The 120,061-nt window shown below is 34.0% G+C and overlaps 14 protein-coding genes and 3 pseudogenes across 16 annotated transcripts; 4 read left to right on the top strand and 13 right to left on the bottom strand.

Annotated features, from left to right (window-relative positions):
* Positions 1 to 1,589: 1,589 nt before the first annotated feature.
* On the top strand, positions 1,590 to 4,711 carry LOC129874543 (uncharacterized; annotated as a pseudogene).
* A 1,841-nt stretch (positions 4,712 to 6,552) lies between these two features.
* On the bottom strand, positions 6,553 to 8,943 carry LOC129873239 (H/ACA ribonucleoprotein complex subunit 4). The gene is made up of 2 exons (XM_055948289.1): positions 6,979 to 8,943; positions 6,553 to 6,742 (listed from the first exon to the last, which is right to left on the bottom strand). The coding sequence occupies exon 1, from the start codon at positions 8,805 to 8,807 to the stop codon at positions 7,023 to 7,025; it is 1,785 nt and encodes a 594-aa protein (XP_055804264.1). The 5' UTR covers positions 8,808 to 8,943; the 3' UTR covers positions 6,553 to 6,742; positions 6,979 to 7,022.
* Positions 8,944 to 11,366: 2,423 nt separating this feature from the next.
* Positions 11,367 to 12,689, bottom strand: LOC129872701 (acyltransferase Pun1-like). The gene has a single exon (XM_055947626.1). It carries the CDS (start codon positions 12,687 to 12,689, stop codon positions 11,367 to 11,369), a length of 1,323 nt encoding a protein of 440 aa, XP_055803601.1.
* Positions 12,690 to 15,860: 3,171 nt separating this feature from the next.
* LOC129872700 (acyltransferase Pun1-like) lies at positions 15,861 to 19,643 on the bottom strand (annotated as a pseudogene).
* Positions 19,644 to 22,602: 2,959 nt separating this feature from the next.
* Positions 22,603 to 24,083, bottom strand: LOC129874655 (acyltransferase Pun1-like). The gene is made up of 2 exons (XM_055949973.1): positions 23,340 to 24,083; positions 22,603 to 23,208 (listed from the first exon to the last, which is right to left on the bottom strand). The coding sequence occupies exons 1-2, from the start codon at positions 24,081 to 24,083 to the stop codon at positions 22,603 to 22,605; spliced, it is 1,350 nt and encodes a 449-aa protein (XP_055805948.1).
* A 4,392-nt stretch (positions 24,084 to 28,475) lies between these two features.
* On the bottom strand, positions 28,476 to 35,335 carry LOC129872894 (3beta-hydroxysteroid-dehydrogenase/decarboxylase-like). The gene is made up of 10 exons (XM_055947844.1): positions 34,952 to 35,335; positions 33,877 to 33,966; positions 33,615 to 33,748; positions 33,320 to 33,490; positions 32,876 to 33,001; positions 31,659 to 31,738; positions 30,370 to 30,568; positions 29,752 to 29,862; positions 28,982 to 29,048; positions 28,476 to 28,790 (listed from the first exon to the last, which is right to left on the bottom strand). The coding sequence occupies exons 1-10, from the start codon at positions 35,178 to 35,180 to the stop codon at positions 28,735 to 28,737; spliced, it is 1,263 nt and encodes a 420-aa protein (XP_055803819.1). The 5' UTR covers positions 35,181 to 35,335; the 3' UTR covers positions 28,476 to 28,734.
* A 1,612-nt stretch (positions 35,336 to 36,947) lies between these two features.
* On the top strand, positions 36,948 to 38,853 carry LOC129874654 (probable polyol transporter 6; annotated as a pseudogene).
* Positions 38,854 to 39,458: 605 nt separating this feature from the next.
* Positions 39,459 to 44,894, bottom strand: LOC129873359 (proteasome subunit alpha type-4). 2 transcript variants are annotated; one of them, XM_055948438.1, is made up of 2 exons: positions 44,794 to 44,894; positions 39,459 to 40,364 (listed from the first exon to the last, which is right to left on the bottom strand). In XM_055948438.1, the coding sequence occupies exon 2, from the start codon at positions 40,345 to 40,347 to the stop codon at positions 39,601 to 39,603; it is 747 nt and encodes a 248-aa protein (XP_055804413.1). In that variant the 5' UTR covers positions 40,348 to 40,364; positions 44,794 to 44,894; the 3' UTR covers positions 39,459 to 39,600. The 2 variants fall into 2 exon arrangements, with proteins under 2 accessions (XP_055804413.1, XP_055804414.1); XM_055948439.1 differs by lacking the exon at positions 44,794 to 44,894 and adding an exon at positions 44,529 to 44,613.
* A 2,987-nt stretch (positions 44,895 to 47,881) lies between these two features.
* Positions 47,882 to 49,541, bottom strand: LOC129873377 (UDP-glycosyltransferase 43-like). The gene has a single exon (XM_055948460.1). The coding sequence runs from the start codon at positions 49,478 to 49,480 to the stop codon at positions 48,032 to 48,034; it is 1,449 nt and encodes a 482-aa protein (XP_055804435.1). The 5' UTR covers positions 49,481 to 49,541; the 3' UTR covers positions 47,882 to 48,031.
* Positions 49,542 to 51,961: 2,420 nt separating this feature from the next.
* Positions 51,962 to 58,636, top strand: LOC129873783 (nucleolar complex-associated protein 2). The gene is made up of 12 exons (XM_055948958.1): positions 51,962 to 52,026; positions 52,141 to 52,265; positions 53,322 to 53,393; positions 53,476 to 54,036; positions 54,747 to 55,052; positions 55,431 to 55,487; positions 56,289 to 56,618; positions 56,715 to 56,921; positions 57,132 to 57,218; positions 57,646 to 57,740; positions 57,830 to 57,958; positions 58,116 to 58,636. Exons 1-12 carry the CDS (start codon positions 52,008 to 52,010, stop codon positions 58,378 to 58,380), a joined length of 2,253 nt encoding a protein of 750 aa, XP_055804933.1. The 5' UTR covers positions 51,962 to 52,007; the 3' UTR covers positions 58,381 to 58,636.
* A 948-nt stretch (positions 58,637 to 59,584) lies between these two features.
* On the bottom strand, positions 59,585 to 61,316 carry LOC129874550 (protein UNUSUAL FLORAL ORGANS). The gene has a single exon (XM_055949848.1). It carries the CDS (start codon positions 61,050 to 61,052, stop codon positions 59,679 to 59,681), a length of 1,374 nt encoding a protein of 457 aa, XP_055805823.1. The 5' UTR covers positions 61,053 to 61,316; the 3' UTR covers positions 59,585 to 59,678.
* A 6,161-nt stretch (positions 61,317 to 67,477) lies between these two features.
* Positions 67,478 to 75,944, bottom strand: LOC129872860 (GTP-binding protein ERG). The gene is made up of 8 exons (XM_055947801.1): positions 75,251 to 75,944; positions 74,315 to 74,404; positions 72,756 to 72,901; positions 69,458 to 69,616; positions 69,288 to 69,354; positions 68,646 to 68,753; positions 68,404 to 68,543; positions 67,478 to 67,889 (listed from the first exon to the last, which is right to left on the bottom strand). The coding sequence occupies exons 1-8, from the start codon at positions 75,773 to 75,775 to the stop codon at positions 67,802 to 67,804; spliced, it is 1,323 nt and encodes a 440-aa protein (XP_055803776.1). The 5' UTR covers positions 75,776 to 75,944; the 3' UTR covers positions 67,478 to 67,801.
* Positions 75,945 to 76,391: 447 nt separating this feature from the next.
* LOC129873150 (enhancer of polycomb-like protein 1) lies at positions 76,392 to 84,923 on the bottom strand. Its single transcript, XM_055948184.1, has 12 exons — positions 84,515 to 84,923; positions 84,097 to 84,226; positions 83,916 to 84,018; positions 82,172 to 82,295; positions 81,595 to 81,660; positions 80,595 to 80,633; positions 79,217 to 79,297; positions 79,049 to 79,096; positions 78,303 to 78,353; positions 78,069 to 78,137; positions 77,315 to 77,548; positions 76,392 to 77,153 (listed from the first exon to the last, which is right to left on the bottom strand). Exons 1-12 carry the CDS (start codon positions 84,662 to 84,664, stop codon positions 76,905 to 76,907), a joined length of 1,344 nt encoding a protein of 447 aa, XP_055804159.1. The 5' UTR covers positions 84,665 to 84,923; the 3' UTR covers positions 76,392 to 76,904.
* A 2,084-nt stretch (positions 84,924 to 87,007) lies between these two features.
* LOC129872404 (uncharacterized) lies at positions 87,008 to 96,365 on the bottom strand. Of its 2 annotated transcripts, none has more exons than XM_055947397.1 (15): positions 96,098 to 96,365; positions 95,796 to 95,857; positions 95,547 to 95,702; positions 94,835 to 94,992; positions 94,696 to 94,759; positions 94,355 to 94,515; positions 94,175 to 94,247; positions 93,758 to 94,095; positions 93,252 to 93,642; positions 93,067 to 93,167; positions 92,895 to 92,938; positions 91,915 to 92,101; positions 88,258 to 88,402; positions 87,789 to 87,919; positions 87,008 to 87,433 (listed from the first exon to the last, which is right to left on the bottom strand). In XM_055947397.1, exons 2-15 carry the CDS (start codon positions 95,839 to 95,841, stop codon positions 87,290 to 87,292), a joined length of 2,139 nt encoding a protein of 712 aa, XP_055803372.1. In that variant the 5' UTR covers positions 95,842 to 95,857; positions 96,098 to 96,365; the 3' UTR covers positions 87,008 to 87,289. The 2 variants fall into 2 exon arrangements, with proteins under 2 accessions (XP_055803372.1, XP_055803373.1); XM_055947398.1 differs by having other exon boundaries at positions 94,175 to 94,232.
* Positions 96,366 to 97,012: 647 nt separating this feature from the next.
* Positions 97,013 to 107,668, bottom strand: LOC129873169 (protein SUPPRESSOR OF FRI 4). Its single transcript, XM_055948203.1, has 7 exons — positions 107,265 to 107,668; positions 104,690 to 104,790; positions 103,773 to 103,884; positions 99,400 to 99,797; positions 98,187 to 98,341; positions 98,052 to 98,105; positions 97,013 to 97,381 (listed from the first exon to the last, which is right to left on the bottom strand). The coding sequence occupies exons 1-7, from the start codon at positions 107,456 to 107,458 to the stop codon at positions 97,310 to 97,312; spliced, it is 1,086 nt and encodes a 361-aa protein (XP_055804178.1). The 5' UTR covers positions 107,459 to 107,668; the 3' UTR covers positions 97,013 to 97,309.
* Positions 107,669 to 109,094: 1,426 nt separating this feature from the next.
* On the top strand, positions 109,095 to 113,472 carry LOC129875177 (phosphatidylinositol N-acetylglucosaminyltransferase subunit C). The gene is made up of 2 exons (XM_055950618.1): positions 109,095 to 109,421; positions 112,198 to 113,472. The coding sequence occupies exon 2, from the start codon at positions 112,221 to 112,223 to the stop codon at positions 113,136 to 113,138; it is 918 nt and encodes a 305-aa protein (XP_055806593.1). The 5' UTR covers positions 109,095 to 109,421; positions 112,198 to 112,220; the 3' UTR covers positions 113,139 to 113,472.
* A 946-nt stretch (positions 113,473 to 114,418) lies between these two features.
* On the bottom strand, positions 114,419 to 116,795 carry LOC129873137 (zinc transporter 3-like). The gene is made up of 3 exons (XM_055948165.1): positions 116,115 to 116,795; positions 114,924 to 115,073; positions 114,419 to 114,811 (listed from the first exon to the last, which is right to left on the bottom strand). Exons 1-3 carry the CDS (start codon positions 116,724 to 116,726, stop codon positions 114,500 to 114,502), a joined length of 1,074 nt encoding a protein of 357 aa, XP_055804140.1. The 5' UTR covers positions 116,727 to 116,795; the 3' UTR covers positions 114,419 to 114,499.
* Between the last annotated feature and the right edge of the window lie 3,266 nt (positions 116,796 to 120,061).

Below are 120,061 nucleotides of genomic sequence, written 5' to 3'. Positions count from 1 at the left end.
TACATAATTACCAATATATCTCTTACATTTATTTATTTTTGTGATGAACTTTTTATATGTAGTGATTTAATTTGTGGAATGAATTTTAAATTTATTTTTCTTGATATTTTTAATTAAATTTTAAATCATCATGTTATGATATATTAATATTTAATTTTTTTATCTATGGATAATATTTAATTAAATTTTTTATAATAAATAATTAAAATAATTTCTCTCTACAAATAATCTTATTATTAAAAGTATATACTTGTCCTTTTTTTGTAGTTTGAGTCTCAAAAGCATTTTTTGAAAAAGATAAGTCAAACACAATTGCTTATCAAAAGCACTTTTCAAATGAATTAGCCAAACACAATTTTTTTTTGTTTTCAAAACACACTTTTCTGAAAAGTTATTTTAAGAAAACGCTTTTAAAATTAAGCAGTTTTTAGCAGTAATGCCAAACAGACTCTTATTAGCTATGCTGGATTTTATACTACGATTAATTCTCCCATATATACCCATCGAACAATGTATCATTATGCTAATTTTGATACATTAATTGGCTTTAGTGAAAGACTAATCAAATGACACCATAGTAATTGACGGACTAATGCACGTTCTATTAGTTGATTATTTAATAATTATAAAATCATATGAAAAATGTTTATTATATTTCCCCGATTAACCATAAGTTATAATAAATTGAATAATGTTTCATTAATATATTTGTTCTTAATCAGATAAAAGATAGAGAGGAAGAAGAAAACAATGATTGAGAGATAGGCAGAAAGTGTATTGTAATTTTTCAAATACACAAAAAGTATATTTTATAGTCTGATTGTATACATGATGAGAGTATTTATACACTCACTTATCCATAGTAAGCTTGATTAAAGAATAAAAAAAATAACTAACTAATGCTTAACTAACTAATTTCATAACAAACAATCTGAAATTACTCTTCTTCCCTTTTCATCCTTCAACAGTATTATATATATATATATATATATATATATATATATATATATATATATATATATTCAATAGAAGCAAATACCGATAGCTCTTAGGTTCTCTGTCAGTAGAGTGATTGCCAAGTCATGATGATATTACTGAGGAACGTCTTTATCAGAATATTTTTGCTTCTCACTTCGGTCAATTAGCAATAATTTTTCTGTGGACTTCGTTCTTCGAATGACGCTAGTGGAGACTAATTCCTTCCGGCTAATGAAGATACTACTCCAGTCATTCCAGTGGATCCTTATCAGTTTTTTAAATTATGATCTTTCATTTACAATTTTTTTTTTTAAACTATTGATTATTATCATAGTTAAATCACGATTTTTGTGTTAATTTAGACAAATAATTCTTATTTCATATTCATTTAAAATCAATTATTGGGAGAATGTTCAATTTAATTATTCTAAAATAAATAAATAAATGAAAAACAGTAATTTAATACGTATAAAATATTTGTGATACAAGGTCCAAAAGGTAAAAAGAAAAAACCTAAAGGGCTTAAGTGCAAATATTCTTTTAAAAGTAAACTATAAAACGGACACGAGGAGAAAATGCATTGAGTTGAATATACAAAAACTGCTTCAAGAAACTGATTTTACTTGGAGAAGATAGCGATTTCATTGAAGAAATTCTCTTTTTCATCCATTTGAGCTCTGGGTATGCTTCAAATCCATCTTTTTTCTCATTTCTTGTGTAAAAATTTGATCTTTTTGTGTAAAAGATGACCATTGTTGAAGTCATTGTTGGATTCAGAAGCCTGCATTTCTTGTGATTTTGTGGCTGTATGTATCCTTGAACTTGAAAAATGAAATGTTAGGCTTCTTCATGAGTTAGTCTGGGTAATTGTTTGATTTCATTTGCTGCTGATTGTTTTCTTGTTCTGAAGTTTACTTTTTCTAATGCGGTAGCTGCTCTTTTGCTTTTTTTTTCTTCGTGTTCCCACATTTTGAGTTAACCCCACTTATAGAGAGGCAATATGAAGATGATCTCATTATTATTTTGTGCTTGTATGTATTCTTGAACTTGAAAATGAAATTTTAGGCTTCTTCATGAGTTAATTTGGTAAGGTAGATTGTTTGATTTTCATTTTCTGCTGATTGTTTTCTGTTCTGAAGTTTTCTTTTTCTAATGCAGTAGCTGCTCTTTTACTTTTTCTTGGTGTTATCACATTTTGGATGAACCTCACTTACCGAGAGGCAATATGAAGATGATCTCATTATTATTTTTTAGTCTAAATTAGCTTATTATGTTTCTGAATCTTGAATTGAATTGGTGTGGACTAGGATTTACTCTGTTGCGTGTGATTTATTAAATAGTCATTAGTCAAATGGTTGCGAGTTTGTTTTGACAAGAAAGATTTACTTGTTTCTTGTGCTGAACTGATGGTGTTATTCATCATATGATGTGACATTCAGCTGATACTTGGTAGTATGGGATTGGGGAATTGGTGAATAGGGTTAATGCAGCTCAGTAGTGTAAGGCATTAGGTTTTGCAAGAAATGGCAGAACATGGGTTAGTCAATTATAGTATTCTTCCTAAGCTGTTAAGTGATTTTGCAACTTCTTCTAAATTGACTGCTGGATTTTCCGGTCAGAATATTATCTATACATATGTATATGTTCTGGCATAATTTCCTGAGGAATGCCTAATCATGTACGAAAGCTAGGATTATACAGTAGTTTGCATGTTCATGGAATCTGTGCATAAGGTTTAACATTTTTTTGATCATGGATCGACCTACTGTTGATCTATTGGTTCCTTCTTCTCATACCATGTCTGTGTGAACTCATGCATTTAAGTCAAGGACAAACATCCTGGATTGTTTCGTTTTTTCTTCCCTTTTAGGAGATATCCTTGCATGTGTATATATGAGAATATTCAGTCCTATGTTACCTGGATTCAGGTTGGATATATTTGAGGAGTGATCTCAGTTTCACAGTGAATTTTCCCCTCAGAAGAGCTCTTCACACTCGCTACATTATGGAACTAGTAATATGCTTAGATAATATTAGATTTACATCCCTTCCGAATACAATTCTTGAGCAAGTCAAACATAAGAACATCTTTGGGATAATGAAACCCAAAGATGAAATTCATTCAAGAGATAACTGGTGTCTATTGATGTTATTAGGGATAATGAAACCCCCTTCTGTGGATTCCTTCATCAACTTGTGTCCTAGTAAGATTGCTTTCGAAAATGTATGTGTTATATTATGGAGTTAAGCATAGTGTTTGGGAATACCATAATTTTTAAGTGTCAATGGCTGCTCTTTATCTGATTGATGCTTGTCACTGAATTAATGATGGGTATGACATAATTGCTGAAAATTGCAATGCAGGACTGTGAAATAGTAACACACAGGGTAGAGTTTTCTGTACAATCATTTACAATGTCTATTTTAGCGAAGTTACGCTGCATCACACTTGATGTTACCGGTACACTGATTGCTTACAAAGGAGATCTGGGTGACTCTTATTGCTTGGCAGTCAAAGCTGCTGGGAAGCCATGTCCTAGCTATAAGCGGGTTGATGAGGGTTTTAAAGTAGCATATGCAGAATTGGCTAAGAAGCATCCGTGTTTTGAATTTGCTGATAAGATTCCTAAGAAAAGACTTGTGTCAGGGATTCCTTTGTTAAGGTATTTTGCATGACATTATCTTGGGATATTTGGTTGTCAGTATTTTCATAGATAATGTCAGAAGCCATTTGTTCAATTTAGAGAACAGTGACAGAACTTTTCCGTATGACTGTAGAAGATCTGAACCGTAATTATTTTATGTTTCTATTGATATTGAGTATCCTTTCTTTTGACAGGCAGGTTATGAATATGATGAGGAGACATTTGAGAAGATATTTACACGCATATACAGTACTTTTGGTTCTGCTGAACCTTATAGCATATTTCCTGATGCTATACCGTTCCTCAGATGGCTCCGCGAGAGGGGCATTACGGTTGGGTTGGTCAGCAATGCTGAGTATCGATATCGAGATATAATTCTTCCTGAATTAGGCTTGAAACAGGTAGATACGCGATGGTTCTCATTCTTCTTCTAACATTTTTTGGTTGATCTTAATCCTTTTCCACAAATACTGGAAAACCATGAAGTAGTTGTGAACTGTTTTGTGTGTGTGACCACAATCAGGGATCTGAGTGGGATTTCGGCGTATTTTCTGGTGTTGAAAAACCAAATCCAAGGATATTTGAGATTGCTTTGAAGAAAGCAGGAAATGTAGCACCGGAAGAAGCACTTCAAATTGGAGATAGCTTGAGGAAAGACTACTTACGTGCAAGAAGTTTTGGGATGCATGCTTTGTTGTTGGACAGGTTCAAGACTGCTGATGCTGCCGATTGGAGGAAATCTGGTGCCATTGCGCTGCCTGACTTGATCGCTACGAAAGACTGGCTTTCCTCTGAATAATTGAAATGAAGTGACATGTGAAAGTCTGATAATTGTTTTGCCTTTAATGGTAGGTACATTAGTATTACAAGAATGGTAAAATGAGATAGGAGTTCTATGAATATGATGAGGAAAGATTTGGTTCAATATGCCTCATGCTTTGTTATCATCTCTTTTCTTCTTTCTTTGTGGCAAGCATCCTTTTGCCCAGACAGAATATAGTGTAACTAACTGTTGATTGAGAAGTTGCTACATAAACCACATGCACAATTAGAAGCAATCTTATGTGCAGGTATGTCGTGTCGACCTGGTGCACAATTTTTTTGCAGTTTTATTTAACCAATCCTATATCGAAAAACGAGTTGTTGATGATGAACTTGCTATGGCTATTAAACGTATATGTGTTTTATGCTACTTCACAGGTTTGATTTGTCATATCGCAGTTAAATTTGTCAAGGGCTAATGCTGCAATGCTCACAGCAGTACGCATTTTGTGTTGCGATTTTGACTACGTAAATTAGTCAATTTGGGTGAAGTAGCTTCAAGTTTAGGTCCACTGATAAAAGCCATTTTTCTCTCTATACTTGAATTAGCACCCTAAACAATCCCAGGACCTTCATGTGTGGCCCCATCCCCTTGTCTTGCTCCTCATAATAGTTGAAGGAATAAGTTATTGACTTCTTATATGATTGCCTGGTCAGTTTTTTGGCAATTCTGGATCCAAGATTATTGGGTATCAAGCCAAACAAACACATTTTGAAATTCAACGTATATTGATTCAATGAAGACAATAGTTTAACACTTGAACTACCCTTCTACGATAAAAGTGCTAAACAGAGGCCAAAATCTTTCTACCACCTTGCAAACTTCCTGCCCTAGAAATATATATGTTACTTGCACACCAGACAGCTTCAAACAAAGGCAGTTACGCAGCTGAACAGTTGTAATTCAGCTATTGACATATACATGGCATAAAAATACAAAGTTAGCTTTTGCGATTGAGTTACATCTAATATTTATTTTTCTTTAAAAAGTCATTTTTTGTATAAGAATGTCTATTTAATTTCTCTTTAATTCAAGTACATTTAGTAAGATAATAGTTGATGAACAAAGCAAAGTACAAAAGGTGAAAGAGTGAGTATTCTAATTATACTCTGGTTTGAAAATATGATTTTACGAGAACACACTCCCCATATTTCAACAGCGACTGCCAAGAACTTTTTTTACCTTTTGAGAAGTGGAGAATTTTTATGAATCAAATAACATAAGTCATCCCTTAACTTCAGAGGTGGATAATTAATGTGCTTTGAGTATCGCATTGAACGAAAATAGTCCTTCAACTTCACGTTGCAACTTTCTTGTTAAATTTAAAGTGTTTCACATCATACAAAAAGTCTTTTAAGGAATATTTTGTATCTGGAAAAAATATATTTGAAGGACAAGAATAATTATGCTCATCAACAGCTCAATGATATACGACTCATTAGTCTTTTCAGCCATGACTATCAAAGAGCCAACTTCATGCTGAACAACGATGGGGCTGTACCCAAAAATCCGGGCCCTGGGGGATTAGGAGGAGTTTTCAGGGATCATGGGCTTCAATGAAGCCATTCCCCACACTGATCCTAAAGGTGCGGAACTCTACGCACTGCAAAGGGGACTTCTACTAGCTATTGAACACAATCTCCAACCCCTCGAAATATGCACCATCTCCAACCCCTCGAAATATGCAGAGACTCCACTGAAGTTATTAAAATGATTCAAAAAAATAATCTAATCTATGCTAACATTCTTGATGAGCAGGAGCTGGACGTAAGAGGACTATCTAATGTGTTTAGAGACCAAAACAGAGTAGCAGATGCCCTCGTCAAAGCAGGGCTGGAAAGGAGGATGACGATCCAACCATTTTGCTAGTTCCTCCAGTTTATGCGCAGGAAGAAGTAGAAGCAGACACTTTAGGAACTACTTAAACTCTATTTTTGCTATTCCTCAGGGCCGGGATGAGGCCCAACTAAACCCCACACGAGTAGGCGGCCTTTTTGTTACTAACAACTAGTAATATAAATTAATCCCTTTTGCACCAAAAAAATTATATTATCACCTATTCAAATCTAGGTCAAAAACTACTGAATATTAAGCGAAGCGAACACATTTGAAATTCAAAGTATATTGATTCAATGAAGGACAATAGTTTAACACTTGAACAACCCTTCTAAGATAGAAGTGTGCTAAACAGAGGCCAAAATCTTTCCACCACCTTGCAAACATCCTGCCCCAAGAACTATATATTTTACTTGCACATCAGACAGCAGCTAAATAGTTGCAATTCAGCTATTGACATCTACAGAGCAACAAAATACAAAAACAGATCATAAGAAGCTAGATAACATCTCAAAATTAAGATAGAAAACAGCCTTATGGATTGCAACACTCAAGTCTTAACAAATTAAAAAGGTAAAACTAATGAACTAATAAGCACGTCTATGATCAGGAACTCCAGCTGCAACAAACTCCTGCCAAAACAAGTGAATAAACGGCAAAATTTTGAACAACTACATGACATGCATTTTAACATACATAGGAGCACTCATTTGGTGAAGGGGGCCAAAGACCTTCAACCTCTACTCCTCTTGTGCATCTTTATTCTTCTTTTTCTTCTTCTCCTTCTTCTTGCTTTTACTTCCTTCGTCGCCGCTTCCAACAGCAACATCACCATTCTCGGATTCTTTATCTTTCTTCTTCTTCTTTTTCTTTTTCTCGGACTTCTCCTCATCTGTCGATGCAGCATCATTATTGTCTTTGTCCTTCTTTTTCTTTTCCTTTTTCAACGACTCTACATCAGGGGTTGCAGCTTCATCAGCTTCTTTCTTCTTTTTCTTCTTCTTCTCTTTTTTCAGTTCAGCCTTCTCTACGGATTCCAGTGCTTCCTCAACTATCTCTACCTTTGGTTTCTTTAAAGCACTGGGCGCAGGGGATACATCTAAGTCATCCAATTTTCTCTTGTTAGCCTCCTCCTCATCTTCCTTATGTTTCTTCTTTTTCTTCTCAATCTCACCTGCTGCACCATCAGCATCCACTGCATCAAGATCAGGTTTCATAGTAGCAGCAGCAAGACCAGCAACCATAGCATCCCCTCCGGTGGGTAAAACAACATTTCTCGTCCACTCAGCTGGAGTTTTATCATTTGGCTTGCCATGTTTATCCAACTTACCCTCAGCAACCAACTTCTTCTTCATTGAAGCCCTTGGTCCTAAGCCCCATTTCCTAGGATAAGTATCCCTATCCATCACCACTCTCTTAATCTTTGCAACCACACCATGATCACAAGTGGCCATAACAGCCGTGGTCATCTCTGCGATCCCCAATGCAATGGCCTCCCCTTTTGTAGTCATCAGCACAACCTCCTCTCCAACCTCGACATCATTCTCAAACCTTAGAAGCCCAGGAATCATCAACTTTGCACCATAGCAAATAGCATTAACTGCTGAATCCTTAACCACCAACCTCTTATAACTAGTCAAAACTACCTCCAATGGCATAATGACCCTCCTCAAGTAAGTCTCATCCCTATAGTTATCATACATCCATTGTGCATCCATCACATCATGCATTGTCACCATATTATTCTTCTCACCCAAAATCCCAGACCTCACTCTCCTTAGCTCCTGCATATGTCCACCCACACCCAAAAGCAACCCAAGATGAACACACAGTGTCCTAACATAAGTACCAGCCTCACACGATATCCAAAAAACAACCAAATGCCTTTCAGCATCATACTCAAGCAACTTACTTTCATATATAGTCCTAATCCTAAGTTGCCTTTTCACAGCAGAAATCAAAGGTGGTCTTTGAAAAACAGCCCCAGTAAGAGCTTCAAGTGCTCTAGCAACCTTAGCAACATCAGGAACATCAGAATGCAACCTAGCAACACACACATACTCTTTACCAGCACCCTGTTGGGATTTAACCAAACGGGTCGCTCTATCAATACAAACAATCAAATTCCCAGTAACTTTCGGGTCCAAAGTACCACTATGACCCGTTTTCTCAACGCGAAGGATCCTCTTAATCCAAGCTACGACTTCATGTGAAGATGGGTTAGCAGGTTTATCAAGATTAAGAATACCATACCTTATATACTCAGCAAGCGGACGCTTCAATGGAGAAAACCCAGATGGGAGAGGAGTGTAGTGACCAGTTCTTACATTGAGACGATCGTAGTTTTTCAATAGAATCGGCCATTCTGAAGTGTCAATCGTGGGTGTATAGCTTTGGGGTTTGATGAGGAAATCAACATCATTTTTCTCAATTGGGGTGGAAAATGTTTGGGTTTCGTCCTCATTTTTGACAGACTTTGTTTTCTTTTTCTTCTTCTCTGACCGAGAGAGCTCAACGTCAGTCATGGCGGCTTTCGGTTAGGGGGGAGGGGGGGTAAATTCAGGTAGGGTTTAAGATTGCTTGCTAGGGTTTTAATAGAAATGAGATTATTATATAGGGTGATGTGGAAGAATATCGTAGCAGGGTTTAGGGTTTTTGGATATTTGGGTAAGACTGATTGGTGGTGAAGTGAGAATGGTGTAGAGGAATTAATGGGCCTATTTGAATTTTACTAATGGGCCACGTACATATTTGCACTTATATTATGGGCCCAAAACACAATTGGTTCAATATTCAAAGAGAAGTTATAGGGTTATTCAAATCTACAAAAGCCTAAAGAAATTTGAAAAATTAAGGAAAAACTACCTAATTGAACAAACACGCCTACCATAAATACTAATCTACTCTATAGCTTGAAATAATTATATATTTTTTTACTAATTAATAATTTCGTATCAGATTTCAGGTTAGATACATATACATATATCTTTGATATCAGATACATTCTGAAATATAAATGAAAAGAGAGAAAGAGGCGAGCGAGAGAGTCAATGTATCTTAAATATATTAATGTATAATTATATTTTCTCAAAATATGATATTTATACCCAATTTATATATTAATTACACATCAATAAAAAGGGTAGACATTGAATTGTAAATGTTTTAATCATGTATAAAAAATATTTCAGCACGTCTACAAAAAGTTCATAAATTTGATATGGCTACACTTTTTATGGATTTTTTTTGTAAACTTGTTTCTAGGGCTATCAAAAGTTATAAACACTTTGGGCTTGGCTATATAATTTTTTTTGGGAAAATTATGTGGTAAATATATACTAGTTAATTAGTTAACATAGCTATAGTTTAGCTAATTTACAATTTCTCACTAACATTTACTGTTAATTACGGTTCAAGTTTGTATAATTTGAAATTTTTATAGCTTTTGTATAATGTTATTTTGTATAATATAATTTGTATAACTGTTTAAAGTTTAAATGTTTGTATTTGTATAAAATTGTTATTTCGAGTTTATACAAAAATAACTCAATTATCCGTGAATTATACAAACCCGCGAATTATACAAACACGCAAATTATACAAATGAGACAGATTAAACTATAGGTACAGCCCGTAATATGCAAACTGTAGCTTAGGAGCATAATTAAGATACTTATAGTAGCTATTTGTAAAATTTCCTTTTTTTTCCCAAGAAATTTTCCTTCTTTTATTTTTTTTTATTATATTCCCTTAGAAACTAAATTGTAGCTTACAAGAATATCTACAAAGTGTGGATCTTATCAAATAGTTCATATTTTATATGAATACTCTATTTCAAGTATTCTAGACAAGTTTTTAAAAATAAGGTAAGGTTATCTATTACTATATGTATAAATGATCTAAACAGTGTAAATATTATCAACATATATCATGTTTAGTGTATATTACTCTAAACTCTTTTAACTTATATCCACATGCGGTGTAAGTTTTTTTTTTTTACGCGATCAGGTAATTTAAAGCCTATCACAGGTAAATCTCCATTTATATTTCTACTTTTCAACATTCAACATTTAAGTAATAAATGAGATAAGTAGCAGTAGTTGTTATAGAAGGTAAGTTGGACTCTACAATCAACATTTATTATTCTACCCAAATTATGAGCTTGTTTACCAAAAATACAAAGGATTATCGTTTTTTTTTATTTTCCATTCCTGATTATGCATATCATCATTGAAGCAATGAACAACATATATATACACTATTGAAGTAATCCCAAGCTATATTACATGTGGAAAATCTTTATATTTACAAAAAAAAAAAAGGAAGAAGAAAAATCTCCAGATTTTAGAGAAGGAGAAGTTTTGTAGGATCCATTGTTCATTTTGAGAGCAAGAAATTCTTTTCAAACAACTAATATAACATAATAAAAAAATGAACAATGATTCTTTATTCTAACAATTTTCTTCCTATTAAAAAAGATTAAATTATAATCGTCCCTCAAAGTAAAACGTCATTTTTTTAATGGTTATTAAACTTGCAAATTTGTTAAGTTTGAAATTTTAAAGCGGACTCTTTATTAGATAGAGAAGATCACTAGTTGTCAAGCTTGTACATAGACATACAACAACAACGATCCAGTGAAATCCCACAACGTGGGGTCTGGGAGGGTAGAGTGTACGCAGACCTTACTCCTACCAGTGTAGGACGGCTGTTTCCGAAAGACCCTAAACTCTATAAAAGCATAGAATGAGGTCACATAAGGATAAAAAATTCAAAGCGATATATGAAAACAAATAACGAAAGTGTCACAGATAAATTAGAGTAATCAAAGTACAGAAAATAATAAATAATAACAGAACTTAGAGCACAAGCAATTATAATGCGCTAATGCGCCTACTAATAATGAAAATTAATGAGACTATATACTAGCCTTGTACCCTTGTACATGGACATCTAACGAATAATTCCCAAATAATTAAAGATCTGAACTTTGGAAGATTATCAAACTTTTTCCAATTGAACTGAAAATATTTAGTAGCACGCAATGCAGACTGATTGTTTTCTTCAATTTTTCAAGAACTAGTTTAGAAACTTGAAATTGGAGAAGCAAATTCCATGAGCTCCTCATCACATTCAAATGCCAACATGTGTTGTTCTTCTAAGGTCACCATAGCTTCAACACCATCCATACTCTGATCAGCACTTAATATAAAGAAATTCTTGAATGGACCCATTGGTGCACAGACTCTTTCTGGTTTCCCCCATCCAAAATCTATGCTATACCCCGAAAACTTGCACATGTTGCTGCAGAAATAAGTGTCAAATTCGTCAATCGCGTGTGGTGATTCCATGGTTTTGAGTAGTTTCAACACCAATAAATTATGCTGAACAGGGTCTTTCTTGAAAACTAGCTCGAATTCCTTTCTAAATTCGCGAACCAATCTTGGCAACTTCATCTCCTCATCGTGACTTGCTGATATAGAAGTCACGGTGATGAGATTTCCTATAAAATTTCGCGATAAAGGGGGAGTTGTCATTGGGCGTATATCGACATAATTCACCAATTTAGATGGCCTGAATGAAGTGTTATTGATTTTTGATGCAGCCTTTGTAGCAGATATGAATAGAAGTGCACTCACAACTTCTGCTCGTGTTGGATTTTTGACCCCTGCTTCGACTGCTATTTTTGCTCTAAGGCTCTGTAATTTGGAGGCAGAGAAATGGAACTTCTTATGTACACATTTTTCCAACTTGGAATCAATCAATGGTGCAATTAAAGGTCCATTTGGGGTTGGGAAAAATGTGTCACCAATAAATTGGGGACGAGGGATTTGATTTGGATTTCGAGTTACTTTAGCCCAATCATACATAAAACTTGCCACAGAGCCACCATCACCAACTTTGTGTGACAGACAAGTGCTGATTGCTATTCCTCCACAATCGAAATGGCTTAATTGAGCTATGAGTAGGCTTCCATCGAATGAATTCTTCCAAGGTAAATCTTTCATAAATATGTTGCCTTCTGCATAGTCATGAGGGTTGTTCAGCATTTCGGACATGGGACACTTAATTCGAACATTTAAAAACTCGATACCCCTGTCATTGCATTCGATCGTGGCACTATCTCTCATGCTTCCAGCATAGGGATAGTAAGCTGATAGAGTTGTTGCTAATGAATTTTGTAGTTTGTTAGCTACTTGATCAAGATCATGGATGTTTGAAATGTTGTTATTCACCTCTTGTTGTTGCTTAGAGTAGAAAAAAACTAGAGGAATGTACAAGTGACTCAACGATTGATCGATAAACGAAAGCTTGTGGTATTTAAGTGGAGAAGGGGTGGGAAAAGATGGCTTTACAATGAGTTTTTCAGTAATAGATGAAACAAGTTGTGATGGAGCTACGGCCATAATTATTTTATTAATATGAATAACGCCTTTGATGTACTACCAACTTCAATATACATGCATATATATACACACAAAAAGAAACTATTATAGTATCATACTTGCATTCACTCAATCCTTGGTTCATGTGCAGTTTTTAATATTCATAAAAGACTCAATTAAAGAACCTTGCTCCAACAAGGACAACTAAGTAAGTTTGTTTTTTGTGCTTTTAAGTATGCAAATTCATCAACTCGATTAATTCAGATTTGCACTAGGTAGATCTCCTAAAGAGGATAAATTCTACCTTATGAACATGCTCCATATTCTTAGGGTTTAAAACTGAAACCTCTAAATAAGGGTGAAAGAATACTAATCATCCTATCACACTTCTTGGTGGTAAGGACAACTCAATTGTTATTTTTTGCGCTTTAAGTATTCGGTATCATAAATTCACTAGCTCGATTAATTCAGATTTGCATCGAATAGGAAGATCAGACTAAGGAGGATAAAACGCTACCTTACCAAAAGGTTCTATATTCTCGGAGTTCAAACTCAAAACCTCTAATTAAAAATGTAGGGATCCTATCTATCCTACCATACCCCTCGGTAAAATAACAACTACGCTAGTAGGTGGGTGGCATTTTTTTTATTTTTATTTTTGTAATTCTTGTGAAGAGAACGGAGTTTCATAGGGTGAAAGAATGACAATCTCTCTGTGGCTCCGCTGGTATCTAATGCCTAATTGGATGTTTCAAGATAAAGCTCCATTAACTTATTGAGTTTTACACTGAATCTTGTGGTATTTGTTACAAGCTGAGATTATGTAATTACTAAGCTAATCAAATTGGTTCATTGATTGTAATACTCTCTTTCAGTCCTTCCCTTAAAAAAATAATCATTTGAAAGGATAAGAATAAGATTCTAATCTCAGATTTAATTCATAACCAAAAGGTACTTAAAAAGAAATTTATTGAGTTTGGTTGAACCGAACGTGTGCATGTACCTTGATTTATGGCTCAGACCCCAATAAAGACACTTAAAATGAAACAAATGTAGTACACTAAAAACCAAAATTTTCGCCATTAATCTGAAATTGATTTTTTTTATTCTATTAGTTAGGCTCCAAAACGAGTAACATATATTGAGTCAGGTGGTAATCCAAACGAAGGAAAAAAAAGATACACTTGATTTTAATGTTAATAATTCAGCACTAACATCACCAGAGTCAATTATTGCACTTTCACTCGTAAGCAACTAGAATTCTTGCACGACATAACTCCAACTGGTGAAGTCATTCCGTAGACTCGTAGTTAATTTTGTGATGCTGTTTTTTTTTTCTCCGCTCGATGTTTGATATCTGACAAATCAAATAACTAAAATGGTCATTAAGAAAAACTTGAGATAATGAGTTTTGGAGATTATTCCATATTCTTGTTCTTGTCTTTAAGTTGTCCTCTTCGATTCCACGATTAAATTAATCATCCTTTTCTTGAACAAATTAATGATAGAGACATGGAATTTCTTGTCATATACTTAATCTTCAAGAAGTATGTGACGTTATCTCATAAATCTTGAGGAAACATTTCTCTTGACTGGAGAGAAATTTAATCTTCAATCTTTCATATTTTGTGTTACAAAATTGTGTTGTAGACCGAGAAGTGGACAGATTTATTCTTCCCGTATAAATTATATTCTCTTGCAAAATTAGAGTACCATCATATTTGTTTGATATCGTAAATATAATTCTTCTTCATTCCATTATATTTCTTCAAATAATTTTCACATACTTAAAAAGAAAATTATCAATCAAAATACAAATGAAAACGGAAAGAAGTAGGAAGAAAAACTTTTCATTTCTTTTGTGGTTTTCCTTTTACTACTTTTATACATTCATCCAATCACAACATAGTTGTTTATACAATTAAATTAACATCTCAGGGGAAAATCTGACCATTTTTAGATTTTAATTAGATTTGCTGTAGAAAATATGAAAGAAGGAAGGTTTGTGTAATATTTGGAAGTACAAGGTAGGTATGTATATATACAAGTAGAAACCTCAGGACTTTTATGTGTTCTCCTTGATTTTAAAAGTTCATACATATAAACACTCTGATAATCCATAATTATTTGATACAATTTCTAAGATTAGTACTAAAGTAAAGTTATTTTGTACATAAATAAATTGTTGAATTCTTGATACAACAAAAGCATCTAGTGTTAAATTATGCATGTTCAAATCCCAACATTTAACTATTATTGATCAAAGAAATAACATAAAGAACTTTATCACGACTCAACTAGGGGCGATTTCGGCCATAACATAAACATAGAAATAGCAATGGTGTTTATTTTCAATGTTAGCTAATAATTAGCTTGTAATTGGAGTAGCAAAATCAAGAAATTCTTCATCACTCTCTAATGCTAACATGTGTTCTTCTTTTAATGTTACCAATGCTTCGAAGGTTGGACGGTATAGACGACATGATCAACACAATTTATCTTTGGTGAAATCCTCAACGAATTGAAGTTTTACTAAGTTTTATAACCACACAAATTAATATTACGAAACATTTAAAATAAGAAATTTCAAAATTCTTTGTGTAACTTCTTTCTTAACTTCTGTATTAATCATAAAAATCGAGAGAGCAATGGATATACAGAGGATTAACGGGATAATAAGATATACAACCTAATATATATATATATATATATATATATATATATATATATATATATATATATATATATATATATAAATAAATTGGTGATAGGATTTAAATTCTTATTTATCATTAGTTTAAACAATGTTCAATAATTTTGACTTTATCTATCAAAGTCATTAAAAATAAGATGATCATCCTTCATTATTTTGAGCTTGCACCAATTTTCATTTTATTTCACTGTATACCTCACACTGTCACACACATGCTTGTTTAACAATATATATGTGATTTTTCAAACTCTTTCTTTTTTACTAATTAACACAAAATACACGCACGAGATGTACATGCAACACACAAATATTACTAATATTATTCAATATAGACATTTACGTAAAGCGACTAATTTCATTGAACCACCTCAAAATAGGACTAGTAAATATTAATTAGAGGAACGGAAACAAAGCCAATTAACTTTAAAATCACAACATAAATGAAATATATGAGGATACTCCTAAAAACTTGGAACTAGTTAGGAAATAAACTCAAGAAGTTCCTCATCACGTTCAAATTCAGACATATGTTGTTTCAAGAAGAATAGATTCTTGAAGGGACCATTTGGTACACCCACTCTTTCAGGTTTTCCCCATCCAAAATCAACATTGTAGAATGGATATCTACAAACATTGCTGCAAGAATACACATTCTCATTATTATTTTCAAATGGTATTTTCCCTTTTCTCATCGATTCTACTACTTGTAAGATCAGTTCGTTTTGTTCGACTTGATCTTTCTTGTACGCTACCTCAACTTCCTCCTCAAATTACGAACCAACGTTGGCAACTCAATGTCTTTTTCCTTAGTTGCTGTTGTGGAGAAAATGGACAAGAGATTTCCAATTGCACTTTGAGGTAGACGAGATCTGATCATACTACGTAAATTTAAAAAATGAACAAACTTTGATGGTCGCATAAGCATTGAACTAGTTTTACTTGATGCTGCCTTAATTGCACATTTGCAAAGAAGCGCACTAACAACTTCAGTCCTTGTTGGGTTTTCTACTCCTGATTCTGCTGCCACCTTCAAACCATATCAAATGTGTAAAGTGAATATATATTTCTTTTCGGAAAAACAAGAAACATTTATATAATTTATTTTTCAATCTCAACCTTATTGATTCAATTAGTGGAGTGGTATTGGCTAAGTGAGACATTACTAGTTACGAGAAGTTTTGACAAGTATACTAATAATTAAATTAAGAAAAAAATACCTAAATACGCATCTTATTTCACGATAATCTCTAAAATTCTCTACCATTTAAAAAAAATTCAAAAATCAGCCCTCGGATACATCACTTCTCTCTCATTGATACATTTCTATCCCCTCTCGGATACATCCCTCCCCGATGTATTCGGATGTCTTATCACCTCTCTGATACAACTCTATCCCCTTTCTGCTACATCCCTTCCCTCTCGGATACATCCCTCTCAAATATATCGGATGTCTGTTGATGTATCCGGATGTCTAATGATGTATCAAAAATCCATAAAGTTTAAGGAATTTTTGTAATTTAAAAAAGAGTAGGGAAACAATGTAGAGATAGGTGTCAAAACACACCTAAATTATCACATTTTTTTGAGTTTCATATCTAAATTATTGGGAGTGTGAGTTTCATACCTAAACTATCACGTATTAATTTGAAAAACACACCTCAGTGGTGTGTAGTACACTCTCTCTTTTATTTGAAAAAACTTTGTCACATGGCATTCCACATGAATAAAATATTTCATCTTGCAAAATAAAATAAACTTTTAATATTAGTTAAAAGTTAAAGATCAAAGTATTACTATCCCAAATAAGTATATATTATTTTTTTAAAAAATAATATTTTTTCTAAAAAAAAAAAATTAAATATTTTTCTCACCCAACTCTACCACCTTTCCCCCCACCCCATCCACTCCATCCCCCATCCCTCGACAATCCCCCGCCCTTTTATTATTTTTTTAATTTCTTTTATAAAATATTTTTGAAAATTTTTGAGTTCACCTCCTCCTCCTCTCCTTCCTAAAAAATTGATATTATTTTTATTTTTAGAAAAAAATAAAATTCTACCCACCCCATCTAACCCTCCGCTGCTAATTTATTTTTATTTTTTATATTTTTCTCATTTTGTGTTATATATGTACATATATTTTTAGAAAAAATATTTTTTTCTACTTGCATACCAAATATAACAAAAATTAAAAAAAAAAAAAAAAAGTCTTACGACAAGTAAAATATATATATATATAACACGAAATGAGAAAAAAAAAAGTGAAGGATTATGTGGGTGTGATAGAATTATTTTTTTTAAAAAAAATTAAAACAATATCTAAATTATTATATTGGGGGGGGGAGATGAAGTAAGAATTTATTTTAAAAATTTTACAAAGAAATTTTAAAATAAACTAAAAATTTGGGGGTGGGGTACGGTGGGTGGGGGTGGGGGGTTAGGTGAGAAGAAGTGGTGGAGTGGGGTAAGAAAAAAAAATTATATTTTATTTTATAAGATATTTTTTTTTGAGATAGTAATACTTTAATATTTAACTTTAACTAATAATAATAATTTATTTAATTTTTGTCAAGGTGAAATGTTTTGCCTATATGGAGTGTGATGTGTCATTTTTTAAAAAATAAATGAGAAAGTGTAGTACACACCATACTGAGAGTGTAATAAAAGAGAGAAATGTGTTTCTTAAACTAACAACTGATAGTTTAGGTATGAAACTCACACTCCCAATAGTTTATTTATGAAACTCAAAAAAAGAGGATAGTTCAGGTGTGTTTTTGACACTTATCTCAATAATGTAATTAGCTCTTAACACTAAATTTATGTAAATGACATTTAAATTAAAGGATAGTATATATTACCTTAGCTCGAAAGCCATCTAACTTGGCGGTAGGGAAAATGAATCTTTTTTGTGTTAGGAATGAAAATAATTAGGTGTCATGCGGAAGCTAGCAAAGTAAACCTTGAATGACCATGAGTAAGAAGACAAACTAGAAATATACCAAAAGAGACACAAGCATTTAATGTGGTTTGGTCAACCGACCTACATCCACAAGAGGGAATGAGCAAACTACTATAAATATGAGAGTACAAATAATCGAGAGAAATAATCTCACACAATTCACTCGGAATAAAATTAAAGTGGTTTACACAAGTGTTAACGTAACACTTGTGTCTCACCGTTTCTCCCCCTACACAAAACTCTCAAAGCCGCTAAGATTACATTGTGAATGATACCAAGTTAGAAGGAATAAGCCTCTATTTATAGTCATAAACCTTTTTCTATAAGAAAAAGGACTAGCCAAATATGGAGACATTGTGTTTTTCTTTTAGGAAAAGGAAAACCTAATTATACTAAAATGCTGATACCACTTGTTATGACGGAAGGACGCAAATTCGAAAATAGAGAAAATAAATAAATAACACCAAATTTAACGTGTGAAAAACCCTTCAAATCGAAGATAACAACCATGGAATTTTCGAAATCCGAATTGCTCCACTATAACAATAAGAGGATAGTATATATTACCTTAGCTCGAAAGCCATCTAACTTGGCGGTAGGGAAAATGAATCTTTTCTGTACGCATTCACTGACATTGGATTCAATCTTTGGAGCAATAAGAGGACCATAATTTTGTGTAGTGAAGATAGAATCTCCAACAAATTTAGGAGAATGAACTGGAGTTGTCGTCGTGTGATCACGAGTAATACTAGACCAATCATTAAGGAAATTAAGAATAGAGCAGGCATCAGCAATCTTGTGCAATAAGCATATACACTGATGGCTATTCCTCCGCAATCAAACTTACTTACTTGCACCACAAGTAAATTACCACCTTCATAATTATTCGCCCAAGGCAAGTCCTTGGGAAAACTATACTCTCTTTATGAAACGCATCAGGATGATCAAGAATTTCAGACATGTGACATTTTATTCGAGCACTCAAAAACTCAGCCCCCATATCATTACAATCAATGGTAGCATTGTCTCTGAATTTTCCAGCGAAAGGATAGTAAGAGACTAGAGTTTGTGATAGAGATGTTTGTAGCAAGTGAGCTATATGGGAAAGTTCATGAGAATTGTTTGAGTGCTCTCTTTGTTGTACTTTTGGGTAAAAAAGTGCCATACATACTACTGAAAGATTGTTCGATGAAAGATAGCTTGTAAAGTCTAAGTGCAGGAGGGGTGGGAGAGGAAGGTTTAATAAAAGATTTGTCACAAATTGAAACAAGTGATGGTGACGATAATAATGACAACATAGCCATATGATAATTGAATACAACACTACTTTAGCTCTATGCAAATGCTACTGTCGATTTGTCTCTCCAATTTTTATGCATAGATGAGACATATATTTATATACACACAAAAGGAACTAAAAGCCCGTTTGGACGTGAGGTTTTTTTTTATTATTATTTTTTTGGATCTCTCAAACCTGTCGTTGCCCATTCATCTTCATTGAAAGTTACAAGAGGAGGAGGACACGGACCTAACCTTCAAAAAACTTCAACTTCAAAACTTTATTTTTCAATTTTCAAGTAAATCTATGTTCAAATGCCTACTAATTAAGGGAATCTTAATAACTCAGTAGATTGACTATTTAAACTTTTACCTTATTGGTGAAGGTTCGATTCTCCTCTTATAATCTTCTTGTCCATTTTCCCTTTCCCTATTTTGAGAATTAAAAAAAAAAAAGTACGTACACAACCTAAAAAAACAAAATTAGATTGTCATATATGGTATAATCTTTTAATTTGTCCAAAAGATTCAGAAATGATTTGAGTTTATACTTTTACATTTAATTTTTAGTGGAATAATTTATAATCGTAAAATATTATAACATATTTAATTTTAGTTATAAATTATAAAAATCTTTATTTTCTTCATTTTATTTTTCAATTGTATTTTTGTAATCTTATAATTTCACCAACATTTTTTTCTTTCTTTTTTTTAGATCATTTTTAGCTAGTTGACTTATAATATATTAATCCCAGATTTTGTGGCTCTTCTTCACGACACAATTTCTGATCTCAGATTCAGGGTGTGTTTAGAATGAAGGAAAATGTTTGCTAGGAAAATAAGTCGGTTTTTTATTTATCTTTTTGTGTTCGGTAAGTAAATAAAAATATTATATTAAAAAAATTTATTTATAATTTAGACAAATATTATGAAAGATGGAGAGAGAAGGTGGGGGCGTGGGATGATGGGGATGAGGACTATGGGGTATGGGGTGAAGATAAGGTAGGTTAGAGGGTGGGGAAAATCATACAAATCACAATCAATGTAAATGTCACTAGACCAACAACTTGTTTTTTCAGAAAATCATTTTCTTCATTTTTATGAAATTTATTTTTCTATAAAAAATAATTTTTTTAAAATATTAGATCAATCAAACATGAAAAAATAAAAAATATTTTCTTCATACCGAACGTACCCTTATAGGTTCATATACAAAAAGCACTTGGACAAAAAAATATCTTCTTAATGTGTCATTTCCTTTTTCTTTTTTTTTTTTTGTTTTGTCTGAAAATGGATTAAGAAAGTAAATTGTAACAACAAATTCCAGAAAAATAACGATCTGGAGAGTAGAGACGTCTAGCATACTGCTCAATGGCTTTATTGTATTTGTATGATTTATGTGAGGTGGTAAAATTAGCCCTATAAAGTTACAACAAGCTCAATCTATTTGTGTTTAGATTAATTATTGACTCATTCATCAATTAACTTAGTTTATTTCAGCTCAACTCATTATAATTTATAAAAATTTGACCTAAAATTTAGTCCAAATTAATTCGTTAAAAATCTTGTCAAAATAATAAGTTGATGATTAAATTTTAGGACAAACAACACAAATTCCACTAATTTAGGAGCTAATTATTTTTTTTTTCCGTGAGATTTTCGATATTACCAATCCTGTCATATTTCGCACATCAAAGGCTCAAAATGATGTATCTACTATATCCAGATTCATGTATTTCGGAAGCATATTAATTAGATACATCTGATTAAGTGTATCATAATAAGAAAGGTAATTGAAAGGCATTAATTAAAAGGTCCAAAAGGAATTCTTTTTTTTTTTTGAAATTCTTTCTCTTTTTCTAAATTTGACATGTTCGATCGGACGAGTTTAATAAATTTTGAGTAACTTTTTTTGGGGTCCAGAATTTGAAGTGCTAATGATTTGGAAAATTGTCTCTCTAAATTCTCAGAGATTAATTTTCTTCACTTTTTTTTCTGGACTTAATATTTTATAATATCAAGAAATTGGGGTTGATTCTGGTTTGAGAAACGGCTTAAAACAACACATACAACTTTAAAAACGAAATTTAGTTTTTTTTTAAAAAAATTCTTTTCTTTGAAAAATCAATTTTTATTCCACTTTATTTAATGCATTTTGACTGGATATAAAATTTAATAAATAAAGAAAATATAATAATGTTTCAAAATTTTCTCCATTTGTATCTAAATTTGCCGGCATGTTTGTTAGATATATGAACTTTTATGGGTGTATATTTTGTCAGATACATATAATTTTAACTATGAAATATGTACACTTTATCAAATTCATAAAAAAAATGAAATACAATGCGTATATTTTGTCAGATTTGTGTACACTTAATTAGATATATTGATAAAAACTAGATACATTTTATCTTAACTCAGAAATATGTACACTTTATTAGATTAATAAACTCTTATTCGGATACATGTGTATATTTTGTTAGATACATGTACATGTAATTAATCAAATACATTGATAAAAAAAATAGACACATATAATATTAATTCATAAATGTGTAGTTTACCACAAAAAAAAAATTCATAAATGGGTCAAATACATCAACAATGTGCTAATGTGCCAAATACATCAATAATATACTAAATACATGTTGGAATCATGTTTTGTCAGATGTCAATAGATGTACTATGGCAAACAATATATATTATTTTATGAGAAAATGTTCTGATATACCCTTCAACTTTGCCATTTAAAATTAATATAACCCCGTTATAAAAATGGTTCATATATACCCCTACGGTTACATAACAATATTATATTATTGGATGAGAGCAACATACTAAACAAAGCAAGAAAATAAAATAAAAAGGTAGGTATGACTAGTAATTGGTAAACAGTAAGGAGAACAACCCCCATCAAAATGACACAACAGAATAAATATCATACAGAAATTCGACCATTTACTCCTAAAAACTTGGAATTAATTAGGAAATAAAGTGAAGGAGTTCCTCATCGCATTCAAATGCAGACATGTGTTGTTTGTGCAACATTACCCGCGCTTCCAGGCCTAGTCCAGTTTGATAATCCATCAAGAAGAAGAAATTCTTCAAGGGACCATTTGCTAGAGACACTCTTTCAGGTTTTCCCCATCCAAAATCCACACTGTAGTATGGATATTTGCAAAGATTACTGCAAGCATACATTGTACAATTTTCATCCTTATTTTCAAATAACATTTTCCCTTTTTTCATTGAGTCTATTACTTGTAAGATGAATTCATTTTGTTGGACTTGCTCTTTCTTTGATGCAACTTCAACTCCTTTCCTTAGATTATGTACCAATCTTGGCAATATCATCTCTTCCTCGTTATTTGTGTTAATTGCTGACGTGGAAAATAAGGACAATACATTTCCAATAGCACTACGAGGTAGACGAGGTTTCATCATAGTCCGCACGTTGAGGAAGTTAATCAACTTTGATGGGCACATTGAAGTAGTTGTACTTGATGCTGCCTTTGTTGCACATTTGAAAAGAAGCGCGCTAACAACTTCAGCCCGTGTTGGATTTTCTACTCCCGATTCGGCTGCCACCTACAATCCCAGATATCAACTCAAATTTTGTCAAATAAATTGAAACGGATGAAATATTAAATATCTTTCTTAAAAGTTACTACAACATGAAGAAAAAGACAATAATAATGGACTTGTTATTGTATGATTACCTTAGCTCGAAGGGCATCTAGCTTGGCGGTAGGGAAAATTAATCTTTTCTGTATGCATTCACTAAGATTGGACACAAATTGGGGATAAATAAGAGGACCATAAGTTTTTGTAGAGAAGATAGAATCTCCTACAAATCTAGGAGAAGGATTAATAACTGTTGTCATCGTGTGATTACGAGTGAGACTAGCCCAATCATTAAGGAAACTACTCACAGAGCAACCATCACCAATCTTGTGTGATAAGCATACACTGATGGCTATTCCTCCACAATCAAACTTACTTACTTGCGCCACAAGTAAATTACCACCTTCATAGTTATTCGCCCAAGGTAAATCCTTGGGAAAAACTATACTCTCTGCATGAGATGCATCAGGATGATCAAGGATTTCAGACATGTGACACTTTATTCGAACACTCGAAAACTCTGCTCCCATATCGTTACAATCAACAGTAGAATTGTCTCTCAACACTCCAGCGTAAGGATAGTAGGAGACAAGAGTTTTTGATAGAGATGTTTGTAGCAAGTTAGCTATGTGGGAATGTTCATGAGAATTGTTTGAGTGCTCTCTTTGTTGTACTTTAGGGTAAAAAAGTGCCAAAGGAATATACATACTACTGAAAGATTGTTCGATGAAAGATAGCTTGTGAAATCTATGTGTAGGAGGGGTGAGAGAGGAAGGTTTGATATAAGATTTGTCACAAATAGAAACAAGTGATGGTGATGATAGTAATGAAAAGGCCATGATTAATTAATTGAACAAATCACTCTACTTTAATTCCCTAACTCTATGCAATGCTCCTGATTTTTTTTGCCCTCTTGCCATTTTCATGACACACATATATATACACACAAAATTAAGGAAACAATGTAGGTATTAGTGGTATCGGTCCCAAAGAAAGAAATATTTTTATATTATATTCAAAATAGCTTAACTTTACATTTTCTATTTTACACTCAATGAAATGATATATAAGTATATAACCATATAAATATTTATCTTATTTAATTTTAGACTGTTAAGTCTTAAAAAAAAATTCTTTCACCACGATTTTTTCATATATCTTTTAAATATTTTAAATTGTTAATTTAGATGATTTATAAATTTTATTCCAAATAATTTGAAAATTCTACGTTTAAATTCACACTGAAAATTACAGATAGCTTAACTCTCATATTTTTAATGATATCACATAAAGTAATCAATACAAATAAAATATTTTTTTAAAAAAAATCATTCCCATTCAAATGTTGCCAATAAAATAGGACAGAGGAGTACTACTATAGTCACCAATTGACGTATAGTTGTTCTTGTTTAAGGTAAAATATAGACGGAATGCTTAAGGATCACCCTAAATTTGATTTGTTTTTTTCAGATCCCGCTAAACTATCAATAGTTAGGGTTTTTAGGTATTCCATCAAATTTAGAAGGATCTTTAGGTATTATTAGGCCTAAAATCTAAATTAAAATGCGCAATACCTCCAATGATTGATCAATGCCAGAATGAATTGTATGGCTAGTGATTTTTCCATTGATGGATTACAAGTTAGTTGCTGTACAGACAAGGGTAAGGGTGTTCACTGTCGGTTTGAATTGATTATTGATTAAAATTAAAATTAAATTAATTTTGTTGATTTTTAAATTACTCAAATTAAAATAAATCAAATATGATACTATACATTTATCGATTTGATCATTATTATTTATGATTTAATTTCGTTTGATTGTTTAATTATAAATTATACACAAAAATAATCAAAATACAAGATGAGGGAATAGAAATACAAAATTAGTTAGCAAACAAAGATTAACTAAACAATCCACCAGCCGCTTATTATGGCCCTGCAAATCTTGAAGAGGTTTGATTTTTATCCAACAACAAGAAATCGGGATTGGATGTTATTGCTTTTATTTTATTTTTGTTAGTTCTAGGCTTGGACATGGATTGATCTTTTGTTGGGCTTTTGTTTTAAGTTGTTTTGCTTTCATAAATAAACTTTGAAGAAAATATATATTATAAAATAGTTGAAATTATTCATATAAAAATAATATATATTATGTATATATATAATTCTAAAAAAAAATGTATATACTTTGTTGTTTCGATTTGATTATATCTTCTTTTTAAATAAAATTAAAATTAAATTAAATACTATCGATTGTTAAAACTATAAAATCAGATCAAACTCAAACAAAAATTGATTAATTAATCAATTTAATATGATTTTTGTCCAATCATGAGCGCCCCCAAGTAAAGTCATAACTGGTTTGGCCAACACTGAAATATTTGGTGCGGGGGACCTTTTCAATTGTTGGGTGGAGAAAACACTGCAACTAAAGTTTGATATGACAATTAATATGAAAATAAATTGGATACGAGAATTTTACGTGAAAACCCTTCTAATCAGCTGGAAGGGAAAAACCACGGGGTAGAAGGATCTCACTATTATAATATGGAGTACACTGCTCTCAAATACAAGGAGAAAACAACAATTAACACTTCTCTCTTGTAAAAGGAACAACTACTAAAGAGGACAATCAAGACTACAATATTTATCTTGGTGTATATCTCTCTTTGTATTTTTACTCACTTTTTTGAATGATTTAAATGAGGGCAGAATGCCCTCTATTTATAGGAATCAAAAACGCATAAAAAAAAATTACGCGTTGCAATTTCCTCTTTTCTGCCAACCATCTTTTCTTCACACGTTTATATTTGTCAAGCATTTATCAAAAAGAGTCTACATTTGTCAAAAAAAAGAGGCAGCCTTTGTCAAAAAAAGAACGCAACCTTTATGACTTTCTTTCACCAATTTGATACAAATAGCATGTATCAATTTATACTTGGCTTGAATTCATTGTTAAAGAAATGGGTAGTCGATCCATCCTTAAATTAGAAAATGTGTGCTAAATAAAAGTCTTCCAGTTGAGAAGAATTCAATCTATTTTGTTATTAAAGAAATAACAAGGAAAAAAAAATCTAAGTCCAAGAAAAATAAAAACTAATTATCAATCTTCATACACCCAGATGTCTAACAACATATATATAATAAATAATATTATATAAAAATGTATATATAATTTTTATACATTTTTATTCTCTTGCTACTTGCTAGTGTATCATACACATTTTTTTTAAAAAGCTACAATTTGACCAATTTCGGTGGTATAGTACCATAGAATAGGGTGTTCAACGTGGATATTTATCTATTTAAATCATCTTATTAGCAATAAAATAAAAAGTATAAAGTTGAATTATTAAATATTAAATATAAAAAAGTTTTATTTTTAAAATATTTGACTAAAAAGACAGAAAGGTCATATAAATTGAGGGAAAGGAGTAATGTAGATATTATTAATTACGTATTTTTGTTTTTTTCAAGATATTTGTTATGTACTTAGCTTTCGTACTTATTATAAACAACAAATTTTTGAATCGAGAAAAATAAATAATCAAGACGGGAAAATTGGAGTAACAAAGTGTAATATTTGATTTCAAAATGTAGTGCGTGTTATAATTTCTATGATAATCCTCTGATTTTTCAAATAATATGAAATATGTTGAACTTGAATTTGATTTAGAGTCAAAGGCTTGAATAACTTGATCTTGAATCTTCGTATTCAAATTTGGATTTGAATTATTCTCACGAACACTTGTATGATTATAACGAATAATAAATGTAAACAACTAACTTGATCTTGAACTTCTTGATATTTTTCTTCGTTCTTGATATTTGCGGCATTTGATCCACGAGCTCTCTTCTTGCTTCTTCTTCTTTTCAAAACTCATATCTTGAGAATAATGAGGAGCCCTATTTATAATTATAGGGAGTGGTATGCCTGTGTGATTTGATTGGTCGATTTAAACTGACTAATCAGATTCCTTTGGTGAAGAGCTTTAATTTGGTTGGTCAGAACATATCGCATATACACGTGACATTATTTTAGTGGCTCATTTAATTTAACTTGAATTGCCACATAACTTTGACATGTGGCATTATTTTTGTGGCTTATTTAATTTAACTTGGATTGCCACCTAACTTTGGCACATGACATGATTCTAGTGGCTTATTTATTTGATTTGGATTGTCACACAACTTCGACACGTGGTATGATTTTAGTAGCTCATTTATTTGACTTGAATTGCCACATTATTTGGACTATTTTCTTGAATTTAACATCATCCAAATTAATTTACGAATTTAAATCGAATAAAATTTTAATGCTTACAATTACTTAATTGAGTTGATGGCTAACACTTCTCCTGAATTTTAAGTTTTGCAATTTTATATTCAAATTTTGTCTTATTTTCATTTCCCCCTGAATTATAATTTTCAAGATAAAAAATCTTGACTCAGTATTTGTTGGTGCGAGTATATATTTTCTATTGAAAAAGTCCCAAGTGGTACAACGTGTCATTTAAACTTAGTGTTGATATATAGAAGGCTGAATTTATTGGTCGCCTTTTAAAGTTGGCACCAACATTTACATTTTAACTAAACTTTATTCATTTTAGATATCTTATGTCATACCTCGATGTGTCATTTTGATGACCTTTTTTTTACTGTCAGTAAAATATTAAATATGTGTGTTTTCCACTCATGAATGACATATAAAGTGTCAAATTAAATGATGACATCTGTTATTTGTATCCAAAATAATTTTTAAATAATGATTTTTTTGATAAAAAGAAAAGTAAAAACTAAATACACCCTTCCTTCTACTTGATGTGATACTATTTTTTATTATTTAAATTCTGTACTGAGTCAGACTATATATCTAATATAAATTAAAATAGCATAATACCTAAAGAGTCCTCTAAACTTGACACATTTTATTCAAATCCCTGAATACCATTTGCTAGACATGAGAAAAGGTAACAAATCAGGATGGATCAGAGAGTAGTGTATATGCTTGCAAATATCCATACTACAGTGTAGATTTTGGATGAGGAACTCCTTGAGTTTGTTTCCTAATTAGTTCCAATTTTTTGGGAGTAATTGGATGTCATTTCCAAGTCTTTCTGATGTTGTTTGATTGGATAGGGATTTTAAAAAAGAAAAGAAAAACTTTTGAAACTTATGATCTAAAATAAGCCGCAGATATTGAGACAAAAGGAGGACTTACTAGCTTAAGTAGCTTATCAAAGATTTTAAGAACTTTTAGTTGGTACAAACAATATTTAGTAATACAACAAAGGCTAAAGTAACTGGCTTGGAACAAGCACCTTGCTATATAGTATTCCAGAATGAAAAACAAAACTTCTGTCAAGTGAGGCTCCAACGAGTGAATGACGTTGCACGCCCTTGCAGTGAGGCCCATCATTTTTTTTTTTTTATTAGAGTAGAAAGTTCTCCCACCAATGCTGGACCAAAATTTGCATGAACTAAATGATCTAATTCTTCTTGCTTTTGTCATATATCAAGAACACAACAAAGGCAGCTAGGATTCCTGCAGTAGTAAACAAGAGATAATCAGAGAACTAAACATGGGGTCCCGGATTGCATTGTTTGGAGTGCTATTTGCATCAGCTCTGAAGAAAAATAGAAATACTATTCCAGGCACAGTAGAGTCTTTGGCCAAGTTAAAAGCAAGCACAAATGATATGGACAGGGGGAGGAGATAGAGAAGAGGGTGCATACCTACGACGAAGAAACTCCATGGTGAAATGATCCCAAGGATGCTTAGAATTAACAGAGAGAAACCCACCTATTGCATCAGCCAGATAAAAGATTTCACAATTTAATAGATGAAAATGCCAGTTCACAGCATGATGAAAACTATAGCTAGTCCTACTATTAATTACTTCTGGCCGAGAGGAGCAAGAATGATTGGAAAGTCCTCCATCAGTATTGAATTATTCACGAGGAAATGTTTATTCTGTATCATTTCACTTAATCTTAATTAGTAGCTAGTAATCATCTAATAACGATACAAAACATTCCTTCTGATATACGGGCAAGTAATGGATTCCATCTCCATGGACATGGCCAAACCATCATAGTCGACTCAAGCAATTTGAGATTGAGAGGTAGTTGATTGATTAATTAATATTTTGACTGTGAAAGTACCACTGCTACTGATTGAATATACATTATCATATGAATTTGAATTCTTGAAACTAATGAAAGTTATTTTCAAGAATCTCAAATGCAAGTGTCAAATATTCTTGGACATCGTCATACAATGCTGTTCTGTAAAATAGATTGGACGGACCAAAAGAAAAGGTAAGAAATTTCATATGATAATAATAGTTAGAGTATGTATTTCATCAGAAAAGGCATGCCTATTCCAATTGATAACCATATGAGAAACAACCATGGCTTTGCATTACCTTCTGAAATGAAATGGTAAGGCGTCTTAATCACATTTTTGCTCTCACAAGAAATGGATTGTATGTATTAGTAATTACCATGAGGAAGAACCGTTTCAAAAGAGAAGAAGACGATTTAGGACCATCCTTTCCCGACCCATGTTCAGCTCTCAGATGTGGATAGGATTCAATGGTCCTCCTTATGCCCTCCTGAAGAAAATAGAGGCACGCCTTACAACTTAAACAAATTATGTAATGAGAATAGAAAAACAAAAAGAAACAGCAGAAAATAATCGATTGTTAATAGATGAGGCCCCACAGAAAAATAGTAGTTTTAATTCGTAGAAGATCTACGGTTCAAAAATAACACACACAAATATCATCTTATTGAAATCTAAGGTGAAAGTTGCGTGTACGACATATTTGACAGGAAGATAAGCGTATTCCTGCAGTAATGATGTGGACATCCAGTTGGATGACTTTTTTCTCGCATTCAATATCAAAGGCAAAGAATATAATTTCACAGAAAATAGTTTACCATATTTTTATCACATGAAAAGATTCACAAAGAAGTGCAAAGAGATACAGCAACAAAGAAAAGACCATAACAATAGCTAAAACGGTTGGGAGTATCTGAGATAGACATGGTATGGCTAAACAATTTTTATGAGGAATTATCAGAACCAATTGATTAACTGCAATGGAAAAAACAGGAACCTGAAGTGGGACAATAGGTGTGTATCCTAGTCGATCACTTGCTTTTGAACTACTAAATGTTCTGCTGCGAGATAGAAGTCTGATTCTCGAAGGAGTCAACTGTGGGACCTTCATTCCATAAGGAGCTAACAGCTTATAAGTCAGTTCCACCAAATGTGCAATTGGCATCATAACAGATGCAGGAATCTTAATGCTTGGCCTGCATAATACTAAACTCAGGAATCCATACAATTCAAAGCAAAGAGAATGGGATAAACGGTATACGGAAGACAGATGCTATCCACAAGAACATAAGGCAAACAATGATTTTCCATCAAGGACAGACACGGTTAAAAAAGTGCCAATGTTAGCTCAATTACAACAAATCATTGCTAATACAAACAATAATGTCTGCAGTTTAATCTAGTAATCCCTCATGCAAACACCCCCGCACAGGATTCTACCGTGGCCCTTTCTTTGCTTCCTTGGTGACTCAGAACCACCAGCTTTATGGTCAGAGGTGGAGGACCCCTTTTTCTTCTCAGAAGAGATGAGGTTTATAAAATATATGTTTAATTGGATGAGTACTGCTCTACATATCAGATCTATCTCCAACTACAAATGGTAAAGAATACACAGCCTCAATTGGCTAGGAATTATATAAGGGTTGGTCTACAGTTACAAGCTCTCATTTTCTCTATTATACAAGCATTCAGACCCATTAAAATAGCTCTTCTGACAAGCAAACTGAATTTTTTTCTCAAGTTTAATTGTCAGCAACAAACCTAAATTGATTAATCATGTTCTGTAGAAACATCCCCATCCACAAAGAAAGGAGAAAAGCAGAAAACATTAAGCATTATCTGAAAGAATGCTGCTCTTAATCTAAATTTAAGAAACAAAGTTTTCTTGCTCAGGACGAATCAAAACTAGGCCCCAAAGATTTATAACAGGTAACTTCTTTAATTGTAATTTCAAGAGGGTACTGGATGAATGCAAAACTTAAATGCTATTTTGTTTAATGAAGTTTCTCACAAGTCCTTCTATGTGACCAAGGTCATCGGTTTCTTCATCTCTTAACTTGAACCTTTCCAGTTATCGCATTTCTATTCCAGATTACAAATAAAGTGATTTAGTAAGTATAGTTCCACGCATCAGCTAAAGAGGAACAACCCTGTAACGAAATTTCAAATATTGTTCACTACAAGAAAATCAAGGTAAACATTTCAAGAAAACAGAAGAAAAGATTGTAAAAAGAATAACTGTGAGCGCGTAATCTTTTCGGAATTCAGAACTTAAAATGAGAATACCTGTCATAGCCAAGACCTTCAAGAACACATGATACGAACTCCCAAAACTTAATGGACTCCATGTTCGTGACGAAATAAGCCTGGAAAGATCATTTATTGATCAAAGCTTTATAACTCACGTTCAAGAATTAATAAATCTCACAACATGCAGAACCTTTTTTTCACAGAGACTCCAGGAGACGTAAGAAAACATGCATACTCATAAGCTTAGTGCATGTCAATCATTTTGACAGCTTTATCCAAATCCTCACCCCTTAAAATAGAAGTACCACAGAGAGATGAGAAAGTGGGGAGACAAAAATTATGCTTTCTTACTAGCAAAAGAAAAGGAAAACAAGAGAGGTCTCCCTTTTTTGAATGCTTGCTGAAAGAACTATGGCTTCGCACAATGGCTCTTATTTCAGTGTTTGCTGCACAATTATAGGCCCGAATGCAATGGATGCACCAGTGTTACCCCAACTAGTTATTGACATAATATGGTTTAAGCAACAATTATATTTTGAAACAGTAGAGTAAATTTTATTATCAAAAGGTCAGCACTATGATTGTGCGGACAACTCTACAACAAAGATACAAAGTCTGTCAACATTGAATCACTGTTGAAATCTATGAACTAAGATACAAAAAGTTTGTTGGTTGGTTGTACTAAAGGACAATCTTTTTGGTAATTCTATGTAACCTACTAAATAAAGATTGCACTAATTAGTGTTCAGGGTATGATTTCAAGAGAAAGGGATAGAAGTAGAAACCAGGGAAACCTTACTTATAGAGGAAAAGCTAATTTATGGCCACACAGCAGTTGGTAATCTTAAATGGTTAGAACCGATAGAGAATTCAGCTTTTCATGGAATCATCACTAGCTAAAGTTCGGCATCTTTAAGTAAAACTTAATCTGGATAGCTCAAGCTTTATTTATTTTCTTGATTATTAAGATAGCTCAAGCTTTATTGCTGCATGAGATCAGGTTGATCATTTTTCACAAACATATCACAATCACGTGGGATGGATACAAGAAACAGATGATACTAGAATGGGAACTAAAGAAACTCCATTAATTCCTTAATCATGGATTCTTCCATGCATTGAGGCCACTACTTAAACAATTTGAAGAACAGAAATGCCTTTGATATTAAAGCATATGGCCAGGTCAGATCCTGTATATTGCTGGTATTTAAGATTTCCAAAATTACAGAATATGGAAAGCAAAGAAACATTACGTTTCCAGCAGCTTTCTCTGCAGCTGCTCCTCCTGATGCTAGAGCTCGTTCCGCACACATGTGCGCATGTGCCACATTCTCCACGTAAGTGAAATCATACAGGTTATTTCCATCACCGATAATGAACTGCAAAATTAAGAATTAGAGAAATAAAGCTAAAAGTCAACCAAATACATAGCGCAAATCTTCTAGGTTAAATTCAATTTGGCCACGGAAAATGACAATAGTGATCCAATAGTAAGTGCCATGGAAGAGAATGAAGAATTCAATAGAGATGTTCCTCAAGATAGATCTTCTAATAAATGACTTACAGGCTTCCAAGTACTACAAAAGTAAATCTATGCTATTATTAATGACTAGTTTCACATCTAAAGGCTTGAATAATAAGAATGTGACATGGACTTGAAAGATGCATGTGCAAACAAAATGAGGCTCTAAACTCACCTTAGATTTTCCAGCCCTTGCAGCTGCGACTAGTGAAGGAACGAGCAACCTATCACCAGGGCCAAAAATACTGCTAGGTCTAATGCAGCATGTCAGCAGCCCTTTGATACCATTTGACTTGATAACAAGTGCCTCTCCTTCAGCTTTAGTTGCAGAGTAGGAATCATTATGCTGAATTTTTTATCAGGAGTTATAGTAGTTTCAGCTATTCGATTCAGTCACAATGGTTATCGTCTAACATAATATGAGGATTATTTCTCATTCAAATGAAGTACAAAGTAGGCAGACCCACTACCTTAGCAGGATATGGCAGTGATTCATCCCCATCTAGAATTCCGGTAACTCCATCAAACACCACACTGGGAGAGCTGGTGTAAATAAGTCTTTTCACTTTCAGCTCAATGCAAGCATCAATTATATTCTGGGTTCCTTCACGTATATGTATGCAATTGTAAAGAGAGAACTAAAACTTTCATGTACAGACAGACAATAAAGACTGCCTTAACTTTAGGGAGATCATTTTTTTTCTTAATAATTTCTTTAAGGCTTTCCCATACCTTGCACATTAACTGAATAGTGGAGCTTGTGGTTGTTGATCGATGAATCTGGAGCAGCCATGTGGAAGACAACCTCAGCTCCTTCACAAGCTGCAAATAATGTAATGTTAAGACACCATAAGTTAATAAAATAGATTATCTCCTATGTCACATTGACTCAGGCATAATTGCTGGCCGATAAGTATCTTGGTACAGATGTAGTTAGGGGTACGTCAAGTTATCTGTCTAGCGTATCTTGAAATATATACATGAAATACTTATACCCACATCACATTTATTTAGCACAGATACTTCAAGGCAAATGAATACTCCATGTCACATAGTAATCTCAAATACTACACTTGCAAACATGAGTCTAGAAGCATAAGCTGTGATGATTTGGCTGGTGGCATAAAATGTCTATCTCCTATGTCACATAGACTCAGGCATGGATGCCGGTAAGCAACCACTACAGATATTGGTACAGGTAAATCAACTTTTCCTGCATCTTGTAAGATTTATGTGAAATACTGATATCCATCTACCACACTCATTTAACACAAGTACATTGAGATAAATGAATACTCCATGTAACATCTCAACTACTAAAAGTCAAAAAAGATAAGTCTTGAAAAAATTAGCTAGAATGATTTAGCAAAAGTATCGGGCTTACTTCATATGGAACACTAAAAGCCACCTAATTGATTCCACACTATGAAGTGGGTGGAAAATCTTGAGGTCTTAGGTTAAAATCCCAGCACATACAAAAATACTAGGTGATTTCTTGCCCTCGTGGACACTTGGCAAGTAGTAACTAATATAAAACGAAAACACCCATATTCAAGAATCAAAAAAGTTTTGGGTTTTTGGGTGTCAAAAACAACTAAAGATTCAAGAAAAGACCATTGAGCATTTGGCAAGTAGTAACTAATATAAAACGAAAACACCCATATTCAAGAATCAGAAAGTTTTGGGGTTTTGGGTGTCAAAAACAACTAAAGATTCAAGAAAGACCGTTGAGCACTTGGCAAGTAGTAACTAAAATAAAACGAAAACACCCATATTCAAGAAACAGCTAAAAGATTCAAGAAAAGACCTTTGAGCACTTGGGACTTGTTAAGAAGATCCATGGATACATAGAGAGCACGGCCTGATTGGAGGGCTTTTCCAAGAGTACCCTTTTCCTCAGAAGAGTCAAGTTTAATGGTTGGCCCCAAATCAGCAATGCGTACATGATAAATTTCATAGCGTATGAGCATTTCCACCAAATGGCGAGCAGCAAAGCCTCTTCCGCCGGTCACCACACACCATTTCTCTTCACCCATTCCCACAGCAGTCAGATTGAGATTCTTCAAGGCGGATGATCCAAACAAGAATACTTTATACACTTGTATTATTTTCTACATATATAGAAGGCAGATTCTTTCTTCTTTTCTTCTTTTCTTTTATGTCTTTGATTTAAAAACATGTGTTAATTTTATGGTTCTACGCCCACCATCAACGCCCTCTCTCTTATATTACCTATTGAAATTTTACAATATTTATCCGGCTGATTAATACTATTTACACTTTAAAAAATTGTAAGGACAAAATGAGGGGAAAATTAATTAATCAATAAGTAGTCTCTCTGTCAATTTTTAATTGTTTAATATTAATTTGACATACTCAAGGATTAATAAATAGAATGATAATTTTATAATATCATTTTTTGAGTTTAAAATATATTGAGAAACGACTATAGTTAATAGTAATGATAAATTAGGAAGTAAGTGATTAATTATTTCTTGATTTTTTGAATTGGAAATTGAAATATATTTTTAGTACAGTGGAGTTGGAGAGAATAACTAGAAATAGGTATTTAGTACCCTTTGATAAATAACATGATATATTTTTTTAAAGTAATTGGACTTTATATATATATTTTTGTCATGTAGTCCAAAAACTTAGGAGTTGTTTGGTTGCTAGTTATGAATTGATTTATTCATGTATTAAAATTAGCGCAAGTAGTATTATATTAGATAGCAGTTTAGTTGTATGCATAAAATTCAGCTCATCAAATATGATATTTGATTAACAATTTATAATCTCACATAATTAATACATATATAAATTGCGGACGAAAATCTTATATAACTAAACTTTATGCAACTAATACATCTATTATTTGTACATGCAAGACTTCAATCAACTATCCTTAAAATTTGTTTTTGAGTTGATTACTCAGAAAGTTAACTTTAACTAATATAAATTAGACAGACGAGTTACTCTGCACAAGATCATTTACTATACTTAGGTGATGTTCTTGCCCACTTAATTGACGTGACAAATATTTTACGAATGTTATTTTTTTACTTGATGTATAGTCATATTTCCCTCTTAATATACATTACTAGATGTTTCTTTATATGTAGTTATTTTCTTTATTCTTGCATATCAACATCCTTCTTCGTGTATAAAATAGAGACAATTGTACATCAACTAAATACATACTTACAGGAAAACTCTATCAATTTCTTCGCATATGTTTAATAAGTCATGGTGAGAGCACAATTTTATCCAATACATATATAGTTAGACAAAGGTAACGTGAAAAAATTATTAAATTTTCAACAAATTATATTAAAGTTTGAACACATAATTTCTATGTATAATGGATCAACAACAAAAGCTAAAATATTGAACTAATCATCTTTAAATTATGTAGCCATCGCTAACATATATTCGATATAACAATCAAAAAAAATTATACAAATAAATTGATCCGAATACCACATATAAATGTCATTGCTATCCATATAAAGCCGGCGTTGGATACGGAGGGTCACAGATAAATCCTATAATCAGGACTCATGTGTGACTTGTAATTCTTATCATTAGTATCCACATAGTATTAATTCTTTACAAATTCAAACGTATATTACGTTGTACACTTTTTGGTAAACACATAAATAAAGATGGAAGTAGAATAGAAATAGAATTTGTTTTGACTATAGATATCTGAGTATTATAGAATTTTACTATCTTTATTTGGAGGATTTAATTATAAAAACAAAGACCAGTTTCTAATTTAGGCTATTGCATTTTGGGAAAATATGGAGAATGATACTGGAGAAAATCCCACAAAGGTTAACAAATATGCATGTGCTTGTGCAATTGTTGCTTCCATGATATCTATCATATTTGGCTATGGTAATTTTTATTCTTCCATACTTTAAATTATCCTTCTCTTTTTTTTTTTCCTTTAATTATTGATGTTCGAAACATACTAGCTTGATTAATTTAAATTCATATTAGATATGGTCATTAATGAGCTATAATATCCCTTACCCTGCAAAAAAAAAATCATTCACATGGTAAGGGATTATTGAGCTAACTAGTTATGATTAAAGGCATATGATTGTATAAATATTTTTTAATTCTAACTAGCCCTGTTACAATGTTACTATTAATTACTCCCTTTGTCTCAATTTACATGGCATACTTTCTTTTTTAGTCTGTTCCAAAAAAGAATGTCACATTTTTATAGTCAAATTGTGCCACATAAATTAGTAATGTAGGGAGAGTATATAGTTGATTAGAAGAAAAAAAAAGTGTAGTGTGAATATATACATACATTGTAACAATAATTTTATGTTTTTATTTTTGTTAGATACTGGGGTGATGAGTGGAGCAATGATATATGTGAAAAAAGAATTCCAAATTAATGATGCCAAAACAGAAATATTAGCAGGGATTCTGAATTTATGTGCTTTAGTTGGGTCACTTTGTGCTGGAAGAACTTCTGATAAAATTGGGAGACGTAACACTATAATTGTAGCTTCAATAATTTTCTTAATTGGTTCAGTTTTAATAGGATATGGTCCAACTTATGTAGCATTATTAGTTGGAAGATGTATTGCTGGCGTTGGTGTTGGATTTGCATTTATGATAGCACCTGTTTATTCAGCAGAAATTTCATCACCATCGTCACGTGGATTCTTAACATCTTTACCAGAAATTGGAATTAGTGTTGGTATTTTACTTGGTTATTTATCTAATTACATTTTTTCGAGATTGTACCTTGAACTTGGTTGGAGAATGATGTTAGGAGTTGCAGCAATTCCTTCACTTTTCTTGGCGATTCTTCTAGATGGCTTATTATGCAAGGTCGTCTAGGAGAAGCCAAGAAAATATTATACAAAGTTTATAATACCCCTCAAGAAGATGAGATTCGCCTCAGGGATATTAAAGAGGCTGTAGGAATCGATGAGAATTGTAACGATGACATTGTGAAGCTTCCTGATTCAGCGAAAACACATGGGGTTTGGAAAGAATTGTTGTTGAGACCAACCCCATCACTAAGATGGATTTTGATAGCTGGTGTTGGAATTCATCTCTTTGAACATGAAACTGGGATTGAAGCAGTTATATTGTATAGTCACAAGATTTTTGCCAAAGCAGGGGTACATGACACTAGGAAGCAAATACTAGCAACAGTTGGAGTTGGACTAACAAAATTTATATTTATAGTACTATCTACTTTCTTGATTGACAGAGTTGGGAGAAGAAAACTATTGTTAACAAGTTTAAGTGGGATGGTAGTGACATTAGCTGGACTTGGTTTTTTCTTGACATTGGCAGAGGATTCTGGTGGGACACTTATGTGGGCTTTGGTACTTAGTATAATCACAACTTATGCAGTTGTGATATTTTTCAATATTGGGCTTGGTCCAGTTACTTGGGGTTATAGTACTGAGATATATCCTCTAAAGTATAGGGCATTGGGTGCTGGTATTGGTGTTGCTGTTAATAGATTGATGAATGCTACTATTTCTATTGAGTTTTCTGTCAATTTCTGAAGCAATTACAACTGGAGATGCTTTTTTCATGTTTGCTGGTGTATCTTTCCTGGCTTTGATTTTCTTTTATTTCTTATGCCCTGAGACTAAAGGAAAGTCTTTGGAAGAAATGGAATCTGTTTTCACTAGACGCAAATCCTCAGAAAATTTTAACAAATAGACATGGAGGCCATGCATGAGTTTGCACTTTGTATATTTTTGTATTTGTAAATACTCTTTTTCATTATAATTAAAAAAATATGTATATATGATTAGGTCCAAAGGAGCAGTTTTAGATTTTTGTAAAGAGGTCATGATGAATGCGTAAACATAAAGTTTATATATAGACGTTCATGCGATCACATAAATTAAACATATATCCAAGATCTTAAACATGATAAGCCTACACAGAAGCGTTATAGGAAATGTGAGGCTTTAGTGAGATCTTGAAAAATGATAATCATACCTTCAACTAGCACTTATTCCTTCCATTCTGAATAATCAGCATACCTTCTGCTTTGGTATAATCACCACTACATAACCAAAATCCACAGGGCTTAAGTGGGACTTAGTGGGAGGAAGGAAATAATGCTAAAAACGGATAACTACAAGATGAAACGATCTCATCTTCTTCTCCCTATCCTCTCACTGTAATTGCATCAGTTAAGAAAGAGGAAGATGGAGGGTATATTGTCTGTTCTTCTCTTTGTCAGGTAAACAGAGGCACAAACATGTAAATGCAGCGAAGCACCATGATAACAACAAATGAACTAATCCAAAACAAAATTCAAACTGGAAAGCATTTGACTAAATATGCATGCAGTTGTAATAAGACACAAATCCACCACTTAGTTTTAGTACATGTCACACATGGTGTAGAGAGATTGTCAATGATGTCAAATGCAAGATCAAAAGACACATTCTTCGACTATTCTTCTGCTGTAGGTTGAGTCAGTCCAGCATTCACCAACATTTTGTTCAGAGTTTCGGGAGAGCATGCTTGATACTTCACTTTCCCATTAGAGAGAAATACCTCAGCAAGTTCAAGTTTCTCTGAAGTGAGGCTAGTACTGTCCATTGTCTTACCAAGCACTTTAAGAGCAAGTTGAACGGCCTCTTCCCTTGTGATATCATCCTTGTAATCCTGCTTAAGAATTGATTGAGCTGCCTGGTTGTTTGCTCCAATTGCTGCGGCTTTCCAACCACCATAATTTCCACTTGGGTCGCTCATGTAAAGTTGGAAGCCATAGTTTTTATCCCAACCTGCAAAGAGAAATGAAACACCAAAAGGGCGAAGTCCACCAAACTGTGTGTAACCTTGCTTGGTGTCACATAGTGACTGAACAAGTTGTTCAACTGGCATGGGTTCTTGATAAGCGAACGTATAGCGCTGAGCCTGGACCCTGGCCGTGTTGATCAGTATGTTGGCATCAGACATAATTCCAGCTACAGCGCACGCCACATGATCATCAATCTTGTACATCTTCTCACTCGATGTTGAGGTCTGAAGCAGCTTAGATGTTACTTTCTTCTCACCTACCAACACCACCCCATCCTTGGACAAGATGCCTATGGCACTACCTGCATTTCCAATAGCCTCCATTGCATACTCAACCTGATAGAGACGCCCTTCTGGAGAGAAGATTGTTGTACGGCTATCATACCTTCGTGACATTTTTTCTTATCTGGTACCTGAATAAATTTTCAAGCTCTAGCTTGTTAGATAGATATTTCAAAGCATGTGAAACTTGGTTCATTTTTTTTTTACCCTTCCCATGAATAAGTCTGACTAACAAGCATGTAAGCGAACACAAAAGAAAGAAAGATGCAAAACTGAGTAAAAACAAAATATAAGTTGCCATACGAGTTGAAGTTGAAAAATGTCACGACCTACAACCTCAGGGACTGTCCACCTGTATGGATAAACTTTTAGACATTTGAAGTGTGTGTACGTGACACTGTTGAGTTTAGATTATTGTTTTTGGGTGGCTAAGATGTCAATGAACAGCACCATAAGGTACTAGTATTTACAGCAAAAAGGACTTAGGTCACCTTAAATATGGAAGGAATCAAGAAAGTCCGCTTAGATATTTTTTTTTAATGAAGAAACGAAAGTCCCCTTAGATTTTACGAATTCTAGAATCTATGACACTATTGATATTTTGTTAAAGTTAACTCAACATCTTACTTTCTTAGAAGTATTGGAGGAGCAAAGATAACATATCATGAGCCAGTAGGAAAAAGAAAGAAGGCACAGCATAAACACATGACTACACAACAACAACATACCCAATGTAATCTCACAAGTGGGGTTTGGGGAGGGTAGGATGTACGCAAACCTTACCCCTATCTATGCGGGGTAGAGAGGTTGTTTTAGTAGACCCTCGGCTCAAAACAAATGTAATCAAAGTATGATACAAAGGAAAAAATCGGCAGTAAAATAGCAAGTCCTACACCCCTAATTAATACTGCTGCTCCAACTGCTCACACCAGTGTTAGAGTTGTATCACTCCTGTGCAGTCAAAACAGCCATAGATTATAAGTACTAATTTTAAACCCAAATTTCTCTCTTTCACTTCATCCATCAGCCTTTGGCCTCATCATATGCAACTATCCGTAATGACTACTATCATATGCAACTACGATCATGTTTTCTCTATCCCGCTTTTGTTTTCTCTACAGCAAATGCACTATACTCCTATTAGCAGTTATCTAAGTCATAGCTATGCCACTTTGATTTTCAGTATTGAATATTATCATATGGAAATGCAAACAAGAGAAGTTTTCTCACTAATAGAAGTAATGTTGAGAAAACTTTTCTTGATGTCAAAACAATATTATAACTTTGGTATTCTCAATTCAAAATCAAACAGAGGGCATAAGAAAAGCTAGGTGAGTGAATTAATAGCAGGGCAATTACCAAGTCTAAGCAGCACCATCCTAGATTACCCTGAACAGACAAAAGTAATTGTAAACCAATTTTCTTTCTTAAAGCAATTCTATACCTAGTAAAAAAATGTCATGCTGCTCCCATGACATTCACATGCTGTCATGCACACACACTTCAGATACAATGAATTTTTATTAAGATAGTAAAGACACTTCATTCTGAACAAAAGAAAGGAAAGTAGAGAAAAAACAAGGAAAGAAGTCGTGTAGCCATTTGCTCATGGTTATTGACGTTTTTTGTGTAGAAAGGGAGAAAAGGAGAAAAAACCAAAGTTTTAATATTTCCCTGGATTCAACAAATCACTTGCTACTCTACTCCTAAAAGCAATGTCTACTTAATTTATGTAGCCAGTTTTTTGGACTTTGTCCTGATATTACCCTAGTTTATTCTCATGTATTGGAGCTAACACTTTTTTTTGAAGGTAATAAGAGATTTATAGATGCACCTGCGCTAAGCCAATGTATGAATAAAGAAGGTGCAATTCCTCAACTGTATCTAGCATTGCATCTACATTATGTATAAGAATTAGGTTTCGCCAAAAAGCTAGCAAATAAATACACTTATGTTAGGCCAAGTATATTTCTTCTTTTGCCTTAAAAGTTTGCTATTTCTTTCAAGCCAAACTGTCCACCAAATGGTTTGAGAAATAGTACTCAAGTCTTTTGGGATTTCTTATTAAGACCCTCGCTGTTTCAACTATGCACCAGATCAACTGGAGTTTGGCATAGTCCAATATATGCCAAGTAGTGCAAAAACCTATACCCCAAAACTGTATTGGAGCTAACACTTCATGATGATGTCATTTAATGAAATTCCTTATCCCATAAAAAATTGTTTCATTGGGCTAACTGCTAACCCTTCCCTGTGCTTCTCGAAACAAACTAAAAGGGGCAGGTTAGCATTTGAAATTAAAGGTTCATTTGGCATGTGAATTACATCTAGAGAGAAGAAATTTTAACTGAAAGAAACTTGAATACGGAGTTAACTAAATAAGGAGCAGCAACAGGATTGCCAGAAGAGAAGTACAAGTATAAAAACAATTAGTTAAAGCCGAGTTTTCTTTTCTTCTATTTTTCTCCTAACTTGAGGTCAGTCAATCTATATCATCTGCTATAGATTTAGAAAATAACAAGTCAGTTCTTTCCTTTTCATTTTGATAGGTAACAAATGTCTGCACAATTTCTTAGTGGTACCAACCAAAGCAGCTGGTTTACCTCTTCCATTTCCATAACGATGGGAACTAAAAACATAATGGGGAGCTAAAATAGCTAATGACAGATTAAACAATGATGATTAGGAGTATTATTTTCATCAAATCCAGCACCTTTTGAGGTCCAACAAGGCAAGGAACCTTCTGAAAATACTGTCCAGATTGTCGAAAAGGGAATCATTAGCAAGGTCATGTGGGCAACAATCACAATATATGCTGCAGATGAGAGAGACTATCCAAGTCAGGGCCAAGAGCCAAAAGGTAATAGGACTGGGGACACGATAGAATTTATGGTGCAACTTCTTAGGATTTGACTCAAAAAGGAGAAGAAAAGCACGCAAGCATTATTACGTATGAAGTTCCACAGGAAGTGTGAAAAACTTGGAGGGGAAATTGTTTGTGGGGAAGAGCTCTTCTTCGAGTGATGGAAGGCTCATGAATTTTGTAGGTTCTGGTAGCATTTTAACTGGTAGCCAAAGCAAAGTAGACAAATCACTTTGTTGTGAGTCTTCTTGACAGCGCTAAGATGTGGCTTGCCTACTAGAGTAAGATGACTACAATTGCCCGACTGGAGGCTAGTATCACCAGTGTCAACTTCAGTTCTTGCAATTGAAACCAAAAGATTTTAAGAGTTGATCAATTGTATACTAATTGGATACAGAATAGAGTTCGCACTTGGTACAAAGACGGAGGGGACTTCTCAAAAAATCAAATCAGGAGCTTAATGTGATCCAAGGTTTAGTATATCACAGATTTCAATGCCAATAAAAATCTAATATTTCGGCAGGGTACTCCCTTATTGGCACAAGAACTAGAACATTGTTCAAAAAGAAGAGATAAAGAAAGGAACTCCAAAACTGAAAGCTAACAAAGCCAAGTGGGAATTGTATTAAAACTCAGCAAAAACTACAGCAATCTTACAACTTTGACTGAACATTCCTGTAACTGCTAAGGAACTATTGTTTACTACAAGGAGGAGGGGGGGGGGGGGGAATCACTGTACACAAACACTAACTAGATCTCTCTCCTTTTTAACACTTGAAGCTCCAACATGAGGTCGGCACAATTATTCAATACATTATACATGAATTCCACACTCAGAACCATCCTAGATAAGACTTCATGGACATTTCAAATAAAGAAATCTTTATAAATTGGTCCTGTCATTCAAACCCCTCCTATAACTTGTGTGGTGCTGTAATTTATCTTTTCGAATACACACCAAAAAGACCATGGCATAACTACCTAAGCAGGTCATACGATAAGGGTTGCTCAGATGGTAAGCAGCCTCCACCTCCCACCCTAAGGTTGGGGGTTCGAGTCACCAAAGGAGCAAAAAGGTGGGAGAGCTCCCAGGCAGGGGTAAAAAAATCAGGTCATACATCACTTTGAGTTTTATTAGACATCCCTAGTCATATTCTGTGACTTCTACTTCATAAACATCAGATATCCACCCAACTTCTCTAACTAGCGACTCCCAAATCCCAACAACCAAATTGTTCCCATGGTACATCTTAATGAATTTTGACCTTTTTTTCTAATTAAAACAATTCTTTACAACAAGAGCTGCTAGAAAGATGAACTTATCGCACCACTAGTAAAATATTTACCCTCAATTATCAATATTTACTTTTCCTATCAAAAAAATTGAAGATTAAGAAAAAAGAAGAAAATGCAAGGGATAAATTAAAATTACAATCAACTACACTCCTTCTCATGTAAGCCCTCTTTCTACTTTCCCGAAAAATCCAAAAATATCCATACATTTTCTTAAAAACATGAACCAAGAAGTTCAGCTAATTTACTTATCAATATAATAACACAAACCCATCACTCAGTTCAGCAAAAAATTAAAAAAAATCAAGAAAATACCAAGAAATTGGGGGTAAGGGGGAGGTTTATATCGATAAAAGCATCGGTAAAAGAAAAAAAAATCGCAATTTGAAGACACAGAAAGATACCTGAGATGTGAGATCTAAAGAGAAGCGCAATGAAAGAGTCTCAGAGGTTTTTTCCTCTTTATGTAGACGACGAGTGAAGCTAGTCTTTTTGCGCAAGTTTTTTATACGGGTCGGGTCGGGTCGGGTGTCCGCTGAAGCCTTAAACTAGGAATTGCGTCTAATAGCCAGTTTCACCCTAATATTAAAGTTGTATTGTTATAAAATAAATACTAAATACTAAAATCGAATTAGTATCACTAGAAAAAATCAAGAAAGAGGAAAAATAGTAAAGAGAAAACTTTGTATTTTCTTAATTTTTGTGTGCGTTTTTTCATCTAAATAACAATGTCTTTTATAAGCATGAAAAGGATATAACGGGCATTCATAAAATTGTTTACAACATGTATTCATTTTTTCCAAATTATTTAATTATGTAGCCACTGTTGCCAAATTTAGGGTCCGTCTGGACACGATTTAAAATTAGGTTAATTTAAAGTTGAAATTTTATTTGAATATATAATTTAAATTTTTTAAATTATACCAAAATTCGTGAAAATTATTAAAACTTTCTCAAGAATCGAAAAAGAAACTGCTTGAAATAGTCCGATTTACTATAGGGATATCACATAATTTCAAGAATTTGAGTTTGGGGAAGTTATCATGTTCCACATCCCAATTTCCTCCCTCAAGAATGGGTAGTCTTGAAACCCTTGATATTTTACTCAATGGAAGTTTAAACCTGTTAGAATAAATAATGATTATAGTATGAGACATTCAATGTAGAATTTATTTGCTTAGAGACATATTAGTACGTTTCTAGAAGATAGTTGGAGTTTTTTCACTATCATATGGAAGAAAAAATAATAATTCTATTTTCGGAATTCAATTAAGCCACAGCGAGAGAGAGAAAAGCATGTGATCTGGATCTAGTAAAGTGCATCAAGGACAAGGAAGGTAAAGTGTTAGTGGATGAGACCTCTATTAAGCAAAGATGGCAAGCTTACTTCCACAGATTTCTAAATGAAAAAGGAGACAAAGATATTGTACTAAGTGATTTGGCGTACTCTCATAGTCTTCGAGACTTTGGATACTGCAAGTGTTTTAAGATTGAGAAGGTTAGACGTGTTGTTAGCAAGATGAGAAAGGGGAGAGCGATTGGGTCCGATGAGATTCCAGTGATCTTTTAGAAGAGCACTGACAAGGCAGGTTTGGAGTAATTGACTAAGTTGTTTACTTTTATTTTGAAGATTGCTAAGATGCCTGATGAATGGAAGTGGAGTACTATGGTTTCATTGTACAAGAACAAGGGTGATATTCAAAACTGTAATAATTACAGAGATATCAAACTACTAAGCCACACTATGAAGATTTGGAAGAGAGTGGTGGAGATGAAGGTGAGGAGATGAGTGTCAATCTCAGAGAACCAGCTCGGATTCATGCCGGGGTGGTCGACTACTGAAGCAATCCATCTTATCCGAAGACTGGTGGAGAAATTTAGAGAAAGAAAAAGGGATCTCCATATGGTGTTCATTGAACTTGAAAAATTTTATGACAAAGTTCCGAGAGATGTTCTCTGGAGGAGTCTGTGGAGGCTAAAGGTGTCTCGATGGTGTATATTAGGGCGATAAAGGACATATATGCTGGACCCAAGACTCGGGTTAGGACGGTGGGAGGTTACTAAGAGCATTTTCCTGTTGAGGTGGGACTACATCAAGGATCTGTGCTGAACTCTTTTCTTTTTGCCTTAGTGATGGATGAGCTGACACGGTTTATTCAGGAGGAGGTTTCATGGTGTATGCTATTGCGGACGACATAGTTTTGATTAATAACATTCGGGACAGAGTTAATGATAGATTGGAGGTTTGGAGATAAACGCTGGAGTCCAAAAGGTTCAGATTGACCAGGACCAAAATAGAATAGTTGGAGTGCAAATTTAGTGTTATGATGGATGAAGAGGGCAGGGAAGTGAGGCTTGCCACCCAACCTATCCCCGAGACAGAAAGCTTTAAATATCTTGGATCCATCATCCAGGGTAGTGGGGACATCGATGATGATGTCACGCACCGCATTGGGGCAGCATGGTTGAAATAGAGTCTAGCCTCTAGAGTCCTGTGTGATAAGAAAGTACCACCTAAACTTAAAGGTAAGCTTTATAGAATGGTGGTTAGACAACATTGTTATATGGAGTGGAGTGCTGGCCAGTAAAGAATTCTCATGTTTAGAAGATGCATGTTGAGGAGATGTGGATGTTGTGATAGATGTGTGGACACACTAGGAGTGATAAGATCAAGAATAAGGTTGTTCGGGAGTAGATGGGAGTGGCATCTGTAGTCGACAAGATGAGAGAAATGAGACTGAGATGGTTTGGGCATGTGCAGAGGAGGGGTGTCGATGCCCTAGTTAGGAGGTGCGAGCGGTTGGATTTATGGGTTATGCGAAGGGGTAGGGTAGACCGAAAAAGTATTGGAGAGAGGTGATTAGACAAGATATGACACTACTCTATATCACCGAGGATATGACCTTAGATAGAAAAGAGTAGAGGTCACAGATTAGGGTAGAAGGCTAGTAGGGATATAATGATGTCTTACCGTATGTCGGTTTAGGGTGGTCATAGGTCTAGGCGTGTCTTTATAGTTGTGTTGCTATTGCCTTTGATTATCGCAGTACTTTGCTATCGTTATTGTTCTTTTCTTGTAAATTTTGCATTTTTTTTTCATTATGTTATATATATTATTTTTCTCTCATACTTGGAACTGTGACTTTTGAGCCGAGGGTCATTCGGAAACAACCTCTCTACCTCCATGAGGTAGTGGTAAGATCTGCGTACATCCTACCCTTCCCAGATCCCGCTTGTGGGATTTCACTGGGTATGTTGTTGTTGTTGCTGAGTTAAGCCACAAAACAAGAAGTAGTTAAGAACGCTGCTCTTTTATTCTTGAATTGATGTCGTAAAAATGTTTTTAAAATGCTTATCTTTTTTAAAAAAAAAGAAACACTATTTATAGGTAAATCTATCGAGAATGTTCTTACTAGCTCCAACCGAGATCGATCTTATAAATTTATTAAGAGAAAAGAATATCAACATATGCATATTTACTCACTCTTTTAGAAAAGTTGAAATTTTATTGACGTACTTCATAATTGTAACTTTAATTGTTTTTCCTTTGAACCAAACATTACATTATTAGAGAGGGATTACTATAAAGTACAATTAATTTACTACAAACATTATTTTCATCTACTCCTTAGATAAATAATACTAAATTAAATCTGAACTTCCCATTAATTCATCAATCAAGTGTCCAAGAAAATTAGCAGATGAGCCATTTTCCTTCCAAACTTCCTTGCATTTTTCACTCATTTTCTTAAACCTTTGTCTCACCTCACCATCACCATCCATTAATTTCTTAACCCCATTTGCCACTTGCTCTGATGAGACTAATGTGGTGCCATCTCTGTAATCCATTGTGATTTCCACAGCCAGATTCAACTGTTTCACCAACTCAAATGCATTCAAGTGTTGCTCTGCATATATAGGCCATGTACCAATTGACACCCCATAGTATAAACTTTCAAGAATTGAATTCCAACCACAATGTGACACAAATCCTCCAATGGCCTTATGGGCCAAGATTGTAACTTGTGGGACCAACCCACACACTAGCCCTTTCCCTTTGGTTGATTCTAAAAACCCACTAGGTAATATTTTCTCTAAGTTTGTATAATCATTTGGAAGTTCTCTTTTGTCCTTTGGTGCTTCTCTAATTGCCCATAAAAAAGGGTGTCCAGCTTTCTCCAAACCTTTTGCTATTTCTTTCACTTGTGAATCTTTAAGACTTCCCATACTCCCAAAACTCAAGAAAATTACTGATGATGGTTCTTGATTGTCAAGCCATTTCATGACATTTTCATGACCCCAAGAATCTTGATGCCATTGAGCTGGTCCATTATGGTCCACCACTGGTCCAATTGGATAAACTGGTGGTACAACATCACTAGTAGTATGTACCAATGAGTTTAAGCAATAAGGTTCAAGTTCTTGAAATGTGTTGACAACAATACCCTTGGCTTCTTTGTACCTTGTTGCATGATGTAGGAACCAAGAGTAACCATCTATATGTCTTTTTAGCATGAATGAAGGGAAACATTTAACAGGGACAGGATTGGAAAAACCAAGAATATTGAAATCATTGGCTGAATCTTTGAACTCAATATTATTACTAACTTGAGCATCTAAAATTGGGAGATGTAGCATGAAGCTCAAGAAAGTAGCAGGGGAAGCAAAGTAGAGATAACATGGGATGTTTAGTTCCTTAGCAACATCAATAAAGGATGTACAAAACATGTCAATAAAGAATCCAACAACTTGCCCCGATCCTGAGTCTGAAATAAGGTCAATAAGTGCATCTTTGACTTGTAACGTGTGATATTGTATCAATAGTGATAAGAAGCCTATAGTGGCCTCAAATTGATCAAGTGACGGAGGATCTGCCGTGGGGAGGGGGAGGAAATGGACGTTTTCGATGGTCTTGGTGTTGGTGAGAGAGTCAACATAGGATTGAACAAGTGGTCTTTGATGGATGTTAATTAAGAGTATGGTGGCTGAAAGATTTTTGTTTTTTTGAGTCAAGAGTTTAGCAAATTCAATAATTGGAACAAGGTTACCAAGTGCTGGTGTTGAAATGAACACTACCTTTGCTCTTTTCATGGTTGCTTTTGCTTTTTTAAAATTTTTGTTTGGGATTTGGCTTGAAGTAATTTGAGATAAGGTGGTCAGTATATAAAGTATAGTTTTCTAGCTAGCCGCCCCCTGTCCTTTTTTATTGTTGGAATTTTTTCTATTCAATGGACTATTTTTTTAATTGAAATTCTTAGTCCACTATAAAAAAAATATAATAATAAACTTGTGAGCTCATTGGGTAGTAGGTGGGGAATAGTATGTATATTCTTTTTTCATTCGGGTAGAAGATGGGAAATAGATATTGTTGGTGCAATATACCACAAATATAATTATTTACAGTTAAAAATAAAATGATAAAAATAAATTAAAATATATTCAGGCTGAGATACGGATATTTCGTTTTTTTTAGGGAGATTCAAGTTCACTACTGTATAATCTACACTGATCTAATAATAATATTCTTGACTTGTCTCCTCCAGGCAAGGGTGTACAAGCCAAACCGTCAAGTCAAACCAAACTGGCGAATTAAGTCAAATCGACTTGTGATTTGGTTTGGCGTTAAAAAAATAAATTGATCATTGTTGGTTTGGTTTGGTATTAATAGAAAAAAATCAAACCAAATTCAAATCAAACCGACATAATACATATATAATTTTACTTTTTTTATACACAAAAATAATATTAATTATAATACGCTTTGTAAGTATTTTTTAAATTAGTTTATAACTTTCAATGTTTTCATATATTATTTCATATTTGGGTTTATAATATGACTAAAAAAGTTAACATGTGGTGTATCTTTTCGTGAATTTTTGATAGGTTTTTCTAAGACAATGTCTTGAAGATGGCATTATACATCTTTTTTTTTTATTCAAGTGTCTTTGAAATGTCATTAAGCAATATAATCACACGATCAAGGGACACAACCTCTTCAATTTGATCTATTTTTCAATCATGGTGTAATTGTAAAAAAATCAAAAAATTGAGAAAAACGAAAGAACCAACTAAAATTGAATAAAAAAACCGACATTAAATTGGTTTGATTTGGTTTATAAATTTAATAAACCGATATAATTGGTTCGGTTATTTTTTTAACGAAAAAACAAACCAAATCGTCCTATGTACACCCCTACCCCAGGATACAACAGTCCAACAATGTCGTGTAACTCAAATAACTCCCAGATTAGTTGAAGAGTCCAAAGCTTCACAAATAAAACACCTTCCTTCAACATCTAATTACTCTCTCTTGTATAGTGAATTAGTTAAAAACTTAGAATTATTTATTTGTCTCAACTCTCTCTTTCACTACACTGACCTTACTACATACTACAATATATATCCATACTTCTCATCTTTCTTGCACTCCCTTCACAAATGTATAGTGAATTAGTTAAAGACTTAGAATAATTTATTTGTCTCAACCATCTTTTTCACTACACTAAACTTACTACACACTACAATATTTATCCATACTTCTCATCTTTCTTGCATTCCCTTCACGAAGGAAAAGACACCACTATTTATATGTAATGAATTCTTCCTTGTCTTGAATATGAATAAAGTGGATAATAATGTATGTAAATGAATGGAGGAATTATGTCTTGGAGATGACATAAGTTACAAGTTATAACAAGGTAGAACATGACTTAGTGGTTACAATAGTTACACAAAAAATAATTGACCACATTCTTGTCAATTTATATCCACGAAAACAATACACTTTAATATTAAAATGCCATGCTCCAACATTTATATATATGTTCGTGCATGTATATATATAACAAAGTGCCAAAGGCTATCATCTGATTTGAGAACTAAACAGGCCTAATACATGCACAATCTCTTAAATTTGCACATTCGAATTATAACTTGTTCTAATTAAGTACATGAACATGATAAATATTTTTTTTAGCTACTAAGTAGCTAAATAACCACAATAAATATGTTATCTTCTTTAATTATACACAGCCCCAATCAAAACTGATTGAAAATTTTATGACTTACTAAAACTAATAGATATAATTAATTAAAAAAGTGACATTTTGTAAATGGTCAACTCATTTGGTTAATATGGCACTATCAATATACAATTGACCATTTTTGTAGGTTATCGTAGTATGATTGTATACAAATGGTTTTCACCATTAAATATCTTTCTGCTGTTTGACCAACAAATAGGAGGAAAAATACAAAGTAATGGGATTAGTTGGCAGAGATCTTTCATTAGTCGTTCTAGGTAGGAATAACTGTTTAGTATGGACAAAATTGTAGAAATTAGTACTTTGCTAACCCCCAAGGTCCTATCTAGGCAACTTTTAATAATATGGACAAAATTTAAATAATGACCCAAAAGGGGCCACTTGCGTGAATCAGCAATTTGTTTGGGCTGAAATAACCTATTGGGCTCTTTATTTTTTGACCCAAATAATTAGGAGTCCAGTAGGCCCAATCCCAATATCTTCATCTATCCAGCTTTATCAATGGAGCTAAAATCTTCAGAATACTAAACCCTGGAGCAAATCATAGGGTTTTAGAAGCTCATAAATTTCAATCAATGGGGAGGAAGAACAAAGGTGCTTTTTTCCCCCACTCTTTTCTTTCAACGCACTTTCCTATTTTACATCCTTTTTTGTTTCTTATTTTACATCCTGTTTCATGATAATTATTTTTTTGGTTGGGCATGTCAGAATCAAAGAAATTGAGCAAAAAATCTTCTGGGGTTGAAGAAAATACAGATGAAATGATACCCAAGTCATCTTCAGAGCAAACTGTGGGAGGACATGCGGAGCAATTGAAAAGACTCCAAGAAAAGGTGAGATTTTTGTCGACGTGTCTATGAGTTCTCCGCTTTCCGACATGTCTACTCTACCAGTGACCTTTTCCTATATTTGGTAGAGCAACATGTCACAGTCCTTCTCTATTGTTATTTAATCTCCAGAACCATTTAGCAGTGAACTTTTACTCTGGAACTTAATATTCTTCACCCGGACCTCCGTCTTGCTTATTGATCACCACTTTTTGTCATGAGCAGGTGGAACTCTATGGACAGAATTTCCTTCCCAGAGAAAATTACATCTCTGTTTATTACTTCATTTGTCCCAATTTATGTGAAGGTGTTTGACTAGGCATAAGAAAGATTTTTAAAACTTGTAGTCTAAACTAAGTCATAGATTTCAGTGTCACTATAAATCATCTCATTAAGGGAAAAATGCATATTTTAAAGTTATATTGTTACTCATTATAGAATTGTGTCATTCTTTTTGTGATTGACTAAATATGAAAGAGTCACATAAGTTGGGACAGAGGGAGTAATGTTTTTCTCCACATAAGCAGGGGCAGGGAGAAGGAACATTGGGTAGGTAGGCATACCATCCAAGTCTTGCACTGAGAGATAAAGTACTGTTTCTTCCATGGAGTTAATCCTTTCTTGCACCTGACAAGGACTCCTTGCCAAATCCTTATGTCTTTCAGTCTAGCACCAGGGAAAGTCCCAAGTAAGTCGTTGAAGAGGACTCAACTTAATATCCAAGAATGCTGTCAAACAGAAACTCCAGAATGCTATTATCAGGATTTTTTGCAAATGATTGCTTTTGGCCAGATTCAATTTCAGACCAGAGACAGCTTCAAATACCAATAAAATGATTCTAAGATGTAGCTTGATAGATTTCCTTATAGATTTTAGGTCATTCATCTATAACCATTCCTATATTTAGCCTGCTTGCGTCACTGAGCAACGTAGCCAATCTGCTATACATTTTGATATTGTCAGTGCAAGAGTAGTATGGTGCAAATATTCATTCCATAATTTTTGTGTACTGACTACTGATAATCTATTTAACCAACATATGTCACATTTTTTTTTCTGTAGGATCCCGAGTTCTATCAATTCTTGCAAGAGCATGACAAGGAGCTCCTTGAGTTTGATGACGAGGATATTGATGTAAGTCTTTGCAATATCTTTCCTTTTCGTTGTTCTCATGGTATGTGAAATGTTTGTAGAATCTTATCCCAATTTTGTGAAGGGCGATGAAGAGACTGAAATGGGTGGCGACGAAATCGAAGATGATGAAGCTGATGAATTTGACTCTGAACAACTTGTTCATGCAGATGGAAAGGAGGTCAAGTCATCCACAAATGTCATCACTAGTGCAATGGTGGACTCTTGGTGTAGTTCAATTCATGAAAACAGGAGTTCAGGGGCTATTAGGTCTCTCATGAGAGCTTTCCGCACAGCTTGTCATTATGGCGATGATACTGGTGAAGATGCTAAGTCAAAGTGGAGTACTATGTCTAGCACTGTGTTCAACAAGATCATGTTATTTGTTCTAAAAGAAATGGATGGAATTCTTCGTGGCCTGTTGAAGTTACCAACTTCTGGTGGGAAGAAGGAGATGATAAAGGATATGTCTACTACCAAACGATGGAAGAGCAACAATCACTTGGTGAAATCATATCTTGGGAATGCCCTACATGTTCTTAATCAGATGACTGATACAGAAATGATATCATTTACATTAAGAAGACTCAGATTTTCTTCTGTATTTTTGGCTGCTTTTCCAGTTCTTTTAAGGAAATATATAAAGGTATGGGATTGAGTGATCTAATACTTACAAATTCACATAAACTCTTTTCATGTACAAAGGAATGATTAATCTAGAACAGTTTTCTTCTGCAAGAATATAAATTTATTGGCAAGAAATTTGCATGTTTCATCCTCTCTCTCTCTCTCCCCCTCTCTCTTTGGGCAGAGGTGTGTGGGTAAGTGTATTTTCTATTTTGAGGCTTTAGCTATTACCAAAAGCTAATTATCTTCATTTTCTCATAGGGGTCCTTTAAGTGTTTTCTTTATCAGGACTATGAAATTGACATATGACAGTTGAATGACATGGCATTTGGCCCTTGTTCACTTCAAACTATACACACTGCTTATTTCCTACTATCACAAAGAAAGTTAATTCATTGATGTGTATCTTGAAATTATTAAAAAAGTATCTTTTATAAGCATCCTATTCTAAACATAGCTCTAGATTATCCTTACCCCCTCCCCAACCCACCCACTACCCCCCCCCCACAAAAAAAAAAAAGTAAATAAGAAATCTTGAGAAATTTGTGTTTATTTGCTGGTAGTTAATTATGATCCATAAGAATTAAGTTAAAAAAAACAATTGCGAAGCACTCTCGATTTAGACTTTTCTGTGTTTCAGAATACATGAGGCACAAGGGTCTTTTATAATGCATAAGGCATTCTTCAAACTTCTAAAGAAACGAGCTTAAGCAAAATTTGCCTTTTCAGGTTCTTCTTCATTTCTGGGGTACAGGCGGAGGTGCACTACCAGTTGTCTCTTTTTTGTTTCTAAGGGACCTGTGTATACAGCTTGGTTCTGATTGCATTGACGAGTGCTTTAGAGGGATGTATAAAGCTTATTTATTGAACTGCCAATTCATGAATGCGTCAAAGCTGCAGCATATTCAATTTCTTGGTAATTGTTTCGTTGAACTCCTTAGGGTGGATCTTCCCAATGCGTACCAGCATGCCTTTGTTTTCATTCGGCAGTTGGCAATGATCTTACGAGACGCGCATAGTAGTACCAAGACCAAGGTTTGTTATTTTGTTTCTGATAACTTGTCTTCTCTCTATTTTTTTTGTTACCAACCACTGATATATGCTTATTCTATAAATCTTTTGGGATTAAAACTTAAAAGGGTATCTTGTGTAGCAGTTTCCTTTTCCTCTTTTTTAATAACTTTAGATGAAGAATACTCTGGTTTAAGAGTTTCAACATGCATGTTAGCTTAATTCACATTTTAACATTAGAAAAGGTGCTCAAAGAGTATCAAGTTGCTTCAGCATTTCGCATTACTGGTAGTATCCTATCCTATTGAAAGTTATCCTTGCCTTTTAGTGTCTGCTAATTATATTTTTTTTGAACATCAGTGGCTGCTAATTATTGTTCTCCCTTTATCTAATCTTTCCTAGAAACCGTCTCAAAAGGCTAACCAATCATCCAAGGAAGCACACAATACTAAGGGCAAGGTACTTTGCCTCTTAACTTGTCGCTTTTTTATTTATTTTGGATTATGGCTATCAAAATGTGAGCTTATTCTGTAATTTCTAGGTGGTTTAGAGGTAACATTGTACTGCCTTTTTTGGGTATAAAGTTGCATCGTATAATGTTCTGAGTCGCAAAGTTGCTTCATACCCTTGTTGTACATTTTTACATCAAATAATGTGCTCAAAGGTTATCAGATAGCTTCAGTATTTTCCATGAGTGGGTGTGCGCTTTTGAAGGCTATGTGCCTTTTAGTGGTTGCAAATCATGGTTCTTCCCTTGTGAACTCTTTCTCAGGAATCATTTTAGAAAGTTAACAAATCATCTATGGAAGCACATAAAACTGGTGTTGGTGTGTATTTTCATTAGTGGTCATATTTGGATTAGTGTTATGAATGAGTTTGATATGCTCATTCTTTTTTTTGTTTGATTTGGAGGTTGTACAGTTCTATTTCGTTAATTATTAGCTGAACCATGGCTCCCAATCTCTCTTCTGGCAGTGGAGGAATTTGATCTTTTTGTTTGAAAGCAGCAACTTTTTTCCTCTCCTTTTTAGTTGACTAAATTCTGGTAGAGCATTCTGCTTTGAAGAGTTGAGAAAATGCATTTTAGCCTCCATTTGTGATTTTCAAGAGACAAAGTAGCTTAGAGTGTCGAGTTGATTATAAAGTGACAGAGTGTCATTTTGCTTCAGTATTTTGCGTGACATGTTGTATGTTTTTTCATTGTTTTATTTGCTTTTTAGGGGATACAATCACAGTTTCTTCGTTTTCAACCCTTCTCAGGAATCATTTCTGAAGGTTTACCAGTGGAAGTATATACATTGTCTTGAGTTGTGGACTGCAGCTGTCTGTGCATACAGTTCAGAACCTGAATTTAGGCCCCTGTCTTATCCTCTGACACAAATAATTTCTGGAGCAGCTCGTTTGGTTCCAACTGCTCGTTATTTTCCCCTTAGATTGCGATGCATCAAAATGCTCAACAGAATTGCTGCATCCACCAATTCTTTTGTTCCTGTTTCCTCACTCCTCTTAGACATGTTGGAGATAAAAGAATTGCATAGGCCTCCAACAGGGGGAGTTGGAAAAGCCATAGATTTCCGTACTGTTTTAAGGGTACTTTTGAAATGCCTCTTTATTTGCTTTAGTTTAATAGTGTACTGCTCTATAAGAACTTGTCTTAACTGTCTGAATCTATATTTGATGTATCAGGTTAGCAAGCTTACGTTGAAAACGAGAGCATTTCAGGAAGCATGTGTGTTTTCTGTGGTTGAGGAACTTGCAGAGCATCTTACTCAATGGAGCTACTCAGTTGCTTTTTTTGAGCTCTCTTCTGTCCCTGTTGTTAGGTTACGCAACTTCTGCAAGTCCACCAATGTCGATAGATTCCGTCGCGAAATAAAGCAAATTATTCGCGAGGTATGTTTGTTGGGTACTTGCTTCTATTTGGTGATATGACTGGATTATTTTCTCAAGTCACATGTCTCATTAATAACTTTGCATAATTCTCTTAGTGCAAATGAGTTTCTTTAGTCTCGATTATGGGCTATTTGTTAGCTGGCACGAATTGTTTCTTCTTCAATGAAGCCTTTATTATAAGTTCCTGAAGTTGACTTGGTAAATCTACAGATTGAAGCCAATTCGGAGTACACAAATAAGAAGCGCATGACAGTTTCATTTCTGCCTAATGACCAAGCGGCAACATCTTTTCTTGAGGTTTGAACATCAAAGTTCTCTTATAGTTCTAGCAAAAGTAACCTTTGAAGCATCTACTCTTGCAAAATGTTGATTTAATTTATCCTGATGTTTTGTCTTGCCCATTTACCAGTAAAATTCCATTAAATTACCTTTCATTTTCAACCAAATTACACTTGGTTTCTTCTTTAAGGAACACATTGAAAGCTTTGTTAACTTGTCAAAGCATCCTTCTGAGGAATAGAAATAGTTGAGGTGATATAGAGATATGTGGTTCTAAGATCACTCCATAGCTTCATCTTGTTCAGATCACAGTTTGCTGAAGTATTGTCTTTTATGCTTGCAATGTCGTTGAGATTTATGATGTTCAGTTTTTGCTGATAGTGACAAACCATCATTCATGACTTGGTTCCCTTGAAACAATTCTTATCTTCATATTCATCCTTAGGATGATAAGAATGCAGGGGTGAGTCCTCTATCAAAATATGTTGCCAGTCTCCGACAGAGAGCACAACAGAGAAACGATTCGTTGAAGGAATCCAGGTTTCACAGTACTCTTATTTTTTTTTATAGATTTTCATCTTAAATTATCTTTCTGTTAATCATAAAGTAATGAACTTGTCTATCTGCAGTATACTCGTTGGCCAAGACTCATCTGCTTTCGGGAGTAAGATAACTGAAAGTGATGAAGATGATGATGGTGAAGATAGCAAAGGAGATGCTGTCTTCAGTTCTTCTTGGCTACCTGCAGGCACTCCCAAGTATGTTCACATTCTTCTTCACCACTTACCTATTCTCACCACCTATAACCCCTCCTCAAGAGGAAAAGAACCCTTGATACCTGACACTGGGATCAACTAGCTATCTTTATTTTGTTGGTGTAAGAATGTATTTTTCCCAATATATGACACCTTGCAGGGATAAGGAGTCTACAGAGGAGAAACAGAAGAAAAAGAAGAGAAGGAAGGATCTGCAAGATGAAACTGCCTTTGACGAAGACATCGTAGAGGATTTTATTCTCAGTTCTGATGATGATGAGGGTTCCTTGAGTGACGCCCCCTCTGACGAAGAAGTTAGCATAAAACAAAAGCCATCTAAAGCGCCTTCAAAGAAGAAAGGGAAAACTCATCGGAGGAAGAACAAGAAAAGGAAGCAATCTAATCAAGTAGCATCTGCTGTCTGATGAGTCTTGAACAAGGAACAAGAACAGTGTAGCACGAGCCGATTTGTCCAGAGTGAGTTTGCTGTAAGCAGAAAATATTTATGCTGTACAAGCTATAATTTTTGTTTCCTTTATCCTTTTTTTTTCGTGCCATGTTGGGCAGACTACGTATTACAATTCATACATATATGACTAATCCCAACTAGTTTGGGATTGAGATGTAATTGATTGATCAGTCTATTTCTTTTTTTGAGAGGTGGTTTCTTTCCCTGTTCCTTTGATATGCCCTTCTGGTTACAACTTGATTTATGTGAAATCTCTAACTTTTCACTTGTCAGTTGAGGTCAAATTTAAGTGTTTGTTTATGTATTATGCTTTGTAGTTAGCTTACAACTAAAGTTACGTTTCAAGCTGAATCAATCAACAGAAAAAGAAATCCTCAAAAACTTGTTTTTTCTTTTCTTTTCACAAAGACAACTGTTTTTTCCTTGTGAAATGCAAAAGTATTAGTATTTTCCTTTCTTTCACTACAGTATATAACAACAAAAATATACTGGTGAAAGTTTACAAGAGGGGTTTCGGAACAATAGAGTGTATGCAACTTTATTCTTAACATGCAATTGCATGTAGTTGATTTTTTTTCTCACTGTTAAAAAATATGAAATGAACACGTTTTACTTCTTTTTCAAAATTCAAACTCACTTATTTGAACAGAAGAACTAAAAATCGACCAAGAGCTTATTTTTCATTTATAAATTTGAAATTAACTTTCTTATAGCAAATGAGGTTAGTGTATTTCACGTGGCAAAAAATGATTTAGGATCAGTCAGTTCAAAACTAGGGATCCTAACAAATTTTAGCCAGCCAACTAAAGTGAAAATTTCACCCGTATACTCAGTATATAACAATTGTATAATAAACTAATTATATATCCATTATACATTGTACACTGGTTAAAATTTGCAAAAAATTGAATTAAATTTTGTAAGGTAGCTGTGTAGTGTAAAAATCACTACTGTTTCCTCCAGGGCTGGAAAAAAAGAGAAATCTTAGTGTTCATGTTGTTTCAAATATTAGGGTTTTCTAGTTTGTAGTTTTCAAAAGCAGTAATAAGGAATATAAGCACAAATTAATGTAAAAACTCATATTAATAAGCTAACAATAGTAGAGTACAAACTTCATACTAAACACTTAGTAATATAAAAACACTAGCTAATAAAAATTAAACACTAAAATATAATTAATTAACCACCAAACTAAACTTACTACTATTCATAGTACTAGTACTACTGATACCCCACTTGAAAACAGTTTAACTGTCAGTTGAAAGACTGAAAGGGTAATGTCAACTGATCAAGAAGTGCCCCAATAGGTGCAGCAAGTCTAGGGTCATAACCAAATCCATGCAACTCTCCCCCTCCAAATTCCCCACAATAATTATTACTACTACTACCACCACCATAGTCCAAATTATTACTATTGCCAACAAATGGACATGGAGGAATCCAAATCCACCTCTTCTTGGAAAAATCAAACAACAATGCCTTACCTGAATTATTCTTGATCATTATGACCACAAATTCACCATGTCCAACACAATTAAACCCTTGTCCATTTTCCAATTCTGAAAATTGGACATACAATTGTTGTGGCATTCTCTCAATTTCCAACCACATTGTCCCACAATCTTGCAATGCCCAAAGCCTCAAACTCCTTGGCACATTCAGTTTGCTCTTCTCAACTGCTGCAACTAAAACAAGCTTACCATTCCCTTCCACAAGGCTGGGTGAACGTAGAAATCGTCGCATTGGGGCTTGAATTTTGCACCAATTGTTTGTCCCTATGTCATAAGAAAGCACACTAAAAGGGCTAAAATTCATGCAATAAAATCTCCCCTGTACATGCACCATTTTGCCTGATTCAAAACTGCATAATCTTGGAAGTGAAGAAGTTGTACCCCATATTGAGTAAAATCCATTACCATCAATGTGAAATGACTCTGTTGTTAGATTCTTGACAGCATAAGGAGAAATCAAGTCATCTCCAGCCACAGCTAAATCAATAGATGAATTAGTTATAGTCAAACCAATACAAGGAAAAAGCCTAGGCCTTAAAGTTGGAGGCAGGGGAATTATGGATCCTACAAGTGGATTACACAAAAGAATGTTTTTTGATCCACCTTCATCAGAAACAAAGCAAATTAATCCACCAGAAGATGAAACAGGAGAAAACCCTTGTGGGATTAAACCAAAAGAAAGCCTATACCAAGAAAGATTATCAGGATCAAACAAGTACCCTTCAACACAACTTCCAACATTATTAGTACTACTATTCATCATGTTCTTGTAAATGTTGTTTCTTGGGATTTTTTGCTTAAAGAAAATGAACCAGTTCCTCTTAGGGGAAACTTGTAGGTACAATTCAAGAAAATTAGTAGAGTAAATAAGTCCATAAAATCTCTTACAAACAGCTCTAGCTCTAAAGAAAGCAGGTGGTGGAAGAAAAGCAATGATTCTATCAATAAGCCTATGTGGAAGTCTACTCCAAATTCTACTATCCATCCAAGTGTTAATAATTCCATTAATTGATGATGAATTTGGAGTTCCAAGAAAATTGGTTGTTGGTGTTGGTGTTGGGATAGGAAAAGCATAGGGAAAGTGAAAGCTAATAGGGGCATGATGAAAAGCTTCCATTTTTAGACTGCTAATGCTAAAAGGGATTTCAATTATGCCTTCAAGTTTGGAGCTAAAAGAGACTATATAGTGTAAAAAGGAAAGTTAAGGTTAGTTTTTTGGCAATCAACTAGTAGGGGTTCTCTTTTTTGTTTCTCAAATTCAGTGGACATGTGAGTAAAGGAGGTATAAGAGTTTCACTAAAGAGGAAGAAAATGAAGAAAGAGATATGAATCATTGGCAGAAAACTAAGCAAAACTAGAAGGTAAAGTCTCTCTTTTTTTTTTTTTTTTGGCTTCTCTCTTTGTCTTTTGGATTCTTGGTTTATTTTGGTAGAGGGGAACAAGTGTTTTATATAGGAATTTGGCAGCCTTTTTTTTACATTTTTTTTGGGTGGGGAGTGGAAGTGATGGATACATGTATCATTTCAGTGTTTTCTTGTCAAGGCCGAGGAAGGAAGGACAATCCGCAGACTGTAGTTCAACAGACAAGCAGACAACACACACACACAAAAATAAAGAGAATTTATTATCAACTTAACTATGGAGTACTTGATCAACAACAACAACAACCCAGTGAAATCCCACAACATGGGGTCTGGGGAGGGTAGAATGTACGCAGACCTTACTCCTACCAAGGTAGGACGGCTGTTTCCTGGAGACCCTCGGCTCAGTAAAAGCATAAATGCATAAAAAAAATGTTAGATAAGAATAGGAAATTAAAAGCTTTATGAGAAAAACAACAAACAAATAACGAATAGATAACAAATAAATACAAATAACAAATAACGATTAAATAAATAATGATAGCGTCACAGGTTCAATAGAGTAATCAAAGCATAGAAAGTAATAAATAATAACATAAATAACAGAAATCAGAATTCACAGCGCAAGAGATCGTAATGCACTACTACGCCTATGAATAGAGAAGAATAACGAGACTATGAACTAGCATTCTACCCTAATGTGGGTCCTCCACACCCTCCTATCTAAGGTCATGTCCTCCGTAAGCTGTAACTGTGCCATGTCCTGTCTAATCACCTCTCCCCAATACTTTTTCGGCCTACCCCTACCCCTAATCACCTCCGTATGGAGTACTTGATCATGAAAATAAAATAAAATATGGAGTTCTTTTGGTCTCCTAGTTTCACCATTCACTCTCATTTGTAGCGTATGTCAAAAATTATTTATTTATTTTTTTTAAAAAATCTATATAATTTTGAGATCCTTATATCATAGTATAATATTAAATAAGAAAAAAAATGACATACGCAAGTTTCTCATTTCTCATACTATATAAAAAATAAAATAAAACAAACACACTCACAAAAAGATTATTCATTGAAATATAAGCTAGAATTTACATTTACAAGAATATCGCATTGGATCGGAGTACAGAATTCAAAATCTAAAGAATCATCATTATTGTTTTGTCAATATATAATACATGAATTTGTTTCCGCCAATATATAATAAATGCTAGTTTCCTAATAATAATAATAATAATTTTATTTATTTATTTTGTTTATTTAATTACCCAACATCGTCAAAAAGCTATAGTGAAGATTGTAAGTTGGCAGCAACTATTCTTTTGTATTCTTATTTAACATTTTTACCCGATTTGTCTAAAATTTCAAGTGTCACCTGCTCTTTTATACTTGTTTAAACATCACAATTAAATAATAAAACATATTTTTAATACTAATAATTATTGTCATTGTCATACTGCTAACAAGTGGTGGCTAGTCGTAACAGTAATAAATTGTTCGACGCTTTTATTTCACATCCCAATGCCAACCTTTTCTTTTCGATCCAATACTATAACTTATTTACACTGAAAGTTATTTTATACTCTTTCTTTGTTTATTTTTAGTCAATATGCTGAAAATAATTATTCAATTTTATTTGTTTAATTTAAAAAAATTGAGAAATAACTTATTAATTTGTGTCTATTTTACTCTTACTATTAAATACTACTTCTTCTTAGTGACTCTATATTAAGTGAATTATTGAGATATGATAATTGACACATCTCTTAACAAAAATATTTAAGAAAATAAATCAAAGACTATTTTTCACAATTGGCCGCTTGATTATTCTCACAATAGTCTCCTAGAAAATGTAAAGTAGTTAGCAACTTCATTAAATAAAGGATAATTTTTAAACAAAAATTCAACAATTCTTTTAAATTTTGAATTATTCACTTATTTTTAACAATTCATTTGATATGAACTAGAGGAAGTATTCATTTATCATTATTTAGCTGACTTATAATCAATAGGAGTAATGTACTAAAATTATTATTTTATTTATTATTTATTAAAAAATGTGTCAAGTCGAACATAGACTAAGTAAAGATGAAGGGAGGGAGCTAGTATTGTCAGTGTATGAAAGCTATTTATTTTTTCTTGTTGGAGACCTTATAATTTTTGTCCAATTCAGTCTAATTGTACCAAAAGCAATGAAATGTATGACTAGTAAGATCTTTGATGGATTTTGAAAAAGAGAAGGACCATTAAGTTTCCCTTTTCAATGAGTAATAATATTCTCTTTTTTCAACCGTCTTGGCTTTTGTTTGGTTTTGTTAAGTGGGGTTTGCAAAATCTAAGTCAGAATTACTAGTCAGTCATAACCCCTCCCCCCCCCACCCCAGCTCTCATTGTGTTGTTTCTGTCAATCTATTTATTATGATTACCCTACAAAGACACTGTTTTATCAAGAACCCAAAAATGGAAAAAGTAGTGCTGATCAGATTTGGAAATTGTGTTTCCATTGAAGAAACCTTCTTTTTAAGAAAAAGTTTTCCTCACCAGATTTGGAAATTGTGCATTCCTTCAAGAAACCTATGTATCTGTAGTCTTTTCGTTTATTTTTATTTGTCCACTATTTTCAAAAAATACTTTTATTTGTACTTGTCACTTTTATGTTTTAACATATCAAAAAAAATTATATTTTACCTTTAACAGTAGTTATTTTTTCTCCAAATCATTTTCTAAAACCTAATCATAAACATCACTTAATATGAATATCACAGAAAAATACTCATATCGATCATTATATTTTAAAAGGCATATAAAATTCAAAGTAGGCAACAACTGAAAGTGAAGGGAGAGAGTACTACTTACTCATGACACCTACATGTGTATCTTTTCTTCTTTGTGTTTTTTTAGAGGTAATCATGATTAATGAAGACATTCTTTTAACTATAATAATTTCCTGACCCAGTAAGATCTTTCTTTTTTGCCCATCATTCTGTTTTGAATATTTCACAAACTGATTTCAGTGAGTACCTGAGATTAAAGAAATTAACGGGAAATGATTTGCTTTATTTTTTAAAATCAAATTTTGTTACTACTCCTATCATTTACCTACGTTAGACATGCATTTTTCGTCTTCTTGCGACGGTTCAAGTAGTTTTTAAGCATAGGCGGAGCTAAAGTTTTAGTTATGAATTTATAAAAACTCAATAGTTTAAACTAAAATGCTATATTTATGTTAGAAAATTATATTTAATAAATGCAAATAATTAATCAAGAACCCAATAAATAATATTTTCTGATAAAATCCAAAAATCTATAAACTCAAAATTCCGAATTTATTCCTGGATATTTCAAAATATATAAGCTTATTTCTCGAAAAGGAAAAGGATACTGATCATTTTGCACACTTCACCATTCATATTGATCTTTCAATTTTAAGGAATAAACATAATTGAACATGTACTTAGTTTTAAGATGAATTAACAATTCATTTTTATACTTTTGGTGAATTAATTCATGAACTGAAAAAAAAAAAACATTGGCTAGTTACATCACAAGTTTGACTTGTTCCTGATTTAGTGCTAGATTGATGGAAAAGGCTACTGTTTCAAAGTTTTGACTTCTAAAATTTGCCTTCAATGGTCTCTTGGTTAAAATAGTGGAATCCCTCATGCTTACTCTTAGATTCATGGGAGTCACTAGGGTTTTAAAAGGTTTTGTTTAAATTACTTGAGTTGCAACTGCCCAATCAATTTTACCACCTGCTTTCTTTTACATTCAGTCAATGCTAACTTATAATTTCAAAGATATATATTAGGGCTGAATACATCGATCGATAGTACGTTCTTGTCGGTAAATTCCATTTAGAAATTCAAACTATGATGTGTTTTGATTAACCATCTGAACACACAATAAAATGTTCATGTTAAATACTTTTGACTCAAGATTATGCGCATGTTTTAATTAACCCCTATTAAGTTAATAAGTTAACCACCTACCATTAGCCTAAATAAGCTGTAAAATATTGGGCTTATCTATGTAACTGACGTTTGATAACACTGACAAAAGATTTTACAGAATTTGAACCAGAAGTGTTTAATTTAATAAGAACAACTCATCATTTGTTCATGTTCTCAATTGGAACAGATCGTGTTCGAGTGTCTAAATTAAATTTGTGATTGACAATATATTCACCCAATATATTACTATCACTAGACTGTGTTATTAATTTCTTAAGAGTTTTAATTTGCGTACTTATTAAAATACCCCAAAATAACATTAATTATTAGCATTATTTGACTAAGTTACTTTTGATATCTCCTCAAAGCTCAAATTAACTGTTATCTCTTTTCATATTTTTTATAATTTACTGAAGCCAGCAACGACAAATTTACAATATTAATTATGATTCACACGAATTCAATAACTTTTACTTAAATGTAATGGACCTAGCTGAACCAAAAAGTCTACATTAGGTACTATATGAATAGGTCTTGGACTTATTTTTTTTTCCCTGTATAGCTTCTTTGATTTCTCGATAAAGGACAATATGACCAATAGTAGTTCGAGACAACATTACGATGTATTTTTCGTTTGTTTTTGTTCAAGGAGGAGTACCACTTTTGAATTTTGATCTTTATCCTGTCTATTGTAGTTCAATTTTGGTTTTAGTTCCTAATTCATTAATGTACTTAGTAGTTTGTACATGTGGTACTTGATTGCTGCCAAATGAGTTAAAGTAGTTGTCCTTGCAATTCAAATGAAACTAGAATTGGAGATTCAGCTTCTTCTGGGACTACATTTTTGATCGGTGGGATAAGAATAATAATCTCAAAATAAAAAAGGGCAGTCCGGTGCACTAAGCTTCTATTATGCGCAGAGTCCGAAGAAGGCCCGACCACAAGGGTCTACTGTACGTAGCCTTATCTTGCAATTCTGCTAGAGAAGGGGGGGGGGGGGGAGGGGGGAGGGGGTCTTGAAGAGGTATATTATTTTTTGCTTAGATAAATTATGAAATTTTTTTTGCGGAGATGGAATTTTTATTTTATCCAATAAGAAAATGACACATGATAAATATTTTTAAAAAATAAAAAATAAAAAGAATGTTGTTAGTTTCAAGGGTTATAGTGAGCCAAAAAGGTGAACAGAAGGGCATTTTTAAACCAAAAGATGAGTAAAAAGGTATTTTTAGACTAAAAGGTGAATGGAGGATATTTTTAAACCTTTTCCTATAGTTCAGTGGTATTTTTGGCCATTTTCCGTTCTAAAATTATTTTACACCACTATTATACTAAAATGATCGAAATGAGGTATCTCATATAAAAGATTTGTGGCGACTATGTCGTCACAAATACTTCATTATTTAGAGCTTTACCGGCGATACTTTGTGGCGACTAAACGCTACTAATTATTAGTTAATAATCCTTTAGCGACGACCATTTAGTGGCACCTATTTTGTCGCTAATACTTAGTAGATAGACTATAGCGACGACTTTTTGTAGCGGCGGTTTAATTCATTTTACCTTTGGCAACGACCTTTGGTGGCGACTAAAGCGTCGCTAATACTTTTTATATAGAGTTGGCGGCAACTCTTTTGTGGCGACTAAAGAGCTAACTAAAATCTCATTGTTTATCTCGTCCCACCAAACGACCCCTTTTGAGTTAGGTAGCCGACCAACTGGCTACCATGCTTCTCCGCTAGATTAGAAGTTTTATGTTTTAACTTTTTTTTACGACAAAACAATTCTAACAAAATATACAAGTCATATTGTTTATTGTATTATACGACCAAAGTCTCATAAACATACTCACTCTCTTTAATTTATGATTTGCTTTTTGCATTTTTATTACTAAATGAAGTTAAAGATAAACTTAATTAAAGTCTCCCATAATAAGTTTTTCAAACCATTTATCAATTTATATGATACTAATTATTAGGTGAATCTTTACGTATATGATTTTGGATATGACATGCAAAAGCACTTGTGAAAAGATTGACAAAACATGAAATGGAACAATTGAAGTGCACGTAACTTAGTGCACTCGACTACTAATTTGATTAGGTACAAATCTAAATAAGGAAACACTGAAGTAAACAGAAAGCACAAAGGCGAGGCAAGAAAATGTAACAATGGAAGGCTTTAAAATATATTGTAAGAACAGAAAGTATACAGCTTAGATGAGGAAATGGAACAATTGAAGGTTCAATTATATTAATGCAAATGAACCAACAAAACATACAATCTTACTCTAGGGAGGGAAAAGAGCATTGTACCCTTAATCCAACATGAATACAAACAATGTCTAGAATTTTGACCTTAAATCTATGGAAAAGAATATGAATGTATTCACATTTAAGGGAAATTAAGCTTCTCTTCCATAACAACATAATTTTGGATTAATGATATACTTCGGTAAATTATTGTGTCAACTGACAATTGCTTTGGTAAAAGGAACAAAACTGGAGCACCTCTATATATACACATGCAAAACAAGGACATTGTCTTTGATCTCATGATTTCACTCTAACCATAAGCAGTAGATGGACACTTCTCTTGAATATTGTTCTTAATTCTTCATTTGCCTCGATGCCTATTCTCCTGCACGAAAATAACAGATATACAACGTTATAATAAAGCAACTATGCCCAAACTGAGATAATTCATGTCAAATGGCACTTTGCTGAAGAAAATATTAAAGTCCTAAATTAAAGATGTTTTCTATCCATAAGCAAGAATGCATTTTGCAGGTCTTGCTTTTGAAGACTAGGAAATAGAAAACAGAATTATAGATCTAAACAGCCATGTTCAATGTTCATAAGTCAGTAAATTACATTCAGAAAGAAAAGATACAGAATTATAGATCTAAACAGCCGTGTTCAATGTTCATAAATCAGTAAATTACATTCAGAAAGAAAAGATTTTATCTAAGGCGATGGTTCAAGTGACTACAATCAGCTCGGTCCAGTCCTTCTGTATAGGGTCATGCATTATGCCTAATCTCACTTTCAGAGTTTCATGGTTCAGGTTTTAAGCAGAGAAGTCATTCACAGATACTTCAAGTTCTTTAGCATCAATGAGAAAGATGAGTAAGGCTCAATGGAAAGATTGTTACCCTATTTTGGAACCATTCTTTCCTACGAGAATCTTGCGTTGGCTTATCTTGTGTGTGATCAAATGCTGTTCAATTCTTAGGGAACCATCACGTAACTCCTTCCAGTCCATCAGGCGATGGTCAATGCCATATGGGATTTCCTAAATAGACAAATGAGTAGGTCATTGTCATGCTTAGTAACTTGGTCGCCAGCTAGTTTAAGAAAGCACATCCTCAAAGTACACAAACAAGATAGTGAATACCTGATGTATGTAATGTAGCAACTTTTCCCTGACAACTTCCATTGAAATATTCTTCATAACCTCTTCACTCATGACAAACGGATCTTCATCCCACGGTCTTTTCACTGACTAAGCATAACAAACAACATGGTATTCGAGTTAAGCACTTAATTTAGTAGATAGATTACAAGACTAACTGTCCAGTTTCCTCGCTAAAAGGGGATAGGTGCAGTAACAGTCTAACAGAGAGATCAAAGCAATAAATACTATATCTAAAGAACCTTTTAACTTCACACATGTATAATATGATATATGCGAGATAACAAAACAACCCATCCCTATGCACTCTCTTTAGAAAGTAGTGCCTGCAGTTAATAGGGGAGAAAAGGGCGTGCGGGAATTATGGTTTCTGGCTCAAACTACACTCTGACAATTATAGTTTTTTGCTCAAATACACTCTCCATGACTTTGAGGAATAAAGCAGAAGCACCTTTCAGGAGCTAAAAGTTCCAAAGGTAGATAGAATCACTTAGTTAGCAGTTGCCCAAAATCACTTATACGGTGTGACTTAAACATAACATGCAGAAGAGTAAAAATAGCAGAAGGGTAAAAATACCACACACACACATATACACAGAGAGAGAGCCTCAGACGTAAACATACCTGCTCCATCAAGTACTTTGTTAGATCTTTCACTCCAGCACCCTTTAGTCCGGATATCGTAAAGCACCTATAAAGGATAAATCAACAAAGCAAACACCATTATGAGCAATAATATCAATAAAATCAAATAAATGTAATACATACCACAACATGAAAAAGTAAAAGATTACCTTTCATATCCAGGAAGGTCTTTGAATTCCTCAACAACTTTCAACAATTTTTTCTTTTTCTTGATTAGGTCAACTTTATTGATACACAGTAAGCGTTTCTGGTTTGGATTAGCCTCAGAACCCATTCTCTCAATCAACCTCACCACTCGGGTATCAGGCCTATATATTCAGAAAATTAGACAGAAGAATTCATGCCAGCAAAATTCTGATGAATCAACTTAGTGTTATACGATGCAGTTATATGTGCTAGCCATATATGCATATCCGAAGATAGGAAAACCTGACACTTCCAATGTAGAGAGCTAAAGAGCATAATTTCATAACCCTAGATTGGAATTTGCAAATTAAAAATTAGTTTCAAATATAAAAGAAAAGGAACGATTACATAGACTAATGGACATAAATGGCATTCCACCTTGAGAAATTAGTGACAGAGATTTGGAAACAACACATCACGTTGACTACAAAGAATAAAGGAAACCTACTCTATCTGCTACATATTTTACAAGTAACGAATCATCTCGGGAAGTCCTCACATTCCTATCTCAACAATGATCTTGGAAGGTCGCCACATTTCTATCCCAAGTGGAAGCCTGCTTTATCAAAGCGAGAAATTTACTAAGGATTAACACACGATTTGAACCATGTTTTTGTGTAGGGAGTGACGTTTACCCTTGAACAAAAAACAAAATACCAGTTGATCAAAATGAGCCCAGAAGTCATATTTGACAGGAAATTTAACTGGACCATAAGACTACTTCACAATTCACATATCATCTTGATCCTAAAGATGAATCTTCAAAGAAATAAACCTCAACCAGCATATAAGAACTTTATCCAAGTCAAATTTCACTTCACAGTTGGTCAGTTGACTGTCAAGAAGACAAAATGCACTTCAAAATTGGTCCATTGACCCTCAAAAGCCTAAAATGACAAGATTTTAAAGAAGGAAGTAGTTTTCTTTCATTGCCGTGGAAAATACGGGTGTTATGTTACCTCATTGATATATTTCAAGCTGATCTACTCTTCTGTACCTATAACCTTACCTCTATAAAGCATTATACAGCCTTCTACCTCAACAAATTTGCAAAGCATATTATCCACCCAATCACTTACCTCAACAATCACAAGGAAAATTGTTCAAGTAGTTTATTCTATTTTATATTTTTATTAGTAGTGTGCAGGCCAACTTGCGCGCCCTTGACTAATTTACCAGGTACGTGCTACCTCCCCCCATACAAGTATCATGTCACTCTGCCCACTGAAAATCACCTAGAGTTATTTTCTTTGTTGGGATCTGAATCCTAGTTTACCAGGGCCTTTCCCGGTTTATTGACCACGGTGTCATACCCTTGGGTGCATGTAGAGTTGTTCAAACAGTTTTACTTATAAGAATATAGGATCTCCAGCCTCAGTCAATGATTAACAGTGTTGGTAAGCAAGCTAACTATATTTTGTTGAACACTGATGCTATTAGTAAACCTTGACCATCCCTTGAAATTTCCCTTCTCAACGAGAAATTTATTTAAAAGATGTACTTTGATTACTCTATTTTATCTGTGTCGCTTTCGTTATTTGCTTTCTCATATTGCTTTGAACTTCTTAGCCTTATCTGACCTCTTTTTATGCTTCTTTTGAGCCGAGGATCTCTCGAAAACAGCCGTCCTACCTTGGTAGGAGTAAGGTCTGTGTGCACTTTACCCTCCCCAGACCCACGTTATGGGCTTTCACTGGGTTGTTATTGTTGTTGTTGCATGTACAATAATATATACCCCCCTCCGTTATCATTTTACTTGGCCGATGTTGACTAAAATAATGTTATTAATTATACAACAATAACACAACATACCCAGCATAATCCCACAAAAATGGGGTACGAAGAGGGTAAAGTGTACACAGACCTTACCACTACTTTGGAGGTAGAGAGGCTATTTCTGATAGACCCTCCACTCAAGAAAAAGACAGACCAAAGCAGTACAGAGAAAGAAATACAGAAATAGAGAAAGTCCTGGCAACTACTATAGATAACCTATCAAATCATCTGAAACAATAGTCATAATAAGATAAAACAATAATAGAAGTGTAAAAAAGACAAGGATAATAACCAAACTCAAAACCTTATTAATTATGTTCTCAGAAAATTTAACTGTCACTGCTTTATGTAGTTATTTAAAGATAAAGGTAGTATTGGATGAAAATAATACCTTGATTTGTTATAATGGACAAATAAAAAAGGAAAATCTATTTTTAGTATAAGGGTGAAGTAGAAATGGAGGGAATACTCCCTCCGTCCCATTTTAAGTGATAAATTTTCCGATCTAGTGTCCTCAAAGGAATGACACATTACTATATTTAGAAATTGTTTTAACTTTAAATTTTCATTTTACCCTTAATGTCATGAATTTATAACCAACAAATGTCTATGGCATGTTCTGGACCACAAATTCCAAAAAACATCCTTTCTTAAATTCCATGTCTAGTTAAACACCCTCACATAAAATGAGAGGAGCAGAGTACATGTTTAATTTCATATTAGTAAATACTTCTGAATGATTTAAGATATGTCTTTAGATTGAATCCGCAATGACAAATGTTTGCATGCAAATTCAAAATGCCAATTTTCTTGATATGTACCTGAATGTTTTTTGTTTCATTAATAAATATCTTATTTGACCTCACTTGTGGGATTACACTGGGTTTGTTATTGTTGTAATAGATATCGTATTTACAGAGCAAAAAAATTGGAGAGGCCAAAAGCCCATCTATTTGAGCATGTCATAGAAGATGTGCATCATCATCAAAAAATTCTACTCCCTCCACCCTATATTATGTGAAATTTTTTAGCTACGCACCAAATTTAAAATGTTAATATGATTTGTACCTTGTATTGGTGCTGGTGAATGCAATACTATGCAGAGACTGTTTCCTTTATTCTTGATGAAAAAGTGATTGAAAAATGACATGGGCTAGTGTACCAAACAGAGAGGTATCTAGTCTAAAAATACAGGCAAATAAGTGCATGCACCATGCAGGCTTGGGGTAAGAGTACTAGTATGGAAAACACTATCTACCTTCTTCTGTAAACTCGCCTAACGATGAAAATCTGAAAATCAGACAAACATATCCAGATTAAACAAGTAAAGCACATCTTACCATATAGTTTTTTCCCTTGTATTAGTAAATTATATATCACAGGTAATTATAGATAACAATGTTGCATAAATAATATCATGAGATGGAGCATATAGTTATTGCATAAATATGACCTTTTGGAGTCCAAGCAACAAGAAAAACTAACTTGGTAAGATGCCTATGAGCATCAAATATGACAATGAGTACATCATATAGATCAATAGACTTCCATGCACATTCAACGCGTGCTTTCATGTCCTTGTAAGGAAATCCACTTTTCTTTAGCATAAGCCCAGGAGTGTCAAAGAAACACTGCATAAAGAACCCATTAGATATATAGCAGCTTTGTTCTCCATATATTTTAGACCCACAAAGTATACTTCAACCTGCAAGATTAGCTCATAAGATTTGACATTCTTTGTTAGTAGTCATACTTTGCAGTTTGCTTAGTTTCTCTTCTGTGAAAAGTTTCCCTTTTAATAAATAAAAGCTCTTCAAAAAGGAAAAAGAAATAAAAAGTTCAGTCGATAAGATGTTCCATGTAAGAGTACATATCCCCCTTTTCAAAACAAACAAACGCTGACATCAAGCTTGCGTCAGCTTAATCAAATTAAGGATGTTAAAGAATCCTAAGAAAGCAAGATTGTAATCTTACTCCAAGAAAACTATTTTTTGACCAGTTAGTGGGTAAGTTTTATGTATGGTTACCAAACTTTACCCTCTATACTAGTAAAGTCACAAAACAATATATTTTTGTCCCATCAAAGTAATGGCACTTTATACACTATAATAGTAAAATCACAGGCCGTTTTTGTCACATTAACGAACTGAATTATGTCTGAATTCTCAGAAAATAGAATTGGCTAGACGTTCAAATTTCCAGCGTCGAGTAATCATTTTTGCTTTTTTTGTTTAATTAAAATGTTTTTAAAATTGTCTTTGATTTTAAGAAATATGAGTAGTCAAAGTCTTTACACAATGAATTTTTTATTTTATATCATTTGTATTATTTTTTTGGCAGGCTTTAAGGTGGAGGTCTATTGGAAAAAACCTCTCTATCTCAACAACGTAGGGGTAAGGTCTACGTATAAGCTACACTCCCCAGACCTTACTTGTGAGATTACACTGGGTATGTTGTTGTTGATGTTGTTATTATCATTTGTATTATTTGAGCAGGAAATTTGACGTTTTTCTGAGCTATTCGAACATCGTTCAGTCACTTTAATGTGAGATATGATAGTTTAGGACTTCACTATTGTAGTGAGCAAAATCCAATTATTTTAATGTGACAACTCTTTGCTGACACAGTTGGTAAAGTTCAGTGACCGTACGTGTATGAAATTAACTCAGTCCATGAAAAATATAAAAAAAAGGGAAGTCCGGTGCACTAAAGCTCCCGCTATGCGCAGGATCCGGGGAAGGGCCCGACCACAAGGGTCTATTGTACGCAGCCTTACCTTGCATTTCTGCCAGAGGCTGTTTCCAAGGCTTGAACATGTGACCTCCTGATCAGATGGCAGCAACTTTACCAGTTACTCCATGAAAAAAAAATGAAAAAATAAATAAAAAATATATATATATATATATATTATCATGTTGGAGATTAGAATTCATTTTAGCAAATAGATGCAGCTCAAGCAACATAAAGCTGATGAAAATGAAATGGAGATCAACAATCAGGGAAAAAGAAAGGAACTGAAACCTAGTAATTCGAAGTACACTCACAATTTGTGTTTTCCCTTTAGTCATCACACCTAAGACTTCATGAGTAGTGGTATTCGTCTTCCGTGATACAGCAGAAACTTTGGTCCCAACCTACAGAAAGAGAAAATATCAGACAACAACTGCATAGTTAAATACTACTGCAGGGATTAGTTGCCCATAATAATATATATTATTTTATTTTGGGTAAAATAAGAGTTGTTACAGTTCATAGGGTCTCCATAGACAATACAACAGCAACTACATCTCAATCTCATACTCACTGAGGTTATCTATATGAATCCTCTAACACCGGGAGGGGAAGCACTAATTGTTTTTTCAAAAATTGTATTTAGCAAGATACAACTAAACCACTTAAGCATATCATTGCCCTAATGATTACTAACAACCAATGTATACAAAATTAGTCATCGCTATACTCATAGAACAACAACAACAATAAAACATGGAAATTTATCAAGAGTCATTGGACCATGTACTTGAAAACTTAATTGCTTCAAAATTTCATACTTAGCAACAACAAAAAAATGTACTTAAGCATATCATTGCGATAATCACCAATAAAGCCACCAATATCGCCATTCAACTGGAAAGCTTCATGCTTTTTCTAGCTTTGGTTGGGTGTCTTTCTTCTTTGTGTTAGCTTGGCTCTCCATTGCTCTAAGTCTGCATCTTCATTTTCTATTAGATGGTTAGTGGGTCCTATCAATTTGAAGAGAACTACTCCACCAGCATTTCTGGAGGAGCAGTAGATTTAGCAATTTATAATCATCATATATCTTTCATTTAATCCATATTAGCTAATACTGGCAATTAGTCATCAATCTACTCTTCTTCTTTTAAATTTTTTAATTTTTTTTGAGAATAGGAGTCATTGTACACTCATGTAACCAACAATAACAATAAAGCATGGAAATTTAAGGAGAAGAGATAACCAACCATGTAATTGGTCAATGAAGATTTTCCAGCATTAGGAGCTCCAATAATTCCAACACTCAATGACATTTGATCTTCTTCCTTCACCACCTCATCCTCTTTATCTTCGTCCCCCTCTTCATCAGGCTGCTCAAGTGCAGATTCTAGAAGAGCCCTAGCCAATAAAGCAGCTCTTCTTCTCTTTTCCTCTTCTTTAATCAAGATTCTTGAACTCTTAATCTGTGAAGGGTCTTCACCAAAGACTTTAGTTTTCACTCTTTCCCTATATTTCTCGTCCCAAATGGAGGTTACACTTTTTTCTGAATTAACATCATTGTTTAATCCCAAATCCACATCGTATTGCGAACTGTCGAAGACTGAGGAAGACGTGTCATCTTCTTCAGAGGAAGAAAGACCAGTGCTTGTGGGGTTGTCTTCCTGAGGTTGGGCTGAGTAAAAACAAAGAAAAACAGTTGAATTGATATGGGTTTTGCTTGGATTTGAAGATAGTGATGAATTCAATGTCCTCAAAACTCTTAAAGCTTTCATATGAAGATTTCACAATTTTCTTCAACTTTGACCTTATGCAAAATCGAAATGTAAGAAAAACATGCAGATTTTAAGAACCCAGAATCTGCTTTTGCACTTGCTTTATTCTGCTATAGAGAAGGAGAATGTGAAGGTATAACAACTGTTAAATGGACAAAGGGTTTCGAGGGTTTTAGAGATGTAAGACAAGGATAAATGAGGATTTGTTTGTCATTTTGAAATTGTTTGAATTTGGGCTCATGAGCATTGGGCTTGTAGATGGACCAATAGTACGTATGGGCTAAATTAGACGCCCGACACTGGACTGTGTTTAGATTTCTAATTTTTTTTAATTGGCGGAATAATTTTTAATAAATAATTACTAGTTTTAACGATATTTTTTATTTATTACCATCTACAGAAATACTATAATAAATTTGTTATTGATGTTGTTGAGGTTGAAGCTTTCTAAGAATGGAGAACATTTGTAGAACTTGTCTAACTACTTGAAAAAATGAAAAGTTCGACAATCGGATTATTTTTTGAAATATCACGTTTCCAACAGCTCTCATTTTTCAATATAAATATTATAACATCCCATAATAAAGTAAAATTGGAAAATTGCAAGATGAGAAAATAAACTGACCAAATTAACAATGAATTGCTAAACCTGGTTAATTTCATCCTTCATTTACAACAAACACATACATTATCTACGTGGGCATGTACTTAAAATAAGACCTGATCTATTAAATAACATTCTACAAAGACAGGGAAGGAAGAAACATTTTCCTCCCTGTCCTAACTTGGAATTATTGTACATTTGGGCCGAGAGATGATTTCATTTCTTAACTGTGTAAGAAACAATGAGAATGGCGCACCCTACACCTGCCCAAAAAAAAGATGAAAAAGAAAGGCAAGCCATTACGGCAAAACGATGCTCTAAGCATTCTATGGCATTTGCCTTCGGCACATTTATCAAATATGTCCGCGCATCTTCAAAGTCCATAACCAGGAATGGGTTCTTCAATTATCGCTGGTTCAAACTTTCCCCTTCCATCTTTAGCATCATCCATGCAAATATCATATACATATTACATATACAACTTTCAAGGGGATTGAGACATAAGCTCAAGAAGTGCTGATCATATCATTGATGTGCAGAATGTCGAGCCTTTGGTGGAACATATAAAGTATCACCACACTCAATGGGTGTATGGCTAAGTGGATTCCATCTGTCAAACACGATACGCCCACCTCGCCCCATCCTTCCACGAAAGTTAAATGTGTGAGCAGGTAGGCCATTTGGCGTTGGAGAGCCTGGAGGTATAATGCCTGCAGCTGACAATTTGGCTGGATCCAGAGGTTTCGTGAACAGCAGAGTTGGCTCATTTGGATCCTATATAACCCAATTTAGGCAACTCATCTTCAGTTTATTATTAACAAATGGATCAAGTTCAAGTAGCTTCCAACTCACATGTGAAGTAATATGAACACAACATTTGAAAACATAAGTGATAAAGTAAGACAGTTAAGCAACTTTAGGGAGTAGGTAAGCACCAATTTATAGAGCCATCCATGCGGCACGTGTCTTCGCTTGAACTCTCGCTTCATGATTCTAGGAGAAGCAGTCACCAGCTTCGTGTCGGGGAAGGTTATGTTTTGTGTTATATGCCGACGGCTAATAGAAGGATCATCAGAGTCGACAAATTCGTCCTCACTTGAACCAACCTTACTTGGGAAGGAAGGAAATTCAGGCAGAGTAAACGTATCCTCAAAAAGGTCAGTTTCATTCTGGAATCCAAGAAAATTAGATTTATTAATTCATATGATATTCAAAATGAATAACCCTAAAAGACAGCCCCAAGGAGAATAACCAGTAACATTTAATACTTGGAAAAGGCCTAATGATATCGTAATATGACTAAGCAAGACATAGATTAGGAAAATCTGCACCCACATTTAAGCTATCTATTGCAGTAAAGAGCTATTCCCTCTCCAACCTAAAAAAACTACTATCACTCTATTCCGTAAACCAACTTTTAGTAGGTAGCTGAATTTCTTTTCAGCACAGCAATTAGAAATTGCTCCGGAGCTGCATGTAAGATTCTAGTAAAACCTCAATTTGTCAATCTTTAGATGCAATCACAATAAAACAGAAAGCAGATACTCAATCTATTTCCAGTCAAGACAGAATAAGAGAGAAAATAGAATATTATCAAATGATACTTCCCATTACTGCTGGTAAGTATCATAGAGTAAAAATAGTGAAAAAACAAAGCAGATAGACTAAATAGTAACCCTCCTCACATACCTTGTGGTCCATTTGAAGTCTCTGGAGGCTAATCTCACAATCAATAACCTCTCGCTTCTTCTCCTCTCTCTGCACACAATAAGATCAGGGAAAATGACTGCCAACTGTGCAGATCACAAGGAATCAATCGGTATGGGTCTGAACCTTGTTCGTGAAGTCCAGTATCCCATTCATTCCCAAAATTTACACAATGCACCAAAATATATATATTAGTAATTGTAAAGAAATACAAACCTTGATGAGAGCCTCAAGAATGATCTTTGCTTGGTCAAGGTTGCGCCTAACCTGGATAATGTCAGATGATATTAAGTAAATTTCCTATGAGAAAAAGACCAAATCAGATATAGCATCAACTCATCTATAGCCAGAGAAGCTTTACTAATGCAGTCTATCACGCTCGCCAAGTATAGAGGCTATGTGCCACAGGAAAATCATGTAGGGAACAACTGTTAGTTTCTTAGATCATTATTGCTAGGTATTAAACTACCACCATATCACTGCCACATCACCGTATTTCTACATACAAGAAGCTCACTAGGCGAACAAGCGAGACTGATAAAACACAATCTTCAAATAAGAAATGATGTGAGAACTCGACTGTCGACAGTTGGCAAGAAGGCAGTACGCGATTGAATAGTCACACTCATCTTAAAAAGGATGTCTAGATCCATTAATGGGAAAAGAGAAATTGAAGTACAACACTTGCAATAATTTGGCATTGTTTCAGCAATTCATGCCGAACCTAATGCAATGCTGTTAGATCAGAATGAAAGGAAATGATGGGTAGTATCATCTGGTGGCAATGAAGCTTATGATTCTGGGTGCAGCTGAACTGAGATGATGATGAGAAAGATATGACATGAAAGGATCACCTTGGCCAATACACAGGGGACCGTAAAGATAGACAATCATAGGTAGAAGGGTATTTCATTGAAGAGGATATATCAAGAAATAAGAGCTATATTCGTCTTTGGGATCACCTGGCGAAGCTTTTCAAATGACTGTACATTGTTTTCCCTCCTTTGCATCTGTTAAAGAAAAAAAGGAAGCCACAAATTCTCCATTAACACAAACAAAATTCCATAAGAATTAAATCGTCAACCAGAAATTTTACACAAGAAGATTGGGACAGTCATAGAATGGAATACCCTTCTTGTATGAAGTCTGTGGGCCTTCTCCCTTGGCCTAAATACATTATACGGATTCGTGTCGTTAACTGGTGGAGGCGGCTTCAAAATGACAGCAATGACCAGTGTTCAGTAGATAATCAACAGCAGCAAATACAGTCATATAAAACTAAAAGAACCTCAAATCTTCATTATGCTATGGTACAGACACGATTTGCACAATTTTTCATTAGGTATGGAGAAAACATAGTAATCATTGATCATCCAAGGGCCAAGGCAGAATTTAAGAAGTATTGCTGAAAGTACCAGTCAAACAGGGCTGCAGATCCAAAAGTGTTTCGGTTAACAGAATAAAGAATCAGACAAGACTCAGCTCACTCGACCATCTTCCACATAACCAATTGATGAGAACATCAAATCTTCATTATACTATAATATAGACACGATTTGCACAATTTTTCATTAGATATGGAAAAAACATAGTAATCATTGATCACCCAAGAGCCAAGGCATAATTTAAGAATTATTGCTGAAAGTACCAGTCAAACAGGGATGCAGATCCAAAAAAGTGTTTCGGAAAACAGAATAAGGAAGCAGACAAGACTCAGTTCACTCAACCATCTTCCACATAACCAATTGATGAGGTTAACTAAGGAAATAAGATTGTATCAACTACTATATAGTACTCCCTCCGCTTCAATTTATTTGGCCTAATTTGACTTGGCACGGAGTTTAAGAAAATAAAAAAGACTTTTGAATCTTGTGGTATTAAATTAAGATATATCAAATGTATCAAAATTCCCTTAAATCTTGTGGTCTTAAACGTGTCAGGTAAAAAGTTGGGAATTACAAAGTTGCTAAAAATGGAAAGGGTCATTCTTTTTTAAATAAACTAAAATGAAAATAGGTCAAACAAGTTGAAACAGAGGGAGTAACTGATAAACAATGGACATTGGACCTAACTCAACCTAAAAAGCTAGCTCAAGAGATAAGGAGCCCAAAGACCATCTGAGGAGACAAATTGCCCCCTATCCATGGATGTAGGACAATTCAACACCCCTCGCACACCCAGGTCTGCCTACTGGAGAGTGGACAAGATAATATGGGAGCGCAATATTGTTGAAACAAGAATTGGGTGGTACAATGTTGAAGTGTCTGACTATCTCATCTAAACCTTTTAGATGAGATAGTCATGCAATTCAACATAGTAGCTGAGACCGGATTCGAGTTTCACCATCACCCAATATCAAAAAGAATTTCCACGTGCTTGGCCCATCAAAAAGAATAAGGATCGACCGCGAGAGGATGTTGAAGACATAATCAAATAATTAATAGTGTTAGTGCAATGCTAATTCAAAATCACTCAACTGAGTTTACAAATTAGGAAAGCTGAACTGACCTGCAAACGCCGAAGAGCAGGCTTCTGCAAACGCTCCCGCTAATAAAAAAGAAATAGAGTTTCTCAATAAAAAGAGAAGGGATACATGAGGACTCATCTTTAAGGGCCACATATAAATTGACTCTATTAATTCTGATAAGACGCAAACACCAAAGGCAACAGTAGTCAAGCATTTGGAGCTTTCATGTTGAATATTATACATAAAGATCAATCCATGTGAACCTAAATTTCCAATTAGAATCTATAACATACAAGTTGGAGGATAAGTTTTCAATGTTTACTCCGCATAAACATTGGCTGACATGCAATGAGATGCTTTTAACACATTCTCAAATTGATTTACAATTAATCTCATCATCTATGGGAAAAAACACATCTATACAAACCTATGGAACACACGTAATGGGTTGCTCATAACCCATTCTCAAACGTTTTCCAATTTAATAAAACTACAAATGTATTCACAATACAAGGCAAAAGAACGAGGTCTCAAGGTGTAAATGAAAAGGTCAGATTCTTTATGACTACAAATCCTGCAATGAATCTTCTATCAAAATCAGTAATTCCACGACCTTCAACAAGTTCCATATCAGAAGTCACATCTGTTAACAAACGTCAAATTATATAGTTGCAGACATACCACCTAATTAAGTACTTTGCCCCATAGAAGGTTACAAAAAAAAAAGAAAACACATTTAGGATTTAGCACTTATAGATGGAAGCTGCTAATATTAAGAGATGACCTCAAACCTTAAAATAAAGGTAATGAGTAGGAGAATAACAGGCAAACAGGCTTATTAAGTAGAATTTAAGAATATATCAGTAGTGTGAAAGCAAATTTACAGATTTTGGTGGACGCAAACAAACAAGTATGTTCCAACATAACTTGTTGAATGCCTCGACATGGAACCCGTTAACAGTGTGTTTGCCATATTTTTTTCTTTTGATGAACATGTGTGTTCACCAAATTATACAACCGTAAGTGGTGAGAAATACATACCTTATCCTTCCAATAATTATAAATAGACTGGAATACTCCATATTTAATGGATAAAGACTGCAAGGCCTGAATTTAAAACCATAAAAAGGAAAACAAATGGTGAATAAGTAGGGAAAGTAAACTTCACTACATTCAGAGAAGCAAAAAATCTCAGAATGTAAAAAAATCAAAACAGCTAAGAATGGGAATATCCAAAAAGAAGAAAGATGTACAAAGATAATGTACAAGATATGTCATAATAGCAGAAGTTGAGCTTTTTCAGTGAATAGAGACTAGATAATGCAAAAGCTAAAAGGATTCCAAAGAGCAGGAAATGGCTCTAGTTTTTCATATAATGATGGAAGATTTTTAGCTTTTAAGTAGCTTGCAACAGTCTTGCAAATTAGCAGAGGAGTTAGCTAAAATACTGAACATGAATTCTTCAGTAGGTCCACATATAAATTACAACTACAGCATATGGAGTTCTTAGAGCAAACAATATCAAAAATTGCAAAGTGGACTCCTTAAATAACAATGCAACACAAAAGACAGTCAAACCTGCAAAATCAATAGACTCACAAGAAGAGCTAGTTTTTACCTCAACAGCAGCATCAAAACTTAGAAGCACAGGAACTGGCGAGCCAAGCGTATTTGTTATAACTCCTGCTCTTTCTCGGGACTTGTGATCTAAAACTTCTAGTTTGTACAAAATCGTCTCCAACCTGTATCAGGAAACAAAAGTGTTTTTGTTGCCTATGATCAATAAACAAAATTCAAGTCTTGAATTAGGCATATTGTATTCCTTAAAGAAAAAAGGGGACATCATATTGAGAGGAAAAGAACTAGTTGAAATGCATAGAGCATAGACAAATTACACTCAGCATCAGAAACCAGAAACCAAATACAGATAAAAGATGAAATAATTAGAGGGATTTTAAGTAACTTGTGGAAAATGGAAAAGGGAGTGCAAGCGAGTCGGATAGCAACAAACATGGTAGCTCTAAGAAGCAAACTCAGGTCCAGTATTTAGCTTACGGTGTGGGAAGGATATACCAGAAGAAGGGGTTGTCTGGTTTATGGATAGGGATAACAATCTGGAGAAAATGAGGGATCATTTTAACTCGCATTTGGTTGAACTTTTGATTCTGGGATTAACAATTCCGGGATTATACCACAATTGTGGCATTATTTTTCTACTACATTCAATGTGGGATAACATCCCGGGATAAAACACCAAACTGATTTAGATGCCCTTCTCCAAAACTCTTTCCCCAAAGTCCTTTAGAAAAGTCAAGGTTAAATTGAAAATAAAAGTTTATCCCAATTTATCTAGTTTTAAACCAAACATATGTATTGTATTATACCCAAATATCCCATTTTTAGTTAAAAGAACCAAACATCTACCAATGAAAGCATATCCATTAAATAATACCATCATTATTCAATACACACATTATAATCCATGTATAACTTGTTTACCAATCAAACAACCCCTAGGTTTATATGCTTCCAGGATGAAAGGTAATGTCACACAACTTTTGCAACTTCAGCACAAAGGAAATACTGTCTTCCATGTGGCAACCTACACGTCACAACGGGACTAACAGACAAAAAACTGAAATCCGACTCAAATATCAATGGAAGGTCAAGTAAGGTCTAAGAAGAGCCGCAAGTTTATTATCTTTAACTATAAGTCATTAACATAAAACCCATCAATGTTACAATGTCATAAGTGGCCCTTGCTTGCTTTGTCTCTCCAGGTTAAGACACCACAAGATTTGCTTGGGTCACCTCAGAGGTAATGTCAGTTTGCACAATCAAAGCACGATAGCACAGTTGAATAATAATGGAAATGATTTTTTTAGAAAGAGACCCTCTTCAGGAAGCACCATAATTTGAGCTTATCCTTCAATTGGTGGTTTTCATTCACTATAAGCATGGATCGTCCTAGGTACTTTATGGTATTTCTAATTAGCTAAATGTATACCTAAAAGGGTTTTGCTATGACTACAGAATGGCTTCTGTCCACCTTATCCTCTCTTCCTTATACCTGGAGTATTTGGTTAGCTAAGCTCTCTGGTGCATTGGGCCATAGTATGATAAGTGCTTATGCAATACAGCTATGATGTATATTCTAACTAATTCTCACAAGTACCAGATTTAATTAGTCTCCATATGAATGCAAACATATCAAACTAGCAGTGGCATGAGTAAACAAAAATAAAGCATGAACCAAGCATAAGGAAGAAACAGAGAACAAATGTCTCAAAAAAAGTTGTGCATGTGGGTGTGTGTATAAATGTAACACAGTAGGTACACAGAAGCATGGTTTAAGATTTTACTTTTCAGCTACAAGAACTTTTTTTTCTCTGTTGAATTCTTGAAGCCAATCTTCATCCTCATTGTCAAGATCATACTCAACAAATTCTCCAATCTCAGCCCGAACTACAGTAAATTCAACAAAGTTTCAGAAGTTGCTACTCAGATGATAATACAAGCATACCCCCAATACACTTCTCATACCTCCTCTAGCATGTATATATGATGTTGGCTGAGCAAAGGTGCGCGAATAATCTCTTTCATATGTATCCACAATCACATACTCAGGAGTAGGTATTTCAGGAGCCAACTTCTTGTTAGAAGTTTGTGGTACCTAAAGAATAAATCATTGTCCAAAATAGTAAGCCTAGGTACATGCACAATTCACCAATACAGAAATTCTCATTCTTAATGTGTGTCATGATTAAGAGCAAGTACACTATGAGTCTTAACCTTCAAAGACAACTTAGGAGAGTTAGCTTGAAACGAGGAGATTAAAACATCAAATGTTAGTAAGAGTAAGTTAAACTGAATATATAAATAATTATGCATGCAAATTTATAAGACGGATAGTCCATGCAATGCAATATAGCATAAAACTACAAGGATTAAGCTCAAAAACCTCATTTTCTGTAGCTTCAGCAGCGAAACGAAGGATAAGGTTTCTTGTATTAGTCTGGGAATCATCATCCTCAAAATCCTTGATAGATTTTAAAATTGGCAACTTCTTGTGAATGTCAAGAGGACGCGGTCTAAATGAGAGTCTACTCATTATCAACTGAGCTCATTCCCCCACACAAAATTCACTTTTTTCTACTTCAGCTCAACTACCAACCTCCCCCGGCTCAACCCTAAACCCACTAAACCAGTCGCTTTAGGCCCCCAAAAATAAGGGCAACCAAAAAAAAAACAAATTCAGTTACCGAAGATGCACAAAAAAGAAATAAAATCGACCGATTAAACGAAGAACCAAAAACACTGAGCAGACGAAAGGTGAAGGAGATACATACATACACAACCAGATCTGATGAAACAAAATACCTAAGTAGAATATAAAAAATATTACTATGTATTTATTGTTGTTATTACTTGCTCTCTTCCTTTTTAATAATCATTATACTATAAATATTTATACTTATCAATTTAAATAATCAAAAGAGAATTAATTATCTTTTTCTAACTTTCTCTTAACATTAATTATTTAAGAATTAAAAGACACATATACAGATAAAAATTAAAAAATAATAAAAGATATGTTAGTCAAATAATACTCTTTAATAATTTTTCTTAAAGATTGTGACAAACTTTATCATGACAATTAAAAAGGAATCGAGGAGTATTCATTAAAATTTTCTTAATAGTTTGTTGCTAATCTCTTACTCCCTACGTCCATATGATTTGATCATTTTTCTTTTTACACGCATATTAAGAAATCATATATAAGAAGATAATTTTATTAATTCAAAGCTTGAAAAACTTTTTGAAATTTTTTACAAACAAATATGAATACTTTTAAAAATAATTAACTGGTAGGGTAATATAGAAAAATTTTAATTAATATCCTCGTGATTTAGTAAAGTGGACAACTAATATAGGACAACTATTTTTAGTAAGATGATCAACTAATATAGATGGAGGGATACTAATTATTATGCACATATTTTAAAAAATTATAATTAAAAAGCATATGCAATTAAATTTATAATTAGTTTTTATTTCTTAATTTGTCTAATTCACTTCAATTTGAATTAGCCAAGTTTTAATATTGTCTTTGTAAGGTTGTCTTCAATTCTTTGAGATGTTTTACTAAATATTTCAATCTCAAATTAATTAGATTATCAAATAATTAAATTTTAAAAAATATTGTCTTAACTTTGAATATCTTATAAAGGTAACAATCACTGTAATATTGATTTTTGTAATTAAAAGTATTACGAAATATTATAAGTAAAAAAAATGATACTCTAATATTTGACATATTCAACGAAGTGAAGTTCTAATTTTAGTTTTAAACACTATTAGAATAATTTTGATAGTATATATAACAATTGATTATATTGAAAAAAATTTCAAAACTATAATCAATAAAAGAGATTTAACCATTTGTATTTTCATGTAACGTACAATAATTTATATATGCTTATTTTTTCTTACAAAATATTACAAGAAATGTTATACTGAAGAAAAATGAATTATTAAATTATAATATTACAATATTTTTTTAGAATTTATGAGAATAAAATACATTTTTTAAAAAAAATAAACGTAACTCTCGGGCTGGCTCGTCAGGATTATCCGAGTCGACTCAGTGATCTATTTCGATGACAATAATAACGGTCCATTTTCTTTACCTGTTTTCCATAGAGTGAAAATTTTCGTTTGGAAAGAGAAGCTTCGGTGCCAATAGTTTTTCGACGGAGATGGCCGAGGGCTTTGTACCTATAATCGCTGGAGAAGAATGGAGAATTAGTTAATTCCAGGGGCTAGGGCAATTTAAATGGGGTTAATAAGAAGAGGGAATTTGGGAGTTGTTCGGGTCAACCCTAATAATATTGAAACCGGACCCATATATTTTCGGGCATCAATAATGCGTTCATTTGTTTGGTCTGAATGTACACAAATGCTATTTAATTCTAGTTTAGTTCGACTTTTCTTTTTTCTATTTTTGTTGGTGATAATAGCATTTTTGGTCCTTAAAGTATTTTTTTTATTTTTTATTTTTATAATATATGACTAAATATATTTAACTCTCAATTAATTAAAATATGTGTTTTTGATCCGACGGTCTACATGTGATTATTTATATGATTATATTATCATCATGAAGTAGTTAATAATTTCTTCCTAGTGGCATGAGAGAAACGGAAATTCAAGGACCTAATTAGTTTATGGAAAAACCATAATATGAAAAAGTGTATGGTTAGACATGAATAAAGGAAAAGATAAAATAAAATGGATGTTTATTGTATGGGTCGGGTGGGTATGAATAAAATGGGAGGGTTGTTTGAAATTGAGTTCAAGCAAAGACATTTATTTTTTAAAAGACAAGAATTACCTTTTTTTTCTTAAAGTTTTGCATAAATGAAATATATTATACTCCTATATTAGTCTAGACTAGAAAGAATGAAGTAGCTCACATTCGCTCGTAAATATGAGAGAATACTGTGCAATATTTCAACTCTAATTGTAAGGAGAACTTTTACGCTATCAAGTTAAGCTAACGTATGAGAACAAACTTTCTTTACATTGTCAGTACATATAACCAACACTTGCCATTTGCAACATTCCTTTGACATGATTCTCTCAAGTACCATATTGTTGGCCCGTGTTCAAAAAGGAATAAACAAGAGAGAATATAACATCCTTGTGGCAGGAGAAAATAGATAAACTGAAACTTTCACACTTCACTCGTATACTGAGTCCATTTCATGAAATCATCTTCATCGTCATACTCCTTAACTGGACTCTCCATTTCCGGAACATCTTGCTCCACTGCTTCAACTTCTTTTTCCTCAACATGTTCGGACTTTGCTTCTTCCTCCTGTGCAAAATCATTATGCAGCAAATGCATGAGTCAGGAAATTGGAAAGAAAAAAGAAGAAAATTTCTCGAGGACAACCCTGATAATAGTCTACTCAAACCACGTAGGCCACATTCTTCCTTTCTCCAGCCAGGTAATAACACAAGAAACATCATATAATAACATGTGCATTTGTATGCAGAGTAGAGAACTCTGTCAACATACATTCTGCTAATGCAAGATATGATGCATATAAAATTATGCAGATATAACATTATTGAAAAGAAGCACAATAGATAAGAAGCATGCACCCCCCACCCCCCACACGGAGGAAGATATACAAGAAAGATGATGAGAAGCAAGAGAAGATACATACATAAATCTCCTGAGTCCCCTCCATTTCCTCCTCCCCTGTCAGGTCAACTGACTCGTCTTTATCAGCGTACTGCAATTCCTCAGCTTCAATTTGCTTTAAACGCTCAATTACTCGTTCAAAGTGGGAATGATCTGCAACAAGTATATTATCATGTAAAACCTCTATAGAAAACTTCAAAAAAAACGTGACACATTGTACTAGAAAAGCCTTTCTCTTCTTCAGGCCAATGGTTCCTTTTCCGTCTGTGATGGTCTGATGACAGAGAAGGAAAATTTAAGTGGTGCATGCTTGTCATGCTGATGAAACATTACTCTTTATTGGAAGGTTTCTCTGAAAAAGTAATTATTCATTTGTATAATGTATCTCAAAACTCTATTTTACGTCCATTTAAAACAAATGTTATCATAATAATGAGTCTTGAGGAAATATATAGATGTGAGTGCGGCAGAGAAAGTTGAACAACATTTACCTTTCGAACGATTTGTTAGAGCATCATGAAGCCTAAATGGATTTTGCCGCTCTTCTTTCTTGAGTTTTAGCTTTAGCTGTCTACGTGTCCGGCCAGTAAACAGTTGTTGTATCAGGGATAAGTCTGTTCCAAACTGCTGCACAGCCTGAAGAACATGTTTTTAAATGTTTAAGAGAAAACCAAGGAAAAAGAACAAAAGAGTATGGAGTGCATCACAGTACTATTTGCACCTAATCACATCAAGCATCTTTATCCATTAGCTCTATCTGGTGCCATGACACCTTATAGTCAAAAGTTATACTACCTTTTTCAAATACCTGATTACTCATAGCATCTGGGGTGCTGCTTCCCTACTCTTCACATAAAAGTTGAAAATTATCTTATAAAAGGGAATTTATCTCATATGTTTCAGTATGGATAACTAAGGTGCCAGGGAAGTGTGTTTCTTCACATGGTTAGCTACAAGAGGGGTGATTTTGACGGCTGACAATTGAAAGGTTGTCTGCTTGAGCTGTTGTTTTCTTTGCATGGAGGCAGCTCAGGATGTGGATCATATTTTGTTACTTAGCAAATTAGCCACAAGGTTATGGAGGGATATTTTCAGATGGTTTGGTGTTTCCTGGATAATACCAAAAACTACGAAGGAGTTGATGTTCAGCTGGAAGAGTGGAGCTAGAAGAAGGACAAGGGGTGTAATGTTACTCCTCTTGTTCTAATGTGGATCATTTGGAAAGAGAGAAATATGAGAGCTTTTGAAGGGGTGGAGATGAGCTTTGCACAATTAAGTAGTCTCCAACCCCTTCTTTTCTTTTGATGCACCCATGTAGTTCTGTTTGTATAGAGGACAAAGTGTCTTTTGGAGAGAATCATGGTTTTTAGGTTTCTCCTTTTTAGGTGTTCCTCTTGTATAAAGCCAAGTTGGCCTTGTTATAATCAATGAAATCTTTTACTTGATCAAAAAAAAAGTTGAATTTATCAAAAGAATAATAATCTTATAAAAAGGCTCACACTTTTTTTTAACAAAGAAACAACTGTTTAAGCAGGGGTCACACCTTCTTTGAACAAGTCCAGACCATATTAATGCAGTTCCCCATAGTTTCTCCAGCACTCATCAAATTCATTCATTTCATTGTTCTTATTTTCTAGAGCATATAAGAGAAAGGGGGAGGAAAACAGACGATGGAGGCACACAGCTACCACAGCCGTAAGCACCTCGCTGGTTTGTAAGACGTTCCAGAGATAAGAAATTGCAATCAGCACACAATTTGATGACTGGTCTTCTCTCTTTATGTTCTTCATAAAGAACCTGAATCTTAAAAGTTCCTGGTAAAGTGATGGGCCAATTCTGACATCGCATTGAACTTATAAAAGGAGACTTCAGAATCTCAGGTGTCCAAGGACAGTTATAAGACTCTCCACCACAGTTAACAAAGATGCACAAAGCTAAGGCATCCAATAATGCTTAAAGATAACTGGAAAGTGGAAACGCTATGTGAGATGTGTCGTAAAGGTAATGGACTCTTAACATCTCATGTACTTCACACATGTATTAGCTATACACAACAACAATACTGTGCAGTTAGCTAGTACTTTTTAGTTCGGTACTTCAGTTTATATAATTAACACAAGCCACTGATACTTTCAAGTTCATTTCGGAATGCCCCCACATTGCATCAATTTCTTATCAAAAAGGAAAGGAAACCAACAATATGTTTCAACGGACTACACCTCATTCTCGAACAAGTTGGGATGTTTCAACTGGGTTAGTGATACAAATATCATAGTTCAAGGTGTCATGGCATAATCTCTTACAAAGTTGCTTGTTCATTAGCTAGCAACCCCTAACTTAACTGCATCAAAAGCTAACAGATGCCAAGAGCTAAAATGATGTCCAAGGTTTCAGTTACATTCAATATCCACAAATCCTAGCCTAAATAGGCGAAAAGTGAATGAGTCAGTGCTTAGGTGAGAATTTCTACACAACATTTCAGCTTAGATAACCCTGCACAGTTCTTTTATCAATTTTCTAAATGATTAATAGAGCAGTAGAATAATATTCAATTTGAAACTACTAGGGATGCCAAAACAAATTTAAGGATTCTTTAACCCAACTTTAGAATTATAGAAAACAAAATTTATCATACATTCTATATAACCGTAGTGTCAGAGCCAGCATGCATGCACCTCTACTAATTCCACGAGATACCCGCTACACTGCTACCTCCCACCAGCACAAGTACCCTATAGTGTTTTTGCCTAGTGGAATTTGTACCTAAAACCTCTGGGTTTACAACCCACTTCAGTGACTGGCTGACTGCTAACCCAAACTCTTGGCCCGTCAGCAACCTAATGATCTGTTTAATGCATTAGCGCTACATCCAGAAAAGAAGCATGAATGATCCCAGTTGCATCTCCAGGGCCAAAAGGAAGCCTCAACTTCTACCAGCACGACAAACTTTTTTATTTTCTACCATTTTGCATCTTCTTCTTTAAGACATATCAACTTCTTCAATATAAAAACATAAAACATATCAAAATCAAATGCCCAAGAGAGGTAAAGTTAATCTAACCCCCCCCCCCCCAGCGGCTCTGATTGACACATGCTGAGGATAAAGATGCCAAAGAAGTTAATGCTACTGCCAGGTTCAAAATATCTTTGGGCTACTCTAGCACCAGATAGACTGGGTTCACGCTTATTAGAGGAACCATTAATAGACGAAAATGAGAAGCTTGCTTAGACTAAATAAATAACTTGATCAAACTCAATCGTTTAACCTCCACCACCCCCGGGTTCCTTCTTAAAGGATGAATTGATAGCATACAGACTCTTCAAGGCACATTCTTGCTAGCGTTTGAATCTTCTACTAAGTTCCTTTTGACTAAATAGTACATAGTCAGACCAGCTTCCCACTTTCCAACAAGTACATTCCTGGAAAGGTAAACTACTAAGTTCTACAGAAAAGGGCAAGCTACTATGTTCTACAAAAAATTACATTACTTGGATGCTTCATTTGCCTTGAAGTATTCATTATCGAATGAAATAGACGTGGAAACTTCGTATTTCAAAGTACACTAGAAATAGACAAAAGCTGCATATCATTACCCAGTTCTTACAAACAACTATATCATGTATATACCCGTGAATGAGTCTATGTAACATAAAAAATAAAAAAAGAAAAGAAAAGTACCATGTGACATGGACAAGGACCAGACACAATCTAGTCTGTCAAGCATTCTTTCTATAGAAATACTTCATTTTCTTTTTGCTTTAAAACTGCATTAACCCACATTATAGGTGTCTTTGCATCCCATAATTCACTAGGATGGTACAAGTATATCCATGTAATATTTGACAAGGACCCTTATCTCAAATAGAGAAAACAAAGTAACAGTGAAATAAATAAATACCAACAAGCATGTCCTACAGGAGTCTTCCACTGCTATCTCATAGGTAGGTCTCAATAATTGAAACAAATTTCATAACATAATTGACAGATCTATGAAAGGAATCCACAAACTTTTATAGGGAATGCCTAGGTGAATCTGCTAATAACTTGAGCACTTTAAAGTTGTTGAACTAATTCTTCCAGATCAAATTCAATTATCTCCATATTTACTTGTCTATCTTTCAGTAGGATACCAATGGAAGGGGTGTACCTCATAGAAAAGTTCTGTGTCCTGTTTTGACCACCTTGTGCTCGGGGTTTTATCCATGTAAGTCTGGTAATTGAAGTAGGCAGTAGTATCTTCAGCTGTAGTACTTTTTTTATGATCATTAGCTTCCCCCTCTTCATCTGAAGCATAGGTCTCATCCTCGTCATAATTAGAAAAAGATGCACCAGCACTGCACCAGCACAGGTCATGGAGAAATTGTGACTTGAAAAAGAAAGGATCTGGTCCCAAAGAAGAAAATACACGCAACACCCTCCATCACAAGTAAAAATGTGCACTTTGACACAACAAAAGCAACTGATACCAAAACTATTCCAGCAAGCATCGAACTTCTAAGATCTCTTGTCCTGATAAGTTTACCTTCCGGGAATACAATTTAGGTTCCAGAAAGAGAATTAGAGTACTTTACATTATATATATATTTTTTTTCATATTACATATGACAAAATTATACATCTCAAACCATGTCAAAGATCACCTAGTATGACTTCCTAACATCCATATTGGCTTGAAGGAGCACAAATTATATAACATATTTAAGCATGAAGTGTTTACCAATGGCATTTCTCTCATCATTTTCCTCTGACCAATTAAAATAGCTTCTCATAACAGTACCTTCCAGCTTCTAATATGAAAGTGGTTGGACTGGTATGTTAGAACAGTTCTAAAAGTAAAGAAAATAATGAAGCTGTAGGCAATATAAAAAAGACCAGTGATGCTCTTAAATAGATAGAAGATGGATCTGATACGAGAGAAGCAGACGTTATGAATGGAAACTAGAATATATCGAACCAATATACACATCATCTACTTTTCACTATCAACAAGAACAGACTTATTAAACTATGGAGTAAACAGATAAACACCAAGTAAATGGTTAAACACAGAATAGTATTTTTTTTCACAAATAAAACAAAAGGTATATGTAGATTACTAATATTTAATTGTATATAAGCTTCTGATACCTCTGATCTGTAGTAGGTACTTGTGACACTGCTGCATCTTTTTTCTGCAAGTAAGGATGGCAACATGAAACAAGAGAATCAAGGATGACTGTCAAAATAACAAAATATCATTTTAATTTTTCCTCGTATTAAAAGGTTGATTGCAAACAAGAGAAAAAAAAAAGCAGCATACCGCCAACCGCTCTTTGTGCTCAGCTAATAAAATTAGATCCTTAATAGGCACCCTTGAATAGTCAAACTCATCCAGGGGAACCTCAAGCAAAGCCTTGTCCACTGTAAACAAAGAAGTTAGTTCCTGATCAAAAAACAATCATAACCATAATTACGCCAAATTTCAGCAATACCCACTAGGCTTACCTGTTCTCCTCTTTTGACGAGTGGAATGAGAAAACTTCTTAGGCTTCTTGTTGGCTGCCTGATCAGAAGCTTCAGCAGTCCTTTTACTCTTCCTAACTCGTTTTCCTTCCTTAGTAACTGTTTTCTTGGAATTCTTCTGTACCTTTGTCCCTTGTGAGTCATTTTCCACCAGAAAATCCTCATCATTCCCATTTGTAACAGAATCATTAGGATGTTCAGGCACATATTCCCCATCACCAATTACATCTTCATCACACTCATCTACTAGTCTATATGCATTCACGGACTTTCTTCTACTCCTTAATGATCTACTCTCACCGTTCTCTTCACTAATTGCAGAAACTTCAGATGCAGGGACTTTTTGTTTTTTAGTCTTTGACCTTTGAGGTACCTAAAAGACAGTTGCAAGTGGGTTAAGAAGAGGAACAAATGACTCCAATGAGGTAAACTACTGCAAAAATTAGAGAAATAACTGAAATAATTTGAAAAACAAGTTATGGATTTACAGGTTCCTCAGGCATCTGAGAAGTAGCCTCAGAGTGGTTTGCTGGGATGCCAGCATCTGGAAGAGAAGCCTCCCCAACATATTCTTCATGAACTGGAAATTCATGCACAGATTCTGTAATAATACTATTATCAAATCCTCTGGCTGAGAAATCAAGGACATCAGCAGCAGGTAATCCATGTTCCTTCCCATTATCCACAAAATCCATTTCAGAATGAACGGAGTGTGAATCTGGCTCACATGACACAGACTCTCCGACGACTGAATCAGGAATGATTGTATCATATCTCTCTCTGTATACTTGTAACTTGGGTTTGGGTTGGAATCTTCTACTCTGTCCTGAATAAAGATGAGAAATTTAGAAGGAGCACAGGATATAATAACGTACAAGTACAGGAACCTGAAAATTCAGTCATACCAGATATAGTAGTTACCCCAAGGATATCAGCTTCCAAGGAAGGGTAAGTGTCCATCTCCTGCAACCGGCAAAGCTGGAGTTTTGGTTAGTGCGCCAAGGAATTTAAGTGACAATGTTTCTCTACTCGGAGTAAAAAGAAGGGAAGGACATGAATTTGACCATCTGACAACTTCCACTTACAGAAAGAACACTTCCTTGGAATGTTAATGCATCTTGGGCTGCTGCAACTTCATCAGATTGAAGATTGGAAGCATTATGAACTGAATCATCAACTGCAGAAACTGGAATTAAAAGCTGTTCTTGTTGCTTCTCTGCATCAGCAACATGAGCAGCAGATGGATCTGTAGCAGGACTAGAACTCTCAGCATTATATGCAGCACAGAATTTTAATAATTTAATCTTTAATTGGCCAATCATCCAAAAGAAGGAAACCCATTTGCAGCATCCAAAATCAAGTTCCAATTAATAGCAATATGCAGGAAAATTAAGTAATAAAAGAACAGAAGAAGATTGTTTGTTACCTATGCCGCTTGAGTGAGGAAGTAAATCATCAAACGAATCCAAACCTATATATATGTCTGCATTCTGAAAATTAAAGAACTTTAATAAGGATACAAAAGATCTGTTAATGTGATCACGATATGATTAAGAAAATATCACCTCTCCCTCAGATTTCTCAAAGCAAGATTTCCAATCTTCATTGTTATCATTCATTACCATACTTGCATCTAGACTTGAACCAACTGATGGAACCAAAGTTTCTGCAGCAAGCGGACGCCCCAAGGAAGGTTCTGCTGACACACAGCTTTGTTCATCGCCTACTTACATTTAACAAAAGAAAATCATTCTTGAAGAAGTCTTACAGCATCAAAGCAGAACAATTTTAGACTATTTATAGCATATTTTATATGACATTTCAAAAGCTAAAAAATATAAAACCAAGTTTGTCTAGAAGGCAAATTCTGATTGCACACAAGAAACAAAAGGCGTTTTGAAGGACAAAGAGACTCAACTCTGAAGATTAAATCTGATTTTTTTTGCTGATTTGGTCTAGGTGCAAATTGGAAGGGACAGATGAGAGTGAAAATCTATTACAATTCCTAGAATCTTTTGTATAAATAGGTGGAGTACTTATTTTTATTTTTTGCCTTTTTGCTTTTTTGGCTCTCTAATTTTATGAAATCACAGCACTTTCTTAGTACTAGATTTTGGCATCAATAATACTTGCCTTTTCATATGTTATGCACAAAAGCAATCAACATTTTTGATGACCCTCCGGCCTCAGGGCCTCAACAATTATTATATGATCAAATTTAGCAATAAAATATTCCGGAAAAGAAAATAATAAGAACATAAAGGCAAGAAAGCCAACAATTTTGAGAATTCTTTGCACTCTTAAGAGCCTCAGAGGAATCAGCTTCTACAGTATCACTAGTGGGTTTTGACGTCAAAGAAGAGGATGCAACATCTGGACCTTTCTTCACCGGGCGGGGCTTCGCCTTCGGTTGAAATTTGCCACCAGCCTTGACTGCATTAAATAACAATATTAAGCTTAACCTTTAAAGAACGAGAATAAATTACATCGCAAACTTAGAAAAAAAAAACATTTCTCCCTGCTTACCAGTCTTTGAAGCACCATTGGCAAAAATATCATCTAATAGGTCCATGAGCACACTTTCAACACTGAAAAGAACAATAACTGATAAGACAAACTGCAACCACAAATATCTTTTGTAATTTTTCAAGGCAAAACACATAGGAAGACACTAAAGCCATGACTTCTCATCTTTAGTGGGAGTGCAGATTGAATTAGGACAAAGATAAAGTCTAGGGTTTGCGTTTTGGGGAAGAGAAGAGAAAGGAGACTCAAGGCGTATAAAAAATTGGGGAAGAGATAGATAGAGAGAGAGAGATAATTTTCACCAGTAGTTTTCCTTTTCCAAGAGAAAACCAATTAGTGGAACTCGATCAACTAACAGTTACTGGTGGCGCGAGATACGGCGGGGGAGGTGGAACAGCGGTGACTGTGGCAGACTGTCGACAGTTTGGTTTTGTCCGAGAGTGTGATTGTCGAGATGATGCACCGGCGGCCGAAATCGCCGGCCGATGATAGAGAATAGGGAAAAGTAAAAACAGAGGGAAAATCATTTATAAATTAGGGTTAACTAGTGAATTTTGTGCAGTCGTAAAAACTTTTCACAAAATACGGAAATAAAATAAAAAAAAAGACCTCAAGCCCGCCTTGATGACAATAACTTTCCTCCATACATATTATGTTTGATTTTTTTATTTTCCATTTTGATCCCTTACTAATATACCTTTTCTTTTTATTAATTTTGTAAAGATCTTATATCCTAAAGTTCCTAAAATAATTAGTAATATAACATTTGCATTTAGTATATGTAAATCATTTTTGTAACGAAAGATATATCCACTCTAAATTAAATTATAAATGAGGGATAAATCTTTTCCCTTTAAATAATAGTTCGAACAAAATTTCAGAAAATCTTTCAATGCTATTTTACATTTAGGCATAATTAAATTAGAATAATTTAGTCAAACAACCCACTCAAATAATGACATTAAGTAGTGTAATTTTCTTTATGAAATGCGTTGAAATCGTAAAAATCATTTATCAAGGACGAAGCTTGAGCTTCAGTTACGGGTTTGGCCTAACTGGTTGTGAACAAAATCTATTTGTTCTGCAGATATGTGAACTCCCACTAAACCTGGAAAAAACAAGACCATATATGAGGGATTTGCTCAAGTCGTTAGTATCCAAAGATGATTATCGAGAAGAATTTTTTACTCAAAATCAATTGAAGTAGACACTAAGACTTGAAAGCAAATTGCACCACAGGTTGCATATATATTCCAGCTAAACCACAGTGCTGTATGACTAACAACGGCAATAATTCAGTAGGAAAACAAATCTGCTTCCTTTTTCATATTCCTATATATGTAAATGTAAAATGAATGCCTCATAAATATTTTTCCTAAGGAATACAACATCTAAACCATCCTATGAATCCAGAAGAACCGACAAATCTTTTTTTGAAGAACAACTTTGTTCAATTAAACAATTTCCTACGATTGAGAGAGCATCCTGACAACCAGAGCAAAAAGGGTCAGGGTCTAGAAAGCCATGCGTCCTGCAAGCCTGCTTTCTGATATTCTTCTGTCTATTGCCGCATCTATTGAGGTCATCTGAAAGAAGAAAACACAGACACGAAATTTTAAAGAGTGAAAAGGTTAGTAATCAGCACAAATGTATAAGTCAAAATCATAGCCTGCGGTTCAATGACAATAGATTCTGAACTTGGCAAAAGAATCTGACCTGGGCCAAATTTGAACCACTGTTCGACCATAAATATCTATAAATAATCATAGTAATTTGCAAACATCTGTTGGGTCTATGCTTTGCTCACACAACCCAACTCTTTCAAGGTCAAGTAAAGCTCAAGGAGAACATGAAAATATCCAAGAACTAATACATGCACTCTGTTGAGATCCCTAGAGTGGATGGCAGCATAGTAATCAGAAATGTCATTACTTAACTACCAGCAAAAGATAATGAAGATACATACTTGAATCATTGATGACCACAAAACTGTTGGGATTGCTTGCCAACCGGAGAATGGCCAAAAGAAGATAAAAGAAGCCCATTAATTAATGGGGTTGAAACATACACTAAATTGATTGATTATCAGATACTCATCCGAGAGTATTGCTATTTCCAAGAAGATGAAGGAGAATGGAAAAACTTACAAATTTGCTTTACGAATACGAAAGAATAGTAAACAACCATCTGGATAAACGTACAACACAAGTCCATATCCATAGGAACAAATACTAGTAGTAGGTAATTATAACTTACCTGGCTAGTCTCATCATGCACCTGATACTTTGGTAAGGACATTCTTCTTTCCTCCTGAAAATATTACACACCAACACTCGGTATCACAAATTAACTGTAAGATATTAATTACATGAAAAAGCAAATACTACCCACCATGGACATGGCCTCATCATCCCAAACTAAGTAGACCTCATTCGCTGCTGGTTGGTTTGCTGGAGCTTTGTTTGTAATAACAGGTGGCGGACCAATTGAGGGCCCACCAGTATTTGGGCCAGAGGCATAGGAATGTGAATTTACTGGTACTGGGGCTGCAGAAAGAGAAAATGAAATGAGAAATGAAGAACCGAAGAACTTTTCCACGTTCTAAATGGGCCTTGATTCTTATAAAGCATTGGCCACATAGCCAAGATTGACATATAAAAGCATAAATCAAACTCTACTACTCAGCAAAGCTCTATCAGAAAATCAGGCAAGATAGCTTGCATAGTATTTAACAGAAAATGTTATATGAGATAAAAATAGGATGCTCTTTTCCTGTCCATCCACAAGGATTCAGGTGAGAAAGATAAGAAGAATGGTATGTGAACGAAGCCTGTAGACCACAGACAACAGCTTCAACATCAAATTTCATCATTATAAACAAAAATGACACTAAGAACCCTCTTATCTCATTTTCCAACCCAGGGCTTCATTGGAAAGTTTTATGACACCTAGAGTAGTCCTCACTATCACCTCAAAATATTGTACGAGGTTAAAACCAACAAAATAATCTGATACCATAGGCTGCCCAATTTTTTCTGATTTCTCACCAAAATATATAAGCATGTACATCAAATGAAGTTTGTACCATCACCTCATCCAAGCGACTAACAAATTTTCCCTCGGAAAGATGTCAAAACTACTTTCCAAGTTTTGGAAAGAATCAAGGCCAACTAACACAGTTTGCATTTTTATTTTTCTGATAAGTAAAGATATTTATAAAATGTGCCAAAATGGTACAGAAAAGATTACAGGACCTAAATAGCACCTCACTCCAAACATACTACATATTTTCCCCTAATAAGTGTAAAATATCCAAATACTTAACCATCCTAATCAAGAGTACTACTATAACACCAAAAATACAAGTTCTTGATACATATGTTTTTAACACTAGGAATCTGCAGCCACTTTCCCTCAAAGCATGCCTTGTTCCTTTCAAAAACAACAAATGAATACTACTACTAAAGGATCAGAACAGAGCTGATTATCCTATCTTAAGGCACAACAGTAAATGGCAATAAGTAAATTCCCAACAGGAACCATGTTGAAAGTGTCAGACCTTCAACAAAATAGATAAAGACATTACAATTTAGACCTTAAATACCTGGAGCCTGATAGCCAATGGCGGCAGGAGCATTGCTGCCCATGTTTGGATCAAATAAGCTCTTTGCTTCAGCTGCAGAGCTAAATGGCACACTCATTGACAGCATCGGCGCTGAGAATGGCGAACTTTGTGCAAGGTTGTTGTTATTAGGAACAACAGGAAACAGGGGTTGAGACACAGGAACAGGTGGAGCCGGGAGCCCTGGAGGAGCAACAAGTGTTGGTGGTGCAGTGGCTGGCATTGGAGGCCTCACATTTTGCACAGGAAATAATGGTTGTTGCGGCAGACCCATCGGTGCAGGAGGTGGAACCGAGACAGCAGGATACTGTGTATACCAAGGTGGATGACGAGGGGGGAGTGGCCAGCCAGCAGGAGGCATAGGCAGAGCAGGATTATAGCTACACAAAACAGACCAGCTCCATGTAAGAATTTATATACCTATTAGAGTTGGTGATTGAAAGTCTAAAGCGGCTAATAAATTCAATGCATGCCAAAAAAAAAATGTACACGAGAAGGATAACAAAAAGATATAAATGCAAAGGCTAAAAATTTCCCTAACATCATTTTTTAATGATGGCGGTATCTATTCCAAGTTGCATGCTCCTTGACTAATCCACCTAGTTAATTACCATTCACAAGTGTAGGTGCTGCCATACCGGTAAGTCAGTAACCCTGAGTCCCTGACTATCAAGACTACAAAAAATGGATTCATACCAAGTGTTGTAACAGGGATTCAAACATGAAAAATCTCCAGATTGTTACTCCTATTCCTCAACAATCAGCTATCCTTTGGAGACAATTTTCTGTATTATCTATAGACCAGATCACTATGCCACACCATCACTATAACAAAGTCGGAAATGGGATATTTTGATCATACTATAATAATGAGTTTGAATCCTTTTTTTTTTGAGGAAGGCGACAATTAACCTATATATTCACAACAGGTATACTACATCCAATTATGTAGTGCCACTTCAAAAGTGTTACAAAACTTACATCTTGAGTCCATATCAGCACTATTTCTTACAAGTAATCTAAAACATCAAAAATATCTTTATTATTTTGCTTGTTTGACCTTAGTGAGCTTCAATCCTTATCTCACGAATTCATTATTTTGCTTGTTTGACCAAGTAATACTACTCCTACCATGGGAATTCTTCTTTCAGAATAAACAGTTGGTAATCCTAGGATAGAGAAATAAAGCAAGATATAGCCCCTCCACCCCCACCCACCCACTCCACCCTTCTTTCCTCCCCCGGTGAAAAGCAAAAGCAAGTTGTAGTCCTTGAGAAGATCAGAAGTCAACTATAGAAAGAACTACTTTAGTTCAACTAGAGAGCTTGCCTTGCAGCTTTTGCTAAACCATTGGCTCAGGATGGGTCCCATCTAAGTTGCTCGGACTCGGGTATGGGTATCCGAGACGGGTGCAAATCTGAGATTCGGATTCGGCAAATTTTAAATTTTAAGATTCAGGGGTGCAAATCCGAGTGTGGATACGGGTGCGGGGTTTCGGTTAAAAAACTCAACATAATAAAAATAGAGTTATAAAGATATTCTAAATTTGAGAGATATTCTGTAAAAAAAAAAATGTTTATTAAATCTAGAATATAACATGTGTTGATGCTATGAATATAATTTTTGGCAACGTCAATTTATTATTATATTTTTGGAATAAATATTCATTATATACATTTATTATATCGAAAGGTATTTTCTAAAATAAAAAATATTTTGCAGAATATAGTAGATATACAGATATAATTTGTAGGGAAGGTGAGTTTTACCTAAAAAAAATAGAAACAAAATGACACGATTTTTGGATGGTTGACGCACAAACTGCTATAGCAGTAAATATTTCATGTGCCATCAATATTGTTTAATAAATGTTGTCATGTATATTTATTTTATTTTATTTGCTGCCATGTATGAAGGGGAGCCTTGGAGTAACTGGAAAAGTTGTTGTCATGTGACTAGGAGGTCACGAGTTCAAGCCTTGAAAACAACCTCTGGCAGAAATGCAAGGTAAGACTGCGTACAATAGACCCTTGTGGTCGAGCCCTTCTCGAATCCTGCGCATAACGGGAGTTTTAGTGCACCGGACTGCCTTTTTTTATATTTTTCATGGACCGAGTTAATTTCATATACGTACGGTCACTGAACTTTACCAATTGTGTCAGCAAAGAGTTGTCACATTAAAATAATTGGATTTTGCTCACTACAATAGTGAAGTCCCAACTCCCCCCTTGTTCTATTCACAGAATCACTGCTTCTTCATCCTTAATACCATCGGAGCAGTCTTTTTCACTGAAACACTGTCTGTTATACATATACTCTAATGGTATCAAGGAATAACTGAGTAGTGTTTTCACTGAAGCACTGCTTCTTCCTCTTTGATACCATCAGAGTACATATTATACTCCGATGATATCAAGCAATAAAAGTAAATTAGCAGTTAAAAACAGAGGGTATTTGTAAGAAGGTAGTCGCTTGTAAATAGTTTTCCTTTTTGGGTACAAGTATTATTTTCCCTAATTTTAATTGCAATATGTAGGCCCATAAAGGGTAAACAAGACATTTCAAAAAATCTCTACACCAAGAAATACACCAAACCTCCAACCCTAGCTCATTTCTACTGCCTCTCAACCAAAATGCTGAGCGGCAGCCCCTCTCCTCTCTTCTCCCCTCCAAACAATGAAGGAACAAGAACACCATGACCCTAGAACCTCTCAAAAATTTGCCACCTAAGTTCTCTATTCCAAGTCCATACGAGAATCAGTGTGGCTAGGCAAGTTGTCGTGCTAACAAGATCTTTCAGGAAGGTTCCAAAATTCCCTCTCAGTCATTTTCCAAATTTGTTCTTAACTCTAGTCCAGTGTTGTGAAAGGCGATCGCCTCGCTGCCAATGGTGAGAAGCAAGGCAGTCATTCATCACCTATTAGCTTTGTGGCGAGGAGATCTTCAAAAGGCGACGCCATGGCGACAAAGGTGAGAAAGGCGTAGCCTTTTGTATTTTCTAAGAAAAAGGCGATCAATTTAGGATTTTAAAAGTTAAAATGTAATTTTAGGAGTTTCTTTCCAAATTTGCACAGTTGCATTCTTAGACTGCAACTGCGCCAACCAGTCACCTCGACTAGACTTCTCCGACGACTAGCCAGACTTTTCTGCCGACTCCAAAGTCCAACCAATACGTATTTCTTCTTTTCTTCTTCAGATTTCTTCTTCCTTTGTTTCTTTTTCCTTCTTCAAACTTCAATTTTACTTCTACTTCTGTTTGTTTCCCCTCACTGTTTTGACTTTTGGTCTGTTTTTTTCTCATTCAAGTTCTAGACTTTTAGTATGTACTATCTATTTTCAGTTTTTGAATTGAAATACTTGCTAATATGTTGTTTTTTTGATATTTTGATTATTTGTATATGCAATTAAATATTTTAAGTTTTTGGTATTAATTGGCGCCACACTTCAAAAAGGCGAGCGCCTCGCCTTATGGCGAGGCAGACCCTTGTCGCCTTTCGCCATCCAAAACACTGCTTTGGTCAAAGTATACAAATGGGATTGACCGAATCTGACACACACCCCACACCCCGCACCCGCACCCGTGTCGCATCGAGAAGGGTTCAGTAGCAAAAATGAAGAGTCCGCACAACGTAGGTTTCCATATTAAAATATTCTTAAATTTACCTTCTTAAAAGAAATAGATGTTTCTATCTATAGATGATTGTGCCATTGACTCGTCAAAATTGAAAATGTTATCTTCTTTTTAAGAAATACTATGCTTCTTTGCATTTGTTCTGTCTTGACCACAAATACTTACTCAAGGAATATATCTTTGATATAGTGATAAATCGACATGAATGAAAATTTCCATCTTAAACAAAATTTATTCAAGGAAAACATAGTTCAAGATGAACTGACTTCACACTTCAAGCACAAAATGAAGAGACTGAACCTATTTGGATTGGCTTATTTTAAGAGCTTTTAAAGCAAAACAACTTTTAAGCACATTTGGAGTGTTTGGGTAACTTTAAAAAGTGCTTATAAGCACTTCGTTTTAAGCTAAAATGGTAAAATAGCCAAAAATCATAAGTTAGAATTTCTAATTTATAGCTTTTGCTTATAAGTCAAAAGCCAAAAGTCAATCGAAATAGGCTCTATGTCCCGGATCTTATGCGGGCATGCATTCTCCCGGACCCCAAATATCATGCTAATAGAAAAAACTCATCCATATCCAAAAATTTAGCATGCAGAATACAAAAAGAAAAGGTTTTAAAAATAAGCTAACTGATGCAACAGCATATGAAAATGAAAGTGTATCATAAAGTATTCTAGCACAAGGAAACTGGAAAGAATAAGCATTTCCATGACAAACATACCGTGGTGGCACTGCACCAAAAGTTGGCCGGGGAGGATATCCTGGAATTGCACCACCAAGATACTGAGATGATGGAATGTCCACTTTGGCAGTTTTAGCTGGGGACTCATCTTCTACAGGAAAATAAAAATCCAACAGGGAAACATATTTAGCTTTATGTAGTCATGAAAGTGAGCAGGCAGAACAGACATTAGTGTCAGAGGAAAAGATCTGCAGAGAGCTGAAAAGGTAATATGCTCATATTAACTCAAATATGAGATAAGGAAATGCACTAAAAGCTCACACACAAAAGGTAAAAAGCTTTAAACACCTAAAACCAGTGGAAAGGAAAAAAGGAATTCAGAAACAATTGCTATTAGTTTAGCAAGATGCAAGGTTGGAAAGCTTGAAAAAAAGATTCCAATATATAAATGATACGGGGATCTACAGAAATGGAGATGCCCAGGAGCACATAATGAAACAGAGACTTAAAACCCAATAGCATGGAGATATTAAGATACAAGCTCCAGACTTCCCTTTGGGGGCATGAGGGCATCCGATAAAAATGGGATGGATGATACAAGCTCTAGTCTTAGCTAAATTCAAGCAAAAGCCCTGAACATCTGTAGCATTATTTCAATTTTCCAAAACCCTGATTTAAGTTTATAAAACCAAGTTAAGAAAACATTTTCTTTTGATAACCAAAGAAATCTCTAAGGGCCAATGACGCATGGTTCAAAACTCGGTGGATAATAGGTCTACCCTCTATGTTGAGGAATCATTCTTTGCCACAAGAATAGCAATTCAATAGTACCAGTACAATGGTATAACAAGAAAGATGTGAAAGCAAAGGTAACTTCTTTTCTTGCTACAATTCAGCAAACCTATGGCTCCTCCATGACTTCAAAAAGGCAAAGCAAGTCACAGTACTGCTCATACCTTCCTCTCCATAGTGAGCTGCTAAGACATCACTTGGGATTCCTTGCATTCCATATACTTCAATATCAGTAGACTCTCTGCCGGGTTTGGCATTCGGTACCCTGTAACAACCAAATATGTTACTTAATGCATTTATTGCCCCAAAAAAACAGATAAAATGCAACCCAAAAAGGTAGCATGAAACATTATCAGCAAACTGGATTACATCCTGCAAAAAATTCCTTGGTAATTAGAGCAGGCAAGAAATTTTGGCAAGAAGCTTTAGGAATTTTGCAGGAATATGTGGGTCGAAAAAACAAGGTCAAACTTGCTTTAAATTTCAGAAGCACCCATCTACGACATCAACTGCTATTGTCTCCATCCGAAAATAGTTAGGGTCCGCTATATGGATCTCTAACATCTATTCTCCTCCATAGGACTTGTTTTATTGCAATACTCAATAATTTGACTAGGTACCACCTGTACGGATCATTTGCTTCCGTTGTGTTCTATTCTACCCAAACAAGTATGACATACACAATTAACAAGGTAAGAAGAGTATTCCTATGGCAAGGCAACAAAGAGAATAAGGGGTACAACCTAGTCAAATGGGATATGGTGATCCTTAGCAAAGAGCAGGTGCACATATTGAAAGTTTACTGAAGAAATGGTAATGGAGATTTTGTTGTAATTGGAGGAGATTCATTTCACAAAACTATGGGCTCCTGAATAGCTGGATTACTGAGGAGGTGACTGGTACATTTGGATGTTCTGTGCGGAAAACAATTAGAAGATTGTGGCTCTCTTTCGGTAATAATCTAAAGTACACAATTGGTAATGGGGAAAAGACTAGTTTCTGGAACGAAGTGTGGATTGGGGAAGAAAATCTGAAGACTACCTTCCCAGATATGTACATGTTGAGCTTGCAACAGATGGACAAAATGGCACAAGTATGGAGTCCTCGAGGGTGGAACTTGATTTTTAGGAGGGCCTTTAACCACTGGGAGATAAACAGATGGCTGAACTGCTGCAGGTTCTAAATGGTTTCCCAGGAGTACATGCAGGTCCTGATTTGTTGCACAACAAGGGTTTCTTTACTGTGAAGTCGTGCTACTGGAGACTGAATTACAGTCGCTCAATGACAACTATCTGGCCTTGGGAACTGGTTTGGAAGGTTAAAATCCCTCCCAAAGTCTCATGTTTCATCTGGCTGGTGATCAGGAGAGCTTGTTTTACCCACGAAGTACTACAAAGAAGAGGTATACAGATTTGCTCAAGGTGTTTTATGTGTGAGAAAGAGGCAGAGATAAATAGTCACTTGTTCTTGCACTGCAGAACAGCTGTAAATCTGTGGAACATGTTCTTCTGTATACTAGGTATAAATTGGATAATGCCCAGAACTTCCTTTGACTTGCTGAAACAGTGGGAAGGAGTGGGGAGAAGAGGGTCACAAGAAGACTGGTGGAGGAGCATTCCAACATGTATTTGGTGGACATTATGGAGTGAAAGAAATGAAAGAGGTCACGATGGAATAGCCAAAAGCTTCCAGAATATCAAGATGAAGAGCCTTAGTCTTTTGTATTTTTGGTGTAAACAAGATAAAGTGGGGGAGATAGATAGTTTAGTTGATTTCATAGGACAATTGTAGAGTCTCATGTCTAGATTTTGGTCTTGATGATACCCCCTGGGGTTGTAAGTCCCACCCCGTCAGTTTTTTACCTGATGGGTTTTTAGGTGTGAATATACAGTTACCATTATCCAAAAAAAAAAGTATGACATACACAATTCCTTTAGTTGCATCAACAGGTAACAGAATGCTCTTCTACCATAACATTTAACTTATGAGAGTAAATGACCTCTTTCTGCAGCGTCACATTAGACAAATTTTATAAAAATGAAAATATTTCAGGCCTAGAATATTATATCTATATTGTTTTGGGGAGATGTTGCCCTTCATTAAAAAACAAAATCTCAACTATTTTAGATGATCTTTTTTTAGTGAAATAATTTTCTTCATGACGGGGAACCCCCAACGCACATTTATGGATCAAGGGATGTCATTTTTTAAAGAGATACATCAAGGGATTCATAACCAGAGAACCTAAAAATAACACATTTTTTTCTTGTTTCATAGTGAGTAGACATGAATTACTTACTGGTCACACAACAAATTTTAAATTTTCTGCATCAGTCACATTATGACTACTTGAATATAACGATACCATTTTATAGTATGACCAAATTCTCGAGCTACTTTAGATTCTTTTGTTTCCCAAAATATTGTCATTAACTAAACTATGTTCTTAAACAGACTTCAAGGTATCTGCTCAAACTAGTAAGTCAAAGTAAACACCCACTCACTACGACACACCCAAAGCCTTCTGTGTTCTCCGCTAAGATCTCATAGAGTTTTCATGGATTCAACATTTCATCCCCCTTCTGAGGAAGGTGTAAATATGTCCACAACAGCACCAATAAGAAACATACAAAAGCCACTATTCAATGCTGAGGACAAGAAATATATCAACACAGAGGGCTAAATAGGGCCGAGTTAAGAATGTAGCTAGACAATTATCAGCAAAAAGAAATTACTCACTGGCTGACGGTTTCTTTGTGAACCTGAAGAACATGAATGGCCATGCCGCCAGCAGTAGAAAGCTTCTTATGGCAAACATGGCATTTGAAGTGTTTAGCCTTTTGATGCTGAACCAAAATCTTCTCATCATCGAACTCCCTATCACAGTAGTAGCACCATACCTTATCAGTTGATCTCTTCTTCTTCTTCCCCATTTATCCCTACAGAAAACCCAAAGTGCTCCTCCCTCGAGCGATTGAATTAAATCGGAAGAAATCAATGCGGGCTGGTCCGCTAGGGTTCCGAATTCGAATTGGGGATTGAAGACTGGGGTTTTCCTCTCTCTTTGTTCAAGGAAAAGATTTAGGGTTTCAGAGAAAAAGGGGAGAGGGAGGGAGCCAATTTCTAATAATGAAGGTTTATACGTAGGTTTTATATTATTGGTAAAAGAGCTTCGCTACTTAGATATTTTAAAGATTATCTTATACATTTTCTTTAGAGAATAATAAGAAACAATTGAATACACTTTCTTTTTTAAAATTAGATTTTCTCAAAAGTTTGGTTCTTTAATTTGTTGTTCGATTTTAATAGTTTCAAAATTTTAATTTATCATAAAATCATTTTTTTTGAAAATTATAACTTTGATCATTAGATGATAACTTTATCTTATAATTATTTTTATCAGAAGTCAACTTTAAAAATATTCAAATATTCATAAATTAAGCATTGATCTTTCAACGACATCACTAAATTAATTCTCTAAGAAATTAGTGGACAGAAAAATAAATTAGTATTCAACTTAAAAAGCTTGAAAATACTGAGCTCTTTCATAAATTATTGAAAAAAATATATATATTTTTGTAGTGATGGATTAACATAATTTTTTACAATCAGTTGTGTTAAAAATTTCTGAGATAATTATAAAGAGATGAAAATACATAATGTTTTATCAACTTCGTAGCTTTAGCATTTTCAAGCTATTGTTCTACGTTAGAGGAATTTTACATTATAGTAGAGTATTCCTTCTTAGTTTTCTTCCTCTTAATGCGTTATCATTTTATTTATAGAAAATTTTGTCTTTAAGTACTTGATATTGCTTGTTGTTGTAGTTGATTTTTTCTAACGAATTTTAATTATTACTGTTTTTGATTATGAAGATATTTGTAGAAGAAATAATCTATTGATAAAGATTTTTTTTTTGTTTTGAAGCCAAAAGATTACTCCGATTGTATGATTCAATCGTTTATATATATATCATAATTTCTTTTGAAAAAAATAAAAAAATCATTTTAGGAAAAACAAACCAAGCTTAAAAATACTGATGCATATTTTTTTTTCACAAACCAAAATCAAATAAATCGAACCAATTTTTTCAAAAGTCGAGTGTTTAACTCTAATTCATACTGCATGGGAATTAGAAAAAATAGGTCCTACAAATATATTTTCATAACTAGAATTTAATTGAACGCACTATGCATATGTGGTTAATAATGCTAAAAATTTAACCAATCACATCAAAAACGTTTTTTTATGATATTTGCTATTTGATTGATGAATTAAATATTCAATTAATAAAAAGAAAAAAATTAATTTACACAGATATTCATTTTAAATCATTATTTAAATTTTATCTCTACATTAAAAAGTTACAAAAAATAACAATTGAAAAAAATATTATTTTGAATCTAATATCTACTTATAGATAGTTTAATATTACCATCGAAACATCCTATCTTATAACATTTGTAATTATAACTTCTTTTGAAAACACATTGAATTTGCCTTTCATTACAATATATTTACTCGAAATGCAACTTTTTGACTATATGGCAACATTTTTTCCCAATTAAATCTAATCACCTGTTTAAAGGAATTTAATTGGGCCGTCCGATAAAACCCGACCCACTAAGCAAAATCATGAATTGAAATTTTTGCAATTCCTGCAAAATCTGGAAATTTTTATCAATCATCTTCACCAAAAACAACCCAAATTTGTGTCCGAAACCGTGAGAAGGAAAAAAGGAATACTAAGTCGTTTCTACCATGGCTGCCTTATAACCACCTCGTATCCCCGTTGTTTTCTCCGGAGTCATCCCTGTTCAGATAAAACCAGCTTCACTACCTTCTTCTCCGATCCCGAAGAACGATTTTCCTACAATCTCAGACTTACTTGCTATGGTAATTTCACTTTTCATCTTTTTTTTTTGTTCGAAACAAAATGTTTGTTTTGTAGACTAAGTTGTTTGTCCTGTAAGCTTGTTTTGATTTCTGGCACCATCTCTGGGATTATCCAGGGCATGATCATTTTTCTTCTAGAATATTGTACAATAGCATAGAGTCTGTTTGAATGAATTAAAGGGGATGTGATGTAGATGTTATGTATATTATCTTTTATTGTTCAAAAGAGTAGTAATTAAGGGATTGTAGGTTCTAGCTGACTATATTAGTTGATTCTATAACGTGAGCGATTGAATGAAGGGGTACGACTCTAAACATTTCTCTCCATTGTCATTTTGCCTGGAGCTTCAAATTACTTTTCTTCAGTGCTGAGGAGGATGCAGCATAAAGCTAGAAAAGGGATTTTTCTTTTTTTCCTTTTGTTTTGTAACTCGAACAGGGTTTGCTTTTGGAGAGATTGATGTAGCCGTTGGAAGATTCGTTGATAGTTGGATTCCGTTCTTTTCTGTTTCAAGTTTTGATCTTTGTAGAAAAAGCCATTGTATCTATGGCTTCAGCTTCGAGTAATAAGCCACTTAATGAAGTTTTTTCATCACAAAATTGGAAAGGAAGTATTCTTATCCTTTTTGTTTTCATTCTTTTTTTCCCCTTGCATAATATGAAGTAAAATAATCCATAGAGAAAAATTATTACTCTCTATTTTGTGTGTCAAGTTCTTTTTTAGGTTTCATGTACAGAAAAAAAATGAAGACTACAAACAAACAACTTAAAACTTTGGATCTGCTTCTATTGATAGGCTTCCTGGCTAGAAAATAGAACCTCCTGGGAACATATGCTTGCTTGAGATATATTTCCTATCTGGAAATAACCTCTTCCTAAGAAAATTCGGACCCGGTAAAGAGTTTAATCCATATCATAGTACTATAACACTTCTGCAGTAAGTCAAACAATATATTATAGCAGCTAATTCAAATTTGAAGGTGGAGAGGCAAATTCTTTGACCTGTCATTTTTACTGTTTTCCCTAATCTACCATGTTATATTATTATTGATTCAGTTAGAGATGTCTATGTAAGCTGTTGCTGATTCTTGTGATATAGGTTCTTCCACTACTAGTAAATGAGCTAAGAGGAAAATTTCCGTTGCTTGGGATAGTTCTGTGAAATGGCCTCGTAGTAGTGATGGAAGGTAAAGGTTTGTGGTATGGTTTATGTGGCTGGAACATAATCTATGAAGTGTCATATTGAGGATACTCATATTCCAAAAAGCAATAATGAGCTTCAGTCTGAATACTTCATAAAAAGTCGAGCCTCATTCTGAACCAATTGATGATCAAGCTAAATACCGTGAGAAACTGTTCATAGCTATACTTGAGCATAATTATCCTTTTTAGTTTTGTAGAACATCAAGGAAATAGGGACATCCATTTGTTTTTGAATCCCACCCCTAAGACCATATCAAGAAATACAGCTTAGTCAGATATCTTGAAGATGTACGCGAGAAAAAGAATGTCTTAAAAATGAGCTTGTAGTAATTTGTGGTAGAGTTTGCTTGCTGCAGCGTGCTGCTTTTTAACTGCAGATGCAGTTTTGTTGCTGCAGAGTGTTGTTTTCTGCTGCAAAATGCTGCTTGTGTGAAAGCTGTTCTTTAGAGCTGAAAGAATGCCACTTTTTTGCTGGATTAGTCGAGTTTGAGTATCGAATTAGTTGATTTTTCAAGTATTAATGCACGAGAAAATCTTCATATATCTGTCCGTGATGTTTAAGTTGTTACTTTGGGTTTTAGACCCTCGGTGAAATAGTAACTGCAAAGATATGAATTATCCCCCCGGAAAGTTAGTATTTTCAGGTTTGCGTGATTTTGTGTTAGTATACTCAAAGTTTAGTGATTTTTGTGTTAGAAATGCTAGTTAAGTGACTTTTGTGGAAAAAAGTAATAGTTACATGACCATATGTGAAATTTACCCCCCTGCTTTTGGTGGGCAGAAACAAGAACTTTGCTGCTGGTTGTGGGTGTGTGTGTGGGTGTATTGGCTTTGGTTAGAGGGCCTCATCTAGTTGTGGTGCTAGGAAGGTGTAATTTGAAGTTAAAGGGTGATATAGAAAACTTTGTGAGTCCATTTGATCCTCTATGAATTGATACAAAAAGGATATAAATAAATAAATGAAACTCATCTGAGTCGCTTCTAGATTTTGTAGTCCCCTGCATAGATAGAAGAGAACATACTTTCTCTTTTGGATGTAACATCACAGCACAATCTTAGTGCTTCTTTACATCAATAAATTTACACACCATTTCATAAAAGAAAGAAAGAGTACAAGGGGGTTATATCATACTTTTAGGGAGACTTAAATGCTTCACTCTAGTCCAAAAGCTGAAGATATCAAGATTATATTTAACCAATTAAGAGGGATTAAGTGATGCAAAATGAAATTTACTGGTATTGGACTCAATAAAGATAATAGTGCAAGATAAATAGTTGCTGTAGCTAGGGACCTGTTTATTTCTTAGATGCAATGTGAATTTTAATGTCTGCAATATCTTTTTCTAGTTTGAAAGTTACTACATAGACATATGGATCCAGTTACTTAAATTATTATATTCTTTATCCCTAAGGTAAAACGATTGGTGATGCTAATTAAAACATTATGTGGCTCCAGACCCTAAGCAAGGTTGCATTATTTGTTGTGTTTTCCCTTTTTTTCATTTTTAACTTGTCTTATAAACTATAAGAGAGATTTTGCGATCCCTAAGTGTCATCGTTGAATTTTTCACAGATGCCGCGGAGTAAAATTGTGTGATGCAAATGGAAGCTAGCATCAGTGGAAGCTCTTCTCCAACCCATCCTAAATGGAGAAAAGTTGTTTATGGTGGGATGCAACCTGGCTTTGGTGACAATCACACAGATGAATCCTTCCTGGAGGAAATGATCATGAATGCTAATGTTGTCAAAAGAGACTTATTGAAGGTGGTGCTAGACTCAGTTTCTATCTCACAATATCTTTGCATTGTTGCCCTTGTGGTTTTGGTTTGGACCTACACCCTCACAAATACCTTGACAGAAAAGTATCTTTTACTACTGAATGTTAGCCTGCTTGGATCGGGTTTCTTTATTCTGCTCTTAACTGCAGACATGATACCCTTCAATCTCCTCCTCAATTATCTCCTAAAGAATACCTTCTTCATAACTGCCTTATATATGCTGTCTCCTATCTACCACACACTAACTAGGTCCATTAGCTCGAATTCTATATGGGCACTAACAGCTTCCCTTCTCATACTCCATCTCTTCCTGCACAATTACTCAGGGTCCACTGTAAAGGCTCCTGGAGCTTTAGATAATCCAACCCTGACAAGCAATATCTCTTTGAATGCTTCGATTGTGGCTTCACTTCTGATTTCTTCTCGCCTTCCATCAAGGCTTCATGTCTTTGCTATCGTGCTATTCTCCTTGCAAGTTTTCCTCTTTGCTCCTTTAGTCACATATTGTGTCAAGAAGCGTTCTTTCAAGTTGCATATTTGTTTCTCCCTTCAGTTATTGGTTCTGACACTAATCTTCACTTACCAGTTGCATAAGCTGCTTTTCATTGTGCTTTTGGGCATCTTTGTCTTTGTTAATTTGGTTTGTCCTTACTGGCTGATAAGGATTCAAGAATACAAGTTTGAGATTAATGGCCCTTGGGATGAGGCTAAGCTCTGTTTTAACATTACAGAATGAGCAGGCTATATTCTTAAGCATCTCCTTTCATTAAAGCCTTTGGTCTCTTTTATATTATTGATTTAACTAGTCATGTAGCTATGCTAAGTGAATTATTTGTTTGATAGATTTGTGGATGGATGAATGTGATTCATGAAGAGCAACATTTGAGTTACACAATCAATTTTGACCACATTTTGTGTTCTTAGTGCCCAGCTAAAGCAATACTGATTTGCTTTCTGAAAATGAAAGAAGAGGGAGTGTATCTATATTAGTAAATTCATTAAATATGTATAAATATACTTAACTGCAAACTCTGTAATTAAAATGGGTTCGGTGACAAATTCAGAACTCATGAACGTTGAATTCTGGCTCTGTCCATTTAATTTATTCTGTGGTTGTAGAAGATTTGACACAATAAAAGTAAACACTGATTATCACTAGATACCCTTTTTATCATTTTGTTGACTGTAAAGTAAAGTTGCTTTACATCTATATAGACTATAGTCCTAGACCTGGTGAACTGCATCTATGGTGTCCTTTTTACACTTTCCACAAACTAATTGAAGGACCAAATAAGTTGTCCTTATTCTCTCTTTTCGCCTTACCTATATATGGAATTGAATATAGAATAGTTGTATTGTAGCTTAAGATCTCTAAATATCTACCTTATTAACTTTAGGATATAAAATCTTTCCTAAATTTTAATGCACTTTTTTCTTTTATTAATATATATTTTATTTAAATTTGTAAATAAATACATTTAGTCAATTATATATAACAAGTCACTTTTCCCACACCTCTAGTTGTCACACTGAGAATAAGTGAATAATAACGTTTATCTCGTAGGGACAGGAGGTGGGGTAACAAACAAGCATTCCACTGTCGAGGGATATGGTATATAATTGAGATTTTTCTATCCTAAATCAGAAATTTCGAGTTTGAATAAAAATTGAGTCCTTTTGAATGAGAATCATAACTTCTTAGTGTATGAGTTTATCGGTGCAAATTCAAATTAGTTAAAATATACTTTATCATAATTTTACATATTCATGACTCGAATATGAAATCTATCATTTATTATATCATAAAGTGGATATAATAAAATAATATATGGTCAAAAATTTTGTGAAACTAAAAGTTAGTGGGAAAAAACAATTATATATGGAGAACAGAAATCAACTTGAGGTGTGTCAAAGAATAGTCTTTGATGATATTTCATCCACATAGTGATGAACTAAATTTGACATATCCATCAAGACTCAACAAGCTTTTTCAGTGGCTAATAAGTCAGGTCATAATCAATGACAAACGACTAGTATATTTTTCTTCCAATAAAAACTATATACATACATAATTTGTCTAGGAATTAGTATATGAAATTATGCCCCACCCCATTTTGCCAATAATGACATACAACATGCTCCTAAAACAAGTGATACATTTGCAATTATTTGGAGTTTGAAACTGGAGTGTAATTTAGGGTCCATAAAATCAGTTGCAAGAAGATCCACAAGTGCCATGTAAATAAGAATCCCAGCTGATGCTGAATTAAGAACTCCTTGTACAATTAGTGCTGTTGAGCTTTGCTCATTGTAACCTTTTGATATCATCATTCCAATAGCTATTCCACTTGGAGTAGTAACAGTAAAGAAAAATACCATAATTATGATTGTTCTTGCCTTGTACTTAGCCTACACAGGTTTTGTATAATTCTCAAAAAACAAAACATGACAATTAATTTAGAACAGTCGGAGTGACATATTCATAAAAAAATAAATTAGAGAAAGAATTCACTAATTTTACCTGGGAAATGCAGCCACCAAGTCCCATGCCTTCAAAAAATTGATGAAAACTCAAAGCTATTATTAGAGGTTTTATTGTTTTGGGATTTTCTGTAGTTCCAAGTGAAATGCCAATAATCACAGAATGAACCAAAATTCCCAACTCCAAAACCTGCAAAATTTGAAATATTATTAATTTCAGAATATTTCAAATAATTTTAGAAAATAGACACAATGAATTCACTAAACCAAATAATTTGAAGTCATTTACATATTTATAGTTTTCTTTGGTTAGAGAATTATTTGTCGTAAAATATGTCTAAAAGTGATTTTTTTAATTAATAAGTTTCTATTTTCATAATTATAATCGTTTTGTAAATACCAATTCTCTTTGAATTAGGATGAGATTGTAAGGTTGTTTATGTAATTAACCTAAAATTTGTTGAATCAGAACAAATGAAGTTGAATTATTATCTCTATGATATGACAAAAAATGCAGAATAATTGACAACACAAAAGGGTTAGGCATAAAACATACCGACACAAGAATATGCCCAACACTTATATTCTATGATTTTTGTTCTTTCGAAATATCTCAAACTATTTTCCCTTATTGGAAGAAAACCAATAAAAAAGAAACAAAATAAGATAAAGAAAATTGAGGAAAATTAGATCAAATAAGAATCAAGGAAAACTTTCAATTCATCTTTGTGTTTTTTTTCCCATCTAATTCGTGTAGTTATAAAATATTATAAGTTGGATTGAGAATCCAAAATATTACAAGTCTTTCCCTTTTTCCCTTTTTGATGATAATTTTTTATTTGCAAATAAAACAAAATAACTACTATTGTTCGATTTTTAGAGAGTTCGAACAACGTACCAATTAATTAAGACATAGTTACTTTAAATATCGTCCATTTATGGAAGATTCGACATGCACTATTAATAAATTATTATTTTCCCACTAAAAATATTCAATATTTTGATTGAATCGGTGAGAAAAGAAAATAAGAGTGACATTTTCATACTAAATAATTAGGAAACTTCCCACTACTTCAATGATAATTTATTTTCCATCATGCATTTTCCTAGTGATCTAGTTCGATTGAAAAGGAGTGAGAAAATCATGTTCTATGACACAAATGCTTCACTAATTCGCGATGAGAAAAACCTTAATTTCTGCTCAGGCAAAAGATATTTGAATAATATTTACCTGTGATATTAACCTATGTCTCATAAGAGTTGAAGAATTGGATCTTTGTAGCAAAATTTGTGGACCATGAGCAATATGCTCATCATGTCCTTGTCCATGTCTACTGTCATTTTCTTCAATATTGACTGGCTGAGCTTTTCTCAATTCAGCTCTTCTATGAAAACCAGTTGCAAATGACTCCATCATCAAAGTAAAAATAGCAGACATCATTGCAACAAATCCAGCAAATGGAAAACTCCCCCATAATTTTTCACTAAGACAAGGACTAGTTAAGCTCTCAAATGCATCTGGAAGAATGTGTATGAACCCTGTGGCTAGGATCACCCCCGCCGTGAACGCCTTTATTAAGAATTGAAGGGATGAATAATCATTTTTTTGCAATGATTTGAAGGTTTTTAAGAGAATTGGGATGATAACTCCAAGTGCACTTGCACAAAGGATTGAACATATGGCTACAAGTTTATAGGATAAGGCTCTGTGCTTTGTTTGATGATTATATTTGTTGTCTTGGGGTTCACATGTACAATTTGCAAAGATTAAGGTTGGTTGTACAAGGATTGAGAAGTAGATTAGGGTTATGATTTTGAGGACTAGAAAAAGTTGAGGACTCATTGTTTAGTTTTGTTTGTTTTTATCGAGAAGAAAAGTGGTGAAGCTAGATTTTAATTTATAATATGGCAATTGGGACAAGTTGCAATCAAGATATGTGATAGACAGATAATTGGAATTTGTTTTTGTGAATAATTTGAAAGCTAGCTCTATTAATTAATTCGAAAGGTTTAATACCAATTTGAAAGAATTGATCATCAAGTATACCTAATAAATAGTAACTTGCCCCCATGAGTAAGATTCAAAAGTAAAAACTTATTTGTACGGGTATTTTATATCAGTCAATAAATTTAAGACACGTAAACATTTATAGAATTTCATACAAGTAGTGTATCAACTTATTTTACTAGTAGGTGAATTGATTGGATCCAAAATTATGTAGATTTATGGACTTTAAATATTCATGTCCCAAATTAATATTAATTTCAAAGCGTTATCAACTATGAGCCTGTTTGGATGAACTTATTTTTAAGTAATTTATAAGTTGTAAATTACTTATAAGTTAAAAAAAAAATAAGTAGGTGCAGCCCAATTTTTTTTTGACTTATAAGCTGTTTTCAACTTATAAGCTGCTTAAAATAAGTCCATCCAAACAAATTCAATTATTTATTGGGATTTATTTTAAGCACAAAATAACTTTAAGTTAGTCAGCCAAACACTTTAAAAAGCTGAAAACAACTTATAAGTCAATCTAAACGGGCTCTATGTCTATAAAAATGTATATATATTATGCGGGAATTCCTAAACGATGCATGTCATCATCAAGGGTAATTAGAGTATATACCCAACACCAACATAGAGAATACTTAAGCTTCGACGGATTCGGAATTTAAATTTTTCTAGAGTTTGGATTTGCAGTTCTAGCCACAATCCGTTCAATTTACTGATCCGAAATCTATCATTTGAAGTTACATTTCGTGAATGTTTTAGTATATACCTGGCCCTGTACTCACAAATTACTGGCTCCAAAGATATATTTTTAATGAAATTATAATCCTCTAAACTAATGTTCGGAAAAAGAATTATTCCTATAATGAAAACGACTAACGACGATATCTTCTAATGTTGTATTATCATATTTTATGTGCTCCTTAACAATGTTAACATAGGAAACTCCATTAGAGAAAAGTAATTTAAATAATTTAATATGTCCTTTGGTGATATAATTTCCTAGTACTTAACATAATATGACGTCTGGTTAGTCATATAAGGAAACAAATATTTTTTTCGTATATGAAATTAGTTATATAGAATATGAAATAAAAATATATGTATTGATATAAAAATAAATAAAGAAAAATACCCTGAAAGTTATAAGATCGGATTTAATTAAACTAGTCTTTGTATGCTTCTCAAATGTGACACTTTTTTTAGGTCATTAGTTTGTATGTTCCCCGCTTTCTTTTTTGGTGAGTCAGCTTTCTCTTCTATACTCCACACGTTATTTCCAACATGTCTGGATGCCAATTGCCATCGACTTCAATTATTTGATGGGAATGTCCTTCATTTGTCATAGAGTTAGGACTAGCTAGGTCAACCTCTATGCATGTTATGTCATATATGTAATATGTTCTTCAATTCAATCTATACTATAGTTTGCATTTTTGTTCTAGAAAATTAAAAGAATATATATATATATATATATATATAAATATTTTGTTTCCAACTTGTGGTATGTCATTATTATCATGGTCACATAGTTTTGAAATGAAGAAGAAAAAAATTGATGACGTAAGTAGTTGATAGTGATAATTAATGATGTACCAATTTGGATTACATGAGTATTTGATAGTGCAAAGTATCAATGGAAGAGGTACATATACATTAGATGAATATGACAAACATATAAACGTAAAAATAAAAATGGGAACAGAAATATTGTGCATCTGGGGATTTAGAGAATTTTAGGAATTGTGAGATTTTAGATTATAGTAGGTATATAAAGTTTGAGAAGGTTAAGAGCTTGATTGGCCAAGTTATCAAAAACTATTTATTTTTAGTAGTACTTTCATCAAAACAACTTTTCACAAAGCATTTTCGGAGAAAAATAATTTGTGTTTATAGTTCATTAGAAAGTGTTTTTCCAGTAATTGATAAATAGAGTGCGTTTGATTAATTTTTTAAAAAAGTGTTTTTGAATATTAAATTATGAAAAAGAACAAGTATTTTATTACGCTTTTCGATTAAGATTTTTTAAAATGAGAAATTATTTTAAATATTTATTATATAAAAAAATTATGTCACGTGAAAAAATTATTAATTCGTATTTTTTTTCTAGCAATACATTGTTGTTCCAATAAGAGATGATAACTCATATTTATTATTTACTATTTCAAACAGGAAGGGAAAATAATTATTTTTTTTAAAAAGGGACACAGTGAAAAAAAAAGATTTTGTATTTAATTAAAAGATATATATGTTAAATTATTGAGAGATAGTTTGGTATATATGAATTTATGGTAAAGATATTTTTGCCTTAAAAAACAATTTTTTTCTTCTCCTTTAAAAAAATTATAGCTTCTTTCCAACCTCAGAAAGGTTGCTTGCTCCTCAAAATCACTTTTTTTTTGGTCAAGAAAGACCTAAATTCTAAGAAAAAAGGTCTTTGAAAAAAAAGGAGAGAGTGTACTTAGCCTTCAAGAAATTTGCAAGCGGGCTTGAAGGAGGTTGGTTATTCAAACGATAAAAAAAAGGAAGGGAGTGGGAGTGGGTCAAACGAGATTTCAATGAAATTTTTTAAAAAGCACAAATAAAGTAAGTAATTAAGTATGGAGTAAGTAATTGAGTTGTTTAAAATTATTTTTAGGATAATAAAAATTACCAAAAAATAAAAGTAGAGTATAATGATCCCGTTATACCAATTATAAATTTCTAATGTTCTCTCTAGTCTGTTTGTCCAAACTTATGAAATGTCAAAAGGTACTTATTTGTCAAGAAAAATATTTATGTTAAAGAGTATGAAGGTGTTTGATAACAATTAAAAAAAAACATGCTGTAAATTTAATTTTTATAACGACACAAAGACAAGACCCATCATATAAAAAATTCATATTTATCAAATTAAAATTAGTAGTAACTTATTTTACATAATTCAACTCTTAAAATTACTTTTTGAAAATATTGGTCACACACAAATTACTGTACTTGTCAAATAATTTTGCCAAACACAACCGGCTGCTCTGCCAAAACACTTTGTAACAACTTGCCAAACAAACAGTAAGGAATGATATTTCTATGTTTTTAATCGAGAAAACAAGATTTGTAACTCTTATCACATCACTAAGATACAAGTTATCTCGAGATAGGTTATTCACCATGTATATGTGATAACTTATCCT

Source organism: Solanum dulcamara, chromosome 11 (genome assembly GCF_947179165.1).
Source record: "Solanum dulcamara chromosome 11, daSolDulc1.2, whole genome shotgun sequence".
Classification (NCBI taxonomy): Eukaryota; Viridiplantae; Streptophyta; class Magnoliopsida; order Solanales; family Solanaceae; genus Solanum; species Solanum dulcamara.
The sequence above is the reverse complement of the archived record's forward strand: the minus strand, read 5'-3'. Positions and strand labels throughout refer to the sequence as shown.

Excerpts from the sequence above, each read along its gene's own strand:
- LOC129873137 (XM_055948165.1), bottom strand. The coding sequence starts at position 116,726 with ATGAGTCCTCAACTTTTTCTAGTCCTCAAAATCATAACCCTAATCTAC. Across the intron at positions 115,074-116,114 it reads GACATAGGTTAATATCACAG|GTTTTGGAGTTGGGAATTTT; the intron begins GTAAATATTATT and ends CAAATTTTGCAG. Across the intron at positions 114,812-114,923 it reads TTGGTGGCTGCATTTCCCAG|GCTAAGTACAAGGCAAGAAC; the intron begins GTAAAATTAGTG and ends AAACCTGTGTAG.
- LOC129873359 (XM_055948438.1), bottom strand. The coding sequence starts at position 40,347 with ATGTCACGAAGGTATGATAGCCGTACAACAATCTTCTCTCCAGAAGGG.
- LOC129873150 (XM_055948184.1), bottom strand. The coding sequence starts at position 84,664 with ATGAGTAGACTCTCATTTAGACCGCGTCCTCTTGACATTCACAAGAAG. Across the intron at positions 78,138-78,302 it reads TTCTTGAGGCTCTCATCAAG|AGAGAGGAGAAGAAGCGAGA; the intron begins GTTTGTATTTCT and ends TATTGTGTGCAG. Across the intron at positions 77,549-78,068 it reads GACTTCAAATGGACCACAAG|AATGAAACTGACCTTTTTGA; the intron begins GTATGTGAGGAG and ends CTTGGATTCCAG.
- LOC129872894 (XM_055947844.1), bottom strand. The coding sequence starts at position 35,180 with ATGGGTGAAGAGAAATGGTGTGTGGTGACCGGCGGAAGAGGCTTTGCT. Across the intron at positions 33,002-33,319 it reads CAAGGGCTGGAAAATCTAAG|TTCATTATCGGTGATGGAAA; the intron begins GTGAGTTTAGAG and ends TTAATTTTGCAG. Across the intron at positions 29,863-30,369 it reads CACCTATTGTCCCACTTCAG|GAGGGCATAAGGAGGACCAT; the intron begins GTTCCTGTTTTT and ends TATTTTCTTCAG.
- LOC129873239 (XM_055948289.1), bottom strand. The coding sequence starts at position 8,807 with ATGACTGACGTTGAGCTCTCTCGGTCAGAGAAGAAGAAAAAGAAAACA.
- LOC129872701 (XM_055947626.1), bottom strand. The coding sequence starts at position 12,689 with ATGGCCGTAGCTCCATCACAACTTGTTTCATCTATTACTGAAAAACTC.
- LOC129875177 (XM_055950618.1), top strand. The coding sequence starts at position 112,221 with ATGCAAATGGAAGCTAGCATCAGTGGAAGCTCTTCTCCAACCCATCCT.
- LOC129874550 (XM_055949848.1), bottom strand. The coding sequence starts at position 61,052 with ATGGAAGCTTTTCATCATGCCCCTATTAGCTTTCACTTTCCCTATGCT.
- LOC129873783 (XM_055948958.1), top strand. Across the intron at positions 57,741-57,829 it reads GATTCGTTGAAGGAATCCAG|TATACTCGTTGGCCAAGACT; the intron begins GTTTCACAGTAC and ends GTCTATCTGCAG. Across the intron at positions 57,959-58,115 it reads CTACCTGCAGGCACTCCCAA|GGATAAGGAGTCTACAGAGG; the intron begins GTATGTTCACAT and ends GACACCTTGCAG.
- LOC129873169 (XM_055948203.1), bottom strand. The coding sequence starts at position 107,458 with ATGGGGAAGAAGAAGAAGAGATCAACTGATAAGGTATGGTGCTACTAC. Across the intron at positions 104,791-107,264 it reads CACAAAGAAACCGTCAGCCA|GGTACCGAATGCCAAACCCG; the intron begins GTGAGTAATTTC and ends TGGTTGTTACAG. Across the intron at positions 98,342-99,399 it reads CATTGGCTATCAGGCTCCAG|CCCCAGTACCAGTAAATTCA; the intron begins GTATTTAAGGTC and ends CTCTTTCTGCAG.
- LOC129872860 (XM_055947801.1), bottom strand. The coding sequence starts at position 75,775 with ATGAAAGCTTTAAGAGTTTTGAGGACATTGAATTCATCACTATCTTCA. Across the intron at positions 69,617-72,755 it reads GCTCATAGGCATCTTACCAA|GCCTGATACCCGAGTGGTGA; the intron begins GTTAGTTTTTCT and ends CTGAATATATAG. Across the intron at positions 68,754-69,287 it reads CAAAGTACTTGATGGAGCAG|TCAGTGAAAAGACCGTGGGA; the intron begins GTATGTTTACGT and ends TGTTATGCTTAG.
- LOC129872404 (XM_055947397.1), bottom strand. The coding sequence starts at position 95,841 with ATGGACCTATTAGATGATATTTTTGCCAATGGTGCTTCAAAGACTG. Across the intron at positions 95,703-95,795 it reads CAATGGTGCTTCAAAGACTG|TCAAGGCTGGTGGCAAATTT; the intron begins GTAAGCAGGGAG and ends TATTTAATGCAG. Across the intron at positions 94,760-94,834 it reads TTGAGAAATCTGAGGGAGAG|AATGCAGACATATATATAGG; the intron begins GTGATATTTTCT and ends TTTAATTTTCAG.
- LOC129874655 (XM_055949973.1), bottom strand. The coding sequence starts at position 24,083 with ATGGCCTTTTCATTACTATCATCACCATCACTTGTTTCTATTTGTGAC. Across the intron at positions 23,209-23,339 it reads TAGATGCCCTTCGAGCTAAG|GTGGCAGCCGAATCGGGAGT; the intron begins GTAATCATACAA and ends CTGGGATTGTAG.
- LOC129873377 (XM_055948460.1), bottom strand. The coding sequence starts at position 49,480 with ATGAAAAGAGCAAAGGTAGTGTTCATTTCAACACCAGCACTTGGTAAC.